This window comes from Alosa alosa, chromosome 4 (assembly GCF_017589495.1).
Source record: "Alosa alosa isolate M-15738 ecotype Scorff River chromosome 4, AALO_Geno_1.1, whole genome shotgun sequence".
NCBI lineage: Eukaryota > Metazoa > Chordata > Actinopteri > Clupeiformes > Clupeidae > Alosa > Alosa alosa.
The window spans coordinates 30,467,615-30,568,744 of NC_063192.1; the positions used below are offsets into that span (position 1 = coordinate 30,467,615).

The window sequence follows — 101,130 nt, forward strand, 5'->3', positions numbered from 1 at the left end:
TTAGAGGATAAAACAAATAATAAATAGGGAAACCAAGCAGTAAAAATCTGAAATGAAAAGTACATCTACAATTGAAAGTTATGATGCTGGCTGCTGCCTGTTTCCACCTCCATCCTATCAAGTGATGATAGTCATGATTCTCTTAAAGCTATATCCTATGTTGCCATGAAGGAAGTGCTCTCATGTCAGCATGTTAATGTATGCCGCTACTCCGCAGTTCACCTCTCACCTCTTGACCTCTGCTTTGCCCGGGGACAGCAGTGACCGGGTCACTGGCTCACGAGAAGAAAGCTGCATTTTAAAAATATGCGGCTCTCACGAAGTCCAGGCTTCTGCCGTTCTATAGTGGACACCAAAGAAGTGTTTGCCAGACTATTAAACTTGCATTGACTCGAATTAAAGTGGCGCAAAGTAGTGCTCCTAAACCCATATAAGGCCAATTTTCCTGACAGTTTAGACAGTTTACTCTTAAAATGTTAAATTCTATTCCAACAGATAAATGTGATGTGAATAATGATAGTATTTTTGTTGTGCTGCGGATTTCTCTGGCTAATTTTACCCTCAATGCAAATGTTCAAATAAGTGGTTTGTCACTATAAATTATACTTATAGTTTTGTTCTGAGTGCATAACGAACGTAGTTATGGGTTTTTCAACTTGCGGTGTGAAGAAATTACATCTCAAAGTGCCTGAAAATTATTCTACTATTAGCCAAATGCATCGTGCATGAAATGTCGTGTTGTCATGTTTTGCTATATTGAAATGTAACATCTTTGACGTTGGCATGGACGTTATTATGTTTATGGACAATTTGACGTGAAACGACGCTGGTGATGGACCAGCCACCTTCAGATCACACTACTTTCCTAGACAGATGCCAGATAAATAACGCATTCCCTTTATGCAAGTCATAATTATCATCTTCAGGAGAGTACTTACTTCCGAACAGAAATGTTTACGTCCTGTGTTTGTTCCCCTTAATTCTACAAGCACAGTGTCCACTTTTGTAATATCTTAGTGGTCTCAACAATGGACAACCCGATGGACTTATACCCTTACCCATCATATTAAAATCCTCAGCCTTGCTTCTGAATATACCTTCAAGACTATGCTTCCACCTTAAGCATAACTGCTGAATGAGTGTTTGTTTATTGCACTTTCATGCCATTTCAATTTGCAGCATAAGCAAAATGTTGACCTGGTATGAGATTCAGAAATAGCATTGCTTAAACCATAATATCAATCCACCACATTACATTTCTCACTTCTCTCTGCATCATGTAAAAATAATGTCCTTCTATACAAAGGCATAGCTATATGAAGGTATGGTATTTTAATTTACCTATGCCTACTTCAACATTTACTGTTGCATTTATCAATGTCATTAAAAGGACAACACAAAATCATGAAAAACAGTCCGGAGACCCAATCGACTTAAGAGAAAGCAGTGAATTTTTGGATTTGCAAAAGAAATGGGAAGAGCTGCCTGTTTTTATACCAATACTAATGTAACAAGTATCACTCAATGCCATGTTTACATTCGATTTGATCACACCAGCATGGCCTGTCAGTTTCCCAGGGTCAAAGGCTGTCCACACAAACACCTGAATGTGCCTGGGACTCTCTCAAGGGAGGGCAGATAGAGCTGATCTATACCCAGTTAACAAGTACAGCACTGCTCGGTTTGTTTGAGTGCCATTTCAGTCGCTCGTCCCATGTGGCACTCTCTCAGTGATGGATGTGAGGTTTCCGGTGTCTTTCTGGAAGGTGCTCAGCAGCCGTTTGAGAGTGACAGCTTTGCAGACTGTTCACACTCCTACCATTAACTCACAGTGTGGATGATTCAAGGCCCCAATGGGTATGTCAACACTTGTGGATGTTGATAAAAAAAGGAGTGATATTAAAATGTGTCAGTCTGACAAGGCCCTGGCTAATTAGAATGATATTTCAGAAGTGAGTAAAACTTGTTAGTGTGTTGTGTGCAGTGCTGTGTGTGTGTGTGAGTGTGTGTATGATGCAGAGAGACTGTTAGGAATTTTGCCAGGCACTGTAGCAAAATATAAAGTTTTACAATGTGTTAACATAAGTTAATGATATGACATATATCACTGTCAACACTTTTAATAATGACTTTTAGGTCAGTTGAGGTCGTGGAATTTCACCATGATATAAACATGCTATTAGCATTGTTGTCCACATTGTTTTGGTTTTGTGTGCCAGAGACAAAAATAATTAATCTTTTATAGTTGGACATATCTTTTCTCGGCTACTGTGTTAAATTATGTAGGCTACTAGATATAGGTCACATACACCTTGTGCACTGGATTAGGTCTATACATCCTCCCTACTTACCTCTGTTGTTACCATAGGTACAGTGTTGATTAGTTAAGCATTGGGAAATATTCAAATGCTTCCTTAATATTGGATATTTAGTATCACATCATATTGATTGTATTACTTCAGTTGGTTAGTCTCTTTGTGTGTGTGTGTGTGTGTGTGTGTGTGTGTGTGTGTGTGTGTGTGTGTGTGTGTGTGTGTGTGTGTGTGTGTGTGTGCTTTAATGAGTGAAATAGAATGCTTGACAGGTTATGCCAGTGGTCACCTCCTCAAAATAGCCAGTAATGGTGGTTGGGAGGGCGGCGACACTAGGCGCCTTGTGGAGAATGTCAGCTTCTCAACCCTCTGTAAACAATCTCATTAAGCTATCAGTCCCCTATGCAGGCAGCACAGCATACAATTACTCACAAATGTGTTTCCTGTTGCAGTGGCATTATGGGGGAAAGAACCAATTAGAGAAGTTACAGCAATTAATACCAATAATGATCTGCAGTGATGAATGTCTCCTAGATAGGATCTTCCCAAGAGCCCCTGAGAGTAAAAAGTCATTTTTGTGGGCACTGACTGGCTGCTAAGTACACAAAGTTAGATTAAACGTAATATGCATAATATTTTCCCCTGAGAACTTAATAGGAAACCTAATCCAGCTGTATGGGATTAAAAAGACTGTAAAAGTTTTTTTTTTGCTTTAATACAGTATGTTAATAATACAGATTTAGCCATTACTCTTCCCTCTATCTCTCCCACATCGTTGACTCTCATTCACACTCTCACTCCACACAAAGGCGACTTTCGGTGTTGGGAGCCCGATGAGGAATTGATCCTCATTTGTTTGCCTGACAACCCGGCGTACAAGTGGGTAGCAGGTAGACAAAGATCCACACAAAACACAGAGAGAGAGAGAGACGGCGAGGGAGAGCGAGTGAAGGCCCTTGATTCTCCTCTCCTTTATGACTCTTGAGAGCAGATGTTTGGGGACAGCTTACAGCCTCAGCGAATTTCTGTGTACAAAGCAAACAGCAGCACTCAGCACTTCTGGCCGCGGAGGAAATGTGCTCCTGAAAAATAGGGGGAGGGGACAGGAAGAGGGAAAAAGAGAGAGGAAGAGGGGGGATCTAGGTGTCAGAGAGGAAGAGAGAAAAAGAGGGGGAAAGAGGGAAGGAGAGAGAGAGAGAGAGAGAGATGCAGGGCGAGTGTGAATAGGGGGATGCTTACCAAGGTGAAACTATGTCAAGGTTGCATTCACTTCCCCCATTCAAATTTGGCTCTAGAGAGTAGGATTCATTATGTATGTGAGCCTTTGTGTGTGTGTGTGTGTGTGTGTGTGTGTGTGTGTGTGTGTGTGTGTGTGTGTGTGTGTGTGTGTGTGTGTGTGCGTGCGTGTGTGTGTGTGTGTGTGAGAGAAAGAGAGAGAGAGTCCTTTGAGCCCCTGGCAGTGGCATGTGAGGAAGGCAGGCCTGGCTCAGACTGGAGGTGGCCACTGCCCATGGAAAGGCTTGTGTAAATAAAAATGGCCTTCATCTCCCTACCTGAAGCTGTGACCTCTAGTGTACTACACTGCTCTTAGGCTCTGGACTGACCCCTTGTGTACGACACTGCTCTTAGGCTCTGGACTGCCCTTTGAAAAGTTGCAGACATGCACAAACGCGGGGAAGAGTGAGCGGAATCCTGTGCTGATGCTGCAGACCCCCATTTGGTCGATCTGAAAGAGGGAAAATGAGAAACGCAAAGATGACGAATGAATGAAATCCATTCACCGAGTGGAAGAAAGAGACATATTCAAACACACAGATGGCGTAGGTTCTCTTATTGACTTGCACAATTACCTGACAATTTTGAGGTAATCGGATATCATATTGGTGGTCTTAATATACTGAAACTTTGTGCATCCAAAAATCTCACAGAAGTGCAAAACCTTGCGCATCCACATCTTCTCCTCATTTTATTCCACACATTCATTTATCTGGAGACAAAATGGAGTATGTGGGGTCTGTGGCGCTTATTTATCTGAACAAAGTCACCCTCTTCCCCAGTGCCCTGGGTGAGGTTGCCATAGTGACAGGCTCTCAGACATATGGAGAGGGTTGCGCGGGGTGCAGGGAGGTGGAGCGGAGGGGCAGGAGGGAGGACAGCAGAGGAGGAGGAGGAGGAGGTGGGAGGAGGAGGAGGAGGTGGGTGGGAGCGGAGCGGAGCGAGGCTGCTGTCTGTCTGTCTTTTAGTTGTGCCATTGTGCCACATCATTCAATCAAGCCCTCTGGCTGAAAGGAGGGCTGGTTCATGAACTCTTCCAAGATGGCAGCTGCACCCATGAAGGCAACACACTTGCCATAGGGCAGGGTGAAATGACATTTTTTTTAGTTTAGTCTACCTTGTGTATACAATAATGACATGATGGGGGAAAATGTTGGTTTAGCTGAAAACATAGATATTTTAGTCAATTAAAATTATTTTTATAATTTAGATAATTATTTTGATTTCTTGTCATCTGCTTTTGCACAAAAGTGTATTTTTGTAAATAAAGGTTGTGTGCACAGTTTCAGGACATTAAGGTGGGAAATGAGAAAAGAGGAGGGGTTTATTTTCCTCAGCAGAAGAAATGCAGTAGTAGGAGGTAAAATGGCGCTCGACTGGTTATTTCTGCTGTCTGTTTGAGAACCCAGGTGCTCAATCACCCCGCCCATGCCCGTTTAGTTTTTCATCTTGACCCCTCTCCATCTCACCTCTTTCTTTCCTATTTATCCATCTATTTGCCACTTTTTTCCCTGCTGCTCTCCATATCATTCATCTTGCCCCGCCCGCATGCCCCCTTCCTTCCCCTCCCCTCTCTTCTCTCCCTCGCTCGCGAGCCTCTCCAGCGGTATCAGGCGCTGCCCTCCGGGCCCTCAGAGGTCAAGTGATACAAGGTCATTGGCAGGTCAGACCATCTCACTGGCTGACCTCAGCGAGGACTTCTCCTTCCAGCCAATGGCAGAAGGGCCGCAGACACCCAACTCCCTCCTTCAGCAAACCCCCCCCCACACACACACACACACTACCCCCCCACACCTCACACACCCACGTCGTCAAGCCGCCTCCTCATCGCCGGCGAGGCCCAGCGTGTCACGTGACCAGGCTGTGGCGTCAGGATGAAGATGATTAATGAGGCTTTTAGTACCTGTTTAGAATGAAGCTGTCCACACTGCACTGTAATTACCCGCTCCCTGGCGGCAGCTGCCCAACATAATTGCTTTTTGTTTGTTGACCTGGTTTACTGCAGAGAGAGATGGCTACGGGTGGGTGACATGGGTGTCTGCGTGGAGGTGTGTGTTAGCAAGAGGGCGAACACGGGCGGATAGAGGTGACGGCAAGGTGTGTGTCTCTCCTCTGCTTTTATAAACAGGGAGAGAGAGAGAGAGTTACAGTGTGTGAGAGAGAGAGACAGAGAGAGAGGTTGGGGTACTCATTGTTTTTATGGCAGGGTCACAGATTTTTTTGGCTAGTGATTAGCTCCTCTTGATTTAGTGCCACTAGTGCTGCATTAGAGCATCAAAGGATTTCCGGGATTTCCTACGTTTGTTTTATTCGCCAGCCGGCACTCAGATTGTATTTCATTTTTATTGCAAATACAGGAAATGGGGATGTAAACGGCGAGCGCACGAGCCGGTGATTAATTGGGATCTCGCGTACGCCGGGGTTTCCGAGCGCACAGCTGCAGTGGACCAGGAGCCGCGTTCAACCAAGCGGAGGGCCCAGTCGCCTGAGCGCTGCCCCCTTCTCTCACTTAATCACTTAGCAGAACAAACTCTCCCCTGCTTCCAAGAATAACTTGATATCTAAATATTGTGAACATTTCAAAGATTTAAGTCTGCCTTACATTACACTGCTTGTCCAAAAGCTTAGGAGTTACGTACTTAGGAACTGTCGATAACAAGCAGCTCTTTAAACACGACGCTGGGCGGCTCTTGATGCTGGATGTTATTTATAAATTTAGAAATCGTTGAGGGCAGATTTATGCTGCTTAAAGTCATTGGGATTGCTCATCAGCTCTTTAAGTACCCACTATTATTCATGGGCCTTTTAAAAGGAGACGCCAGCCGAGGCAAACATGCGCTGATGTTGATGTATGACATATGTGTCAGGTTATTTCTCAATGAATAATTCATAGCCACGGCTCTTCAGCTTCTGAAGCGCATGTTTTTAAGTTGTCCTTTGCTATATCAACATCAACAACAACAACAACAACAAAAAAACATTTAGGAGGTCCTGAAGAAATACATTAGGCACGGTCTTGCTCCTGTCTGTGGGGGGAATTTGAATGGGGCTGGAAGAGAGGTTACGGGGGGCTATCAGCACCAGCAGTGGCAGCTCACGCCAGAGTAAACAGGACACTTCACTTGACCCGTGCAGGGGGGCATAAAACGCCTGTTTATGTGGACCCAGCACTGCGCGCGTGTGTGTGTGTGTGTGTGTGTGTCTGTGTCTGTGTGTGTCTGTGTGTGTGTCTGTGTGTGTGTGTGTGTGTGTGTGTGTGTGTGTGTGTGTGTGTGTGTGTGTATGTGTGTGTGTGTGTATGTGTGTGTGTCTGTGTGTGTTTGTTTGTATGTGTGTGTGTGTGTGTGTGTGTGTGTGTGTGTGTGTGTGTGTGTGTGTGTGTCTGTATGTGTGTGGTGTGTGTGTGTGTATGTGTGTGTGTGTGTCTGTGTATGTGTGTTTTTGTCTGTGTGTGTGTGTATGTGTGTGTGTGTGTGTGTGTCTGTGTCTGTGTGTGTGTGTGTCTGTGTGTGTGTCTGTGTGTGTGTGTGTGTGTGTGTGTGTGTGTGTGTGTGTGTGTGTGTGTGTGTGTGTGTGTGTGTGTGTGTGTGTGTGTGTGTCTGTGTGTATGTGTGTGTGTGTGTGTGTGTGTGTGTGTGTGTGTGTGTGTGTGTGTGTGTCACTGGGAGGATGGTGGCCCTCCGCCACATCAGTGCTTCGTGGTATGAGCAGCTTCATCCACAGCCCAGCTCTCACATAACTCAGGCGTGGCTGCCCTCGCCCCGCATCTCATAAATAACTCCCCCATCAGCTGATAATGTCTACTTAATGCCTAGTCAATAAAGCCCAACAGTGCTTTGCCATTTGCCATTTTATTGACCCCCATCATGTTCCTCTGTACATAAATATAAACTATGTTAGTGATGGGGAGGGGGCAGATTGATGTGGTGGGCCGGCCCTTCACTTTCCATCAGACGGAAGAGAGGAAGCATACGGCAGCGGAGGAGAGGAGAGGAGGACCAGAGCGCACTCGTCCACCTGCAGGTGTTTGGGGGAGATAGCAGGCCTCACAGAGGGGGTGAGCGGTCGCCCGGCAGCACTGACGGATCACCCGAGCTCCAGGCCCGTTAATGCCGTAATGACTTAACCCGTTGGTGCTGGCGCGGCACGCGGTGCTGTCTGTATCACGCCACGTTTGGTCCATTTGGGTTATCGCCACTCGCCGATGTTGTTGTTCACCGCTGCTTTGGTTAAATTGTCACGTGGCCCTTCTACATGTTCACTCACCTGATTTGTCTTTATTTTTAGCTCTCCTTAGACAAGCCAAACACATTTATCTCTGTCAATTAGTAGAGCTTTAGTAAAAGCAGGAATTCACAGGAGCCTTAATTACAGAATAATGTACTAAAACTACCAATTACAAGTGTCATAAATGGATCTCCACCTGATGGACAGATAGTCAAAGGTATGTCTGAGTCTGATATTAGTATTTGGGAGGTCTATATAGATTGAGACTATGGATCTATACAGACTGAGACTTTGGACCTTGTGTCTTGCTGATCATAGTCCTTACTCTTACTGTGGACTCAAGGTCCACGGTGCCATCAACAGAAGGCTCAGTGTTTCAGCACTGTTACACACACAGATGCACAGCTCCACCTGAGCTAAGAGGGGTCCACATGAATGTATACTTTAACTTTAACAAGCCCATTAGACCTTTGACCTTAAAGTGACGATGAGCACATTTCATCCAAAGCACCTGACAGCCCATGCGGCATTTCCTGTTACTTTTATGAGTTAGCCTATATGGGTTCCCTGGGTCTTAAAAGTCTTGTTACAGCTTAGTCAAGGAGTTCAACTGAAGCTATGTGAGTGCCTCTGTGCCATCAAGCTGTTGATTTTAACACACGTTTTATTTTGAAACACAAATTGTATCAGGACATTACAATCTTGTTAGTGTCCTCAGAATGGATCCTCTTAAGCTAATCACTGGAGGCACATTTACAATGACCAATTTCCTAAAAGGATCTCTTTTCATAAAAAAAAAAAAAACAAGTCTACAAGCCTGAAGAAACACTGAAGTCATTTGGAAACAAAATTAATTTGATATATTTTTCTGCCAAACGGAGAATAACAGTTGAGCCTCAGTACAACCTGTGGTCAAGGTCAACGTCTGCTTTGACTCTCTAATATGTAATGACATCTGGTCTAATTAATTAGTGAAGCTACTTAGCTTTATCAGCTTGCATAGTGTGTGGCTGAAACTAAAATTGGCTTGTCATTAGGTCTCCTTGACTGATTAGACAGCCCTGATGCAGACATAGGCTGCTGGAAGTAGGAGCCTGTGCTGTTTAATTACCTCATAAGCATTCTTACCAAAGCCATGTTACATCAACGGACCATCATAGAGTTAGAATTCTGCTAAATGGACATCTTATGGGAGGTTTATAGCCTGTAGAGTGACATAATCTAAATAAATAAATCTAAAATAAACAATAAATCCAGTGACAACAGTAAATCCTTTCAGTGACATCTGGCTTGCTATTTCTATAGTAAATAAATGTATGTACAATGTATGTACAACACAATCCCTGGCACAAACTGCATCTGCTTTGCAAATCCAAGCTGCCAGTCGATCTGTGGCTCCCAACATTGAAGTTTAAATGGAGGGTGTTTTGGCTGAAGAATTGGAGGGCAGCAGAATGCCGGGCTATTATGGAGTGGAGGGGTGGACAGAGGCATGTTGTTGGAGAGCAGGAACGGAAGGGGGGTCTTTTTTTTGGTTGGGAAGAGATCCTGATGGCTGTGCTGCTCTGTGGCTGTGCTGCATGAAGATGAATCCCACAGCGTAATGGAGACAGAGGCATCCCAAAATTAGGAGAGACATTAACTGGAGTATCAATAAATAAAGCACTAATTAGAAAAAAGGAACAGGGGCTTGGGAGGCACGTGGAGGGAATAGCAATGGCCACATCACTCTAGCTTTCTCCCCTTGCTGCCATCCCATCCACAGACACCACGCCCACAAGGGGCGGGGTTACCATGGCCCCAGACCAATCACCTTTGCTCCCTCCACTCAGTGACTACAGTGACCCCTCATCTGGACCTGCTCTAATCAGCCTGTACACACATTCAATTGGTGTGTGTGTGTGTGTGTGTGTGTGTGAGAGAGAGAGAGAGAGACAGAGAGTGAGAGTAACTTAAATTCAGAGAGAGAGAGAGAGAGAGAGAGAGAGAGTAACTTAAATTCAGAGAGAGAGAGAGAGAGATTATGCATATGTATATTCATATAAACTTCATATTCATGCATGTGTTAATGTGTGTGCATGAATGTGTGTAAGTGTGCATGCGTATGTGTGTGTGTGTGTGTGTGTGTGTGTGTGTGTGTGTGTGTGTGTGTGTGTGTGTGTGTGTGTGAGAGAGAGTGTGTTGGCCCACTGGCACACACACACCGCCGGGCTTTGAGACTTCACCATGATTAATGGAGGTGGGGGTCCTTCCCCTCCCTCTGTGCAGAAGGAAATGGAGGAGGAGAGAAGATGTGGCGCTGGGGTGGAGAGGAGAGGAACATGGGAGATCGCTGTACAAGCAGAGAGCCTGGAGCAGAGGAGAGAAGAGAAGAGGAAAGAGAGAGAGAGCAGAGGAGGAAAGGAGAGGAGAGAGGAGAGGTGGAGAGGGGAGAGGAGAGGATAGAGGAGAGGAGAGGGAGAGGGGAGAGGTGGGAGAGGGGAGAGGAGAGGAGAGAGGAGAGGAGAGAGGGGAGAGGAGAGGATAGAGGAGAGGAGAGAGGGGAGAGGGGAGAGGGGAGAGGGGAGCCAACTCTGACCAACGGGGGGAATGGTGGGATGATGCTGCGGAGGCCACTGACCTTTTCCTCTACCTTTCTCTTCCCTCTCTCTCCCTCCCCCCTGGTGGATAATAAAGACTGATGACACTGATGCTGTGCCATCCGGCTCCCTGGCCCTCCACTGCAGAGCCATTTGCTCCATCATTTATCCCCCCCCCCCCCCACGCACGCCACAACCCAAGCCCACCCCCCACTCTAATTCTGCTTTAATAACGGCGCCTTTCATTCATCACAGTATTGACGCGCATGACAGCCGGCGCAGCATACACTAACTCCCTGCCCTTTACTCGCACGCCACCAGGGTCGCCGAGAGGTCGCCTAGTCGATAATCACATACATACATACGCACACACACACACACACAGACGTGCCGCTGTCACCTTGGAGATGGCGACAGGCGAATTAAGAAGCATGATGTGCCAATTGCCTGCACAGGAAACGACAGCAGCAGTATTAGGATCATAAACACAACTGGGAGAATGTATAAGAGAGTGGCAGCATATGGTGCAAAGGTCGCTGTGTTTTTGGGAGATGTTATTGATGATGATTATGACCAAGACGGAGAGTCGAGATGAAACCATATATAAGCACATACCAAGTATACAGTATGTGTACTCATAGATAAGGTGATGCTCATTGTGTTCTGACCTCACTAGAGGTTGGGTAAGGCAAGGGCAGGTAAGGGTATGGAAGGACAGAAATCCTCTTCCATGTTGTAGATGGGAGCTGTTACTATCTATCTATCTATGCTCCAAGTGCTTCTGCCAGTCACAAAAACACCATACACGTGGGCATTACCTTCATCCAAAACAAACACACACATATATAAACACTTAAAAAAAAAAATAAATTTAGAAGACACATTCATGACCCTTAATTCACCTTCTCAAATGCAAGGCATGTGCCATTGTGGTGTCCTCAGACGTGCTGGCCCAGGATGCTCCAGTGGCGTGTTCCTTCTTCATCTCTGGCTGACAGTCCCATTTGTGTTCATTTGGGCCGTGCCATCGCGCGGCATCTGGAGGAGCTGCCTCCCCTCTCTCCTCTTCACTTCCCTCCATTTGGACAATGATATTAATGCAAATTTACATGCCACGGTGCCTGGGCCCCGTGATAAACGCTTTGATTGGGTGGGCAGACAAGGAGACACCCGCTCGGGCAAATGCGATTGGAGCAGAGCGCTCGGCGAGACGTGTGCAGGCAGGGAGTGTGGCACACACCCCCGACGGGACAAACAGTGGAGGGGTGGAGGGCAACAGATACACGGTGCTGATCACACCACAGTGTGTGTGTGTGGGGGGGGGTTACTGCTGATGCTGGATCACAGTAGGGGTCTGTGTCACTGGAGGGGCCAGTCTCAGCCCTCCTGGTTCCCCACTCACTGCCCTCGGACCCCTGGGCGGTGGCAGGGGGGCCACCCCAACCTTCACCCCTCGCCTACAGTGACAATCAGGAAGAGGCAGAGAGGAGAGAGGAGGGGAGGAGGGGAGGGGAGGGGAGGAGAGAGGAGGGGAGGGGAGGGGAGGGGAGTGAGAGAGTGAGAGGGAGAGTCCCTCCACACCTCTCCAGCCGCGAGGCAGCTTGAGCGATAGGGTGTGTGCAGGATGGGCCGAGCCGGGGTGGGGGTGCGGCGCCGGCACCAGAGGGGCTCTAATCCGCGGCACAGGTCCCATCGGCAAGGATCATTGAGCTAATTAATAACGTGGCACAGAGAGGGATGGGAGTCATTAAGGGGCTGCGGCTGTTCTGTTATCCTCTCTCTCTCTCTCTCTCTCTCTCTCTCTTTCTCTCTCTCTCTCTCCTTCTCTCTCTCTCCCTGCTGCTCAGCTCTCGATGTGGCATTCTGGGCTTTTGGGGAGGCAGGCTGTGGGGGTAGGGCAGCAGGGGGTGGGCACTGCAGATGTAATGCCTTGCCTCAGCTCACTGGCCCAAGATATAATTCAGCAGAGAACAAACACACACACACATATGTCCACTCACACACACACACACACACACACACAAACACACACACACACACACATGCATACTGGAAAAAAAAACATTCAAAGGACTGAATGTGCGCTGCTGCTCAGGTGAGACAGTGATGAATCTCTCTGCTCTTATCTGGTCATTAGTAAATGGCCTGAGATATTGCTCCAGCCTGACCACTGAAAGGGGAGAGAGTTTGAGAGAGTACAGTATGATGCTGAAAACACCCAAATATTAAACACAAAGTTCACCGCCGTCTCAGTTGCAGACACATAACAACAGATCCAGACAGTATTTCTCTCTCAAGAACATCAAAATATACATTAACATGCTGGAGAGCCCTCGATGGCTGGCTAGACTCTACCCTGCAGAGTCCCAGACAGGAGAAGAGCACTTAGCGCTAGGAGGCAACCCAATAGCTCAGTTCCTGCTAATGAAAGGAAACAACAGGAGCAATTAGCAGTGTAAACAAACAGCTCAGTGGGGCCAGGCTCCCCCCATGACAGCATGGGGACTAACAGGCCACACTGCAGGTAATTGGGAGAGCTGGGAGTTGAGGCAAAATCAATGGAAACCCACGCATGCTCACAGGGTGATTAGTCATGGCTAGCCTGGGCTAGCTTCAGCCCCAGGGATACAAGCTAACTCTGCCAGGGTAATGTAACAGGTTTGACCCCTCTCCTATCAAGCCAGGCCTACATACATGACAACTAATAGACCAAACACACACAGCAATATCATATTTCAATGCCATATTTCATATATCAATATTCATCATTTGTCAATCAAATAACTTATGCAACGTGTTTATTTTTCTCTCGTTTAGTTTCTGAAAGTTGTAATTGTACCTCTGGTGTGATAGTAGTGGTGTAGCAAAGCACAAAGCAAAGTCTGTACAGACATGCAGAACATAAAAATACACACACATTCTCACACACACACACAGACACACACACACACACACACACACACATGTACTACACACACACACACAGACACACACATTCTCTCTCACACACACACACACACAGACACACACACACACACACACACACACACACACATGTACTACACACACACACACACACATGGCAATCTACAGGACGGACAGGCAGCCGGTCAGGCTGCCATGTGTCTCACAGAGAGAGTGTGTAGCAGGGACGCTGCGGGAGCTGCAGTCAGCGGTTGTCACACACACACACACAGACACACACATTCTCACACACTCACATACACCGTGGCAATCTACAGGACGGACAGGCAGACGGTCAGGCTGCCATGTGTCTCACAGAGCGAGTGTGTAGCAGGGGTTCTGCGGGAGCTGCAGTCAGCGGTTGTCTGAGAGGGGATTCCACTCAGCTCTGCTCTCATGTATAATTAATCGCAGTGCTGAGACTGTCGATCAGCAGAGAGAGTCACCCCCACCCCCCACCCCCCTCCTCTGCACTCTAGTGAGCCGTCATCGTCCTCCTCCTCGCCCTCCAAATGCCAGCCCATTACTGCACCCTCGCCCATCGACAGAACTGCCAGTCACTGCCAAGATGGATGCCCCTCCTGGGATGACTCCAAAGCCCTTTTTATTGACTCATTTGTTTTGCTGAGGCTAACAACCTTTGAACTTCGTCCCGGGATGAAAGAGTGTCTGAGAATACGTACATGTGCATGTGTGTGTGTGTGTGCACTCTGTCTCATACCTGCTGGTTATGTCCTTGTGCAGGCTGTAAGAATCTTCAAGTAAAGCAAATAGCACGGGCAGACTCATAGTTAAAGGAGAATTCCGGTGTGATATTGACCTAAAGTGTGTTGAAACATGATACCGAGTGTGAACATATGTCTCATAGCTCACCTAGGCTTGTCCCCTGCACTCAGAAATCTGGCGCTAGTTAGCCAATGCTACCAACACAGTGTTTCGTTGTGGTGCCTCGGGCATCGGCCTAGCCATGCAAATAAATCACTGTTTTACACCATTTACGAGGCTCAAAGTAGCTCCATACTTCATTGGTAGACTTCCGAGGGCCTTGACATTTAAAACGAGACATGGAGAACTTTGAAAAAGCACTGGTAGTTTATTTACAAGACGATTTATACAGACAGTACCTTAAGGAATTTTACCGTTCGACACCATCTTGAATTTAGTCACGATAAGTCGAGCGACGAGTACGAACAAACAGGTATGATAAGGGATCAGATTTCAAAAATAATTCAGTAGAAATGCATGGATTCAGTTGCTTCCAGTAGCAGCAACTGGAATCCATGCATTTTTACAGAATTATTTTTGGAATTTAACTTGTGAAAAGTGATAAATGACCGGGTCCAGTGGGGTGGATCCCAAATGAGGGAAAATCCGAAAAGGTCACTTTTTGAGGAAAACCCTGCTCCCCATCCCCCAATTGCCGAGGCATAATTGTTTTTTAAAAGACCTGTAAAAAAGAATCCTCCCTTCTCGACTCTTGATTCCTGCGACCCTTTGCACATGCACAGGTTCAGGGTCCGCTAGGTGCTGCACCTTGTGAATGAGGGATGCCTTATGCTTAGCGTCTGGCAGTGGAGCAGGTTCACATGGTACAGCACAGCAAAGCCTCAGGGCCGAGGGCCAAGTCCTCTGACTCAACCACCTGTTTGCCTGCTTCCCTCCATCTTTACCCAAATAGCACTTTGTTCCGTAATCCTGTCCAAAAAATGACCTCTGACATTTGTCTCATATTCGATCCATCTGGTCACAGGCTGTAAGTAATTTCACTATACTGTTAATTTCACTGTTTTCCTAAAACACGCAAACTTTTGTTTGCCTGCTGGGTTATATGTAGCTTAATGTCCAAATGACCAAATCATTTGCAGCCGCGGCCTGCGAACTGGCCAGTCTAACCTGAGGACACAGAGAGAGGGAGAGACACGCCTCTGTGAAGGGCACTCCAGCCGAGGCTACTGGCCATTGAGCAGCGCGCCAGCCCCCACTCTCCATTTGCGTGTGATCTCCGCCGCCTCTGAAAAGCTCTTGCAGTAGACCTCTCCCCTGGCAACCTGCGAGCACAAATGGGCTCGGCTGCTCGCTTGTGCGTGTCGGCCTCTTTACTCCCTCTGATTAAAAACATGCTAATGACCCGTTTATGCGCAAACTTCCAAGGGCATCGGAGGAACTCGGTGCCAACAAAAGAGAAACGGCTCAGGTCACCTCCTTGTGCTTGGGTCGACACAAAAACAGTGTGTATGTGTTTGTGTGTGTGTGTGTGTGTGTTTGTCTGTATGTGTATGTAGACACAACATGACTCATATCACCTAATATCCATGATTAATTTATCAGCCTGATTTTTATGCCATACTTTAATATATGCCTTCTGGGAGATAATGAACTATGAATTCACTGAAGCAAATTACATTACTTGTGAATCTATTTTTTTCCCTTGATATTATTATATATATCACACACTTTAACAGTGTCTTTTGCATACCAACACCTCAACTTTCTTTCAAATCTCCATCAGTTAGCTACCAACAAGCCCTGTTGTTGTGTTTGCCTTTAGAATTATGAGGCTACCTAAACAGCACTGCTGGTCAAAGTATATGAATCTAGAGCTCCAATGTAAAAAGAAGTGACTGTCATATTACAGTACAGCCTTCCCTGCCTCAGCCCACAGTACAGTGGCAGAGCTCAGTCATTGCCTCTGTCTTCGTCCATTCTACACTACATCAGTTGGCTCCATGGATTGTGTACACAGCACCACCTATTGGTACAAATTGGACAAACAAGAGGAGCTCACATCAGCCCTTGTTTGTGTGACGTTTAGAAGAAACACATGACATGGGGGATGAAATAATTGAATAATGCCTTATAAAAGGGTGAGGTTTTAAGTCAAGGAATTACATACACCACATGGACTGTCCCTCTTGCCTTACGGTGTTGCTCTGAATGACAGATAGGGGCGAACTAGAGTTGAATCCTTCCCTTATCAAAGGGCGAGGAGGAGGCAGAGAAACGTGGGCAGGGCATCCGCTTAATGGGCTGCTTGTACTGGATGGGCTGTGAACTATAGTGCCGCGATTCATCTGGATATCCACGTGACCATCAAAGTGCTGCACACGAGCGTCAGGTTGTCCGACTTCAAAGCGCTCTTGACAGAAGTTCTTGCTTTTGAGACACTGATAACCCCATCAATCATATTTGTTTGCAAAGAGAATCAGGACAGGGGTGAGTGAGACGGAGGCCAGGGGGAGCGGCTACTCGTGAGTTATAATTAATGGCAAGCAACTGTTTCTTTGGTGGGGATGACTCCACCTGGTTTGAACCTTGTGTCTGGCCTGGAGGCTCTCAGGGCTAAACAAGTCTGTTCAGTGCTGCAACACCTGGAGATAGCTGTCAGGGCTTGTGGCTATTTCTCTCTCTCTCTCTCTCTCCTCCCATCCCTCTCTCTCTCTCTCTCTCTCTCCCCTTCATTTGACCTCCGAACACAAGTGTGTCTCTCCATCACCCCAACGGAAAATGACAGCTTCATATCATTAATCAGTTTTTGATGTATGGAGCATTCCATGGGCATGTATGGTAATATACGTACATATGGCCGCTGGCATGTACACTCTCGGCAAGCTGCTGCCCTGTTTGCTCTAAATGAATTCCTCATGAAGCCGCGCATTCCCATGGCAGTAACGGGGACGATTCAATTTTGCTGAAGTATTTTAATTGCTCAGATTGGTCGTCTTCTTGACTTTACATTGCAAATGGCCACTTGGCTGGACTGAGAGTAGCCATGCTTGACATGGAATGGGCCGGCCAGGTTTTGGGGCCACAGGGGCGCTTGGCGTTACCGGGGGCCATTACTGCGGTGCTGCCCAGGCGCTCTATCTCACGCGGCAATCGCACGCAGCATGCAGAAGGCAGCAAAGTCTGCGAGCACAGTTGCCATGGCAGCAGCAGCTGTATCCGAGGAAAGGGAAGGAAGCTGGCACCCCCCAATAACAGAGCCGCGTTTGCTTTGCCTACAACCCCCCCTTCCCTCACTCCTTCCCTCCCTCCCTCCCTCCCCAGCCACGCTCCCCTCCCCTCCCGTGACCTGCTGGTGAACCAGCGCTCGGAGCAGAGGTCGATAGCTCGGAGCGCTGGAGTGACAGTGAGGAATGGCGGCGGCGCAGAATGAGAAAGAGAGAGTCGCAGCGCACTGATGGGGAGAAGAGATGAGGGGGAAAAATGAGAGGATGGCACCAAATTTAATTACCATCAATGGAGGGACTTTCAAAAAGCCATCGACTGCCTTTTCTTCCTCACTCAAGCGCTTTTTCCTTTTTCTGCAGGGAGGGGAACTGGAGGAGGAGACGGAGCAGCTATTTTACTACTTTGTCAGAAACAGATCAAATGTATTCCTTTTCTTAGTGTGATATATGTTTCTTCAAAGCCAGATACGTGTGTGGAATTGGAGATTTGGCTAGTTTTACTGTGCGTTCACAGTCAAAGATACGGCCATTCGGGTCAAGTGAATTAACCTCTGAACTCTTGCATCTCAATAGGTCAGACCCCTACAGATCAATGCATAATCAAACATCCGACCATTGAAAACTCAACCTGCATCAAAAGGAGTAACTTTCTCAAACACAGCGCTTCAGAATCAGAATCAAAGCACACCTGCATACAACACAATAGGAATGGCACATATTGTTCGTTTTTTTATGTCGTATAACAGGTGTGTATTCTTGTTGAATAAACAGAATGTTTTTGTATGTTCCTTCAACTGAAACAGCAATACAGGACATTGTTCCAACACAAATACAGTGATGCATGAAAGTCCCTCTTAGTCTTCATGGAGGTCATTAGCACACACACAGCACTGGCCAGCAGGGTTGATTATGAACGGCTGGACTCAGACACTGAGGCAAACAGCATCCTCTATTGGGCAGCCTGACTCACTTCAGCTAGTAGCCGGCCCTTAAAGGTCTGTGTGTATTTGAGCCACAGACGGACCCAGCAAATCATTTAGGACTATTTGGGATGCTTTCTCAAAAGCAAGTGTAAATCTGACAACCAGACATAAATACTGAAGTGTGTACAAATTAATGTGCTCAGTAGGTATGTTGGCGTCTCTGTCTCTGTCTCACTTGGAGTGTGTGTGTGTGTGTGTGTGTGTGTGTGTGTGTGTGTGTGTGTGTGTGTGTGTGTGTGTGTGTGTGTGTGTGTGCCTGTGTGTCTGTGTGTGTGTGTCTGTGTGTTTATGTTTGCATGTGTGAGTGACTGCATGTAGTGTCACCTGACCTGATGTGTATGTGTGTGTGCAGGTGTGTGAATTTATGTGTGTGATTGTAGACCTTGTGGGAAGTTAGTGTCTGTGTGTAGCTGTATGCCTAAGCAAGTGCGTATTTCTTTTGAGTGTTCATGCCCATGTCAGTGTGACTGTGTAGAGGATACTTATGCATGTCAGTGTCAGTGTCAGTGTGTGTGTGTGTGTGTGTTTATATGTACGGTGGGCACAGGCGTAGCTGTCTACAGTGAACAGCTGCTGTCACAGCCCATCGGAGTGGCTGTTTGTTTTGCAGCACGTGCTCCCGGGCGCCTGAGCAGCGCCGGCACATTCGTTTTCATCCAGATGTCGTGTCCTCCACGTCACCCCGTGTCCCCCACCCACCACACACACACACACACACACACACACACACACACACACACACACACACACACACACACACACACACACACACACATACACACACACACAGACACACACACACACACACACACACATACACACAATACACATACACACACACACACACACACACACACAGACACACACACACACACACACACACACACACACACACACACACACACAGACACACACACACACAGAGACACACACACAGACACACACACACACACACAGACCAACATCACACACACACACACACACACACACACACACACACACACACACACACAAGACCAACACACACACAACACACACACACACACACACACACACACACACACACACACACACACACACACACACACACACACACGTCCTCCAGGTGGAGTGGGATGGTGGGGGAGGAGGGAGGAGAGGAGAGGAGAGAGGAGCATCAGCCCCCTAGCCACATCAGGAGCTACACCAGATTAGAAATACAGGAGCCATCCATCCATCAAAAGAGAGAGAGAGTGTGAGGGGGAAAGAGGGAGGGGGGAGAGATAGAGTTGGAAAGAGAGATAGTGAATGAGAGATAGAGGGAGAGTAGAGGGGGGGGTGTGAACACACCGGTTTACCAAGGAGGCTGAAGGGAGGAGGAGGTTGGAGGAAAGAGAGAGAGGAGGAAAGAGAGAGGAGAGAGAGAGAGGAGGAGAGAGAGAGAAGGAAAGAGAGAGGAGAGAGAGAGAGGAGGAAAGAGAGAGAGGAGGAAGAGAGAGAGGAGGAGAGAGAGAGAGAGAGGATGAAAGGGGTTTGAGACATTTTGCTGGGTTTATTATAAACATGGCATACCTGGTCACACACACACGTATCAACACGCGCGTACATACGCACGCACGTACTGTATGCACAAACAGATGTACCCACAAACAAACACACACACACACACACACACACACACACACACACTATACATACACTACCACTACTGGGTTGGGGTCACTTAGAAATTTTTGATTAAAAATGTTTTGTCAATTAGCTTTTTAAAATGATATCAGATTAGTAAACAGAATGTACCTTTGGAACATTGGATGAATGGTTGATAATAATGGGCAATGTAGATATTGCATTAAAAATCAGCCATTTCTTTCTACAACAGTCGAGAACCCCTTTGCAATTATATAAAAAAAAACAATGCAACTGATTTCAGCTGGTATTCTGTCTATAATGGAGTGGAATGGAAATTCTGACCCCAAACTTTTGAACAGTAGTGTACATATATTTTTAAATACATAATATGCACGCAAACATCCTCATGCCCCCCTTCAAAAAATAAATTACCTAAATAAACTCTTTACGGTGACTGAGCCCTCAGAGTAGTTCTAGTAGTGGTAGACAACGTGTCACTAAGCTTTTGTTTTTTTATGACGCTGTTTCTGTGTGCAAGCCTTTCCACTATGCAGGCTGGGAAATGTCAGAGCAGGTGAGTCACTCTCCCTGATGAGCTCACCGCTCCGTCAAACAGAGATGGGCCAGTGCCGCTCCGTCACTGCGGCAGAACACAAAGTTCGAGCTTTTTGTGTCGCTAAGTGCCACTAAATTACTCGACTAAAATGTTTAGCCAACGTTCAAACCCACATTGCAGCAAAGCTACAGTCGAATGGCCCATATAATTATAGTAAGCTATAAATATGTCCCAATAGATGTCACCATAATTCAAAACAACTGAGCTGAAAGGATCTAAACTTGTCATCACACCATCAATTAGTATACACATTCACAAAGCAGTTGTGTAATTCTACAAGTGTATAACTCCAGGCTATTTGTTCTGTTGCATTTGAGGGGAATGGGTTTTCAATTGATGTTGCGATATCTGTTTTTCGAACTATAGCAGAAAAAATATTAGCTGAATTGTTAGTCAAGGTTGTGATGTTGCATGGAGGTCTCAGTGTACAGAGGTTGTCCCCAGTAATAAAATGATCAAATTCAAATAAAGAAATCATCATAAAACATAATCAAACATAACTTGTTGAAAATAATCTACACACAACTATATGGAAATGCGTCGAATACAAAGAGGTCAGTGGAATTACTACAAAACTGTTTTTTGTCCATGAGGAGTGAGTTTAAGAAGTACTGTGAAGCTGATGCTGTGTGTCTTGAGCACGTCTACACGTCAAGTGACATCATCTCAGCGGCCTTGTGTGGTATACATTGCCGAGTCTGAGTGTGGGGACGCGCACTGGCCAAACCTGTGGAGGTGTTTATGGAGAGGAGCGACAGCGCGCTGATGGATGGCTCCTGGTGATGGCAGGTGCGCTGGAGGAGATTTGTACTGTGCAGGAGGCTGCCCCTGTCTGCCTGTGCCAGCCACCGAGGCTGGCTTAGCTCACATACGCACTGGGGGACACCCAGGGCCTTGGAGAAATCATCCACTGCTCATGGGAAACACACCTATACACTGGCTCATGGAGCAGGGGGTGCATGGGTGGGGTGGGGTGGAGAGGGTGTATGTGTGTGTGAGGGTGGGGTGCCTGGGTTGCACCAAGGGTGCTCCACCACAATGCTGATTCCTTTAGTGCTCAGTGTTTTTGCTGCGCGTTTCCTATATGTCTCTGAGACTCTAGCAGCTTATCTATGAATCTGACTACACCCCACCATACACACACTCCCCTGTCCCCACTTATTGCCTGTATGCGTTTAGAGCTGAATCCAATGCTCGCTTTCTCCATCTCACTCTCTCATTCACCCTTCTCTCCCCATCTCTCTCTCTCCCCCTCTCCTTCTCCCTCCCTCTCTCTCTCTCTCTCTCTCTCCCTCCTTCTCCCTCTGTTGATGAATCACCTTCCCCTCCTGTTGAACTCGGCTGATAATCCAGGGAAAGCTGTAAGGGACCATCGATCAGCGCTGCCGACAGCTCCACAAGCCACAGCGCAGAGACAACATGACAACAACAAGCCACCGCTCTCGGCTGGGCATGGATGCATGAGAACGCACCCTCCATGCGAGCACGTAATACATGTGGGTATGTTTTTGTGCATATTCGCTTGCGTGGCTATGTGTGTGAAAGTGTGTGTGTGTGTGTATGTAAGTGTATGTGTGTGTGTGTGTGTGTGTGTGTGTGTGTGTGTGTGTGTGTGTTTGTGTGTGTGTATCTGTGGACAATAATGCCAGCGACTATTATATGTGCCATTGCAATCTAGGATGAGCAGTGGAGGCTGGAAGTCTCTCGTGGATGAGAATGAGACTGAATTTATGCATGTGTGCCTGGCTTGCTGTATATAAATGAGAGCATATTTCATGCATGCTCTCATCCTCGAGCACTCATCCCTTACAGAGGAGAGGATGTGTGTAGAGGACTATCTCTGTGTGCGTGTTTGCAGATGGATCTGCATGTGTAGTCTGTGCTTATGGGGAGCATACATCACACTGCATTCCATACCCGGTCCACAGGAAATGAGGGAGCAAGCCTACGGATTTGAGTCAAGTCAAAGGCCATGACACATAATGAGTGAGTGGAAATGTCAGATGCTCCCAAAGTGATATAGACAGATATTATACATGTATTCTTTAATCAAACACACAACTGTTTTTATAGACCATTTCAAGAGAATTCCATTATCAGCATCATAGTTGGCCCCACAAGACTTCCTTTTTAACATTCCATATGTTATCTTAATGCAGAGGAAGTAGATTGGGAACCAAATAGAATGTTCAAGCATTGTTTTTGTTTTTATTGTTGAAAGGGTCTATAGACAGGGGAGTGTATGTGTGCGTGAGAGAGTAGGAGAGTGAAAGGTATAGGTACTCAACAGATCCATGTTCTTTTGAACATGAGAGGTGCTGCTGCTGCTGCTGCTGCTGCACCCTCCCCCTCTGCCTCCTCGGAAATGCTACCTCGTATATTACCAACATCACAGGGCATAAATCCGTCTTCTGACAATTAGAGCGGAGACTTTTCAGTCCACAGCATTTTTTTTTTTTAATCATTCCATTTTTTTTTTTTTTTTTTTTCAGGCAGCCTGACTGACGCCTCTGTTCTGTCGTCGTTTGACTCCTTCTGTTCAGGCACAGGGCCCCTTCATTATTGGGGCCTGTGCGGAGCAAACACATCTCGGCTTCCCTCTCATTTCCTCCACTTTCATTGGTCCCGGACACAGGGGCGCGAGACTGAAGTCAAATCAGAGCCACACAGGCTCCTGAGTTGTGAGTGAGGGCGCCACCTTGTGGTCAAAATCTGAGCTAACCACTGAAATGTCTTGCTGCCTGTCGTCCCCATTGATACAGTAATGACACAGATGGCATGAGAGCGGCGTACAGTGGCGAAACCTACACCATAGCTCCACTGTGAATGTGAGTGTCCTGTGGCGATTTCAAAAAATGAAGTATCAACCGAGAAACACCTGCACTTGGAATCCAAGCTATGATGGTAACTTCACACATTTTTCTCATACTTTGAATGCTTCTCTGATAGGTCATGTGTTTTGTAATTATTGTGTATGCTTGTGTTTGTGTGTGTATGTATGTGTGTGTGTGTGTGTATGTGAGAAAGAGTAAAAGAGAGAGAGTGAGAGAAAGTTACACACACTGGTGTCTGAGTCACACTGGTGATGAGGGATAGTATAAAGTCTATCCAGATAATTATGCCTTTTTTGCAGCTTGCACAGAATCATCTCCACATATCCTTCTGATGAAAGCAAAGAGTCATTGCCTGAACAGGTTATACGTGTGAGCAATTACAAGAGTATGTGTTTGCATGTAGGCTATGTGTGTGTCGTCAACAGTTCAGGGAGTTTTGTGGACATTGACAAATCTCATGGGATTGCCCGATTGCAGGCTGTACCGTCCTCCTGTCACCGAGCTCATCCGTCAAGACCTCCGCCGACCCACCTGGGAGGCTCCGCGACTCTACCCCCCGTCGCTGATCACACGGGGGCCTGTGCCAGCGGAGCTCTGTATCCTCTGCTCTGGAGCTCCCTTTGAATGTTTTCCCACTCGTGTCAATCAGCTTCAAATCTGATATCAAGGGCGCCTTTAATATGAAACGGAGGGGGGGAAAAAGAGAAGTGTGGTGAAAGAATGCACAGGTCTGGAACCAAGCATCTCTTTGTGGCCTGTGTGGTGGGACTACGTGTAGAAACATATTAGTATACCTCAATCACCCAGGAACAGCTACACTGCATGAACAAAATACCAGACAGATATTAGCTCCAAACTGTACTGAGAGACAGCCACATAGATGGGTCAACTCTCTCACACACACAAACAAATGAAGGGTTCAGATGCAAAAGCCTCTAAATGCCACCTACGTCAAAAATGAGATAAAGATGGAGAGTGGATGCTCTCCACACATAGTATAATGCTAATCAAATAATTTTACTTCAAAACCCACTAAATACCACTATCTTCCTGGTCTGAAATATCGATTTATTGGCAAAAACCTATAGGAGCCTGATTTTAAATGCTCATTTAAAAGAAAAGTGGTCAGACGGATTTGGAGGGTTTTGCATCTGAACTCTTCAAATATACACAGACAGCTATTTAGTTCAAGTACCCCTGGCTTCTCATTTAGTTGCCTTACAAGTTGTCAGCGTTTACCTACCTTGCCCCCTAGAGGTTGTCTCAAACACTACTCCTAGAACACCCCACCAAGAGGAGCAATTATCCTGTCACAGCCTACAATGGAAGGAACAGGTTTAATAGCTCAAACATTACAATTACACCCAAACACCTAAACCATCCTTCAATCATATCTTGGCACCCCCCGCTGACTGTAATTGCACTTTGCTTAACTTGCATGGATATCGTCATCCTCTTGATTCCATAATACGTGCTGAAGGAAACTTCCCCTCTTGTTACAAATTAAAGTGTTTAAAGTTTAAACAGTGGAGCTGGCAGGGCCGTGATGGCTGTGGTCCCACGCCGAGCTGCCCTCCCCCAGGCCCCAGCACTCAGGCATGGCTGCAGATGCTTTATGGCGGGCAATTTAGCCACTGCGGCTATCTGAGCCATCCCAGGAACGGAGGCTCTCAGAATCAAGTGCAATAAAGCAGACGCTGGGCTGAGTGAGAGAGGGAGGGAGGAAAAGAGGGTGAGAGAGAGAGAGAGAGGGGGGGGGGGAATGGAAGGAGTGGTAAGCAAGCGCGTCTGGATGGAGGAGGGTGATGGGTGTCGTGGGCTGCCCTCTGCCACCTCACTCAGACTCAGCAGACATGCACTCACAGACACCACAGAGCCATAATGTGACCACACTACACCCCCCCACCCCAGACACACACACACACACACACACACACACACACACACACACACACACACACACACATACATTCACACCCTCCTCCCCTCTCCCCTTCCCCAGAGCAGACAGGAGAGTGGCCGTGGTGTTTGTTTTCACAGGCGTCCGAAAACAGGAGCGGCTTGGGACGGCTTTCCTTTCACTAACCCCCCCCCCCACCACCACCACCACCACACACCCCCCCCCCCCCCCCAATTGCCCTGCCCCCCACATCTCCGCTGTTCATTCCCGCTCTTTGTTGAGTCTGCGTTTCTGAGCCCCAGGAGATCTCCCCAGCGAGAGGAGGGGGACATTATTTACACCTTCTTCTGAGGGCTGCAGAGCCTCCTGCACAAAAAGGCAGAAAAGGGGAAAAGGGAGGGGGGTGGGGGCTGCAAGAGCGTGCTTGCTGTTGATAAACAGGAGTGCAGCAGGATACAGAAAAAAAGAGTAAACGTAACACCGGCTCTGCATGGACAAAAAATGCAAGGAGTGGCAAATGTGTTGCGTGCGGAGAAACCTCTGTGCTCACACACAAATCCTGAGGACCATAAATCTGCGAGTGTGAGAGGGAGGCCCCGTGCTGCTCTGAGAGAGGCCAGAGGTACAGGGAGTGGAGTGGGCAGTGTCCTTCTCACTCTATCCCTCTATGATGGCTCTCTCTCCATCACCCCCTCCCTCCTTCTCTCAACCTTCCTCTCATTCCCCTCCTCCATTTAGCAGCCCCATACAGTCCTCCACACATGCACACATACATCTCTGATTCTCTCACCGTCACCTGAGCCCAGGGTCTTTACAGAGACACACAAAGAGATGCTGTGAGCAAAGTGCGACACCATGGGCAGCAGCACGCAACAATGTGCCGAGCGCAACAGGTCCAGGTGAGTGTGTAATGTAACCTGCACGAGCCCCTGCCTCCCCGTGGGAACCCATGTCTTCATTAGACGGCGGCTCGGCTGAACACGGTCCCGAGTCTCCAGTGCCTGTAAGTCATCGGCGCGGTGAATCGAGCCGACCTGGCGTCCGCCCACGGCCACTAAACCCACACCGCCGGCCAGAGGGCTTTACACGCGGTGTTAAGTGCCGAGCGGCGGTGTAGGGTTTCGTCCTGTGCAAAGGCCTGTCGTATCCACTTTGGCCCAATTAATCTGCTGTAGTGCCCGCGTGGCTGAGGCCGAACAGGTGCAGCTGTGGGGAGAGATGCCCGTCTCAGGCCTTGCTCTGCCATGCCTCATGCCCCTGGGCAGCAGTGCCCGGCTGGGAGGGGCGGTACGGGTATCCGGGGCATCCTGTCCGATGACAAAGTTCATCCTGGCCTTATGCACGTAGATGAGACGTCTGTGAAAAGTGGCGGCGCACTTGTTTATGGGTCTCGCCTTGGCCCCCGTCTGATTTACGGGGGAGTAAACGGTTTGGGCTGTGCGTCTCGCACTGACACCTAAACACCTGACAGGCCCCCCCTCCCCCTCCCATAAATAAGGCTGGTGAGAGGCTCCTGGGTAATTTACACCTGCGCTATCTCTTAAACTAACATGTAACAGATCTCTATATATTTCACAAGCACAGAGAGAGTGAGAGAACACACACCCCACCCTATAGCAGGGCAGGATGGACAAGTGGAATGGATGTGAGTGGATGACAGCACAGGAGCTTGCATGAGTGGGAGTGTATTTACACAGTATATGCAGGATGCATGGAGGTGTCGTGAACTGTTTTCGGTGGCTGGTGTGTCAACGTGTCTGCGTGAGAAAGAGAGAAAGAGGGGAAGAGGAAAAGAGGAAAAGAAAGAGAGAAAGAGGGGAAGAGGAAAAGAGGAAAAGAAAGAGGGGAAGAGGGGAAGAGGAAAAGAAAGAGAGAAAGAGGGGAAGAGGAAAAGAGGAAAAGAAAGAGAGAAAGAGGGGAAGAGGAAAAGAAAGAGTGCTAGATCAAAGTGCTGCTCCAGGCGTGTTGGTGATACGGCTCTGAGCTCCAAGGGAGCTGAGTGAGGCTTATCTTACGCCGCCGCTGAGGAGTCCAGGCCTGAGGAGCACCCACAGTCCGGCTCAACGCCGGCAGGCACCGGAGATCAAGGCGGCGGCCGAGCCTCACCACACCGCCACCACACCGCCATAAATCGACCCCCACCCATCTCTCGTTCCCTTTCACTCGCCCAACCTGTACCTTTGTCCAATAAGTGTGATTTATTGAGAGAGATCACGAGTGTCTCCATCATCTCTCTCTCACTCTCTCTTCTCGTCTCTCACTCTTTCTCTCTCCCTCTGACTCTTTCTCCCTCTCCCTCTCTCTCTTACACACACACACACACACACACACACACACACACACACACACACACACACACACACACACACACACACACACACACACATGCTATGTTTCCCTCGTGTCTGTCCATGTGAAAGAAAGGGTAGAGGGAAAATCTGTTCATCCCCGAAGATGAAAACCATACACGCACCTTGACATTCTCATATGAGACGTGGTACGCTCATCCAAAACGCACACAACTCTATGGGTCACACCTCTTCAGCCCTAGGCTAAGTTTGTATACAGAAGAAACTGAAACAAGTGTGGGGGAAAGATGGCTAGTGTAGCTTTTCATTCCCATGTAAAATCAACAGCCGCTTCACAGCGTCAAGACGTGGCCATTCATTTCAGCTTGAAAAATATTCCACGGAGGAGTGCAGAGTGTGGAAAATAGATGGGGTTTTGCCATGGGCCAGTGCCACCTTGAGGTTACAGACAATATTGCAACAATCCATCAGAGCCAGCGCCACAAGTCCCAGGTATAAGCTATAGAAAAAGCACAGATATTTCACATATATAGTAAACCTCAACAGAATGCATTATTTAGTTATTGTAATTATAGTTTTTTGTTTCTTCTTTTTGAATCATTTTGTTGACATTTCTTCTGCCATAACAAAATGTTTAATGTTTCAGACTTGCTGATCAAAAGTGTGTGTGTGTGTGTGTGTGTGTGTGTCTACGTCTGCATCTGTGTGTCTGCGTCTGCGTCTGTGTGTATGTGTGCACACACATTGCATTTCTTTAGCCTCCTTACAGGGTAGGATATGTCTGTTCTTAGTTGCCATGCTTAATACAGTCAGATCCATTTGCACATCATAAACACAGAGCCTGTTCTTGGGCTCTGTGACCCTGGCTACTGAGACGTTGGGAGAATGAGTGTGCCGTTTTCTCCTCATTACTCCACAAGACCCTTAATTGCTTCCTGTGGAAATGGAAGCTCAGCAGCACCAGAGGAGGCTCGTGCACCTCAGACTGGGGCTGGAGGCCCCCCCCCCCCCCCCTTACCACCCACAGGGTTCTGTAGCGCAGGCAGACGCTGGGCGGAACACTGCAGAGAGCTAGGCCACATCAGCCTCGAATCACTCTGCCAGGAGTCTTCTGATGCTCCCCAGGTTAAACACTCTCTCTCTCTCTCTCTCTCTCTCTCTCTCTCTCTCTCTCTCTCTCTCTCTCTCTCTCTCACACACACACACACACACACACACTTTCTCTCTCTCTCTCTTCTTGACGGACACAATTTTTTTCAAAGTTTTGGCTGGGACTACGCCATCTGATGTCCGGTCCAAAGCAAACAGGCCTCGTCCAGCTGTGTAAGCACGCTGCTCCCTGTGACGTGGAGTGAGGGGTAGGAGTCTCAGAGCCGCCTCCTCTACACACACGGGGCCTCCAGATGCATCTGAGCATTCCATCAGATAATCACATTAGGACACATCTGCCTGCAGACAAACATGCAAACAGGCCATGGCAGCCAGCCTTTTGATTCTGGAAGGCCTTTGTTGTTCGAGATGTCAGATAGCGCAAACTCTCTATTTGCATTCTGCCCCTTTCAAGTGTGGAGAGAAAAAGAACAAATACCAGTGCACAAAAAAAACATGGTACCTGCAGAAGTACGTGCCAAATAGTTTGCAAAAATGACATGCTAGCTGGATCAAAACAAAATGGCTTTGAAAAGAAATATAGTTAAACAGTTAGACTTGGCATGCTATAATGTTGTTGCTTCAATGGGCTATCAACTAAACAGGTTTGAAAATATGTTCACAATGCATTCTTCTCAAGGAAGTCAAGTCAAGTTTGTCTATGTAGCGTGTTTCATACACAGAGGTCATTCAATGTGCTTTACATAAACAAAAGCAAACAGGAATGGTAAATCAAAGCATAGAAGGGTAATAGTCAAAGAATAGTTTAAAAGGTAAAGAATAAAAAATAAAACAAAAAAACACAAGGTAATAATAGTACATAAAAGCATAAAAGGGCAATAGTTTAAAAATGTTTAAAAAGTAATAATCATTAAAAAAAAAAAAACATAGAATGATTAAAAGACTAGAGTACAAAACAACAAATTACTGGAACACTGCCAGCTACTTAACCTGTGTGCTTTATAGTGTCCTAGTCAGCCAACAACTTAAAGGAACACGCCGACTTTTGGGGACTTTAGCTTATACATGGATTTCTATGCAACGTCACGGAAACATGCGTGCGCAACTAAGAGACAGAAAGTACCAAAGTACAGCGTAGAGCAGTGCTGTCCATGAAAAGAATAAAATGAGTTTTTGTGAAAACTGCACCAATTCGAAATCACGATGGTTAGAGAATGTTCAATATGTTCAATATCCCTAACGGAATGCATGTCTTCGCCAAAAATGTCAAAATACGATGTTATATTAATAATGCAAATGAACGGCAAACTCTGAAATATAGTCTGAAATGAGATGTTATTATCATTGAGACAACAGGGGTATACAAAAAATTCCGATTGTAGCTTACAGCAGCCGACTGTTTAGGTTAAGTTTATAACGTTGTGGCCGGCCACCAAGCGTCTTCTGCCCCACGGATGCGCGCGCATCTAGTTTTGTTGGTAAACGGGAAACCCGTGTATTCACCGTATTCACCAGAGTTAGATAGGTGAAGGCTATTTGAAGCCGACCACTTCGAGGCATTTGTGCAAAGCTAGGCTAGCGGCGGGTGCGTCAGACCAAGTACCTATAGCCACAGAGATGAGAAGGGTATGTAGTGACTTATCTAACTCTGGGGAATACGGTGAATAAGACCCAAAAAGTCAGCGTGTGCCTTTAACTTGGTGATAGTGATCCTAGTCAAATAACCCAACAGGAAACACTTACTCAATCAAATTTGAATTTCATCATGATCAAATGCTTTGGCAATAGCCTGGAAGCCAGACTTATTTTCTATATTTAGAATTCAAATTTCCCAAACTCAAATTTTGTGGGCTGGGCATATTCAGACTAGCTTCCAGGCAACTTTGCCTGTGAGTCATAGGAATAATACCTTTCTTGTGCTTCATTTTCAGTGAATCACCTACATAAACATGTGATAGCATGGTGAAATGTGATGTCACAATGAAAGTATTGTACTGGTTAGAGAATTTGCCAGTGAGTGTGAGAATGACAAGTACAGACAATTTTTCGCCAGGGCCCATAAGAAACTCAATTTCCATTTAACACAAAATAAAAACTTGCAGCTCTTTTAAGTTGTCTGAAGTTGTTATGACAGGCATAATATGATCTAAATCCTTCAAATAGCTAGTTTTGACAAGATGAGTGCTTTAGTGAAGTTCTTGTGCAGTTCCTTCTCATTCATGGGCACACGGTTATGTCCTCTAGCACCTGGCACAAGAGAGATGCATGCAGTTAGGACAAGGGGAAGGAGGTAGACAGTCTTAATTGTTTGCTTCACATGCATTCATTCCTCACATCTAGACATAGACGCAGATGTTTCAGCCTCTGAATGCGCTCCTGCATGAGCTTAGTAGATGGTAGTGCGTGGTATTCCATAGCATCCTCTGTTCCCTGAAGATGGTGAGGTCACATCCCTCTCCACTGGCTTGAGTTTTATCAGTGCCAGCTGTCAGGTGGGGCATGAAAATCAATGATGGCTTTACTGTTGCCACTTGCTATTTTTAAGGCAACATGGCCTGAAAAGGTACAAAGGGTAGAGCAGTCCAACTGAATGAAACCCCTCTTGTGTTCTCTAGTGTTTAATAGCTTAACTTAGTTTAGAATTCTTCCTTGAGTAGTGACCCCGGCATGTCACATCAGTGCAAGAAATATGTCACTGGTATGGTGTTCCATAGTTTAATATTTAACAGCCTATACTAATACCGCAATGTATGTCTCAATAACCAAAAAATGTGCATTCACAGGATATTGAAATATGTTTATAAACTTTTATATTATGTTATTATTATTGTGTTTTATTCAGATGTGAATTGAATGGTGCAGTTAGCTGTTTACGAACACAGAGATTGCTTTGGGCTGGCAAATCCACATTATTTGCTTTTAAAAAAAGATTTTGGTGTTTATTTGTTTTTATATGCAGGTACTGTACACATATTTCTTTGAGGAAAGTAACTTGGTTTAAATGGTTCAAGGTTTTCTTGTTTTAAGTGTGAGAAGTGAAACTGAAAATGGCACCATCATATTCTGCAGCACCGTGATGCCCCCTGGTGATATAAAATGGACTTGCAGACAGTGTACCATGTCAGAAAAATAGAAGAAACAATGCATATTTAGCATTTTAATTATGTTAACTCACAAACTGCAGGAACTACTTGAAATATGTAACATATGATTACTATTAATGTACTACTACTATTAATACTCAATCAGAATGAGAGACATATTAATATGTATCCACATATGATTACTATTAATGTTATTCCTTGGATGACTTGGATGGCCGCCTAAATGTTCAACTAAAACATTACATTCATTTTGGCCAACTCAATCAGAATGAGAGACATATTAATATGTATCCAAATACTGTGGTAAACTATTCGCTAACATCTGTCCTAGGAGGCAAAATAACCACTCATAGATCATCATCAGGTTTTGGCACATGATATGAAAACTGCTACACACACGTTTCAACAACTACTGAGTTCCTGAGTGATAAGGGAATGGAAAGTGAGTGTGTGTGTGTGTGTGTGTGTGTGTGTGTCTGTGTGTGTGTGTGTGTGTCCTTGTTAATGAGTTGTGACAGTCGAGTACAGAATTACATGATCGGCTCTGATGATATCTTGATTATAAATTAATTTTGGAAAACACCGCAGTGTCAAGAAACACTCTCAGAGTCAGACTGTCCACGCCCGCCACCAGTAACTATGCTGTGGTTACAGCCGCATTCAACCCAGGTTGCCACTTCGGTTGGAATCTTACATGTGAACCTCAACATGGCCAAGGAAATGAACAATGCCGAAATGTCTCAGAAATAACTCCTCAGCGCCCTCATGTGGACACAGATGAATCTCCTTCATGACAGTTTCATCTTCACACACACCATACTCAAATCCTGTGGACTAAGCACAGCAGAATAGGTTGTGTGGATATCTAGAGCTGCTACATACCACAGCAGAAGAGTTGAATTAGACTATCGGGGGGGGGTATTTTAGAGTGGTAAAATTGATGAATATGGATGGCTGGATTTAATATCCAGAGCTATCGTTTCATCCTTTTATCTTATTGACTTTGTGTCCACAGCTGCAGGAAGAAAGACACACAGAGGCGTGACCAAAGAACAGGAAGATTTTGGAACTAGCCAGTCTAAGAAACTGCTTTGTATTTTTTACCCATTAGTGAAGAACTCAATCTTGTGTAAATCATATTTTACAAGGAAGCTGATGCTCCAACTTTTTTTCCAGTGCATTGTTGCACTTTGGTTTGTGATGGGCCTTGAGAGGAAACTTGACAGAGCTACTTTTTCCTTTCCGCATGAAAATGTTAGTATTGATTGTCTGAGTTTCCACTGCAGAATACAAATGAGGGCCAGACTCCAGTGACCGTGTGGGTCAGCGACCTCTCCCTCCGGCAGGCCATAAAAGTGGAACAGAAGGCTGAGTGGGCTGTGGACAGCCCCTCTGGGAGAGCCGCAATAGGAAGAGCAGGACCACATGACTGACTGGCCAAAGTGTTTCAGCAAACAACATAAGCTCTGCCTCAGCCCGCACTGTGTGTGTGTGTGTGTGTGTGTGTGAGAGAGAGAGAGTGTGTGTGTATGTGTGTGTGTGTGTGTGTGTGTGTGTGTGTGTGTGTGTGTGTGTGTGTGTGTGTGTGTGTGTGTGTGTGTGTGTGAGAGCCTCTGAAAAGAAGGCACTCGGTGAATTATCGTTAAGCAGACTAACACAGTTATGTAAGGACATGTGTAAGCATAAAAACACAGCAGTTAAAAAAAGTAGTTGTGAATTTACACATCATAAGAAAGGCATGCATTTGGGGATAATGATTTACTGCAGACAAGAGACTCTTGGAGTCTCCCATTAGTCTTTGCTGGGAGCTCATTACTATGTGGAGAGCCAGCACTGGCTTTGCTCCTGCTGGTGGTACAGCTGTTGCTGCTGCTGTTGCTGTTGTTGTCATGGAGCAACAATGCTGCAGCCAAGCCAGTCCACACAACACTTCTCTGGCCAACGCACATCATACTTGAAGGGCTGCTTTCTCTTTCGGAAAAAGTGATCCTTTATTCTGAAAAAGCAAAGCAAAAGAAAAGCAGCAAGGGAAGATTATTTGAAGTGACACTTTCGTGATTTGTGGGTGACTGAGGGCCGTGTTGTAGGTTGCAGTTTGCGTAGAAGTGGCCAGAGGGCAGTGCAGTGGACAGGGTGGACTGTGAGGATGGGGTGGAGCACTGGACAAGCCACTACCGCTGCGGCCTCCTAACTGCAGTTTCAGTGAGATGATTCTTCCTTAAATTCACATCTTCATGCTCAGGATATCTTTCCGACGCTCATGCATCATTCTTGACTTGATGTCATTAATGCAATGTGAAACATTAATTAGCCATGGAACATTTGTTTTACTAAGGAAACCATTCATCTTCAGTCTTCAGTGTCTTCTGTTTTTGATTTGGTGTTAATTGTGCATCGTTCATTAGTTTCACCGTATCGTTCAGATCCAGTTTCTATCTTTGCAACGACGCCCGTTGGGTAGAGGAGGCGCTATAAAGCGTCCATGCCATGAAACCTTCCCAGCGTTTGCCCATCCTCGTTTTAACTCTGATGCTAATCTTTCCGGCCTTGCTGGCGTGCTGTGAAGTAAATGTGGGCTTCAGGCGGGCTCGCGATTGGCCCCTCTGAAAGTGCGCCTCCCATCTCCCGCTGTGGCAGGAGGACAGCAGGCCCACTGGGGCCCACCTGGATTTATGCGGGGGGGAAAGCAGCGCAGCAGGTGCTGGATGCTTCACAGGCGGCGAGCTGGCAGCCACTCCGGAGCTACGACCAAGCAGCGAGGGGGCAGAACCGGACCCTCCGCCCCCACCCCGCGCCGCACAACGGCATCCCTGCCCCCACCCCCAGCCCTCTCAGGCTGTTTCCTGGCACTCTTCCCCTCAGGCTTCGCCCTCGTTGTTCTGCGGAGGCTTTGGATGGTGCCTATAGGAAACAGATGAGCCAAGGCCTCGCTGACCTCCCTGTCACCACGGCAACACATCTGACATACATTTTCACGTAGTATGAAGTTCCCCTTAAAAGGCAGTCATTTGGAGCTCCCCGTAACACTCTCTTGCAAAGCCTGCGCTAAGTTCCCCGTCTGAACACACATGTTTTGTGTATGCATTTCCCCCCAGCACGAAAGCAAATATATTACAGTAATGCAGACGGATTTACAGCCTTCCTGTTACTGCTCTTCTACAGCTATGTTCAGCTTTAGTTCATACCCAGCATCATGGGATTGGACCATATCGTGGGATACTTTCTGAACTGCAAGAGAGTCTCTGTTAAACATCTAGTGTCTTTCCCACTTAAAAGTCAGAGTGGTGGAATGTGAGAGAGGCCTCCTGCCTGCCTGCGGTTCCTGTAGCGTGTGTCTGCTCTGCATTTGCATGCACCCATAGTTCTTCTCATGCACCCATAGTTCTTCTCATCGACCCATAGTTCTTCTCATGTACCCATAGTTCTTCTCATGCACCCATAGTTCTTCTCATGAGCACTGAAATGACAGATATATGTAGAAACTGTGGCTGGCGTTGGGGCGGGGAGGGATTCGGCATAGCATCAGAGCATTCATGTTTCATGTCTGAGCCTGTGTATGTTAAAAATGTGAGTGCTCTCTCGCCCTCCCACCACATACAGTCAGCACTTCCCCTGCAGACTGAACTGAACCAGGTGGGAGCATGCAACGTGCTCATGAAGGTTTGCAGCGGGATCATACGATCTGGAGAACCAATGGGAGCATACGATCTGGAGAACCAATGGGAGCATACGATCTGGAGAACCAATGGGCGCATACGATCTGGAGAACCTTTTGAAGGACCATCTCTTCCTCCTTCAAAACTTCCTGTGATAAAGCCAATGCTCCTTTATTAAAAAAAAAAAAAACATAAATATCTCAAAGTTATCTGATGTCTCAACCTGACTTTGAATGGCCTGAGAAATACATGCACATGTGGTTTAGAAGGAGAGCAAGAGAGACACACACTCCTGAGGGCAGGAGAGAGACAGGCAGCCTGAACGGATGAGAGGAGGAATGGAACGAGGTGTCCCTGCTGGAGACGCCATCTGCTCGGCCCGGCTCCGACTCCTCAGATCCTCTCACGTTTCCCGGATTTCGAGCTGGATTCCTGCGATCCGGCCCTGTTTATTTCCATCCCTCGGAGAGTGGTGGGGCCGACGAAGCCTGGGGGCCCGGGGCCCCGAGCTGTGCTGCCGAGAGCCAGGCTCCCCACTGCGGCCGGCTTTTCTCACCTCGCCCGAATTAGATATCAAAGGCAAACCAGGACATGGAAACCATATTCCCATTCGTGATTTACATCTGTGAATAATGCCTGGAGTGATTTTGTTTGATTCTGTCCCTGTTTTGACATTGAGTAAAGGTTCAGATGCTATCTATACATAAAGACTTTAGAAACGCTTTCAGGTTTGTTTACCATATATTTTCCCAGTTCTAGATGCTTTAGAGCTAATACCATTTTTGTCTAATCAATTCTTTATGGAGACCAATCATCAGGGCTGCAATCATTTACATGAAAGAGACGTCTATGCTAAAGGCCAGGGGGATTTCGCTGGCACTTTAGCAATGGTAATCCCTCTCCAGAAGCTCATGTTCACCCAAATTCAGTATAAGTCATCTCTCGTTTAGACTCAAGGATTGAGCTGCATGCAATGAGGTTTGGTTTGATACATTGGACAGATGTGTTCGACCAATTGTTGGCAACAGATACACACATTCTCTCTCTCTCTCTCTCTCTCTAAGACACACACACACACACACACCGAAAATGTATTTTCCAGCTGGATCAAAAGTCCAATCTCTCTGATTCAAAGCATATAACAGCTGCTCCAACACAGTTCTAGCACATTCCATTAGAGGCAGAGGTTTTTTTGGGCCCTGTGCTGAGTATTTTGTCACTTGCTGGAGGTGGTGGTGTCAGTTTGGGGACCAGAGCCGGCAGACGTGTCTGCCCTAAATGTGATGGGATTAACGCTTGAAACCTAAGCCAAGGTTTAGCACAGAAAGGGCGCCGATAAGTCTCAATCATAAACTATGGAAGAACTGGACACAAGGAGAGTCCAGGGACCTCAGAATGGGCTGAACAGAGAGGTGAGGTGTGAGGAATAAAGCAGGGCAGCACCTCTAACTGACCCTCAGTCTTCCTCTCTCCTTCTCTGTGTGGTAGCACCAAGTATGGGCCAGCAGTGGACACTTGCAACACTCTGTCCTCCTCAGTTAGTATTCTTTATGCACAGTTCACAATCAAGGAACAATCCGCACTGTATATGTCATACCACTACAAGCTTTCATTCTCCATATTTTGTTGCACTGCATTTCACCACTGGAAACAAAAATGTGTTGTGGTGGATTGTGTGTGCGTACGTGTGTGTGTGTGTGTGTGTGTGTGTGTTAGCAATAATGAAGTAATTAATATGGCAAAGGGACAACTGCTCAGTGGAGGGCCGTAGCAACAGTCACACTAAGCTGTGCAATTTCACAGTGCAAGCCTCTGCTCAGCGCCCTGGCATGTGGGGTGACGGTCTCACTGCAGCTCAAGCAAAACGACTTTCCAGTTGTCTGTCGGCAGCTGAGGGGACGGGCCATGAAAACAACAGTGAAGTGCTCCAGCTCTAAGTAGGTGGACATCCAGTTAAGTCTTCATACTTACTTACATACTTCATCCAAATGATTGTATTGATCTACACACATGATGTATATATGCACTGCTAAGATGAATAATGCAACTGTGTAGAGTTGTATAGTACACTCACTGGATATAATAAATCATGCAAACACATGCCAAAAATAAACAAAATAATTATTATGCTTTGGATAATGCATATGCATGTATTTATATAATGCATACAAAATATGAGATTTGGAATGCAAATTCCATAGTACTTTGGCTGTGCTGATAGCACAATTAAAGCGCATCCTTATTTTCCTATCGGTCATTGCTCCAAAGACTCGTTAGAATCATAATGTCATTACTGAGGCAGCTAAGAACTTTTATGTGGAGTAAACAACTAGAGGAACACTGCTATGTGCATATTAATTGAAACCCATTTGGCCGATAGCCTGCATAATGCTTTTAATCTTTTCCCTCTCTCTCACTGCACCACAAATTAATTTATGGTTTAATTACAGTATGAGAGCAGAATTACGAAAGAGAACAAATCAGCCATCATTAACAGATGGCAGACAAATGGCAGCAGGTAATTAAAATATAGATTGGGATCAATATCTTGAAGTCCCAACAGATTATGCAGAGTATGCTGTTCATTTCATCTCAGGATGCCTTAGAAATGGATCAGTTAAACCTATGCTGTCATTTTATGGTCAGTTCCTGAGAACTTTTCAACATCAAAATAAACCAAGGATTATGGACAAATGCTAATCTTAACTCACAGCAAAGAGAATTATAAAAAAAAAAAAAGAAACTACAAAATAATTGAATGGAATTGGCATACCTTTGGTTTCTCAGACAGTGACTATTTCTTAAAAAGAAAGATCCAATTATCAATAATTTGCTTTGAGTTCCTGTAGTCAAATGCTTGAGTCAATTCTACAGGCTACAATTGTGCAAGACTAACTGGAGCCTCAACAGACTTCATTGATTACTCAGAAGCTTCAGGAGTAATTACAAAATTTCCATTGACCTCCTAGTGGTGTTTGCAGTCTGGCCATGAGAAAATGCATTCAGCATCATTATCTGAACAGCCTCTGCTTCTCTCTCTCTCTCTCTCTCTCTCTCTCTCACACACACACACACACAGACACCTGGCACACTTCAAGTCCCCAGGTAGGGCCCACCCTCCTTTAGCATTTAACACTTCCGTGGTAAAAAATGATATTGGCTCATAGAGGGCAAGCATTAGCATTTGCATTTTATTGGAGGCGCCGAGATTTAGAGAAGGGATATATCAGCTCTGAGCAGACAGAATTAGTTAACAATGCATTATCTGCCTTTTATGGCCACCATAACTCTCTCTCGTTCGACCACGGGTGGAGATGAGAACAGAGGGATGTGCGTGTATGTGGGGGGTGGGGGATGTGGGGGGTGAGGAGTGAGGTAAGCTTTGTCTCTGCTCGTGCCACCGCTAGCAGGAATGTGAAGCAGGCACCATCGGTGCTGATGAAGAGCAGTTCCAGGGCACCTCATGAGATGAAGGCTACTCTCAGGGAAGGCCGATGCCAAGAGGGTCCTGCCTGCAACACCCTGCAATTAATTTCTTGACTGTAATCCTCCAAAATGAGACAATGGAAGTGAATGTCGAAGCATTTTTTCCCTATCTATGAGCTTCAAATGGCCCTTAAAGGCCATTATGCCCATGAAACCACACCTACTTTTTCCTCATGAGGATCACATGAACTGTATTATTTCCTCCACATACACTGGCAGAGTTAAGAGATTGGAGAGTGGCTTTATTTGAGACCTTAATCACCTATACTGGCATTTGCACCATCACTATCTCCGAGTGAACATAATATTTGGGGGAGTAGGCTAATTAAGAGATTTAATGCTTGGGTCTGCAACAATGCTGAAACGCCATTCTCTGAGCATGAATGCAAGTTTCAGAACGGCCCCATAGTCTTCAGTGTCCTAACCTGACTCTCGCCAGATGAATTTCATTCCGCCTAGCTCCACTCATCCATCTGGGATCGATCCATTGGAGAGGTGTTTCAGAAGGCTGGACCATATCAAAAATCCTTGCATATGTTTGGATAAGCCACTTGTCCGTCGTCTATTGACGTGCTACTTCAACCACTCACATCAAAGCCAACCCGCGATGCTGAGAAGTCTCACAGTCGCTTCTACGCTACGTCTTGAATTTCCTCTTGGGGATCAATAAATCTATCTATGAAACTCCCGCCCTGCATCCCGATTGGCTCTACCATAAAATCTGGTGCTGAAATCACTCTGAATGGAAGCGATCCCAGATGGATGTGAGTGGAGCTAGGCGGAACGAAATTCATCTGGCGAGAGTCAGGTTATCAGTGTCCATTCGAGCTCAATAATGCTGAGGAACACCTCAGGCCCTCTGGATCTTATTAGTCAGAAGTTCAAGTTCTAAACTTGAGCAAGTGAGAGTTTGCTTCTTGGAGCACACTCTCTACTTTGACCTAGCCTGCATCTACTGTAGGATCCCCATGTTGCTAATTTCCTTGTATTGGGATAATTTCTCCAAATTCTTTTCCTAACACGCATAAATAGTCCCTTGGCGTTTTGTGGCCTTGTGATGATAGGCATATGGACCCTTTCAAGAGAGTTCCATTATCAGCATCATAGTTGGCCCCACAAGACTTCCTTTTTAACATTCCATGTTATCTTAATGCAGAGGAAGTAGATTGGGGCCCAAATAGAACGTTCAAGCATTGTTTTTGTTTTTATTGACGAAAGGGTCCATAGGCGACAAGCTCATAGAAGCGATTACCCGAGACACACGTGCGCTGTGCTCAGCTGGTCTGCTGTGCCGCCCCGGCTCATAAAGCGGTGTCCTCTCTGCCTCTGCCAGGGCCTGGCTGTCCCCAGGGCTGCAAATTTACTGGCCACCTTTGCATTCCATTTTCAGCGCCACTCTCCTTTGTTCCCCCCCTTTCCCTTTGGGGAGCATTCCACCACTGGGGAGGTAGCCAAGGAGCAAAGCATGTATGTGCACGCAGTGTTTCTGTACGCCAAGTTAGACGACAGTAAATGAGGTAGAAGAATTGCACTGCAGGCAATCCTCCACACATCACATATATGTAAGCAGTAACAGCCTGAGCGCTATTGCAAAATAGTATGGTCATTCAGATCAACTAAATGCATGTAAATTAAAGCACTCCTCTACTATCTTATGTTGCAAGGCACATGAAAAGATTAAATGTACTAAATGAGCTTGGGTAAAGTCAACAACACTGGCCAATAACAACACAGCCTTCAAAATAGGGCCCCAACTATTGCCTCAGAAGCAAGATATTCACGATGCTGTGGCCTGAAAACGGATTAATTTTAATTGTTGCCATCTGCTGGTATGATGGTGGTATTACCCTGTTTAGTTTGTTAAAACAAGTGAACACATTTTACTCAAGGGAAACAGAGTAAGTACTTATCACATGCACTTACATTGTGTAATGTTGAAAATTAGGTTTACTGGAATATGCTACAAGACATACAAAATGTGACCGGACGAAGCATTCACCATGATAAAACATGTGGTTTAAATGAACACACTGATTGAAAGAAATAACAGAAAATAATGGATCCGAGGGAGGATGTAGATAGCCATTTAAGAGCAAAAATAATAAAAGGACATACAAAAAAAAAAAAAAAAGCCTTTTTTTGTAACTAGTAAAACACTTTGCAACTAAACTGTGCATCTTTCAACACATGATAAAAAAAAAAAAAAAAAAAAAACAGATTTAAAACAGAATGAGTTCCCACTCATCAAGAGTTACTGGTTTGGTAACAATCCTGTTTGGTCTCGCACCACTGGGTGGAGATGTGGGCCCAGACTCGTCGGCGTGCTGCGTGTTGTCTGGCTAATCCTGGGGTCTGCTTGGGATGTGGGATTGTCAAGACAGGTTATGGGTTGTGTCAGTGTTCTGGCGACAAACTGTGCTTTGATGATGAAAGTGGCATGTCGAGGAGAGAGACTCTTGGCCAAATTGGAACACTGCGGGCAGTAGTACACAAGTCAAAATACAGGCCTCGAGGAAGAAATTTCAGGATTTTTTAAAATACTGAGTACAAGAATACAAATGTATACTATACAATTATGCCTTTCACTGCACATGACAAAACTTAGGGATGCAATTTTCTTTGATTTAACGAGTTACAAATAGGTCAATCAAAAATGGAAAAAAAAAAATTGACACATTGGTGTTAAAAGATAAAAAATAAAAAAAAAGTCAGAGCAGGTCAAAAGCATCATACATTATGACAAGACCTACACAGTTTATTATAGTTCATCCAACACGTAAGAGAAAATAAGTAGAAAATGCTGCCACAAACCTCCCATTCTTTTCCATTCACATGGACTAAGGGTTCTCAATCCTTCTCTGGCCTCAATGCCTTCTATCTATCCCTTTGAGTCATGGCATGATACCTTAGATTAGCTAAACACACCATCTTGGGCTAATCAGTGGGCCACAGACGAGTTCTACTATCTATGAAGGAAAAGGTAGAATGCAAGGGGGATACAAAGCTAGATTGAGAACCACCAACAGAGGAAATACAATCTAGGAGCAAACCAGAGAGCACTGGTCCTTTTACCCCACCACAATTACAGTGTAAGAAGAAGTTTACAGGAGCAAGATGACTTAACAAACAGAAGCATAGAGTAGGGGGAAAACTAATAACCTAGGATAATAAAATCACTTTCCTTCCATCCTAAATCCAAATGTGCCATCACCGTTCTGGACTGTTTCTCAGTTGGATTTGGAATCGAAGGTTGTTTGACAGACAGGGAGGGCCCCGTCTCCTGGCAAGCCTTGTTCTTTCGCGGTTCCCCTCTTCTTTGTTTAAAAAAATAAAATATCAAAGTTGAGAACCAGTGACACGTGGAGGGGGGATATGAGGGTGCATTTGTGTCAATAGAGGTGTGTGTCTGCATGTGTGTGTAGGTGTGTGTGTGTGTGTGTGTGTGTGTGTGTGTGTGTGTCTGGGTGTGTGTGTGTGTGTGTGTGTGTGTGTGTGTGTGTGTGTGTGTGTGTGTGTGTGTGTGTGTGTGTGTGTGTGTGCTCCTCACGCCTCCACTACGCTCTTTTCTTTTTTGTCACCGTCCTCGTGCCAAGTGAGACGCTCCTCGTAGAAGGCGATGACTATCTGTGGGCACTTGTGATTTGCTTCTTTGGCAAGCACCAGGTCTGCTTCATCTGAGTCCTTCCTGCAAATGAGAGACAGAAACAGGACATTAAACCTAAAATGTTTTGGTATTGTCTTGAAAAGACAAACTTTTCTGACAAAACACTCAAAAAAGCAGCATTAAATAAATATGAACTCTTATGAAAATTCATAATGAAAAGATATTGTTCTATAATCATTTTAGGACATCAATGTGCCTGGAGTTTTAGGTATAAGTGAGACCTTAAAACTGCCGAAACGGTATTCATATTACAAAGGTGTGTAAATGCTCATTAAAATAGTAATTAACACCTGAATGCCAGAAAGTCTGGTGGAGTGGTACCGGAGTGTGTGTGTGGTGGTTCTGGTGTGAATGGGCCTTAATTGGTGTGAGGACAATTACTGCCCCCCAGTAGACTAAACGAGCCAACAACTGCTAAAATGTTTTACAATTCAGATGTAACAATATACCTACATAACTCTTAGCAAATGCAGATTTAATTTGTCCCTCTTCAATTATAATAAAGCTTTATTTGTAATAAAGCTTTATTTGTATAGCACCTTTCATACACAGAATGCAGCTCAAAGTGCTTTACATTTGAAGCATGTAACACAATAATAGTCAGTCAGTCATTATCAATCACTTTTCTTTGCTGTTTATTATATACTCAGCAACATATCAAAAATATAGAAAATGACGTCATAAGACTGGCAGCCTTAACCCTCTTACCCCCCACAATTATGTTTTAGTTTCTCCTTCTATTGATTTTTGCTTACATACATGTTGTTTAAAACAACAGAAATTACATAAAGAACCAATTCCATTATGATTGTGATGTACTGCATATTCCGATAATGTGTTGATGATATTACTTGGTAAGAATTTGTTCAAGTTATTTTCTCTCTTTGTGCACTCAAAGAACTGTGTATGAGTATTTAATCTTGTTGCCAATCAGTAGAGTTAGTAGAGTTTACAAAGATATAGACACCCAAACGCTAATGTAGTGATACTGTGGATGATGGCTTTTCCTTCCCACACATAAAGTAAGGACTTTCCAGACTATGGTGCAGTGCGGTTTTGGGCGTAGGTTTTCACACTTGGCCTCTGACCAGCCGAGAGAGATTAGCATTTGCTTTTTAGATGTAAATGATTAAGGGCTCTGCATTGTCTTGGGCTGAATGCAAGCTTCTCACCATTTCATGAGGAACATTAGGTCTCCACAGGAGTCTGTGGCACCAATGATCTTCTCTGGTTCCAGGCCTCGCTCAAAGCCCCGCGCTACGAGGATAGCGTCCTATATATGAAGGGCAAAGAAAGGAAATCAGTACTTCATTTAAAAGAAATCAAATTTGATCATCTTAGATAAAAAGGAGAGAGAAAGTCTTCTGTGCATCTTTCCCCAAAAGACATAGAGAAAGAGCAAGCAAACGAATAACACACTTCTACACTAAAACGTTACTCTGTCAAATCAGTCATAACCGCCATTAAGTACATTTTCCAAATAAGACACTACCAAATAAACAGCATTTTCTGATTAACCGAATAAGGTCATAGTTGGAATAAGCAATAATCAAATTAAGGCATGTGGGGCATTCCGATCTTGGTTGCATTATTGAGTTGCATTGGCATGTATACACCTTAATTTCATTATAAGAGCCTATTCAAATTTTCAGTGCAGAAACAATTACTGAATGTGGAACACTAATAACGGAGATGGTTTAGAACCTTGATCAACCTTCTTTACCAGTTATAATCAGACTGTGCTGAGTTACATGTAAATGGGACCATGAATGGAATATTCTACAGTAAACACTATATTCACAGTATTGTTTTATTCTAAACATGGTAAATAGTCAGATTACTACTGTGCATGTAAATGCACAATGAACAAACAGCATATTGATCTCACATTTACACCATAAATACAATCACTGGATTCATGTGTTTCATTCAGACCCATTGCCACAGGTGTACAAAATCAATCACCAAGTCTTGCAGTCTACATTCACATTTCTTGTGAAAAAGGAGTTCAGTGAATTCAAGCGTGTTACTATCATAGGGTGCGCACAGCAAGGTCCATAAAGACATGTTTGGGTGAGTTTGATGTGGAAGAACTTCAGACGTGGCAGAGCCCTGACCTCAACCCCATCATACACCTTTAAGATGAACTAACGGAGATTGCGAGCCAGGCCTACCCATACAACACGAGAGTCCTCTGCATGAAGAGTAAAATAAAACCCCACACACACTCCAGAATCTTGTAAAAAGCCTTGCCAGGATGCTTATGCTATGCTTTTGTCCATATAGTGTATCCTGAAATTCCAAATTAAATAACAAAGTACATCTTCAGATTTTGTCACCTGAAGATATTGAACTATGAACAAATACACGGACAGGTTATATTGCAACATGGATAAACACCTGCTCCAAAATGACTATGTTCACGGTTCTCATTAAAGCTTTTGTTCTAAGGCTCTACAGCACTATTATACAAAAACATGTGCCATTGAGAGAACCTCCAGATCTATTACATAAAATACAGTAAAACTACTTTAAATATGGATTAATATCAAATGAATAATGAAGATATAAAACATTCTAACAACCAAGAACTGACACAATTGCACATGCACTATCATTCCAGCTTTCACCATCACCTCTTTTTTCCGTTTGGCTTTGCTGCCTCCTTCCTCATCCTCCTCTGCCGAGCTTCTCTTGTTGCTGCTACCGTCCTTGGCCCGTGGTGTCGAACTTGTGTTGGAGGATTTTCCACCGCTGCTTGGGGGGTTGCTTCCCTTTTTGTAAGTCTTCATGAACTCAGCAATGAGGTCTGGACAGTCCAGGTTCTTCTCCGGCTCCCAGGTGTTGTGCTTCCTATCATTTCAATGATCAATGTCAGACTCAAGATATGGTGACCCATTACAGAACACCACCAATATATGAATAAACAACACCAGACTCACTCTGAGAAACCTTTCCATTTCAGGAAATATTCAACACGGCCCTTCACGACTCGTCTGTCTATAACCTTTTCAACTACATATTCTTCCTCCTCAGATGACTGAGACGAGCTTCCATCCTGTGACTGGTTCTTCTTTCCCATTACTATGCCTCAGTTGAAAACTCCTAACCCAATGAGGGAGGATTTTCTTCCTAGAACAGTCAAAGAAAAGATATCACATGAAATTTGCACATGGAAAGTTGCTGGCTTATTTACATAAACATGTTGCTTTTACTCCACACTTCCTGGTGTTCAGAGGTGCAGTTGGAATAAGGGGATCTGGGGTATTTAGTGGAGATGTCAGAGTGACAGATCAGATGCAAGGAGCTGCACTTCCACCTCCTCCTGTCATCAAACCGAAAAATGTGATATATGAACAAGACATCTCAAAAGGCAATCCAAGGTCTGCTGTAAAAATGTATACAAATGTTGCACGTGGTCCATCAAGATCCATTCTGTCTAAGTAACACAAGACCGTCCTATTTGCAGAAACTGCAGTTTCAAAAACTTCCCCGTAAACGTAAACATATTGAACGCTTATGCAAAGTCCCACTTGCTGATAGATGTCCAGGTTATTCCCAGCAATGTTGAGTTAATAACGGCACATCAGCTGAGTAGCTTGCAACATGCCAAGGGCTGCTGATTAATACAAATAATGCAAAAAGAATGTTTTAGCAAAGATATCAGATTTTATCTTACGAGATGCCACTAAATCGATGAGTGGTACAGTAGCGTCAGTTATGGTGTTTACCATTGAGTGGCCCGTTAACATTAGCCCTTAGAGCTAATGGCTTGGCAACATTGGAAATATTAAGAAGATGTGACAACATAGACCGCCAGAAGAGCCAAAAAGATTTCAGTATACATTTGATGTTGCTAACGTTAATTTCTAGTACACATCAACCAGTCAATCTCCGGTCTCGTCAGTCGTATCCTTGTAAACAGCTAACAGTTAGCTTTCAGCCTAGCAAGTCAGCTCGTTTTGTTACCACGACAGTGCATACGGTGTGCCTAGCCAGGTAGCTAACATTTCTTAGCTTGCTAGCTACTGATAGCGGACAGACAGATTTTTACAGGTTAACTATCCATTTTGTTTTGTTACATGTTACACACAGTTCTATACACATTCCTTTATAGTTTTCTGTGGTCGGTCAGAGTAACGTTATCGTACACAAATCTCATTTTACGCGAGGGAGGACAACCAGTCAAGTTATTTGATTAGCTCAGAGGTTAACGTTATATCAAGCTTCTTTATCCTAACGTCTGTCTTTTTAGCCAATGTTAGTTACCAGGTCGCAGATTAATCCATGGTCAGTTACTAGCTAAATATACTCTTCTTTACTGTTGATTTAAGATTTGTTAGCGAATTTTGTCAACGAACGTAAGATCACTTACGAACACTCACCGCACAGTTTTCTAAGATTCAGGGACAAACTACACCAAACGCGAGGCTAGTCAGCTAATAAGAAATTAGGTTTCACCCGTAGTTCCTCCTCTCTGTACGCAGCTGCAGATGTGCTCAGCGCGCCAAAATACACAATGGCCGCCGTGTGTACGCATGCGTATGCGCATTGAATCGAAACGATAAAAATACTGGATTGTCCGAGGCTACATACCGTTTTATTATGAAAGTTATCACTGGATATAACTATATACAGCGTATGTTACTGACATGTTAACACACCTGCATTCTCGTTTACAGGATCTGGGTGGTTAGAGAATAAGTAAAGTGAGCTCAATGGGGTTTACTGAACGTATTCATCACTGCACTTGTTTGACGTGTGTTTTTTATATACATATATTTTTCGATACAGTTGGTTTTGTAACATTAGATAGTCACACTGTTGCATTGTCGATACATTTTCTTAGACATTGTAGCCAAATGAAATGCACGCCGTAAGCATTTCGCACTTCGCCACAGGTAACGCCCTTTTTGTGTACTGTTCTTCAATTGGTCTAAACGTCTCTGGTGCGCAATATCATTGGATAGGTAGTGTATTGACTTAAAATTAGACCAATACAAAATCAGAGGAAGTTACAATGTGACGGCAGCGGGAAATTCTGACCAATTAGACAGCTTATTGGGTGGGTCTATCATCAATTATTTAATCCAACTCCCATATCCATTTTCAGAGTCTGTCCTAGATTCTCCTCACAGCATACTGTCGGTCGGGAGAAATTGTCAGAGCGCAAAATGTCTAAGGAGGTAAGAATGCGTTTATTGTAGAATATATTGTTTCGATGTACCGCTGAATATATGATGTAAGTGGCTTAAGGTAGTTTTCACATCGATGCATTTAACAATATGCAGTTTACCATAGTCATTGTGAACGAATCCAGTAAGATTGCACCGCCATTTTGTCAACCGGCCCTGTAGGCCTCATGGTTGTGATGTGCGAAAACAAGAGCATGTGTATCTCTCAGGTGATGAGTATTTTTTTTTAGTTGACGTTAATGTTTTAACGAATGGGATGCGTTTAAAATGCAATTTCATAGCGTCGTATTTGGATAAAAGTGCTCATCGCTTTGTTCTTCATCTGTTAACCACATGTCAACATGGCGGCGGCGCCGCGGCAACCTTTGACTAAGTAACGTTAGCCATTCTGTAGCTAGCTAGTGTTAGCTAACCTGTGTGCAAGAATAATCCCACTGTAGTAGCCCTTTTATGTTGCTGTGCTGTGCAGTCATATTTATTACGTTTTCATATGGGACGTTTTAGAGATTGGGATGGTCCATTTTGATTACCCCGTAACTGTTAGTCTTGTGCATGCTAACGCCTCCTGTTGCGACATATCCTATTGTGATAGCATTAGCCGACATGATGCACTAACAACACTTTCTAATACGCATGCCCTTTCTGTCTTCACAGGTCCCACGTGAGCCGGAGCAGCTTCGGAAGCTCTTCATTGGAGGTTTGAGCTTCGAGACAACAGATGAGAGTTTACGTGCTCACTTTGAACAATGGGGAACACTAACAGACTGTGTGGTAAGTAGCGGTAGTCTATCGTGATTCCATATCAAGCCGAACACATAACTGAATTTAACTGTTTTAACAGGACTGAGGTGCTCACTTATTTTTTTTTTTTTAGGTCATGCGGGATTCTCAGACCAAGCGGTCACGAGGATTTGGATTTGTTACATATTCTTCTGTGAAAGAAGTTGATGAGGCCATGTCGGCTAGGCCTCACAAAGTAGATGGAAGGCTTGTCGAGCCTAAGCGTGCAGTGTCCAGAGAGGTAACTGAGTAGATTAAAATCACTATTTTAGGCAGTGTGATTTTGATCCTGATACAGAAACTGACTTGGTTCTTTGTTCTCACCCTCAGGATTCCAACAGACCTGGGGCACACATCACAGTCAAAAAGATTTTTGTGGGTGGTATTAAAGAGGATACAGATGAAGGCCACCTGCGTGACTATTTTGAACAATTTGGAAAAATTGATGCCATTGACATTATGGTTGATCACAAAACTGGCAACAAAAGAGGCTTTGCATTTGTCACATTTGATGACCATGATGCAGTTGACCGTATTGTCAGTAAGTATAATTAATGATTGGTTATGTTTAAAGTTGCTAAGAATGCTTGTCCCAGTATATAATTATATATTTATTTTTTTAGTTCAGAAGTACCACACAGTGAACAGTCACAACTGTGAAGTGAGGAAGGCCCTCTCCAAGCAAGAGATGCAGAACACTGGTATGGGCATGAGTGATTTGTTTGGCAGCAATTCAAATGATCCATCGATTGTGTCACTGTTAAACATGAGAATCTAATTTCCTTCTGATTTACAGGAAGGGGAGGAGGAGGTGGTGGTGGTGGCAACTTTGGCAGAGGTGGTGGATATGGCAATGACTTTGGTGGTGGACGGGAAGGCTACTTTGGAGGTCGTGGTAAGTATTCAGCTGTTCAAATAACTGGACTAAATGAGTCTTGGTAGTACATTGTGGAATTGACCTGAGATTTTATTTTTTCAGGAGGAAGAGGAGGTGGTGGTGGAGGAGGATATGGTGGAGATGGCTACAACAATGGTTATGGAGGCGATGGTGTGTATACTCTATGGCTGCACAATTGACATCCTTGTGTGAAGGGCAGGGAGGCTTACATAAGTGTTGTGCTTCTCGTGTACTAGGCTTACTTCTCATTCAAGAATGGCCAAACTTAAAGTGAAAAGTTGTATTGTAAATCAAATTGTAATATTTGTCAGAAATCTGATTTGGTGATTTTCCCCCAAATCGTGGAGCACTATTAATCTGCCAAATTAATCTAATCTGCCAAATTAGGTGGATTTCAAGAAAAGGATTCAAGAGTAGTCCCAACTGAAGACTCTCTGTCTTTAGGTGGCTACGGCGGTGGGCCTGGGTATGGTGGTGGTAACCGTGGATATGGAGGTGGAGGTGGTGGAGGCTATGGCAACCAGGGTGGTGGCTATGGAGGCAATGGCTATGACAACTACAATGGCAACGGCTGGCAACTATGGCGGTAAGACTTGGATGTGGTGAAATTAAGAGAAGCACTCCTAGCAACTGTAGTTTTTCCAGACCGTTTCATACGTGTAGGTCATTATCTGTATGTGTTGGATTTTCTAGGCAACTTTGGAGGTGGTGGCGGCGGTGGTGGTGGTGGCGGCAACTACAATGACTTTGGCAACTACAACAACCAGGCATCAAACTACGGTCCCATGAAGGGTGGTAACTTTGGAGGTGGAGGCGGCGGTGGTGGCAGGAGTGGTGGCCCCTATGGTGGTGAGCATCATGCACGCACGAGTGGGGTTATTCCTTGAGCATTGAACTGTGGCCTCAACTTAACGACTTGATGTCCTTGTCCCTCAGGTGGTTATGGAGGCTGGCTCTAGTGGGGGAGGCGGTGGTGGCTATGGAGGTGGCTCGGGAGGACGGCGCTACTAGACGTTTTGACAGGTTGGTGCTTCAGTCAGTGCGCCACACAATTCCAGTGTTGCAGCTAAACTGTCATTAAGTGGAATGTTAGGCTTGTATTGCTGCGCACATGTAGTGTAAACTGAGAAGCAGTGCTGACTCATCTTTGAATCTTACTGAAATGCACTCCTGTGCATAAGCTTTCAATCTTAAGTGCCTGGTATGGATCTGTAGATGACCAAGTCAGTCTGCAGGTTTAACAATGTTGTTCCATATTGTTCAACAGGACTCAGTACTTAGGAGAGTGGAGAACAGGCGAGAGGAGAACAGGAGAGGTGACAGGGCAGCTGCAGGTTTACTCCCGCTAGATCTGCTCAGCCAAACAGTTGTGGCAGGTTACCACTGCCACAAAGAAGAGATGTGTACAATAGTGCAAAAATCATGTGTGAGGTTTCATGAATTTTGTGTTTGTCAAACAGGATTATTTTATATGTCATTTCTGGATAAGCATTCCAATGAGGTTTTTACATGTAGATTACTTTTTAAGTCAGTCCCATCTTTATTTTTATGTAAATGAAACCAATCAAGTTGAAATAAACGTGTTTCTTTTTTTTAAACCGAGATCCAGTTGTTAGTCTCTTTTGGGGTAAAGGGAGGGGTGTGGTCTTTGGGATTCTTCAGTTGATTTGCACACTTGTCAGAAGGAACTATAATGGATGGGCAATTGTTGGAGGATGGTGGTGTATGTGGAGTTTAGTCTTGACCACCATATTGGTCACATTTAAATAGTACTCTGAAGAAATCTTGAATATCCAAATGCCAACAACGACATGGCCAACTGCTAAATCAATGAAACCTCAGTCTTAATGACTAAAGTGTAAGCAGTTGGCAGTCTGAGGCCAAATGAAGTGCTTGGAAAGATGTGAGCTACAAGAGGCTAGCTTACATGTGCATAAAACTAACCATGGAAGCAAGCTGAGGGAGAGGAGTAGATCAACGCCAGGAGCCAGAGAAGCAGGGGAAAGTGAGTACAGGTCGCCACTGAGACTAGCAGGCCACAACTACCAAAGGCTTTATAAAGCTCCCATAGGTAAGAACAGCCTTTTCAACTGTACTCTACATGAGAACTCTGTATTGGACCATATTATGCTTGTGAAGTTTGAATTACTGTAGATTACCAGAGGTATCTAGGTTAATCTTCAGAATGTAACAGTAGTCTCCTACACTTATGTAATGCATGCATTTGTAGGTAGTACGACAAATGTCTAGATGAATTCACTTGTCTTGTTCTAAGTGCAGTCTCCTTTTCTTAGGTGATCATTTGTGACCAGTTGTCCCAGGTGCTGGACAGATACCTGCTGAGAGGCCTGACGATAAAAGGAAACTGTATGATGTATGTACGTGTGTTTTCTTTTTTGTTTTTTTATTTATCTATCTATACTTACAGTGGAGTGTGCTGCTCATTTTGTCCCTTTTTTTCCCACAGGAAGGCCTATAGTGGTGAAGCTTTTTAAAATATTTTAACTTTTTTACAATGTTTATTTTTAATAAAATATTAATTTTTTTACACAATGTGTTTGGAACTCTTTTGTCTAGTGAGCAAGAAATGGGCAAATGCATACAAAAAATACATTTTAACCATCTTGGGTTGTAATGCTCCTGAAGATAACGGCTAGCACAGTTTCTTGCCAACATGTTTATATATTTAAAAACTTCAGTAATCGTGTTTGTACTGCCAAAATGTATCAAACACCCTGGCAGTTTAAGTAATTGCTCTGCTTATTTATGGAAGACCTGCTCAGTTGTGTAACTCAAAAGTTCTTTCATCACAAACACGTTGTGCAATAGATGCTAAGATATGTAGGATAGTATTGCAGCATGTGGGAATATCAGGTAGAAATTTGTCTAATGCAAGGTAAAGCTCAATTCTGATTCATTGGTATTATTCCACCTCTAGTGCTGCATTACGAGGCACTAAGTACACATTGCCATCATTGGTCTGTTGGAGAGAATAATCATCTAGAGAGTAGGGGTGGCCCTCTTCATCGCGGAGTTGAGAGAAGACTTTGGTATAAAGCTCAGAAAGACGGCATTTGATGACTGCCAGGCTTCGCTGGTAGTCCACGCGCTCTCTGGCCAAGTGCTCTCGCTGAGCGCGGAGCTGCCCCAGCTCCCCCTCCAGGTGCACGATGTTCTCCAGCTTGCGCTTCCTGCAGTTCTGCGCTGCCACTTTGTTCTTCCCCCGCCGACGGATGTCGCGCACCAGGGCAAGCTGGGAATCGTTGAGAGTGTACTGGGTCAACAGCTCGTTGAAGTCGTCGACAGGCAGGTTGATTATCTTCTCCAAAGGGAAAGGGATCTTCAGAGCCATGGCTCGTCGCTCGTCTCTGCTCAGGGGTATGGGGGCACCAGGCCCCTTTGGCTTGGTGTATGAGCTTGTCCAGGAGGAGCCTGCACGGCTGCTGGACACACAGGGACTGTTGAGGTGCAGGGCAGTGGTGGGTAAGATCTGTTGCTGCTTGAGTGGATACGCCGAGTGAGATTGCTGGTGGTGGAGGGGAGGCAAGCTGGGGGCCATGGGGAAGTAAGAGGTGGAGGGGGGGCTGGGGAAGTGGTTCATAGGGTGGTGGTGGTGATGGTGGTATTCCATAGGGTAAACAAGGCTGTCTCTCATCCTGCCGTGTTCCCCCATACCCACCTCCATTTCACCCTCCGCATAAGCCACCCCTGGCTCTGTGCAAGCATAGGTCATTATACTGGTTACACCGTTCTCTGGAGAGGCCAGTGGGGGGCTTGAACCCAGTGACAGACCAGAGTCAGACTCCATGTCATCGATGGCTGCATGCTGCTGTTTGCTGTGGCCAAGACCAGGGCCTGTGCTGTGGGAGTGCCCGAGACCGTGTTTTTCAAGACCGTGGCTCGTGCCCACCAAGTTCATATGCTCAAGCAGGCTCATGAGTGGCGGTTGCAGAGACTGGGTACCGGGAAGCAGCCTGGAGGCCAGCTGACTGCTGCAGTGTGCGTAGTGAGAGTCCATCTCCGGGCCCAGCCGCTGACATGGTGGCATCACCTCGTGGTAGGATCCCTCATAGCCCACAGAGGTCACATCGCACCCCCCAGGTAGAGTCCCAGAGTGGCTCTGATTTATTCCAAAACCCCCAACAGACACTGGTGTCTCCATAGGAGGATACGGTCCGTTCTCATACTGGCTCTCACTCGGGACCTCAAGATCCTGCAATGAAATAACATGCGATTTAAAGCATTGACCCCAAACAACCATGACATCTCTAATTTTTACCTAAGTCGCTTCTAAGGAAACTCATTCAATATAGGCTTAGAAACAAACAAACAAATATTTTTATGAACATATACTGGAGGGATTGTAAAAAAGTGACGGTCCTTTTTTCCCCTACATCATCAACTGGATTGAAACCACGAGCCCTGCCCACCTGTGTGTGTGTGTGTGTGTGTGTGTGTGTGTGTGCCATCCGTAGCTTATGCACAGCTCACTTAGCTCTGCTCAGGTTACATGTAGAAACAGATGGTCATTGTGCAGTGCAGGGGGCTGCTTGCAACATACAGCACTTGGCCCCTTCTTCTCCTCCGTCTTTATGCCCCCATCACTCAATTGGCCCATTGTTGAAGATTTTACCAGAATGTGTGTGTGTGTTTTGGGGTGCGTTCCCAACAGTTTAAATGTAAGGATTTATTTCATTAAAAGTCACTGAACTCTTCTGGAGAGGATTATGATATTCTCTGTCTCAGAAATGGGCTCACTTTCCCCATTTCAAATGTGTAATTTTATATTATTTCTAATAACGCTCTATAAATAATATATGCCATTATGCTAATTTTTAAATAATGTCTTCCACTATCACCATATTGTAATAAGCTTGGCATTTCTGCTTGCACATTGAGACATTGTACCTGTAATTCTGTAATGGCCATCAGCTCCTGCCAAGTGAAGTCCATGTCTGAATCCTGAGGGAGTCGGTGCATCCTGAACCCAGTGGCACTGATGGGCATTGATGCTCCCCCATTAAGCCGTCCGAGGTTTGCCAGTCCCTTGGGCAAGGAAGTGTGACAAATTGTTAGAAAATCCATTTGAATCTAATTGTTTCTCTCTTTAAAATGGTGACAAAATGCAGCCTGTCTAAGGCAAATTTACAGATGGACCAAGTAACCTTCTAACTCTTAAAACTTACTTCGCAGTTCTTTCTCAGGGGGAGCATGCAGTTGGCTGCTGAACACATTCAGACAAGACTCCTGTTGCAGCCAGCACTCCTGTGAAACGCAAAAAGTATATGTAATAAGCCCACTCGGAGCCCTTAGTCTCCCTCAGCAGCCTAGGGAAGCCACAAGTGCACTAATAAGCTTAGCGCCTACAGTTCACACAACATGAAAATAACATAAAATAACTCCTTGGTTTAGTTAATTCGTCTCAAACCACAAACACACCTAACAGAAAAAGCAAACACACGTCTTTTCTGCTGTTGTTCCACTCAATTTTTATCTTCCCGCCTGTTGGTCATGTCACAGTTTTGAGCCGTACTGCGTTTCATTGGGTTGGATTTCTCATATCAGCTGGGCCACTGGGCAGCCATGCCCTTCCCTGATAAGACAATCTACAACACACCAGCGTGTGCCTTCTCTGATGACCAGAGGATGGGGACTGACAGCAGAGCCACAGCCAGCAACACATGTGTCAGTGATGGCTGAGGGCTATATGCCATGAAGCACAGGGATGTGAAATATTTTCCCTCATGAAGCTATATTACTCTATAATGAGCATGAAAATAATACAAACTTTTAAATGAATTACTAAACACTGTTGTTGTACCATGCAAGGCCATTCTATAATGGAAATATGTTTTGCTCTGTTTGAGGCAATAGTGGAGGCCAGTAATATGCATTGCTTCTGAACATGATGTTTGAGTTTGTCTGGATGTTGGTTGTAACTGTTTCTTTTTCCTGCCTTCAATCCAAAAAACCTGTTTATTCTCAGTAGAGACATCTTCCAAAACATCACAATTATGATTATGCCACAGTGACCGTTTATTTGTTTACAGAAGCAGTTTTTCTGCCTTTGTGTTTTGGAAATACAAATAAACATTTTGATCGGTCAAATGGAATTTATTTGGGTTTTCAGGCAGAATTCAGCTCTTTGTCCTGTACATTATATGAATATGTTCTTGTTCCAAGGAGAAATAAAAGCGCCATTATCCTCAATGTTTTAGCACTATGACATATGCAAGCCAAAAACTTATCATAAGCGTAACCTTAACTTATATCAGAATGTCAAACCATATGGATAGCGTTTCATAGTTCTTTGATGTGTCGTTGTTGCAGTATGGCATATCATGGCAGTGTGGCCATTATTTGATAATTATGTTTTTAATTTATCATACCTGTTGCACTATAGCAGAATAGTGAGACATAATTCTCATATCCTGCCCTCACCATTTACTGGGGAAGATTTCCTTTCTCTGTTTCCCCTTCTTTACAAGCGACACAGCGCTGGCTAACCACCTTGGTTTCAACATAAGGACTGGTGCTGCCCGGCCCATGGCTTTGTACTCTACAAATGATCCATTTGGAATGGGCTGTCGTGAATGAGCTGTTTGAAAAGCTGTATTCAAGTTATATTCAAGCACCTTGTCTCATGACAGCGCTCACTATCTGGCCTGTTTTTGTTCTGTGTCCTAGCCATATTCATATCCAAGTGCAGCTTCATTGCAGTGTTATGGTTTATTTGCCTCACAGCATTTCCTTCTTCTAAGGTTTTGGTCTATAAATATTTATGGCATCCACAAAGTGAAAGAGAAACAAAATAGTGAGACTAAATTAAATGTACCTCGGATGTTAAAATACATGTCATATGCATTTAAAACGTTCTGGTTGTATGTAGGAAACAAAATGACATGACACTTTTGTTTTGTTTCCTAAAATATTTTTTCAGCTGCATAAACTCAAGCCATGGACAATAACTGAAATTATTTTATAGAAACCTGTTACTTAAAAAAAAAAAAAAAAAAAAAAACACGTATAATATTAGTGTATGGGCTTGCATATGTCAGGCAGAGTATTAAGTCAACTTTGTTCATGAAAAAGTTTTAGTGGATCTTATAGTCTCAAAGATTCACATGAGAATGAACTGTTTAAATGAACAAAAACAGACCAAAAGACATAGTGACATGTTCTCAAAGACAGTCTAGAGAAACTGATGTTTGGAGTTAAGAAAGTGAGAAGAAAAACATACCCGAATATCATTGTCTTGATTGTCTTGAGCAGGTGACTTGAAATGAAAGTCTCTGAAAGTCACATAATCCTGGTAGGAATAGCAAAGGTGATAGAACACAATTTTTTCAAACTCGGAATGAACGGCACATTTGAATGAGTGGCTGCCTTTGACCGATAGTTCTGAACTCCAAACTGTGCATGTGCTCTCTCTCTTTCTCTCCCTCCCTCCCTCTTTCTTTCTCTCTCTCTCACTCACTCACTCTCGTTCTCTCTCACACTCTCTGTCTCTGCTGCTCTGCACTGGCTGTCACTCGCATAAATGGGATGTGTCTGTGGGCGATGTAAGCAGCTTTCCTGTAAAGCACCCACACCACACTTTTTTTGTCCATTCTACAACACCAGCCACCCTCTAAACCTCCACTACACATCTTTTCATTCTCATAACACAGGGACAGTGTTCAAACACACACACACACAAAACATAAAAAACATAAAACACCCACAAAAAATCTGTGAATTCATAAAGTGGGTTGTGATCCAAATATTTGGTTCAAAATACATTGTGATATATGGCTAATTAATTGCAAATGCTAAAAAATGCACATCTTACATTTTAATACTTGCAATAGGTGTGGACAAAATATTGCATTCAATACTTCTGACTTTCAGATACTGTGATACAACTGTTTTTTTTCTTTCTGTAGGGAAACCCCAAATTTAGATTGAAACATGGTAAGCCTTGCATTTCATCAGATCAGTTTTGCCTTATTACTGCAGAGGACACCCACACTGAATACTTTGTTGTTGAGGCACTACTGTGGAGTGCGCTCCAAAGCACCTTGAGCTGGAGCAGCCAGGGGTGAGGGAGCCCAGGTAAGGGAGAGAGTGGGAGTGTGGGAGCAGGGGGGGGGCTGGTTTGTGACTTAGTTTAGTAGGGATGGAATGTACACCTCCAACAGGTAAGAAAGGCCACATTGTTCCTATATCTGGCAGGGACACCACTGGCAGAGGGAGTGGGGAGCAGGAGAGAAGAGAGGCCGGGAATGTGTCTTACATCTCACATAGCAACTGACCATCTACGTCTTTACCCCCTGTTTTGGAATCCTTACGAGGGCTTTATGAAGGCAATCAATTGGATTGTTTCTGAACAATTGCTAGGACCCTTTGCACACTGGCTGCACAACCCGATGGTTCACAAAGATCACTATGTTGTCATCTGAAGTGCTTTTAATTCAATTGAGCGATGTCAATGAAGGGGTTGCACCTTATCAGATTACAGCCCTCTCGAGTACGGCACTGCTCAGGGATAGCTGATTTACACTCGTTTAAAAGGCAGCACAGGTGAGAGACCATTTGAGGTGCGCAGATAGCCGGTGTAATTACATGCAAGCCACAGTGAAAGAAGAGTCCCTGCACATCAGAACACCAAAGCTACATTGTAATGAATGACAAACCACAATAGTAAAATACATTTCTTGTTACCCAGGAACTTTTACAGTAAGGTCAAAAAACGGACTCACTGGGTTTAATAGAATGCGTTGTAGAATGAGGAGTGGAATCATCTTGCACTACTAACTTTATAAATGTCTGAGAACTCAATAACCGCATCTCGAGAAAGAAAAAAAAAATCGATGCTCGCAAGCCACACTCTAATATGTGTTTGTGTTCACGTCCCATTACGGAGGACGTAGGTGGCTGACAAGAGTTCAGAAAGGTGGGTGTCTACCCGGAATCAGCAGAAGGGACTTCCCAAAGTTTTTGGTTCTTAGCCCCCACCCACCCAACTTACCCACCTACAAACACGCCAAGAAAACAGCCTGCTATTACTGAGACCACAGTGGTCAGGGATCTGGCTGAGATTCCAGGCTGTACGCCCACTCTCTCTGGCTTTCCCTGTGCATAGTTTAGGTCAATGGCTCTTTTGCATCTTTCGTTTTTTGTCTCATCTGTTCTTTCTTTCACACCGCTGCATACATTTCTTCAGCCACTCTTTCATCCTGCCCGTCTATGCCTTTTTTCACCCCCATCACCTCTTCTGTACTCTCTCTCTCTCTCTCTTTCTCTCTCTCTCTCTTTCTGTCTTCGTCCCTCTGGCCTGGTGCCTTCCATCTCCCGAGGGTGACCTCAGGAAGTCACACTGCTGCCTGACCCACAGACCTCCATCCCATAATATCATCTTCTTTGTTGCTAAGAGAGCGTTGGATATCTCCTGCTGTTGCGCTGACTCATCAACGGCTCCTTCGAGACATTTAAAGGCAACGAACGGGCTTAGCTTTGCCACCCCAGCAGTGATGTAGTCATGAGGCACAAGCTACATTAAACCAACAGTTGACACAGAGGAGTATAGATACTTGCAAAAACATGGAAAGAACCCTGTTGTTAATTAGAATGAGGGCATTTGTTTCCTCTGTGGTCATGTAGGGGAAATTGTCGGAGCCAGTTGATGGGAAATGGGAAAACAGAGGAGATGGCTTTAGGCAATGATGGAAAGTGTATTTATGTGTGTGTGTGTGTGTGTGAGAGAGAGAGTGAGTGTGTGTGTGTGTGTGTGTGTGTGTGTGTGTGTGTGTTTGTGTGTGTGTGTGAGAGTGAGTGTGTGTGTGTGTGTGTGAGAGTGTGTGTGTGTGTGGTGTGTGTGTGTGTGTGTGTGAGTAAGTGGCAGGCGTGCTTATGTTTGTGTGTGTACGCGCGTGTGTGTGTGTGTGTGTGTGTGTGTGTGTGTGTGTGTGTGTGTGTGTGTGTGTATGTAAACATTTAGTAAAACCATCTTACAATACTTATAATCAGTGCTCTGATAATAAATTATGAAAATAGAATAGTTGGAAGCTAATACCCACAACTGAATATAGGAGATGGGGAATTTAAGTATAAGTATATATACTTTTTTGATCCCGTGAGGTAAATTTGGTCTTTGCATTTAACCCAATCGGTGAATTAGTGAAACACAAACAGCACACAGTGAACACACACTACTCCCGGCGCAGTGAGCTGCCTGCTACAGCGGCGCTCGGGGAGCAGTGAGGGGTTAGGTGCCTTGCTCAAGGGCACTTCAGCCGTGCCTACTGGTCGGGGTTCGAACCAGCAACCCTCCGGTTACAACTCCAGAGTGCTAACCAGTGGGCCACTCTTCATTATTCTCTTCATGTTGTGACCATTGTGTGCTACAAATGCATACACTGATTCTATCATAGAGTTATTTATCTGATTTAGAGACTGACAACAGGCTGTGGCAAAATTAATACATTTGCATAAGATGACATCATGCATGGACACAGTCATGTTGCAGTAAGAATACATATTACAATTAGATGTATTCATTAATCTTCCTAAACTGGTTAATTCCACCAGTCATATTTGAAAATGTTTTAGGAAGTCAAAGTTACTTGGATATTGAAAGTTTTTAGAATTGTGTGTGTAGTGTAGTATTATGCAATGATAGAAACTGAGGTCAACGCAAGAGCACAGACTGCTACTCGTTCCCTGTCTCATGCCGAAAACCACAGCAGTTACAAGCTCCCTGCACCAACACCTAATGCAGCCTTTATCAGCTCAGAGCAGAACTTCCTTCACGCAACCTGCTCCTTGCCTCTGTCTTCCCTTTCTCCGCTGCAGTGCATCACTCGGCATGTACTCTCTCTCACTGCCATACACATCCACACCATTCCAGTGTCACCTTTGCAGGACACACATGCATGCATACTGGACACATGTATGCTGCAGTAATAGAAACTTGTGGAGAATTAACTCTTTATCTTCTTACCAGTCATGCAGTCATATATAATGGTGGAATGTGTTGCATGAAGCCTTTTGTTGCATTGCAAAAGATCACAAATAAGAATCTTATCTTGGATATGATTGGGTCACTATGTATGCAATACAGTTGTGGGTTGTGGTGGTTCCTCATTTTACAGAATACCAGGTACAACGTCTTGAAAATGACAGACATTTTAGTCAACTGTTGAACCTTAATACAAAGAAACACTGAACTGCAACACTGAACATCTTGAGAAAACTGATTATTTCCCAACAGAATTGCACAGAATCCCAATACTGGATGTATCTAGCCTCTTACTCTGAGGGGCGGGTTAGTGTTATGTGCATACTGTCAGGCATTCTTAAGATAAAAGGGACGATTTCCAATCCCTCATCAAGGTCATAGATAGAAAGATAGATAGATAGATAGATAGATAGATACTTTATTGATCCCCAAGGGGAAATTCAATTATTATTATATTATTATATTATTAGACCCTCACTCAGCATGCATTTTTTGCCATCTTATATACATTTTCAAAACTGAATATATTGGCTATAATTACGACTATAAAGACACTTAAACCCAGTATGCTAGTGTAACTTGCTGACCCTTGGTGAGTGATGCGTTGCTAATTTTTTCACTCTCTCTCTCTGCTCTGTACATGCATCGGATCATTTCCAGCTTCAAGGGTCGTTTCGAAATAGTTTTTGCGGTAAAATTGTGAAAACCTATTGTTGCATTGCAAAACCTGTGGGTAAGCCACAGTCTTACTTTGAATTTAATTATTTTGAGGGAGACCTATTGTCCCATTGAATTACATTAAGGGTTTTTCATTTTTAGATTTTATAAGCATTTTAGAGAAGATAAATTAAAATGGTTTTCTCATGAATCACAATAAATACTATTACAATACGTTACAGTGCATAATGAATGAAAAGGATGATTTTAAAAGGAAAAATCAATAGACAATTATGGATTCGTATGGCTATTTACTTGAAACTATGTCAAAATAACTCTAACATAAGGTGTTGTCTACTTAAGGTGCATATTAACAAAAAAAGAGTAAGAATTTGAGATTATGTTTATTCAACAAGACATGTAGAACAAGTCATGTTATGTTTTTCAAAATGTGAACAATAGACTGTATAGAACCTGTGGATGATAAACTGAAGGGAGCGACTGGAGGAAATGACATAATGGCATGGTAAAGACCAGTTCTGTCCTATATTTCAGCACCACAGCTCTGACAGAAACCTCACATCCATGTTTTCGACAAGACTCTGAACAGGGTGCTATGACCTCTCTGATGTCATTGAATTGGGGATGGTAGCGTAGACCAGCAGTGTAAGGGGAAAACCCCAATGGGATTGGTTGCACTGTGGTGCTTCCCAGAAGAGGTGACCAAAATAATTATCTTGGTTGACTGTAGGAGGATGTTAAAAAATATCTGTTTATGGGATCATACACAAAGTGAATGGAAGTCAGAGTACCACCGTGGTCAGTTTGTAAATATAAATGGAAAAGATCAACTTCATTCAATGTAGTGCTTGGCTACAAGATAGCCTCATCTGTCAGTGATATTGAACATAACATTATGTTAATAGATCCACTAGGCCCCAAGCGAATATCCTCTTACAGCATCAAGTCTGTGTCCTTCTGTGGTGGTGTGGGAGTAATAAGGGTGAGATGGTCTTACCACTATTGTCATACCTACTATGTCATTGCCTAGGAGTTTAGCCCAAGCCCTTGAACTATACTACACTCAGAAACATCCCTCTTTCTCTAACCTCAGTCAGGGACCCAGAAATAGATGAGCGCTGTGACCACAACATCAGCACAATATAGGATGCATCTTACTGTAAGCCCTAAAATACACTGACGGGCCTGATCATTGGTATCTTGGGAACTTCACAGTGTAGGCCTATAAATCTCTCAAAATATAGTGATAATCTCTCATGTTCCAGGCATGTCCTGCAAACTTGTATTCTAAAAAGACGTTTCAAAAACAATAAACTGCTGTCATGGACAGACAATGGTCATAAGTAAACGTTAAATGGTGAATGCAACTGCTGTTTACAGATTGTTCCTATTTTTGCCTTGCCAAATACTATCATCACCTTCCTTACACTATCTCCTCACCAATTCCTTTCATTAATCAACATATGTATTCTCAACTCGTTCCATTTTTAACAGTCTAGGCTAGGTCTATGCTGGTGGTGTGAATACAGCAGGCCTGCCAAAGGCCTTTAAGTGTTAAGATTTTCCATATGCAAACAGCATACCCTACATGAGTAAGCTTTTTTTCAATAGGTCAAATAGGTCTACCACAGAGCAGTAGGCCTAGGCCTATGCAAGACAATGGACAGAGATAGCCAACAATTTAGATAGTTAAACAAGAGACGGTTGATAAAATGTGTATAGGCTATTAAGGATCTTTGGTTAAACGTATAAAGCAACAAAATGCAAAAACAAAAACAAAAAAACACACACAAAATGTTTATAGCGTAAAACACAAATATAATAACATAATAAATGTTATATAGTATTCTACGCTATCTTGTAATCTAGGATATTATGCTTTCTATGCTTTTAATTAATTTCGCGTCATTGTAGCCTTCTCGTTTCCGTTTCCGTTTTGAAGGGAAGTCAGTGGACTGTGGTGGACTCATGAAATTTAGTTTACCAAGTTACCTGAAGGAGCTACCGACAACAATGGACAGCGCAATTTTGGTAAAGTCATTGGGACATTTTTAGACTCATTTTAGACACATTTATCACTATCTTATGAAAATGGGCCATGTTTCTCATTAGGAATTGTTCGGTTGGCTGGCAAACCTAATTCTGAGAATCGGAAATGTCACCCCAGTAAAAATGCTAGGCTAGGATAGGAGCCCATATTATTCATCAATATTTACTGTATTTAATGTATTACTTAGACAAAATTGTAAGATGATATGTAGCAAATGCCTTTCTAAAGACTATCTCTAACTAAATGTTATCTGAAGAACCGAATGTAATCTTTGTAATGCTATCGATACATTTTTTTCCAATACATATGGTGGTCTTTGTATAAAATCCATGCTGATCAGCAGATTAAAGAGTTGTCTAAGTTAGCGCAATGTTACCTCCTGAATGCTTTACGGAAAAACATATGCCTAACAACGTTAATCAAATGAAACCATAACGACTAAAACTGAGGCTTCAGTATGTTGAGGTGACGTGGCCTGACATAAAACCATATCTCTTTCATTGTGTTTTGTCGAAGATGTGTAATGTTAACTGTAAAAAGTTTAAAAGTTAATATTTCTGATTTGTGTTACCAGGAACCCTCTTTGCTTACAGTTAAGGCAGTCCTGATCATGGACAATGATGGAGAAAGACTATATGCCAAGGTAAGAGCTAGTGTGCCTTTTGTGTACTACTGAATGCTTCTCTGACAGTTGTTCTAGATTTAGCAGTAGGCCTGATAAAGTGGTTCTTAAAGTGTTGGCCTAGCTCCACTAGTGGGGAATAGAGACATGACAGGTGGGGCGCGTATGTTGTGTGCCTATCTTTAATAATGCCTTCAAAGATTAAAAATAAAATAGCCACACACAAATATAGTCATGAACAGACCGACGTATGAATTAGAATACCATCTGATCCAGCAGATCGAGACGGGAAATGTAACGTGGAACCAAAATGTGAAAAACATATTTTAACGATACCATTATGCCAGGTTGATGGGGGTCAGGTGGAGCTTGAAAATTCCCCACCTCCAAAGTGGGGAATGACAGAACATGTTTGAGAACCACAGGCCTAATAATCAGTTTTCGGTTACCAATGAAGTAAGAAGAATCAATTCAAAGGTGCTCCTCTATAGGCCTATAGGGGATGTTTTGTCTGTTGCTTGCATGTAGGTGAATCAGCTGTCACCTTTCCATTTGACACCGCAATGTGCTTCCAGATTTGCATTTTAAATCAGAAAACACAGTGTGGTCTCTGATACAAACACAGGCTCAGTGTGTAAAGCCCCTATTAACCAACTGTAGAGTTATTGGCCACATGGAAATCTTGCATTTAACATTAACTGTAACTTTTACCTTTAACTGTTTCAGTATTACGATGAGACATACCCCAGTGTAAAGGAACAGAGAGCCTTTGAGAAGAACATCTACAACAAAACACATCGAACAGACAGTGAGAACCTATTCTTTTGGTACACTAAATATCACAAATACTTGCATGTGGAATTCCCATTGCTGAAAAATGCTTTTAAAAATAAATGTATTTTGGTTAAGCACAATCATGAAAAGACTGTGAGCCTTGAAAATAATCGCAGTGTTTCTGAACATGGTTTATGCCTTGTTTTGTTGTGTCTTTTTTTAATTTATTTTGTGCTAAACAGGTGAGATAGCTCTTCTTGAAGGTCTCACTGTGGTATACAAGAGTAGTATTGATTTATATTTCTATGTGATTGGAAGCTCCCATGAAAATGAGGTAAGTACAGCAAATACACAAACTTAATTCTCCTTTGTGTTCTGTTTTTGATTGGTAAGCACAGTTGTCTCTCTGTAACCAGTGTTGGTCAATCCACAGCTAATGCTAATGGCAGTCCTGAATTGCCTGTTCGACTCACTCAGTCAAATGTTGCGGTAAGTAAGACTACCTTGGTAAATGGCATGGCCCATGTTCCCAAGTGTGTACACTGATGCACAGCTCTTTTCCACGTATGCAGGAAAAACGTAGAGAAGAGAGCTCTGCTGGAGAACATGGAGGGGCTGTTTCTGGCTGTGGATGAGATTGTTGATGGCGGGTGAGTGGAACTAGAACTGTTAGCCTAGAGAGGTCACACTGTTGTAAAGGTAGCTATATAAAACACTGTATAAAGTATCACATGCAGGTAATGAAGAGATTGGGAGTGATAAAGTTGCATAAGGTAAACTACAAACAACTTTAAAGATGATGTAGAAGGAAAACCATCTTCGTTTGGTGCATGCCACCAAACTACCGTGAACTGGAAATATGGTGGTTTCTTCCTTCTCTGAATTTGAAATTCCCCTGGGGATCAATAAAGTATCTATCTATCTATCTATCTATCTATCTATCATCTAAATGACCATTAAAAATGGGCTAATCTGAACAAAGACAGACTGTGACTCAAATACAAACTGTGACGCAAACCATCCCTCTGATCGCCACCTCCCTCCATGTTACATTACCACGTACTACGTAAGAATTTTGTGAATGGAAGTTATAATTGAACCCGATACTGGCCTTTGTCTTTGTCAGTTTCGATGGTAATTCTGTGAGTTTGCTGTAAAAAAAGAAAATGTGTTTGTACACAGCCCTAGCTCCTGGAGCTGCTTACTCAGTATGTTCTCTTAAAGGGTTTTTCATTTTGCATCACATGCAAGACCCTTTGGATGAAAGTGTATTTAGATCAGCATTTGTTTTCCTGTCAATTACGGCTAGTAAGAGCAAGAGCATCAGTGCAGACCTTTTAGGTGTAACTTGGCAGTGGTCCACCATTTCTCTCCTCTGAAACATGTGCATAGTTAATAAGGTTGGTGCACTTGCATGCCTTTAAATGGATTTAGTTTAAAACTGTTCAGTTCTCCACCTCTGAGCAGTGACTTTTTTAGAATGCTTCTTTACTATTGCAGTACATGAATTTGAATGGACAAGATAACTAGATTGAAGATTGCCATCTTCCTGGTTTCCCATCACCAACTCTGTGGTTCAGCCATGCTTTAAACAAATGGTCCACCACCCACACCATCACAGCATTAGGTCCACAGAGTTATGACAGTTCACAGGGCCTTTATATTTCTTGACACAGAAAGAGCATTCAGAAATGTGGTTTGATTTTTTTCCAGTGACTGGTCAGATGATCATGCGGTGGTTTTGCTAAGGCCTGTTGTAATTGCCATGTACTGCCTGATTCACCGATGCTTCACACAAGTGACGGATTTGTGGAAAAGTATAGCCAATCAGGTCTGAAGATATCCGATGTGATAAGCCCACAAACTGGAATCTAAACTCCTTCTCCTGCTCCTCATGCTTCTCTCCCTGTTGCTTTACAGGGTGATCCTGGAGAGTGACCCTCAGCAAGTGGTGCACCGCGTGGCTCTGCGGGTAACTCCCTTCTCCTGTCTCTGTAGACCCGCTGATTTAGATCCCTTTCCTTCACCTCTGGCTCTGCTGCCCATTGTGTACATTTGTTCTGTTGTTCACATCCAGTCAGTATCAATTTAGTCCCTCTTCTGCCATGCAATTGCAATGTTGCTATTTTCCTCTGTATTTCAGGGTGATGATGTGCCTCTTACTGAACAGACAGTTACTCAGGTGAGAAATACTGCCTTTTTATCACTATTGCCAACAGTTATAATTAACTTATTACATACACATATACTCTTTGCTCACAGCAATAAATGTTTGCTCTATTGATCTTTACACTATATACTATACTATATTAGCTATAGGCTTTTGTGACCCAATGTTCTGCTTGCTATGTGGATTATCCTCATATGGTTTAGCCTCACACTTTTCACTTTTAATGTACACAAGCAGGAACATAATTTCTTAACTATGCTACGTAAGTAGGTGGGGATAGTAAGAATTGCTCTTTGTTGTCCTGCCGCGATTTTCCAAGAAAGGTGAAGATTGTCGTGACCCTCGGTCAGGCTTTAGGGATGGCTGCCTGTTGCACTAAATTTTCATCCGAATATCTTCTTCTCCCTCTGCCCTGGCAATCATGTGGTTGGCTTTTTTGTCAAGCAACAACAAGCTGTCCACCAGAAATTAGTAGTTTAAATTCAGGGTGTGAAATGCAATGCGTCTCATGAGAAGAACATTTGAGGCTGGTGTTATGTTGTGGCAGTGGCAGTGTCAGTCATGTGTGATGGCTGAGGTCTGCCTCTAACCCTCTCATTATACAGTATGTACTCTACAAAGAGTTGTTTAGACAAACTACTTTTGTGTTAGCTTGAATTACAAACTATGTCAAATTGATTTTTAGACATGACTTTCACCAATTTATTTAATCATCATTATCATCATCTCGAAGAAACATTGTTGACATGGTGGAATTACCCATGTGTAAATAATAAACAGTGCTTAGTATGTAATATGTCCTAACAGTTAGATATTTTGATTGTCTTTTGACCAATTAATCCAAAAAAAAATTGAGACTTTTGGATGAAATCTCCTGCATTGGCTTTGTTGCTCATCGTTGATGCTGAACATTTCAAAATCACCTGAAGAGAGATTGCATGCCTAAGAAAGTTCTAGAATGTGTTTGTAAGAAAATTCAGTTAAAGAACAGAGCATGAGAAAATGTTTAAGGAATTGTAAACATGTCTCGTGACATCCAGTATATCTCCATTTAGAAGACCATTTAACCCTCATGCACTCTGATGGTGGCACTTCCAGGCATCAATCTCCACCATACTATACTTGATGTACAATGCTGCATGGTGACAGTTTACAAGGGATGGAAACTAATTACAGTGTCAACTCCCAAAAGGATGTTCGTCAATCTCCAATTATATCCAACTTCTGAGAAATTCTCAGTTAAAGGGTTGGAGTAGGATGTGATTTTCATGGTGGAGGCTTGGTCCCTGAGTAGCCAAATGAACACAATTGACGCGTTTGCTGTGACCGTGTTGCTGCCTGCACCACGCGTTGCGCGTGTGATTGCCTAACGCATGCAACCTGTGTGCGTGGCCATTAGCAGTCAGGCTCAGGGGGCTTAGCCGCTGGCGCGCCCCCACCGTGATTGGCTAATTATGCGCCGGTGTCTGGCAGCAGTGTTTCCCTGTGGCTGACGAGGCCAGTGTGCAGGCAGCTGATTAATGCGCTCGTTTGAGAGAGGCCGCTGACAGAGTGGCTGGACACCTCCCTCCCTCCCTCCCCGTGTGGGCTGATTAATGGCTGCACTCGCCGCTCCCCCACCCCACGCACCTGCCCCCATTCTCCTGCTTTATGGTTATGGTTGCATTTGCTTCAGCGAATTAAGATGATTAATTATTCCCCCCTCACATGTCCTCACTTCTCACGGCTGGGTGATGGTCACATGACGAGTGCTCGCGCAGAGCTCACTTTGATGGACAGCTCTGAAATGTTTTTGCTCTTGATACTGACTTTTTACTCAGTTCCTTCAAATGCTTTCATATGAACTTTTTCGTGCTTATATTTTGCATGCAAATGCCATTCTCTCTAGATCTGCCGAGTAATGATATTTTAGTTGATAAAATGGTGATGCCTCAGTCTCGTATAAAAAGCTGCATATAAATGTCATATAAACTGAATATGTTGAATGCATTTTTAAGTGATGGCGGTTTCTGTATTTGTCGTTTGTGGTGTTCAGGTTCTCCAGTCAGCCAAAGAGCAGATCAAGTGGTCCCTGCTGCGATAGGCTGAACAAGTGGATGCCAGGTGACTAAAGGAGAGTGCGGGGTATCTTCAGCATTCCACTCCAGATGCTTCCCTACAGACAGGATGCTGTTCTCTCTGTGCTGTTCAGAGGCTGCTTGCAGCACCTCTGACAACGGTTTATATGAAAGCAGCAGCACAGCATTGTCATTTATTGGACCTGAATCAATCATTCCTTGTGTGTGTGTGTGTGTGTGTGTGTGTGTGTGTGTGTGTGTGTGTGTGTGTGTGTGTGTGTGTGTGTGCTCATGCACATGTGTAATAATGTGCCTGTGTGCCTATTATGTTAATGCATACATAACTGTGAGTAAATGTTTGTCAACTTATCACCCAGTCACAGGTGAAAGCTGTGGAAAGATGTCCTGGGCTGTTTATTACTGTCCAATACTGTCGGTTTCACAGGCCGTGACTGTACACTATCCTCTCTCAAGACCTTTATATTTTGATAAAAATTAAACTAAATATTGTTTCTGTCAGTTTGCCGTTTCCTCTATTTTTTGCAACAGCATGACTATGCTAACCCTCTATCTGAAGATCTTTGTCTTTGCTAGTTCCGTTGGCTTGGTCATTTAACGGAATCAACCCTGAGAGTCTCATGCAGCTCCCCCACTTCCCATGATGCATCAGCCCTGTGCTGTAGCTCACCAGCAGTGCCACTTGGCTTTAACAGGGTGGGAAAATAAATAGTACACACTGCATTTCACACAGAAAGCTTGTTTACGCTATAGGGTTAAAAAAGAAGTATGTCATTAGATGTTTTTGTTATTGATTTACTTAATTGCCTTTTATTGAAATTTCATTGCATTTATTGCTACTCTTCCAGACTTGTGTCTAAGCACAAGAGTCGTGTCTGCCCTCTAGTAGCTAGTTAATGCAATGCATGTGAGCTGCTCCAGTATTGCTTCCTATAGAAATTACTCTTAGATAAACATTTGCCATTGGAATACTCCTGATATTAATTCAGAACATAGTGCGCACTAGTAACGTAACCAATCCTTTCTTCCAACGTGGCCTAATACAGGGTAGAGGATGCAGTCAAGCAGGCAGTAGGGTGAGTGGGAGACTCAGAGGAGTGACTAGGGCTCCATCTGCTGGCAAGACTTGGAAGCATCGGTGAGATCATTTGTGCCTGACAACCATTAAGGCACACACACAGTGGTTTTTTCAACATACCCATGCCTCAAATGGACAGAACTATTAATAGATTCTGGTGATAAAAGTGGAACTAGCAGGAGTCGGACTAGACGAGTGGAGAAAGGGAGAATGGTGCTGATCAAACTGACCAGTGGAACACATTTGGTACCAGATTCAGTCAGTTGCAGGTATACGTTTTAAAATGAACAGCCCCAGCAGTGACTTTTCATTGATTCAATTGAGCTTAGACCGTGGTCTTAAGCTCCCTACAATAGAGACATAGGAACATTGATACACAGGAGTGAGTTTGTGATCCACTTACCAAAAATCCCATCTAAAAAGCCACATGTGTGAGGTTGTTTTCAAGCATTTCTGAAGGTTATTATCCTGGCTATGAGTCCCTTGGTGAGCTGTGTTGTCTCCATGTGTATCACCCACCTCACCTTACTCCCCCCATGATGCTTCCCTCTCCAGCGCATTCGTCCCCTCGGCCATATCTATGCTAATGAACAACGCCTACGGAGAGAATGATCCGGAAATCTGTATTTCATCATCCTAGATGCTTTGATGGGCACGGCTCATAAAAGGTTGATATACTCCTCTGCTTCAGCATCTGCAATACAGGTTGGATAGTGGCACATGGTACCGCTCTTCAAATCTGCATGTGGAAGCAGGTATTCACTTTTGGTGTCAAATAGTCTTCAATGGTTTTTAAAGTCACAATGTAACTATGATAATGAACCATCATACCTACATTCAGTGTGGGATGCCATTGTGGTGTTTTTTAATCAATATATCTAAGAAGGTGTGGGTGTGGAAGGCCTGAAGTATCTAGTATGCACAGACACAAAGACAGGCACCACCCCAGCCAGAGATGTGAGAAGCTCATTAGTCTACTCTACTCTCCTTGCCCTGTCTTCTAACCATGTGACCATGTGAAAAAGGGAGAGAGGGAGAGAGAGAGAGAAGGATGGTTGATGCTGGGCTGATTGAGTCCCAGATCAATGAAGGAGAGATTCATGAGCGTGCACACCCCTAGCAGCAACACATCTCTGGGTCTGGGAGAGAGAGGGAGGAAGAGAGAGGTGTGGTGTGGTGCCCCCCACGCATTCTTCCATACAGTCCAGCTACTCAGTGTATTATCTGCAGTGCAAAGAGAGCAGGGCCTCAGCACTTAATTTATTTAGCCAATTCAGTTAAGTACTCCTGTCATAAAAACATGATATGTGGACAGGTTTGTGTGGGCTGCCCATGTAACCTATCCCCTCATTCTCTTTGCGTGCGTGCGTGTGTGTGTGTATGTGTATGTGTGTGTGTGTGTCGGTCTCACTCTTGCTCTCTTCCTCTCTTTGTGCCAGTTTCAATACCAGTGTGTTCATTCATTTAATAAATCAGTTGACCTGCTCCCAACTGACATGTTCTTTAGAAGAACATTCTTGGCACGCAATATCAAGTGTGTGCATTTGTATGTGTATGCATGTGTGCAGGAGGAACTTTGCTTTATAGCTTTTATTATCAACGGTATTAAAGTCTTCCTTTAGCTCTAAGCAATGGAGTACTGCTCAGGGCCGTGGCTTCTGTTGTGCTGTGCCAGAGACCCCTGAGCCTATTGATTTGTCCACTCCTCCTTTGTGTGCCTTCAAGCAGCGGTGGCAGCAGCAGAGCAGCCATGAAGGTCAGAGAGGATGGATGGGGGGTGCACGAGGAGGGAGAGAGAGAGAGAGAGAGAGAGAGAGAGAGAAGGAAGGAAGGAAGGAAGGAAGAAAGGAAGGAAGAAAGATGGTTACCCTACCCAGCAGTGGGAGTATTTGATTAGATTTCACAATATGTATTTTAGTGGAGGGAGTTTAAATCGCCGCCACCAACCAACCCCCACCCCAACACACACACACACACACACACACACACACACACACAACCCACTCCCTACCCCCCACCCTCACCTCAACTCTTATGTGAGTATCCTTTCCCAGGATGCTTTGCCTGTCACCCGCACACTTTTTCATCTGGATTACCCAGCAGCACCTTCAGGCGGCCAATGACTCGATTTCATCCACTAATTACAGTGGCACCGCCATAAAAGGTCCTGAGTGGTAATTTATATTAATTATACAGGAACGAGTATAATGGTCTGAACAGCCATAGCTTGACATGCTGTACATAACATGCCGTAAAGTTGTCAGAGGCGTGTGGGCCAGGGGCCTGTAATTGATAGATGCGTACATGAAGTAGTGTGTGTGTGTGTGTGTGTGTGTGTGTGTGTGTGTGTGTGTGTGTGTCTGTGTGTGTGTGAGAGAGAGAGAGAGAGAGAGAGAGAGAGTGTGTGTGTGTGTGCATAAGTGTGTGTGTGTGTGTGTGTGTGTGTGTGTGTGTATATATGTGTGCACGCGTGTCAGACACAGGGAGAGGGGGAGAGTGCATGCAAGAGTCAGACTCAATAAATTACCATCATCTGCAATCTTAGTCTTGATGTCTCCTCCACCAATAGCTAAGGCTTATCACAGAGAGACAAGGGTGGGTGAAAAAGCCTGACGCTTTGCATGTATATGTGCTGGCTGCACAGATCAGGCTTACTCATGCAGAAATAAATGGTCATATTTAGCAGTATCACACAGAGCCCTGCCACCATCACATTACCATTTGAATTCAGCCAGTATTCCAGGGAACAACTGACAGAGCATCTGAAATTGTTGTGACAATGCAAGTGATCAATTCTAGCAGTCTTTCAATCATAGTGGCTCACAATGACACAGAGCTGTGCAAGCGGCCTGGGTGATAACAAGTATTTTGGGGCTGCAGACCCCATACACTTCTAATAAATGAGCAGCCATTGGCTAATGGAAGCTGTCCTTGAGGCCCCCCCCCCATCTCTCTCCCCCTCTCTCCCTCTGTCTCAGTGAGCTGATGTGGTTTATGGCTGGGCTCGCATGCCTGGGTGGTGTTTATGGAGTCTATGGATAGAAAATTATTTGGGCCTCAGTTGCTTGCCAAGTGGGCCAAAATCATCAGCATTTTCATTTTTTCTGCCTCCTGTCATTTGTCAAATCAGTAAAGTCTGTTCCACATAACAATGAGTATACATATGAAATAAGTAAACAAACGTCCCAATTTTGCAATTCTGTGCTTGTATTTTGATAGTATACGCCTTATTACTGAGATAATCAAAGGTCTATTTAGAGATCATGATATTCTCTGTATTTTCTTGACCTTTTAACAATAATTTGCTCATACCAGTACTGAGTCATAGTCAGTATAACTCAAACACTGTGGTGGAGTACTGGTGGCTTATATATTTCCAAAAACCTATTTTGTTGGCTTATCTTTAGTTTGGGCCTCCCCACTAAATAGGGTAGTGTTTGCTCATTACATGAATTAGGTCTAAAGAATCCATAAATCCATGCCACTTTAATCAGCCTGGCTCCTTGACATGCCAGAAAATGTTTTCTTCGCTAACCCACTGAACTGTGCTGTTTTTACGTCTGACCTTAGCTGTCTCCACACTTCCAACCACACTGTTTTTGCAGGGAGTCTGTGCAATGCTATGACTCTCGTGGGCTGCAGAATGTCCTGGAATATCCCTGAATGTGGGGGATTTTCTATGGATTGCATGCAAAGGATGTAGCCACTCTGTTCTCTTTCTCCTCTTTAGCACTGTGAGCTAGGTTAGCACATCCACACCCTAATGTGTGATAGCATGCTGCTACTATATAACATCTTTAGAAGATGCATCAGAAATCGAGAGAAAATCAGATGACAAAAATCAGTCAGACATTTAACCACCGGCTGGTTCATGACCGCCCTCCATTAGAGCTATTACCCAGAGATTTGGGCTACTGGTGACACTATTTCATTTATTTATGTAGTTATTTATTTATTTTCCAGTGAAATTGCGCCCTCATAATTCATGTCCTCTGTGGACACTCTACACCAGATTTCAGTGGTGGCTGTAAAGCTTTATGGCTGTTGTTTCTTGATGTTATTCAGTTTGAATGCAGTCCTGTGTGTGTGTGTGTGTGTGTGTGTGTGTGGGGGGGTTCCTCACAGTGCTGTGGTCGTTTTTTCGGTCTTGTTGAACTCTGAAAGGCATCTGTCTGTTGACACTGTGTAGTTACAGTGTCTTGGAAAGGCCTCTGAAGTGGCTTTATTCTTGGGCACCACGAAATATGGTAAGAAGAAACGGTTAATACTAGCATACCTTATTCTCCCTTATTCTCCTCCACCCTGTTCATCCCCTGTTCACCCTCCCTGTGGATTCCCCAAGCGTACCACATCAGCCATTAACATACGCACCCCCCTGACAGATTTACCGCCAGCGTCCCACCATTGGCCGCCAGCTTGACAGCCGTGATTTAATGTCGCCTTCTCATTGGCCCAGGCTTGACAGGTAAATTTATGGCCGCGTTGTGATTTGATGCCTGCTGCCTTTGATGTTGAGTTACAGCTCTGTCGCTTACAGGACACAGATATGGTGTCAGGTTGCAATCGTAAAAACCTCCTCTGGGTAGGGCAGAGGAGGCCCCACTCCGAACCCCTGACGTCATGTGAGACAGGAGACAGAGAGAGAGAAAAAGAGAGAGAGAGAGGGAGAGTGTGAGAGAGAGAGGCTGCAAGGGAGGGTGAAAGATTTAAAGCACAGCTCATTTTCTCTCACACTGAACTCATTTAATCTTTTGTGGAATGTGTTCGTACCTAATTCATTTTTGTAAAATAATACACCCTCGACAACTTCCCTCTCTGTGCAAACATTGCAAAATTTTGCGAAAGTCTCCGAACAGGGTGCAGTGTTTGCATCTGGTCACCCTGTCTGCACACCGTTTACTGGGGATAAATATGGGAGGTGTGACTGGACTCTGGACACTGGAGCCAAAGTCCTTCTCAGTTTACTGAGAGCTTGAGCTGCCTGCAGGCCTTCTCAAGACTTCGTTCCCCTGTCAAACTTGGACTTTTTATCAGCTGACTGCAGGCACATGCTTCACATTGATGCAGCCTTCCACATGCTCCCAGCTCTCTCAACTGCACCAAAGAATCTCAAGTATGGTCATGTTAAATGCCATGAAAGTGTTACACACGTTTTTCTTGAGCTTGCTAAAGCATCCTTGACATACCATAGAACATTATTCTTTTAAAAAAATGTAATTCCGTGACAATTAGCAGGCACTGATGCATGTGACATTTGTTTATACTTTAGCTAAATGTGCCCTTACTGTTATTGTATTCATGATTTTGCTTGTATGGTATAACGCTCTTCTTTTTTTGACAGTCTTTGTCATGCTGAAGGTGGACTTAAGGACGGTACTTCAACAAACTGCAGTGTGCAATTAGTTTGCAGTCCCATTAAAACTGTGTGTGTGTGTGTGTGTGTGTGTGTCCCGTTTGTGTCCCACTGTCTATGGGTGTGTAATCCTCAGTGTGTCATCAACAGAGCCGATCGTCAAAATTTTCTCCTCATAAAATATCATCACCTCGTGTGGTGGTGACTTTGAGAATTTTCAGGGTCACATTAACAACACTGTTAATGCATTCAATCTCTTGTTCTTGAACACTGCTCTTGAAACCCAAATGAGTCTTCCTCAAAAGTCCAGCCAAAGCATACGTTAACCATACACAGTAAACGCATGCAGTTCAGTCTCAGGTCATTGAAAGTATGCTGCTCCCTAAGTGGATACCCCAGTGCTCCTTCACCACCCTCCACGGGTCTGCTGATAGATGAAGTGGTACCATGTGTGACCTATAATACATCAAGAGAGACGTTATGGATAAATCACGTTATCACAAAAGCTGATCAACAGCAGCAAAACTGCCAAAGTCACTTTCGGTAGGTTCACTCTCGACATCCCCAGGCACCTCCTCCCTCTCTGTCCTCATTCATCTAAATGCCTATCTGACGATCGGTGTGACAGCCTATCCATGGGGGATCAAAAAAAAGGAGCACACATGCACTCCTGTAATGGCCGTGACCCATGGAAATCTCTAAGGGTAAATAGCAGGGACGACCCTGTCTGTCAAAGCTCAAGGCTTCATACTTCATGCAGCCGACCAACATCAAATCCCCATCTCCCCTCTTGGCCATTCTGCTCTACTCTGCTTGTGGTGCTTGAGAGGAAAATAGCCAAAGAGACAGGAGAGGGAGAAAGCAGAGGAGAGGAGAGTAGAGGGAATAAGGGAGGCAGGAGGAGAGAGAAGCAGAGGGAGGCAGGGGGGAGGAGGGAGAGAGGAGGAGACAGGGGAGGAGGGAGAGGAAGGGGAGGAGAGGAGGGAGGAGGAGGAGAGAAGCAGAGTAGAGGAGGGAGCAGGGGAGGGCAGAGGGAGGCAGAGGGAGGCAGGGGAGAGGGAAGGGAGGGAGGCAGGGGGAGGGTGGAAAGAGGAGGCAGGGAGAGGAGAGGAAAGCAGAGGGAGGCAGAGGGGAGGAGTGGAGCAGAGGGAGAGAAAGGAGGAGGGGCAGAGGAGAGGAGGGAGGAAAGGAGTGGAGAGGGAAAGCAGAGGAGAGCAGAGGAGGAGAGTAGAGGAGAAGAGAGCAGAGGAGAAGAGAGGAGAGGAGATGAGATGAGAGGAGAGCTTAGGAGAGGGGTGGGAGTCATGCCAAATTCTCTCTCCTGCTCAGTGGGGTATGATTGGGTAACATCTTGAAAAAGGTAATAAGCTGTTTACGCGAGTGCTGGTATGTTAACTCCTGAGTGAACTTGCCAGCAGTACACGCCCTCGCCCCTGAGTCGCAGGAGGGGTGTGTGTGTGTGTGTGTGAGCGAGAGAGAGAGCAAGAGAGAAATATCCAAAGAATCAAAACGCTGTGGGGTATTCCACATCTACACACCATGTAGTTAAAGAGCATCAATATAAATCCAGTTTTTATGTGTCAATATAAGTCACTTAGTGTGTTTAATATTACTAATTTGTTCCGTCTATTTGTAGTTAGGCAGGGACATTTATGAATATGAAATTACACCTTAGTGCTTTCAAGTTGGCCAGCTTGCCATGTGCCAAGCTACCCTGTGCCAAGTCATTACTTTGAAATGGAGAAGAACCTGGTAGGCGCCTAGTGGCTGTAATCAGTAGACATATAAAAATATAAGTGTAAAGTAGCCAATTGCTTTCATATATTATGTATTGCACAAAAATAGTCACCCATCCCATAATGCGTCTTTCTTGCTCCTGCCCCTGTAGGATAGGCCCTTGGAATGACTTTCTCTGCTCAAACCTTCAGAGTGACCCTCCAGGCTACAGGCCTTGTTGTTGCTGCTGTCGGGGCTCAGAGTGGATTTAGAAGTCCCCCTTTTGGGGCCTGTGACCCCTGGGGTGTGGAGGGGCTCCTCTGGGGTCCCAGCCTGGAGCAAAGGGGAGCCGGTCCCGGCCCTGTCAGCCGTCTCTCTCTGGAGGTGGGAGCGCTAGAGCGGAGGGAGCCGGACGGCGCCCAACGAGCGCCAGATTGATGGGATGGCACGGGGCCACCGCATGTTAATGTATCTGTCGAGGCTAAACACGTCGCCGCTGGAGAGTGATTTTTACGTACGCACAGCAGGGCGCTCAGGGTGTCCATCCTGTCAAGGGGAATGTGGATGACTCTCGAGCCAGATAAATCTTAACAATGAGGTGCTGGCTAACCCGTGCCTGCCTGCCTCTGTGTGTGGGTGTCCCTCTCACTCTCCACAGGACAGGGACAGTCACAAATGCACATAAACACACACACACTCACACTCTACCACTGAGTATTAGGAAACATGGAGAACTCAGTGTGTTCTTAGTGTAGGCCAGACTTGTTCATTGGTTGAAAATTTTGCAGCAAACACATAAACACGCCGGACTGCTCATTTAAGTTTCGGCAAAGGCCCCAAAACAAACTTGTAAAGACCATATCAAAGACCATATCACCCACATGTAAAAACAACATGTAGTCAGTATACAGGAAGAAAAGTTTTTTGCATCACTCTGTGAGGCAGAGTTAAGTGATTAGTGAGAGAAAACATGGTGAAACTCCACACAGCTGTCCCCAGGTCTTCTTGAATATGGATGATTTGTTTGGATATGTTGCTAAAGTAGGTCACCACACATGGTTGTGATTCCCAGGTTCCTGTCAGTGCAGTAGAGCTTTACAAGCAGTAGCTTTGGGAGATGCAACGGAGAGGGAATAAGCAACAGCAGCTAATTAATCTTCATCAGAGCTGTTTGAGCAGACAAAGTGCTGTCTGTTGTCTTGGACTGTTGACGGAGACATAAATTTATCAAAGTGTGGTGGAAAAGGAGGACATCAGCAGAAAAGCATGTCACAAAACTTTGCAGAAGTGACAGAATGTTTCATATCTAGGCCAGAATTAACATTAGCCTTCACTATTAGCATTATGCAACATTTCAATTACTTGTTTTTAGGAGCATTGGATTTGGAAATGTGTGTTAACTTGTCAGATGATAAATGTTCTATACATTAAGAAAGGTTCTCCGAAATAGGCTACTGAAGAATGTGATGTTTAAAATGATATTCATTGGTCATTTATTTGCTAATTGTAATGTGTAAGTAGCATTAGGGTGCACATGCACATGGAATGCATGAAACCCAGGTGGACTTTCTGAAAAGCTCACAACAATCACATAATTGAATCTCTCAATTTTTCCCTTGTCTTAATCTAACTCTAATCACAGTGATTAAATATAGTAAGGTGATTAATGTAAGATGAGAACGATTATGGATATGAGTAAATATTTGATTGAATACAGTCAGCTAATATAAATGGGATTTTGTGATTTATCTTTTATCTTAATTAAGCAGAAATTGGAATCACTTCCTGTGTTAATTTGCAGTTATGTTTTGTCAAGCAGTATTAGATAATCCTAGGACAGCTATAATAAAGCCTTTTTCAGCTGATTAATTTTGCACGTCGTTTTGGAAGACATTTTGCCCATTAGTCTAATTCTGTGAGACGCTCTCACAAAATGGCACCCATTTGCAGTAACTGTCCTTTTTTTCCTGTCTTCCTAGGAGGGAGCGCACCCACCGCATGCTATCATAGGCCTATTAAAGCCCACGCACTCAATGATTATGTTTAGCACCTTTAAATATTAGAATAATGGTGTGATTGACATTACATAGTGCTCTTGAAGCCACATTTCCCTGCAAATGAACTTCAAATTTAGGGCAGCCATGGCCCACTGGTTAGCACTCTGGACTTGTAACCGGAGGGTTGCTGGTTTGAGCCCCGAACAGTGGGCTGCGGCTGAAGTGCCCTTGAAGCAAGGCACCTAACCCCTCACTGCTCCCTGAGCGCCGCCGTTGTAGCAGGCAGCTCACTGCGCCGGGATTAGTGTGTGCTTCACCTCACTGTGTGCTGTTTGTGTTTCACTAATTCACCGATTGGGTTAAATGCAGAGACCAAACTTCCCTCACAGGATCAAAAAAGTATACTTATACTTAAATATCTAAGTTTCAGTGTTGTAAGGGAACATCATGACTTCTACTATGTAGTTAAAGGCAAAGGATTCTTCAACATTCGTGTGTGATATATGTTGTCCATAATGTAACGTCATAATATTTGATACAAAACCCTTGTTATTAGATTTAGAGTTCAGGTCCATGGTTCATGAAAAAATGATGACTTGTGTCTTCTGTCACTATTTTGGATAATTGGTATTATTTCAATGTCAGATTTCACACATGCATAATAAACAACAAATAATAAAAACACATTTTAAGCTGCTCTCGTCCATCCATTTTGGAAAAAAATACACAACCCTCATTACAAAGGTATTTCATGTTGTCAGAACTCTATTAACATTTCATTAGAACTATTCCACTGTGTGTTATTTCAGTGTGTGTGTTGGAGGGAGAAGCTCCTCACAGCTGTGTGTGGGGAGGGCAGAAGGACAGCCTGAAATTTTAATGAGTAGCTCTGACATGCTGACGGGCCTGGAACACCTCGGCTCGCTTAAATATCACTGCTAATTAACACAAAGAGGTATGCTGTCAGCACAGTGACAGATGGAGACTGCCACACCCATGCGTTCCAGGAGGGGGGGGCTAATGAATTTATTAATTAAACATTAAGGCGAGAGACACCCCTGGACCACTCCTGGGGAGACGGAGCCGCGAAACAAAGACCTGGCGGCAGGGTGGGCTATGATGTTTTTCTCTCGTGAGGGTCACAAAATGACCTACAGCACAGCCTTACTAGCTAAAGACACAAGCTAAAGAAGATATCCAGTCATATATTCCTTTGCTCTGAACAGTTTGGCTGGGTGAGGCTGGCTCAGCAGGTCAGAGCAGAGCCATGCATTTGCTGATTCTGGCGTTCCCAGTGTGGGTGATGGAGAATGAGAGGCGTCTGCTTCTCTCTTCAGCGTTCCTCCTCCACTCCAGGAGAGCCGGAGCTAAGTGCCGCAGGCCCGGGGGCCCTGTAAATCACACCGCTGGCCGAGGGAGGGATGCACGCCACACCCACACACCCCCAAGCCCCAGACAACAGCTGCACCCTATGGATGTCACAGTAGACATCCAACTCTGTTGTATAGTTACACGGGCAGAAAGAGCATAGCGGTGCCTGCCACTGTGGCCATGCTATGTGTCCTATCGGCATTGCTTACCAAGTCCCACATCAGAGCATGCTTCACTGATTAAGATGACATCGACTTCATCTCACAAAATCTGAAAGCCATGAGCCCACTGCTACTTTTACTGATGTATTTCACCAGCTATCCTAATGCAGTTGCTTTTAGAAAGACGCCAGCTTCCTTGTAGTGGTGGGACTCATTGAGCAACAAAACAAAAACGAAACAGGGTCAATTATTTATTATATTGCATGTCTGATGCACTAAACCCAAACAATGTTGTAATCTAAGATTAGCACAATATATTCTGAATGAGACCATGTTCTGAGGTAGTGATTGTTGTACACATAGACTGTAGTCTATGGTTGTACATGTAGTTCTGTAGTATATAGCTCCATCCAGTGGTGAACACAGTAAATGAGGGGAATTTGAGGAGGCATTTTGAAAATATCTTTGCTCAAGCTCTATTTATCAAAATGCATGTTAAAAACGTATTGTTGTTTGTGTCTGCAGATGTCAGTGATGAATTAGAGTAAGATGCATACAAATGTATATATTAAAATACTGTAAATTCACAAAACTACAGCAAAATCCCCAGTTAGCAACACCACAATATGGCCTCCTGAGCCCCTGCTGGTAGCTTTACAGCCAGAACTCATCAGATCAAGAATTTTAAAGGTAAACTATGCAGTATTGGCAATTTCCTTACTGTTTTCTCGGTTTTTGCTTCTTTTTCGCCGGGTCTGTCATGACGAATGACTGAGAAACTCCATCGCTATCTTTTTCTAGCCGGTGCCTGGCGTGTATGTGTATTTGAATGCAGTAAAGCAATTCGTTACACTGGTTATACTTCCTGATACTGAGGCCGACGGCAGTTGGAAGGGTGTTTTTTCCGCTCACAGGCGCTAGGGGGAAGGGAGACGGCCACCATTCAACCCGAAAAAAGTCATATAACCATTCCAATGACTCTGAAGCTGTTAAATGAAGGTAAATTAAGCTAAACAAATTGCATATTAAGCTAAAAAAAAACCCTGCATAGTGTGCCTTTAAAAGTTCTGAAAATACAAACAGATAACTGTATAATTGTTATTCGTTTTGGAGATTTTTTTTGTTAATTTCTACCTTAACGTGGACCTCACTTTGACATGTTTATTGTTTTCACCTCAATGTCTACTTAACCAATGTTGTCAAGGATGCTCAGTGAGGTAAATGACAGAATGTTGGATATTGATTCCATTTGTATTAGATCAGCCAATGACTGGACAGAGCACTGTTAAAATGTTCAGTCCTATTCATCAGTATTCAGTGACATTCATCAACAGCCTGGTACTCAAATCTGTCTTTGAACAAAAAAAGTCATACCAGAAATGTCAATGTTCAAATAAATGGCAACAAGGTTAAAAAAAAAAAAACACTTTATTTAGTTTATTGATTGGGCCCTAATTCTCCACTCACTACTCTAGGGTCATCATTAACTTCATTTGTTTAGGACGAATAAAAAAAAAAGAATAAAACAGGCATTTTTTTTTCTAACAAAACAAATGTTTACCCATTTTCTTATTTAAAAAAAAAACTTTGTGGTATAGGCCAGAGGACCAAAACTTCATGCAAAACTACTTCTTTAGAGAGGGAAAAAAATGAATCCTCGCTTGCTATTCTATACTACAACTTTCCTAAGAACTTTTTTTGAAAATTAAAAAAATATATATATTAACTTAAATTCAGCAGGTACAAAAACTGCCTATGGTCAGAGGAAGGAGCTAAAGCCAATCTCCTGGTAAGCGACCTAATTTGACCTCTTAATACAACACTGATCCAGGAAACAACTGGCCTCAAGTAAAAAGCCATCCTCTAAGAGGAAGATGATACCTACTCAAAAGTACTAAATAACAATCTGTTCCTCTACTTTTGGCTTCATGAATCCAGTGCTTAAAAAAAAAAAAAAAACCTGACACACAGTACTTGAGATTCAGGTGTGTAGCCCTACAGCAGCACCAGGCCTTTACCACCTTCCTTGACCAATGACACATCCACATTAAGAACAAAAAAAAAAGCAACTTGTCAGCCCAAGTTTCTGATCTCTGGCCTTAAAAAGAAATGACCCTAAATTACAGGGACTTGTGTGCCAAGCAGAGACATGAAGCTACCACAGTTGCCTGGGTAATCTGAAGGGCTGGGGCTGGAATAAGCACTAAACACAGTAATGAAATGGCACTTGGCAGGTCAACTGAGCCTACTGACTGTTTGGTTGCGGTCCATGTAAAAACAGATTCTGTCCGACACTTATGATGATCGAACATTAATATTGTGTCTAATCACAGTAGAGAACTGGATCTACAAACATTTCTATAAGAGCAAATGGATCACAGCCAACATGACCAGAAATGGAGGAGGGAAAAAAAGATTAAAAACAGTGAAAAGGCCACTTTTTCACACTGAGCGTTCAGCAGGTTCTTACTCCTCTCATTGTGGTGGTGAGTCGTGGAACATCACGCAGCTGTGGACTTTCGCCCATGTGTCTAGAGACCCGTCCAGTGCACGGAGTCTTAGGACACAGACACATAGGAGTCTCCCATAAGTCTGCTGAAGGATGCTCTGGAACATTCTTCGACAGAGCATCCAACAGAAACATCATTATCTTACAGTTTAATAAGAGAATACATTATTGCCATGGTGAGACAACACAACTAAGCCCATCCAAATCTAGTTTCAGTACCAACTATGTAACAAACTAGAGAAAGAAAAACACTTTTTTTTCGATGTTCATTACAACAAGTAGAAAAGTCTCCATTGTCCCTCAGTCTGGATATGAGGCAGGAGAGACTGACACAACAGCAGTCTATGTGAGTCTAGTGTATCTGCCCCAGTTCACCCAGCGCAGTCAGCAGGCCTGGTCTGTTCCAGTGTACAGAGCTTCGTGTGTGTGATAGTGAATGTGTGTGTGTGTGTGTGTGGCATTGATGGACTAATTCCCTGCAGTCCTGTGCTGTCAGATCAGGAGGGATGGATGGATGGAGGGATGGATGGATGGAGGGATGGATGGATGGAGGGATGGGCTGGTGGGGAACACAGACAGACAGACAAGCTGGCCGGCCGACTGGCGGTGCAGAGCTGGAGATCAGACGGCCAGGCGCCCGTTGGGGGACTGTAAGGGGCTCCATGTGGCCGTGTGTTGTGGCGGAGCCTCCTGGGAGTACGGCCGGCCCTCGCAACACGACTGGTTCTCCTCCTTCGCAATGCCCACTGAACACAGGCGGCGGTGCCGCAACAGCCGGTCCGTACGAGAGAAGTTCTGCCGAGGAAAAGCATGGAGGCAGAGAGAGAAAGATACACAACGTAAGTCATGGTCATTGCACACGAAATCTACGTCCCCTGCTTGAGCCGGACAGCCAGCTTGTCTGTCCTCCACCACAACACAGCCTCACCTGGTGGCAGCGGTCACACTGGTAGGGTTTCTCGCCACTGTGAACCCGCTTGTGCCGCTCTAGGTGGTAGCGCTGGATGAACCGCATGTCACACACATCACACCCAAATGGCTTCTCCCCTGCAACACACACACACACACACACACACACACAGTAGCAGGGGTAAGACTCTGCTCCAAAAAAAAGGAGATTGGCATTGTTGTTCAAAATGTAGTGCCTCATCCTAAATGACTCGAGAACAAATTACTTTGTGGTTCACTTGCTAAATTGGAATGGCTAACAGTGATAAAACCTATGTCTATGTCTAAGAATTTGCCCATTTTTTTTTACTTAAAATGAAGCACAATAAGCAATTGCGAACAATTTTTTTGAAAAAACATTTTGGAACAGATACATTTGAGTATGTTACTTTGGAGCAACAACATGCAATAGCGGTAATAAACAGAAAACATGGATTTAATTGAAAAAACATATTTTTGAAGTTTTTGGAAAAGTACTGAGTTTCTGAGTTTTTGTTCTGAGTTTTTAAAGTACTCATTAAATAACATAAATAATAATTTGCACTGACAAAACAAGCCAGATGTTGTCGGTGGTCATTTTCGTGGAGGTTTGTTACCTACAAGCAACAATGCTCAACAAAGGGAAGCTAAGTTTTACAAAATTCATCGGTTTTTATGCTTTAAAAATCACTCAGTGGCTCTAAAAGAGAGTAATCATTCAAAACATTGCTATAAAGTACTGCCATATCATTTGTACACAGAGTTGGTGCTTGCTCAGCCCCTTGACTTACAGGGGGTAAGTTGAGTGCAATACAAAGGTGTTCGGGAGCAGAAAGGACCAACCCTGCGGCGCAACAGCACACATCACCACGCAATGCTGTGCTGGGCCTGTAGGCCTTTGCCAATGGGTTTACCACAGTCTTTTTGACCACCACAGCAGGAAAATAAAAGCATGAGGCAGAGGGCAGAGCACGGGCAGAGGCGAGGATAGTGAGGTCAAGCGGTCTACCGTTAAGCCCTGCCAAACCCCAGGCGCTGTCCCTCACCCTATTTCCCTTTGGTTACCTCACTCTCTTGTACGTACCGTTCATAATCGTTTTGTAGGTTTTTTTTAGCTATGGACACCTTATTACAACTTGGTGTCACAACATGGATTCTTTGGGCTCCTCCCCTGCCCTGTTGGTACCTCTGACTCCATTGCAGACACTCCAAAACAGTTTAGTTTAAATTTAACGTCAGAGTGATGTTACGGAGTCAGAATAAGACCTGTTTTAGGATTTTGAGACGGCATCTCACCTGTGTGTGTGAGGATGTGGCGCTTCAGGTGGTAGCTGCTGCGGAAAGCGCCATAGCAGTGTTCACAGATGAAGTTCTTCTGGACTTTGCTTAGATCGTCACTGATGTCAGGCACCTCAATCTGAACAACACACTGTAGTTAGATATGTTAGGAATCTTCATATGCAAAAGTTTGAGGATAGTTTGTTCTTAGTACAGCGAAATGTGATGGCCTGGCAGACTGCTGCTAACATATGGAACATCTTCTGGGCCACAAAATCAGAGTCTACTGCTCTCAAATTATACATCATGCTTGCATTATATGGAAAGCACTTGCCTGTGGTTTCTCTCGCAGTTTGTTGGGTGTGCCCGACTTGCGGTGCTTCTTCTTGGGCTGCATGTTTTGGCTCTGGCTGGCACGCATGTCCTTCTCGTCCAGCAATCGAGACGAGTGGAACTCCCCGTCTTTACGGATCATCTGAGGGGAAACAGACAAAGGGTGTCAGGCCACAGCCCCATCCACATTACAAATGAGGAGAGAGTGGTCAGTGTGAGGACATGCAGCACTGACTGAATGGCCAGCAAATGCAGAAATGAACCTGAGAACATGTCCAAGCTGTGTACAAACAGTCTGTCTCGACATTGACTAGACTGACGACTGTTTAAATGACATCAACACAGCAGAGCCTACCACAAATGACACAGCTAAGCTACCATCTAAGAGGCTAAGTTCCATCGTTCTGAAAGTATAAAAACATTAAAAATGACATAATAGTGCGGTGTGAGTTTCAGAATTAAAAAAAAATTAATTCAGAAATTCTGTCACAGTACACTTGCTCAGTGAAGTATAGATAGTTGGGAGATAAATTCTAAATCCACGAGTAATACTTTCAACATTCAAGAGTAAGAGTGTTAAAACTAGACGACATATGTTGGATGCCCAATCAGCCAGATACGAATACACATGCACTAGGACTAGGAAATAGACACAAGCAGTGTGTGAGAGAAGGCTCAAAGCACAGACAAAGAGGTGCTGGATGGTGCAGCGATGGCACATACATGCTCTGCGTTCTGCGGCTGTCTCACCACGGGCGAGCAGCTGACTCCAGAGGGCAGCACCATGTGGCTGTGGCCGTGGCCATGTCCGTGACCGTGGCCGTGTCCATGACCATGACCGTGGCTGTGGTGGCCCTCCTGGTTCTCCCTCTGGCCGGGTCCCAGCGGCGTCACCATCTTCTTGTGGCCGGACATGGAGTTGGCCTGCATGAGCGCCATGCTGGACAGCACCGCCTCACAGCCCAGCAACCCAGCCTGCCATAGCAACGCCACACGCACACATTGGCATAAACACGCATGCACACACACACACACACACACACGTACACATACACACACACACACACGCATGCGTACGTGCGCACGCGCATACACACATTACACACACGTGCGTTACACACACACACGATGCATACACACACACGCATCGCATTACACACACACACACCAGCCAAAAAATAACCACACACAGGAATAAATATCCACAATTGCAGAGCAAGAGCAAAACGAGGTAGACCAGCAGTGATGGTTAAAGAAAGCAGAAGGGAAATCAATTAATCTAACTACCTATGGATGTTGGGGGAGAGAGACACAGACAGAAAATAAAAGTCAAACTCAAAACTGTGACAATGAGAAGAAGTAGTACACTGACCCATTTCATATGGTCTCGGACTGAGTTGTTGGGATGGTGTGACATCGCCGTGGTGAGAGTGTGTGCGTGTGTTAGGGGGAGAGGACACGTCACGTGGGGATAGATGGTGGGGTGTGTGATAACAGACCCTCACAAACCCCACACATCGGGGGGCTCACGCCTGGAAACAGAGGGGGGAGGTGTGTGACATAAGGCCATCATATGCCAACTCTTTCCTGATTGGGGGGGCAAGAATTTCACTCACAAGACTGAAAGGAATGGGGGTAGGTTGAGCAAGTAGTGTTCCTACAGTGCTATGCCTACTTCTTAAGGAGGTACCTGAAATTTTCCAAAGGGAAACACAGTAACAGAAAACAGTGGGTGGCAATGCAATGTACAAAATGTGCTTCAGAAAAACGAAAACGAATGCATGAAGAATGAAGACATATTCTATATTTGAGGGGATAAGCATACAGTAACTTTACTTGTTGGCAGAAAAATCAGAAAATAATTTCTAATTCAGAAAAGAAAAGAATCTGGTGGATGGCTGTGTGTCGATGCTTTAAGTAACAGTGGCCTGGCTATAAGACACTAGTGTAGGCAGCATTCAGATGTTGATCATACACGGCTGTGTTTGTCTTAAGTGAAAATGAATAAGCTAATGGGACAAATTACTTTTTGACGTAAGATTAGATCTAGCAATTTGGCAACTATGACCTATCTATCAGCATCCGAGCAAACAAACAATAAAACGATAATACTAAAAAAGATATTGGTGTGAAAATGGAGAAATGTTGCAGTAACAATCCTGGCTAAACTAAGTTAATACTAAGAACCTTGTTAGCCTAGCCACTCTGGACAGCTTGCAACACCAAATCAATTTAAGGTAAATACATTTTCGATAACTACACCTTTTCCTCCTGCAGATATGGGAACTTGATTTAGTTGTAGGTGACTGTAACTATGAGTTTTCGTGGTCTCAAAATATCCAATTCAGCAGCATAGCTTTAAAATAGACAATGCTAACTAGCTCGTTAGCAAGCTAACATTACCTTTCAAACCAGCTATCGCTATCGCTAACATTGGCGGGTCAAACAGTAAGAAACCCGTCCATTAAATCAAAGAAGTTGTTACGCTTTCAACAGACCACTAAGACCAGCTAGAAAAACATGTGTTCTCTTCATAAGCGTATATCTGAAATTAACATTTTCAGCGTCACATTACTCCAGATGACTGTACCGTTACAACTAGCTCGCACAATGCTACATAATAACACGGTGAATGAGATTTCTTTAAGTCTATGGTAGCTTGCTAGCAACCCCCCAACCCCCTCACAAACACAACAACAGCAGGGCGTGTGGTTGAGTTGACCGCCGAAGACGAAACGTCAGAGGTTTGCCATTAATGTTCGTAAATGTAAAATCTGACTTGTCCCAACTGAAACGTCGGACAGCAATTTAACTCATACTTGATTTTCATTCACTTACCTTCCTGTCTCTGGTGTTTGCCGATCAGTGTATCTTGTCGGACGTACAGTTTTTCTCAGTTTACAAACACAGGAAACGCTACCGGAAGTGCTCCCCAGGGAAAGATGTAGCACGTGACCACAGTCCTAGAGAATGACGTACTCATGGACCCACGGACCACGTACCCGACCAACATCATCGGCCATGTTGGGACAGTCAACATCTATCTATACATTGGTTATGGTTATGGGATTTGGCAAATCCCAAAACAACACAAATACAAAAACAACATAATATTTAAAATGTAACAGGGAACAGATTAGAATGTTACTATAATAAGGAGAATAGCAATAATAAATAACAATGTCAATTCAATCAATAAAATAAGCAATGAAAATGAGGGAAAAAAGCAATAATAAACAATAATGTCCATTCAATCAATAATATAAAAACAATGACATGGTAAGACTACATTAAGGATAATATAAATAACCGTTACAGTTTGCTTACCAGGAGAAAGTGGGCGTGGATGATGCCATCACTTATCTTCTACACAGGACACATTCTCACCTGGGAAAAGTGCTGTGAGAATCATGTTCTTTGATTTCTCAAGTGCTTTTAACACCATCCAACCCCTCAGACTGGGAGACAAGCTCTTGCAGATGGGTGTGGATGCTCACCTGGTAACCTGGATTACAGATTACCTGACCGAGCGACCACAGTTCGTCAGACTGAAGAGTCCTGGGCAGCCACAAATTCCAATGTTCCGCGACAGCACTCTGAGTGCACTGCGCCCACCCTAACCCCACAGAAGCTCACTTGACATCATTAGCCTTTCAGTATAGCTAAGGAAAATTACTTTTCTGATCATCAAAACCACACCAGAGATGTTAGGCTTTAAATATATGCTAATTCAGGCTGCAATGATCTCGCAAATAATTTCTGAATAGCCTAAAGTGTGTCGTCTCCACAGCAAGTATGTGTCCTACTAATTTCTCTTAGCGACTAGGATAGTGAATGATTTCACTAGCTATGCATTTATTATTTTTGCAAAACTGTAAAACACAATTAAAGTTTCTTTCAGCATATCCATGTTTTTTTTGAACGTGTAAATCGCATAGAATATGTAGGCCTATGTAACAGAGTTGAAAATAACCTCACTTACATAAAGTAAATACTTTCAAAATTATGATATTACATTGTTCTTGTAATCTCTATTTTTATATACATTGGTTTATATATGTTTAAAATGTTTTCATATGTCGTACCCATTCACATGAGTTTAAAACATGAGACATTGCGACTGCAATTGTATTTTCATTTCTACTTTGCATTTCAATATTTTGAGCATTTATGCTTCCATTACTCCAGTCAGAACTAGTCTGCTGGAGGTAAGCTGTGCATAGAGAGTGCTCCGTGAATAATTTTGTGTTTTAATATAAAATAACATGTTTGTCTTCCACACTGGTTCAAATACGTATATACATAAGTTGTATTAATAGATAATTTCTGCAAGTAATGCTAGTGTTGTCTAAGATGGTATCTAATCGAGCTATTGTGGGCTACGTCTTTTTGGCGGCAGCCACGTTATGTTAGCTAGCTTTATGAAGAAAACACTTGCAATTTCTTGATTTCCTTTTACGTTTATACTGTAGATTTGGGTATGCAGTAGTCATCGTCTAATCTCAGTGGATTCTTTGTTTTATTTGTGAATGCAGGTACGTTGTTTATACTGTTAATGAATCAATGCTTGTTGTGAATTCAATGGAAAAAAAATATCTGATCACAACGCAGCGAAACGTGTGCCAACTCTGTATGTTGTTTCTTCTGCATGATTTTATGTTTGTTTAAACTGAATTAAACAAGCTATGCATTATTTTATCTATGTTCAGGAATAGCATAGACAATGCTAGCAGTCAGAACTAGTCTGCTGGAGATTTGGGTATGCAGTCGTCATCGTCTAATCTCAGTGGATTCTTTGTTTTATTTGTGAATGCAGAGAAATAAAAACAGTGAGAAGAGTTCGTGTGGAGTCGTACATTATTATCACAATTAACACCTGCACTAGAGAGGGTCGTTACACTGGTGCCGTGACCTCTTCTGGATCAGCTTCACAAGCAGATCGCCGAGGGTGCTGCGCTGTGCTGTGTTCCTGGAATGTGCATCGTGAATTTTCTGGTGATTTCGTATGGTCACTAGGGGGTACTCTAACACTGCATTTTTATATTCATTGTAGTTTTCATCGCAGTGTAGCTGCGCTACTGCACACTATTTAGTCGTTTGTCTTTCAATTAAGTGTTCCTCACATCACACTACAGTTTAGTGTTCAGTGTATTTCCAGGTAGTGTGATAATATTTGTATTAGTGATTTTTTTTTTCCATTAATATTTCTATTTCTAATTTTGTGTTACTCAAGTTAACATGGCTGAGGGGAATAGCGGTCAGATCAATGGGTTAAAAGGGTCCTCCATGAATAGGGGCAGGGGTCTTCATTTGTCTAGTGGGTATGGTAGTGAGGGTGTGGGTGGTCTTCAAAAACATTATGTGGGGAGCAGAGGGCATGGTTTGAGCCCGGGCTGGTCTCCTAGTGAGCTGTTTTTGAGGGAGAATGCACGGGCTTCTACTCCAGTGAGTGACAACATTGCCTTACACCTGACTGACATGGTAGGCCAACTGGGAGAGCAAATAGGTAACTCCATTGTAGCTAGGCTTTTCTCTTCTGGACTTACTGATTGTACTAATGCACATGACACACCTTCGACTGACAAACCAGTGACTGTTCTTACTCAAGGCCCTACACAACAGAACACAACGCCAGTAGTAGTTCATGTCAAGACTGAACGTGAACCTGTGACTTTTAGGGGAAATAGTTCTGACAAATACTCCGTCCAGGAATGGATTGCCATGACAAAAGCTCACCTTAGGAAACAGTCTTACACAGCAGCTGAACAGGCAGATGAGGTACAGGGAAGGCTTATAGGAAAGGCAAGGGACGTGGTCAAAGTAGCTCTGAGGAGTGATGACACACTTGATGTGAAGCAGAACCCAGATGTCATATATGACATTTTAACGCAATACTGCAGTCAGTCTTCATCATCACTTCCGTTGCAGGACTTTTACACCACACTGCCCAAGCAACTGGATCAGACTAAATAAAGAAGACACAGCTGATGAGGGACTGCTGGATCAGACTAAATAAAGGTGGCAGTTTGCAAAGCACTGTCCTGATCCGGGACTCCATTTTTAAATGCAAGCCTGTCAGTGAGTGGACTTCTAGAGACATACAGCTCAGGATAGATGAATACCAACGAGAATGGGGTGCATCTGCAACATCTTACAGTGTCCCACAGCTGAAAAGTCACCCTGTAGCTGTGCTCGACAATGATTCTAACACCGGTGCACACTCTGATTCTTATGGGATGGAACCCCAGTCAAGTTGTCCACCATGTTCTCATGCCACGTCTTTGTTGCAGACTCCCAACTCAAGCTCAGACTCTGCTTGTGTCCAGCAACACGTTCAGCGCCCACAGCGTATTTCGCCACCACAGCGTGTCCAGCGTTCACAGTGGTTCCCGCCGCCACAGAGTGCTCAGCAGCCAGATGATGGGGTTCTTGGCCGCATGATGAGTATGCTAGAGAGAGTCTTGGCCAGGGTGGAGCCGCATAGTCCTGGCGTAGTAAGCGCCCCAGCTTTTCAGTTCGCCGTCATGTAGAGTTTGTGGAGATGCTAATCACTCCACTCTGTCTCACTGCAGCTCTGATCATCTCTGTTTCAAGTGTTTAGCCCCTGGTCACTCAAAGCGGCAATGCCCAAACAACGCCCCGCCCCAACTTGGCCCAGCTTCGGGAAACTAGCTGACCTGTATTCAGAGGGAGGCAATACAGGTCATAAAGAATCCTCCCACTCGCCAGACACAGATGTTTCTGATTCAGCTTTCAATTTTGCCAATTTGTCTCAGTTTCAATCAACAAACATTGTGTATCAAAACACTCAGATTGTGGGTGGTAGTGACAGCTTATTTTATGTATCAGTGAAGGTGGGGGGCAAAGTGACACTTACGCTATGCTAGATAGTGGGTCAATGGCATGTACAGTCAGTGATACTGCTATGCACAACCTGCTCTCTGCTGGTGCAGTGTGTGAAACAGAGATTTTCCACTGATGTGACTCTCATTGGTGTCGGAGGTCGACAAGTGCACCCAAAGTCAGCCTTCAACATTAACATGGAGGTTAATGACTGCAAATTGATTGTACCGACAATCGTAGTTGAAGGGCAACATGATGACTTAATTATTGGGACCAATGTGATCAAACACATACTGTGTGAGTCAAAGAAGTGTAGTAATGCGTACTGGACAGCAGTTTCTGCTCCGCCATCTGCCGACATTGAGACTGAACATTTTCTCTCCATGCTAGCTGGCTTGCATCGGTGGGGTGATGGTGAAATGCCTGAGAAGATAGGCACAGTGCGTTGCAACTCAGCCACTTGCCTTCAACCTGGCTGTGAATACCTCCTGTGGGGAAAGCTGCCAAAACTCACACATGTGTCTCCTGGTAGTACAGTAATCCACAGAGCCCTCGTCAAAACTCCGCACCTAAAGGCCTCATGGTCGCCAGAATTGTCACACCTTTGTGGGCAGATGGATGGGTTCCTTGAAAGTGATGAATGTTTCTGAAAAGCCTTTGTGTTTCCAGCGTAACGCTAAGCTTGCTGACCTGGTGCCCTGTGTAGCTTTGGAAGATTTAGATCTGATCAGTTGTCACCAGAGCACTTTCACTGTGCCTGCTACCTCTGTCTGTCCCGATGTGAGATGTGCTGGGGAGAACTTAGAGTCCATTGGCCTGAGTGAACTGGACATCAGCCTGTGTGATCGTCGTCTGACTGTAAAGACAAGTTGTCCGAACTTATTGTTAGCTACCAGGATGTTTTCTCCACGAACCCACCTTGACTGCGGCAAAGCAGAAGAGTTTGTTCATAGAATCCACTTGATTGATCAAAAGCCATTCAGACTTCCTTTCAGACGTGTGCCACCGAGCCAGTACCAAAAACTATGTCAGGTCTTAAGTGAAATGGAAGAAAAAGAGATCATTCGAAAGTCAACAAGTGAGTATGCCTCACCATTGGTTCTTATCTGGAAGAAGAATGGTGATTTGTGTGTGTGTACTGACTTCAGGTGGTTGAACAAGAGGACTTTGAAAGACGCTCACCCTCTGCCACATCAGGCTGATTGCTTGGCAGCACTTGGTGGCAATTCGCTGTTCAGCACAATGGACTTCACTTCAGGTTTTTATAATATGCCTTTACATTAGGACGACAGGAAGTATTCAGCATTTACTACACCTATGGGGCTTTACGAGTACAACAGGCTACCACAGGGGCTCTGTAACAGTCCGGGGAGTTTTATGCGAATGATGACTTCCATTTTTGGTGATCAAAACTACCTAAGTCTGTTATGCTATTTGGATGATATTTTAAGTTTTGCTCCTGATGAAAGTTCTGCCCTCGCACGTCTTGAGATGGTGTTCAACAGACTCCTTGCCCACAACTTGAAATTGGCACCTAAGAAATGTTACTTTTTGAGGAAGTCTGTCAAATTTCTTGGCCACGTCGTTGATGAGCACGGAGTTTCAACTGACCCCGGCAAAGTTGAGAGCATAAGCAGTATGACTGTGACTGACTTAATGGAAGCTGACGGAGTGACGCCATCGGAGAAACGTGTGCGATCTTTTCTTGGCATGCTAAATTTCTATCAGCACTTCATCCCAGGATACTCAACCCTTGCGAAGCCCCTGTTCTCACTGCTAGTTGGTCAGAAACAGAAGAAAGGCCGAAAGTCTAAGTGTGCTGTAGTGAGCCACAAACTAAAATCAGCCGACTGGACTGCTGACCATGACCGGGCATTTGCTGAACTCAAACAGGCCCTCATCAATTCTGTTGTTTTGGCTCACCCAGACATTAGTCAACCGTTTTTGCTGTCTACAGACGCCTCATTGGATGGCCTTGGAGCCGTTTTATCTCAAATACAAGGAGGTGACTCAGTGGCTCGACCAATTGCGTTTGCTAGCAAGTCCTTAACTCGGTCACAGAAGAACTATCCCACCCATCGCTTAGTTTCTTGCACTAAAGTGGTCAGTATGTGACAAATTTAGCCACTGGTTGAAAGGCCATGATTTTTCTGTGTGGACAGACAATAATCCACTGACACATATTATGACTAAACCTAAACTTGACTGTTGTGAGCAGCGATGGGTGTCAAAATTAGCCAGCTACAATTTTGACATCAAATATGTGCCAGGCCCACGAAACATTGTTGCTGACGCTCTCAGTCGTGTCCCTTTTTGCAAAAGTGTCGGTCACAGACTGGTCAGTGAACCACTTCATGAACTCGCCAGAGAGGTCGCTGTTGTATCTGACACAGCTGTTCAACAGACCTTCAGAGAATCCACCGACCAGCCTGTAATGGCAGAGAAGCTAACACGTCTGGTTGCTACAAATGCCCAGTCCCTTCACATGTCAGCTCAGTCTTTATCCACACAGGAAGTCACTGCTGTTATCCAGTCACACACTGAATGGAACTCTGGGGCAAGGACTCGTGCGACAGCTCTTGTGGGTCACCTACCCCAGCTCATCCCTGACAGTTTGTCCAGCCTGCCTGTCTTCTCTGTTGAAGATCTAAGAGAGGCACAGTCTAGGGATAAGACCTTGTCCCGTATTCATTTTTATGTGGAGAGGTCTCGGAGACCATCCAGACGAGAAAGAGCACAGGAGACAAGTCAGGTCCTGAGGCTCCTGAAACACTGGGAACAGTTCGTTCTGAGTGATGACATCTTATACAGAGTATCACGTGATCAGATTTCAAAGACAAGACGCAATCAGTTTGTAGTTCCTGACTGCCTGAAAGCTGATGTCTTGAAAGGAGTGCATGACAGCGCAGGTCATCAAGGCCAGTCTAGGACTCTAAACATTGCTAGACAGAGATTTTTTTGGCTGCATATGGACAGAGATGTGAGAGAATATGTTCGTCATTGCCAGCGTTGTATTGTGAGCAAAGTAGCTGAGCCTGATGGAAGAGCTCCTCTAGAAAGTATTGTCACCACCCGACCCTTGCAACTTGAATGCATCGACTTCTGGTCAGCTGAGGATTCACACAATAAGTCTGTAGATGTTTTAGTGATGACAGATCATTTCACTAGACTGGCCCAGGCCTTTGCCTGCAGAGATCAATCAGCCAAGTAGGTTGTGAGAGTCCTCTGGGAGAAGTATTTCTGTGTCTATGGGTTTCCTGAGAGAATACACAGTGACCAGGGCCCAAGCTTCGAGAGTGAATTGATCGCTGAGCTTCTGAAGTTGTCGGGTGTGCGAAAATCCCATACTACCCCTTACCACCCAATGGGGAATGGCAGCGTTGAGCGTTTTAATCGAACGCTTGGCAACATGATCAGAGCTCTTCCTCCTGAAGCAAAGCTTGATTGGCCTAGGCGCTTACAAACACTCACTTTCATGTATAATTGTACCTCTCATGAAACAACAGGATATGCACCGTTTTTCTTGATGTTTGGGAGGGTGCCGCGTCTTCCAGTAGACATCCTGTTTGGTAATGTTTTGACTGACCCTGATGTCACCAGTTTTGACAGATATGTCTCAAAGCTGTCTGAGGACCTGAGAGAAGCCATGTTAATTGCTCAGGAACATGCGACTAAAGAACAAGGCAGACAGACGAGGCTCTACAATAGGAAAGTGAAAGGAGCAACAATTGAGATTGGAGACCGTGTACTTGTGGCCAATAAGAAAGAGAGAGGGAAGAGTAAGGTTGCAGACCGCTGGGAGCCGACTGTTTACACTGTGATGGATAAGAATGCAAAGACACACACGTACAAAATACAGAACACTGTCACAGGGAGTGAGCGGGTGGTTCATCGTAATCTGCTCATGCTGGTGAACTTCCTTCCCGTCCAAGGTGTGCCACATTCTTCTCCGTCTGACCTCTCAATGTCTTCTGTCCTGTCTTCTGTCCCTGATGTCCATTCCATGGCTTCAGGTCAAACTTCATCCAAGCAGACGGAAGACCAAGTGTCTGTCCAGCAAGAGTCTCAACATAGTGTGGAAGATGTCCAGAGTCTTATGAGTGATTCTGTGCCTGTAAATGATTTGAATGGCTGTCTGCCCAGCTCTAATATTGAGAGTCCAAGTTCTGATGTCTTGCCAGTGTTACCTGTTGCTAAAGAAAGAACCAGAGAGTGGGTCAGTCACTTGAATACACCAGGTCACCTACCTGACTCTCTTGAGGGAACTTTCAGTGAGCCACTTGCTGACCCTGTCAGACACCAAACAGGACGAGGACCACAAAAGCGTCACGTTCAAAAGTTTATTTAAGGGTTGGGGGTTAAGGGGGTTTCAGGGGTTCCGGGGGGGATACAGGAGTTCCAAGAGTCTGCGTGTGTGTGTTCCCCAGTAGCCGAACAGCGATGGCAGGAGCTGGATGATCCGGGAAGTCCTGGGGAAACACACACACAACAGCAATTGAAACAAGCAGCAGTACAGTCAAGGACCAGGCGGTATTAGAAAAGAGGGGCCGGAAGGCAGGTCAAGATTACCGGGCTGTAGAACACAGAAGTAGTCCAGCCCGGGTCCGGGATCACAGGCAAAGAGTCAGAGGCGTTTTTTTCAAAACAGGCAGGTAACTGGTGCTGGTTACAGACGATCTGACAAGTATGGACTGAAAAGCAAGGCTTTATATACAGGGCATGATGAGTGGTGAATGCAGTGCAGCTGGTAGGTAAACGAGGGTGAGGCAGAGCAGAGCAGGAACAGGTGGAGGTCATCAGACTTCAATCAGCGCGTGTTACCAGGCAGAGAGAGAGCTCATGACAGACCCGACTGACGTGTTGTCTGACGAAGCATCAGATTTGTGCTCTGGACCCTCTTACCCTACTCACACTGACGAGACTGTAGTTAAAGATGCCTTGACTGTTAGTGATCACAACACAGCTTGTTTAGTTACTTCTGACACTGCACCCACTGATGTACACACTGAGTTGTCTGAGCCTGTACCACAAACTACTACACGTTTGGGTCGTGTTATTAGACCAGTCAACAGACTCCTTTATCCTATAGTTAGACAAGATATCACTAAACGATTGCAGCAGAATGTTCAGACTGTCTGCAGCTCTGTTGTTCAAGCTCTTAGGGCATAAGTCTTCTGCACCTTATACCTGGTGATTTATGTATTGATAGTTTTGGGCAAGTGTAGAATGTGTAAGGCATTCTTCATCCGGTGGTTGGTTGGAGAGTTTGACGTCTCTCTCTGTCCACTACATCCTTAAAGGATACCTTTTACATGGTCGGACTTTTAGTGTTATCCCTTGACATTTGATGAGCTTTGGGTATAGTGTTGAAGCAGGTGTGTAATTTTGTCTAGAATTCAGTGGGGGGTGGGTGTAACAGAGTTGAAGATAACCTCACTTACATAAAGTAAATTCTTTCAAAATTATGATATTACATTGTTATTGTAATCTCTATTTTTATATACACTGGTTTTTATATGTTTAAAATGTTTTCATATGTCGTACCCATTCACATGAGTTTAAAACATGAGACATTGCGACTGCAATTGTATTTTCAATTCTACTTTGCATTTCAATATTTTGAGCATTTATGCTTCCGATACTCCAGTCAGAACTAGTCTGCTGGAGGAGTAAGCTGTGCATAGAGAGTGCTCCGTGAATAATTTTGTGTTTTAATATAAAATAACATGTTTGTCTTCCACACTGGTTCAAATACGTATATACATAAGTTGTATTAATAGATAATTTCTGCAAGTAATGCAAGTGTTGTCTAAGATGGTATCTAATCGAGCTATTGTGGGCTACGTCTTTTTGGCGGCAGCCACGTTATGTTAGCTAGCTTTATGAAGAAAACACTTGCAATTTCTTGATTTCCTTTTACGTTTATACTGTAGATTTGGGTATGCAGTAGTCATGTCTAATCTCAGTGGATTCTTTGTTTTATTTGTGAATGCAGTTCGTTGTTTATACTGTTAATGAATCAATGCTTGTTGTGAATTCAATGGAAAAAAAACTATCTGATCTAACGTGTGAAACGTGGTGCCAACTCTGTATGTTGTTTCTTCTGCATGATTTTATGTTTGTTTAAACTGAATTAAACAAGCTATGCATTATTTTATCTATGTTCAGGAATAGCATAGACAATGCTAGCAGTCAGAACTAGTCTGCTGGAGATTTGGGTATGCAGTCGTCATCGTCTAATCTCAGTGGATTCTTTGTTTTATTTGTGAATGCAGAGAAATAAAAACAGTGAGAAGAGTTTGTGTGGAGTCGTACATTATCATCACAATTAACACCTGCACTAGAGAGGGTCGTTACACCTATATCAACCGTAGGCCTACACACTTGATGCTATCACGCTGGTTCTTACAGTAACTGACTCATGTTCACGTTGATCTCTATAACTGTTAATTTTTAGTAGCCTATATTCGAACCTATCCAAACCCTTTTTTGCTATTTGACTCATCATTTCACATACAAAAATATAAATAATGTCAGACAGCGAATTAGTAATTATTTAAAAAAATATATAATATTTTTTTTAAATCTATCTCCTGCCAGCAGGGGGTGCTGCAGCACCCTCAGCACCCCCCTTCCCGCCCCCTTGACTATGTGGATACTGTTTTTAGAATTGATTTAGATTAAGTGTTATTTAGTATAATTTGTATTTTAGTATATTTAGTATATTCTTTTAGCCTAGAAATCTAGACGCGCCCCTAGTGGCAGCAAATTACAGGGCTAGTCTAGCAACTCTCCGTTGGCTTGTGAGCTCCAGAAATCGAAACTCAATCAGGCCAATGAAATCGTGTATAGAGTTTTTAACATAATGATTGATGGCAGAGTTGCAACGGTTTGGCTTGAATTCCCTGCTACTTGAAAACAAATAAGATGGATGTTGCTGTTGGCCGAACAGTGTGACACGAAGTTAAGCTTTTTATTAAGTTGGCAAACGTTTTGAACTAGCCAACTAGCTCGCTGGTGGGAAACATGGGACTCATAGCTGCCGCTGTCCTATTAAGTGCAGAGGAATTTGAAAGACAACTGATTATCCCGCCCCTCGGACTGAGCACTGCGAACGGTGAGTGCCCAGACCCTACATTTTAATGTGGGTCTGGCTCGTCAGGCTCATGGGCGGATTATGAACTTTCGGGCCCCTGGGCCCAGATGTATTAAGGGCACCCCACTAATTGTTGTATATGTGGGGGGGGTTTGGGGGTTTGGGGGTCCTCCCCAGAAATTTTTTAATTTGTTTGATGTGATTTCCTGTATTCTGGTGCATTTTAGGGACGGCCAATACTAAATTCAATCAGATTCATAGCCTACATCCTGATTTGTTGATATTGAGGCAATGATTCCATGCAAAGGCTTGGGCTTCAAGGCCCCTGACCCCTTGGGCCCCTGGGCCTGGGCCCGGTAGGCCCGTGCGGTAATCCATCCCTGGTCAGGCTAATATTCTTTATCTTCTACTGTCCTTATTGCTTAGTTGTGTTTTTTATATTACATACTTTTAATTACTTTTTTCTGCTGTTAGTGAATGTGTGTGTGATGTCTGTATGCAACTGAGACCTTAAATTTCATATCAATAAATTATCTATCTATATCTATCTATCTATCTATATCAATAATAAACAATAATGTCAAATTAATGAACAGCCTAATGGAAATAAAACTAAAAAAAAAAAAAAAATATTATACAAACCATAACGCATAAGAAGCTTAAAGAAATTAAATTAAACATTAAACAAAAGGCTATCATAGCCCATTACCAATGTCCCTAAAACACAGATACACAAATGCAATCAATCAATCAATTCACTGGCATTCAGAAGGTCAATGAGAAAGTCCACATTCCATGTTTTCACAACTTAAATTAGTCTAACAGGTGGTGGATCGGTCTGGTTCTATTTGAAATAAATCACGCCTCTTTCGGCCACGTTAATTTCGAACTTGCGCACTGTGGGTGTGACAGAAGCGGGAATGGGAGAATGTGCGTAACACAGAAGCGCGTAAAAAAATGCTTATGCATTAAAATGAGGTTCCACATGGGTTCCACAGAGTGGCCGGGTTCCCTAATTGTGTGGGGGCCATCGACCTACGTCGAGTATGTAAGCCTACCGAACTGTTAAGGCAGCAATTTCACTAATCTAAACAAACCAATACAGGTGACCATAGGGTGGCTTTCTTAAAGGAGAAGTTCGGTGTGATATTGACCTAAAGTGTGTTGAAACATGATACCAAGTTTGAACTTTTGTCTAATAGCTCATCTCGGCTTGTCCCCTGCACTCCGAAATGGCGCTAGATAGCCGATGCTACTAACAGGTTTTCAATGGGGGTGCCTCGGGCATCGGACTAGCCATGCAAATAAATCACTGTTTAACACCATTTACGAGGCTCAAAGTAGCTCCACACTTCATTGGTAGACTTCCGAGGGCCCTGACATTTAAAACGAGACATTGAGAACTTTGAAAAAGCACTGGTAGTTTATTTACAAGACGATTTATACAGACAGCACCTTCAGGAAGTTTACCGTTCGCCACCATCTTAAATTTAGTCATGATAAGTGGAGCGACGAGTACGAATGAACAGGTATGATAAGAGATCAGATTCCAAAAATAATTCAGTGGAAATGCATGGATTCCAGTTGCTGCTACTGGAAGCATGGGTTTCCTCCATAAAAGAGACTAGCATTTAAAGGTGCTCTAAGCGA

General features: G+C 44.2%; 6 protein-coding genes across 13 annotated transcripts; 3 read left to right on the forward strand and 3 right to left on the reverse strand.

Annotated features, from left to right (window-relative positions):
- Positions 1-41,281: 41,281 nt before the first annotated feature.
- cbx5 (chromobox homolog 5 (HP1 alpha homolog, Drosophila)) lies at positions 41,282-47,571 on the reverse strand. 4 transcript variants are annotated; one of them, XM_048240236.1, is made up of 6 exons: positions 46,963-47,571; positions 45,800-45,902; positions 45,520-45,709; positions 45,214-45,430; positions 43,750-43,850; positions 41,282-42,598 (listed from the first exon to the last, which is right to left on the reverse strand). In XM_048240236.1, exons 3-6 carry the CDS (start codon positions 45,657-45,659, stop codon positions 42,457-42,459), a joined length of 600 nt encoding a protein of 199 aa, XP_048096193.1. In that variant the 5' UTR covers positions 45,660-45,709; positions 45,800-45,902; positions 46,963-47,571; the 3' UTR covers positions 41,282-42,456. The 4 variants fall into 4 exon arrangements, with proteins under 4 accessions (XP_048096193.1, XP_048096190.1, XP_048096192.1 ...); XM_048240233.1 differs by lacking the exon at positions 45,800-45,902; XM_048240235.1 differs by lacking the exon at positions 45,800-45,902 and having other exon boundaries at positions 46,953-47,571.
- Positions 47,572-47,666: 95 nt separating this feature from the next.
- On the forward strand, positions 47,667-52,000 carry hnrnpa1b (heterogeneous nuclear ribonucleoprotein A1b). The gene is given in 13 exon segments (XM_048240232.1): positions 47,667-47,763; positions 48,427-48,543; positions 48,647-48,793; positions 48,883-49,093; positions 49,176-49,253; positions 49,349-49,447; positions 49,532-49,600; positions 49,895-50,021; positions 50,023-50,036; positions 50,144-50,299; positions 50,387-50,399; positions 50,401-50,473; positions 51,745-52,000. Coding segments are annotated over 12 exon segments (1,104 nt in total). The 5' UTR covers positions 47,667-47,751; the 3' UTR covers positions 50,462-50,473; positions 51,745-52,000.
- nfe2 (nuclear factor, erythroid 2) lies at positions 51,925-56,932 on the reverse strand. 2 transcript variants are annotated; one of them, XM_048240229.1, is made up of 4 exons: positions 56,691-56,932; positions 54,637-54,715; positions 54,359-54,496; positions 51,925-53,663 (listed from the first exon to the last, which is right to left on the reverse strand). In XM_048240229.1, exons 2-4 carry the CDS (start codon positions 54,682-54,684, stop codon positions 52,374-52,376), a joined length of 1,476 nt encoding a protein of 491 aa, XP_048096186.1. In that variant the 5' UTR covers positions 54,685-54,715; positions 56,691-56,932; the 3' UTR covers positions 51,925-52,373. The 2 variants fall into 2 exon arrangements, with proteins under 2 accessions (XP_048096186.1, XP_048096187.1); XM_048240230.1 differs by lacking the exon at positions 56,691-56,932 and adding an exon at positions 54,890-55,094.
- Positions 56,933-63,048: 6,116 nt separating this feature from the next.
- Positions 63,049-69,319, forward strand: copz1 (COPI coat complex subunit zeta 1). The gene is made up of 9 exons (XM_048240237.1): positions 63,049-63,158; positions 63,752-63,820; positions 64,526-64,607; positions 64,816-64,907; positions 65,007-65,062; positions 65,146-65,223; positions 66,494-66,545; positions 66,717-66,755; positions 68,779-69,319. The coding sequence occupies exons 1-9, from the start codon at positions 63,096-63,098 to the stop codon at positions 68,824-68,826; spliced, it is 579 nt and encodes a 192-aa protein (XP_048096194.1). The 5' UTR covers positions 63,049-63,095; the 3' UTR covers positions 68,827-69,319.
- Positions 69,320-81,903: 12,584 nt separating this feature from the next.
- znf740b (zinc finger protein 740b) lies at positions 81,904-88,617 on the reverse strand. 4 transcript variants are annotated; one of them, XM_048241991.1, is made up of 7 exons: positions 88,380-88,617; positions 86,914-87,073; positions 86,292-86,516; positions 85,543-85,683; positions 85,227-85,359; positions 83,932-84,050; positions 81,904-83,798 (listed from the first exon to the last, which is right to left on the reverse strand). In XM_048241991.1, exons 2-7 carry the CDS (start codon positions 86,956-86,958, stop codon positions 83,625-83,627), a joined length of 837 nt encoding a protein of 278 aa, XP_048097948.1. In that variant the 5' UTR covers positions 86,959-87,073; positions 88,380-88,617; the 3' UTR covers positions 81,904-83,624. The 4 variants fall into 4 exon arrangements, with proteins under 4 accessions (XP_048097948.1, XP_048097945.1, XP_048097946.1 ...); XM_048241988.1 differs by having other exon boundaries at positions 86,265-86,516; positions 88,380-88,616; XM_048241989.1 differs by having other exon boundaries at positions 85,227-85,347; positions 86,265-86,516; positions 88,380-88,614.
- A 5,938-nt stretch (positions 88,618-94,555) lies between these two features.
- LOC125293580 lies at positions 94,556-97,986 on the forward strand. Its single transcript, XM_048241568.1, has 2 exons — positions 94,556-96,672; positions 97,233-97,986. Exons 1-2 carry the CDS (start codon positions 95,749-95,751, stop codon positions 97,551-97,553), a joined length of 1,245 nt encoding a protein of 414 aa, XP_048097525.1. The 5' UTR covers positions 94,556-95,748; the 3' UTR covers positions 97,554-97,986.
- Positions 97,987-101,130: the final 3,144 nt, after the last annotated feature.

Excerpts from the sequence above, each read along its gene's own strand:
- cbx5 (XM_048240233.1), bottom strand. The coding sequence starts at position 45,659 with ATGGGAAAGAAGAACCAGTCACAGGATGGAAGCTCGTCTCAGTCATCT. Across the intron at positions 43,851-45,213 it reads AAGCCAAACGGAAAAAAGAG|GACGCTATCCTCGTAGCGCG; the intron begins GTGATGGTGAAA and ends CTTCATATATAG. Across the intron at positions 42,599-43,749 it reads CTAATGTTCCTCATGAAATG|GAAGGACTCAGATGAAGCAG; the intron begins GTGAGAAGCTTG and ends TCTCATTTGCAG.
- nfe2 (XM_048240229.1), bottom strand. The coding sequence starts at position 54,684 with ATGTGTTCAGCAGCCAACTGCATGCTCCCCCTGAGAAAGAACTGCGAA. Across the intron at positions 54,497-54,636 it reads CCCTGAGAAAGAACTGCGAA|GGACTGGCAAACCTCGGACG; the intron begins GTAAGTTTTAAG and ends TCCTTGCCCAAG. Across the intron at positions 53,664-54,358 it reads TGGCCATTACAGAATTACAG|GATCTTGAGGTCCCGAGTGA; the intron begins GTACAATGTCTC and ends ATTTCATTGCAG.
- copz1 (XM_048240237.1), top strand. The coding sequence starts at position 63,096 with ATGAAATTTAGTTTACCAAGTTACCTGAAGGAGCTACCGACAACAATG. Across the intron at positions 64,608-64,815 it reads CAAAACACATCGAACAGACA|GTGAGATAGCTCTTCTTGAA; the intron begins GTGAGAACCTAT and ends TGTGCTAAACAG. Across the intron at positions 65,224-66,493 it reads GATGAGATTGTTGATGGCGG|GGTGATCCTGGAGAGTGACC; the intron begins GTGAGTGGAACT and ends GTTGCTTTACAG.
- znf740b (XM_048241988.1), bottom strand. The coding sequence starts at position 86,958 with ATGTCACACCATCCCAACAACTCAGTCCGAGACCATATGAAATGG. Across the intron at positions 86,517-86,913 it reads TCCGAGACCATATGAAATGG|GCTGGGTTGCTGGGCTGTGA; the intron begins GTCAGTGTACTA and ends TTGCTATGGCAG. Across the intron at positions 85,360-85,542 it reads AACTGCGAGAGAAACCACAG|TGTGTTGTTCAGATTGAGGT; the intron begins GCAAGTGCTTTC and ends ATCTAACTACAG.
- LOC125293580 (XM_048241568.1), top strand. The coding sequence starts at position 95,749 with ATGGGGAATGGCAGCGTTGAGCGTTTTAATCGAACGCTTGGCAACATG. Across the intron at positions 96,673-97,232 it reads TCAGTGAGCCACTTGCTGAC|CCGACTGACGTGTTGTCTGA; the intron begins CCTGTCAGACAC and ends CTCATGACAGAC.